Source organism: Ursus arctos, unplaced genomic scaffold (genome assembly GCF_023065955.2).
Source record: "Ursus arctos isolate Adak ecotype North America unplaced genomic scaffold, UrsArc2.0 scaffold_1, whole genome shotgun sequence".
In the NCBI taxonomy this organism is placed as follows: domain Eukaryota; kingdom Metazoa; phylum Chordata; class Mammalia; order Carnivora; family Ursidae; genus Ursus; species Ursus arctos.
In genome coordinates this window covers 42,993,912-43,115,807 of record NW_026622763.1, presented here as the reverse complement: position 1 = coordinate 43,115,807, position 121,896 = coordinate 42,993,912, and the positions used below count along the sequence as shown (strand labels likewise).

The 121,896-nt window shown below is 38.1% G+C and overlaps 2 protein-coding genes and 2 long non-coding RNA genes across 5 annotated transcripts; 1 reads left to right on the top strand and 3 right to left on the bottom strand.

Annotated features, from left to right (window-relative positions):
* Window positions 1-1,172: 1,172 nt before the first annotated feature.
* On the bottom strand, window positions 1,173-23,917 carry GCA (grancalcin). 2 transcript variants are annotated; one of them, XM_057318186.1, is made up of 8 exons: window positions 23,661-23,917; window positions 21,580-21,744; window positions 15,483-15,552; window positions 10,737-10,780; window positions 10,298-10,445; window positions 8,087-8,200; window positions 4,402-4,460; window positions 1,173-3,603 (listed from the first exon to the last, which is right to left on the bottom strand). In XM_057318186.1, exons 1-8 carry the CDS (start codon window positions 23,685-23,687, stop codon window positions 3,577-3,579), a joined length of 654 nt encoding a protein of 217 aa, XP_057174169.1. In that variant the 5' UTR covers window positions 23,688-23,917; the 3' UTR covers window positions 1,173-3,576. The 2 variants fall into 2 exon arrangements, with proteins under 2 accessions (XP_057174169.1, XP_026348459.2); XM_026492674.4 differs by lacking the exon at window positions 23,661-23,917 and adding an exon at window positions 23,452-23,591.
* A 14,087-nt stretch (window positions 23,918-38,004) lies between these two features.
* On the bottom strand, window positions 38,005-47,426 carry LOC125281316 (uncharacterized). The gene is made up of 3 exons (XR_007188454.2): window positions 47,266-47,426; window positions 46,767-46,930; window positions 38,005-46,281 (listed from the first exon to the last, which is right to left on the bottom strand). It is a non-coding gene; the product is annotated as an uncharacterized LOC125281316 (long non-coding RNA).
* Window positions 47,133-101,504, top strand: IFIH1 (interferon induced with helicase C domain 1). Its single transcript, XM_026492675.4, has 16 exons — window positions 47,133-47,791; window positions 54,801-54,969; window positions 59,458-59,604; window positions 72,739-72,822; window positions 78,169-78,389; window positions 84,912-85,122; window positions 86,150-86,367; window positions 87,573-87,689; window positions 89,547-89,670; window positions 90,176-90,448; window positions 90,823-91,082; window positions 93,622-93,771; window positions 95,212-95,373; window positions 98,615-98,805; window positions 99,322-99,415; window positions 99,514-101,504. The coding sequence occupies exons 1-16, from the start codon at window positions 47,339-47,341 to the stop codon at window positions 99,691-99,693; spliced, it is 3,054 nt and encodes a 1,017-aa protein (XP_026348460.1). The 5' UTR covers window positions 47,133-47,338; the 3' UTR covers window positions 99,694-101,504.
* On the bottom strand, window positions 94,539-120,842 carry LOC130544746 (uncharacterized). The gene is made up of 4 exons (XR_008961291.1): window positions 120,529-120,842; window positions 108,142-108,199; window positions 105,375-105,552; window positions 94,539-94,930 (listed from the first exon to the last, which is right to left on the bottom strand). It is a non-coding gene; the product is annotated as an uncharacterized LOC130544746 (long non-coding RNA).
* Between the last annotated feature and the right edge of the window lie 1,054 nt (window positions 120,843-121,896).

The window sequence follows — 121,896 nt, the reverse complement described above, 5'->3', positions numbered from 1 at the left end:
CCAAGCTACCTGGGTAAAAGGGATGTTAAGTAATATAAGGCTCTTCTCTTCATATGCCAGTAAAATACGTTTTTTAAAACAAATAGAAAAAGACATGGCAAGAAACAATTAAAAGCACAGATTTCCCAGCATCCAAATAATGAGTTGATAGTGAGTCAGACAGAAATTTTTCATAAGTATCCTAGTGTTTTGCTGGAAAGTAGTCTTGTGCTCAGTATTCTAAATTACAGGAAAATATTTAACTTAATATATGGACATATATGATGTTATAACCTTATTCTAGACTACAAATTACCTAAACGGTATTCGTTTAAAATCCTCTCTGCATTCATCACTATAACAGAAGTTCTCAATATTTGTTTTTTCTTCATATCATCTAATTTTATTATAAAGTCTAGACATACTCTTAGATGATAACTTAGCATTGTACATTTATTTCAAAGTGCTTACAAGACCCAAAAAAATGTGATTTTTAAATACAAGTTTCAAAGTAATAAAACACCCATGGTTGCATTTTAAAGTTTAAGAGAAAAAAAAAATTCTAACCTGAAAGAAGTCTTGGGTTTTTTACTCACGAAATATAATTACCAGACTTACACAAAGGTATTCCTACTAAGTTCCCAGAAAACTGCTACAAATAGAGAAAACATATCATCTATGAGTCTGTCAAACATAAAAGGACAAAACAAAAGCACATTTCTGACAAACAGCATGTATTTAGTTCGCCCAGTTTAGTAACGCCGTAAGAGTGCAAGGGAACTTCATTTGTCTATTTTACTTAAATAATCACGAATTGATTTTTTTGCCATTTTTTTAAATTGCACAGACTTTAAACTACATTAATAAATTCTACTTTCTTCCAGGGTGAATACCTTTTCTGGAAATAAACATATCATTTGACTTTTTTAAATTACTTTTTGTTTCTGAATGCATGCCTAAATAGATCACATGAGCACAGACCTCGAAATTACACTTAAAGTGGACCAAATTCAGATTCCAATAGTATGGATTTCCCCTCGATGTAATTTAAAATGTGTAAAACTGCCACTCAAAATAGAAGTACAATACCTGACATTTAATCATTTGGCAGTTTATAGGCACAGGTGAATTACTGCACTGTTATTTGAACTGAAGCCTCTCATATATGTAACAGATTTTGTATGATACAAAGCTTTACAGCAAGATATTTGAATGTTTATTAAAAAATTCTCAAAATGACATGGAAACATGTTTACTGCATAAATAAAAGCACTTAGATGTTAAGAGTGTACGTTATTCAACAATTTACATCATGACAAGAAAACGTGTGTGAGTTAAACAGTACAAATTACCACACTGTATTCATATTCCAGTCATTGTTCATCACCGGACTATTTAATTTTTACTTTAGTAATGGATATCTGTTTACATCAATTATCTTGAGGGCATCAAAAAGTGAATTGCATTTCAGTATAAAAGTCCAAGTAAAATATTCTCAATGGCTAATGTTTGGTAAGATTATCTATTTAGTGGAAAGCGCAAAAGAACTGTCTGACAAGCAAGTTGGATTGGCATGGAAAATCAGTTTTGCTAGAGAAAGGGGTTCTGTGGTCAAAAAAGTTTGGAAAAAACTAGGTCAAATGAAAGTAAACAGGAATTTATGAACCTTAGGCTTTATCAAGCTCCCTGAAAAGGGTGCAAATTTCCCAAATAATGTTTGATCATCGAAACTCCTTCACAGATCTACCCCCAAATTCATAGGAATTTGGAAGAGGATGTCAGAGAATCGTGTAAAGAGTTCTCATACAAAGTGTCATCTGGCAGAAACTTCTATGAAGAATATACCCTAGCTCATTTTTAAAGTTTTGCCTCAACCATTAGCCTCCAAGTAAGAAAAATTACAACAGACCTCAGAACAGCACTGTTCTGTACCTATAAGCTGGATGTTAAGATCCCAGGCTGCTAAGTCATATTATCACCCTTACTCAACATGAATGATATGAGTGTGTTCACATTAGTTTTTTCCAAAGACTTCTAATTCGAGTCCTGTATTTTTTTTATGGCTCAGTTAACATCCTCTCACATTATCGAATATATGTTCATGAAAAAACACTTAACAGCTAGAGGACAAAAGTATATGGATGATTTTGTCACACATTTTTTACTGCTGACCAAATGAATCTGACAGCTAATTACATAAAATTATAATGTCAAAATGACTATCTGATACTTCCTTTCCAGGACTGTTAAAAGTAAAAGTTGATTTAAAATTCTGTGAGTTTATAAAAAGTTTTCTTTCAAGATACTGCCATTCACCCTCCATCCTTTAAGAAACACAGAATTTTACAAAAAGCATATTTAATTTGGTCACCAGTCATACTAAAATCATGTCAATCTGTACTCCCATTTTAAGCCAGAAGACATTCAGCTAAAGTGTAAGAAAAATACATGGTGTTTTAAATCTTCACTAAGAAAGACAATGTTTGCCAGGAAGGCGGCTGGATTAATTACAACAGCTCACACCAGAGATCTTACAGGCTAAGGATCTGATGACTACTTTGCAACTTTCCACAGTAATGCCACAGAAAACAGGCCACGGTGCCTACTGTGCTCACTACCCCCTCATTACACACCTGCACTCAACGACTTACCAGTTTACCGATGCTAATGGTAAACCCGCAGCTAATGGTGAGAAAGTCAAACTTCCAATTTCTGAACATTTAAACAAAGTGGTAGGTTACTTGATTTTTTAACTTTGTAAACAGTTGGCATTATATATAAAACAATTTAGCTTCACAGAATACATTGAAATGTTGACATTTTGTTTAAAATACGTATCACTTCCACAAAGTCTAGATTTAAAAGGAAGATGCCATGTTAGGCTATACTGCTTACTAAGAACCTTTTTTCCATAGAAGACAAAAAAGCATATTGAAAAAAATAAGCACTGACAAAAACAAAGGGAAAAAACGCCTCCGGGAGCCTTATTTCTATAGGTTAATTTACGGCACACCTAAGGTGACGTGACATAAGATTTTAGGAATTTTCTCTCTGCATAGACAAAGACCAGTGAGTTTCTTTTTTTTTTTGAATTACGTGATCAAGGAATAAACTCTTCTACAAATATGGCACAAAATCCAGGCTTCTCCTTCTAGCTCACGTTCACAACCAACAACGACAAACAAAATTTCAAAGTGTAATTTATAACCTTCCGGTAAGTATACATTAACTTTATCTAGACTTTCACTATTTGGCTTCTTAAATACTCCCTTGTAAGTACATTATTCTGGGTTAACAATGTTAAAAATTAAGGTTAAAAGGTATTTATATCAATTCATCAATATGCCCATATTTTATGATACTATACAGATATCTGTTAAGCAATAACTTTTCTAAAAGCAATTAATATTCCAAATACAAAAACACTTCTCTTACTGCTTTGAACTATGCACTAAAGTAAAAACACATAGAAAGGGAACAGATTTAACAGGCAGAAACACAGAAAAGCTCCCAAAGCTTCAAATTCAAAGTAGTCCAGTTCATTTCTTCCAGGTAAAAAAATTCACAGTTTTTCTTCAGCTTTCAAATTCTAGACATTCAAATTGCCATTGTACCCTGCAAAAACTAACACATAAGCAAAATCGTCAGCTGGTAGCAATAAAATGGTTTTTGTTTTTGATAAATTATACTCCATAAAAGCATTTTCACAAGAGGGGAAGTTTTAAATGTTTCCAAGGCTTGTAATATAAACCAGAATATACCGGTAGGGAAATGCTGACCCTATGACTTTCCCATAACAAAAACAAAACAAAAACCCTGAAACTTTGATGTACGTGTGAAATATAACTTTCCTATAGTTTCAATTTAAAAAATGGGATCATGCTAATTGTAACCATTTGAAATGAGAAATGAACAGTGTCATAATCTGTCATATACGAAAATTTCCTCTCTCTTAATATCACCAAAAGTAAACCACTCTTTGTAAAAAATAATGGTAGTTTTGCCCTTAAAAATGACTTGAAAGATGCGATGCCTGGGCGGCTCAGGAGGTAAGCGTCTGCCTTCAGCGCAGGTCAAAACCCAGGCTCCTTGCTCAGCGGGGAGCCTGCTTCTCCCCCAGCCCGCTGCTCCCCAGGACTGTGCTCTCTCTCTCTGACAGGTAAACACATTCTTTAAAAAATAAATGATTTGAAAGATAAGCTGCCAAAAACAGGTCATAAAATTTAGAAGTATCTTTATGTTTAATAGAACATCAAGTTGGTATTTGTACAAATACTGAAGCACATTTGCATTTAGCTGAAATACAGAAAAAGAATATGGTCTATAAAACATATTATTACCAGTACTGATACCAAGGATCGCTTAAAATTTGTTTGACAACTGAACGCATCTAGAACACGGTGTAAATATCAGAATACTCACATCGTCATATACAAAATTCACAACCCCTTGTTGCAAGTGGTCTCTTCTCCTAAAGAAATCTTTAAACAAACAAAAAAATATTGAAATTTTAGATATATAGTTTCAAATACTTGGTGTTCCTAAATACAAAAAAAAAAAAGACTAATTTCATACTCAAAAGTTTTTTTAAGTTTTATTTTAAATTACAGTTAGTTAACATATAGTGCAATATTAGTTTTGGGGGTACAATATCATGATTTGACAATTCCCTACATCACCCAGTGCTCATCAGGACAAGTGCCCTCCTTAATCCCCATCACCTATCTCCCCCACCCCCTGCCCACCTCCCCTCTGGTAACTCTCAGTTTGTTCTCTATAGTTAAAAGTCTGTTTCTCGGTTTGCCTCATTCTCTCCCCCTCTTTTTCCATTTGCACATTTATTTTGTTTCTTAAATATCACATATGAGGGAAATCATAGGGCATTTGTCTTTTTCTGACTTATTTCGCTTAGCTTAATACACTCTAACTCCATCCATGTCTTTGCACATGGCAAAATTTCATTCTTTTTTATGGCTGAGTAATAGCCCATAGTGTGTGTGTGTGTGTGTGTGTGTGTGTGTGTGTGTGTGTGTATACATCTTCTTTATCCATTCACGAATTGACGGACACTTGGGCTGTTCCATAGTTTGGCTATTATAAGTAATGCTGTTATAAACATCGGGGTGCAGGTATCCCTTTGAATTAGTACCTTTGTACTTGGCTAAATCCCTAGGAGCACAATTGCTGGATAGCACAGTAGTTCTATTTTTCACTTTCTGAGGAAACTTCATACTGTTTTTCACAGTGGCTGCACCAGTTTGCATTTCCACCAACAGGGGAAGAGGGTTCCTTTTTCCCCACATCTTCACCAACACCTGTTGTTTCTTGTGTTGATTTTAGCCATTCTGACAGGTGTGAGGTGATTATCACACTGTAGCTTTGATCTGCATTTCCCTGATGGTCGGTGATGTTGGGCATCTTCTCATGTGTCTGTTGGCCATCTGGATGTCTTTGCAAAAATGTCTATTCATGTCTTCTGCCCACTTTTTAATTGGATTATTTGTTTTTTGGGTGTTGAGTTTTAGAAGTTCTTTATATATTTTGGAAAGGAACCCTTTATCAAATATGTCATCTGCAGATATCTTCTCCCATCCTGTAGGCTGTCTTTTAGTTTTGTTGATTGTTTACTTCACTGTGTAGAAGCATTTTATTTTGATGAAGTCCCAATAGTTTATGTTTGCTTTTGTTTCCCTTGCCTCAGGAGACCTAACCAGAAAGAAGTTGCTATGGCTGAGGTCATAGAGCTTACTGCCTGTGTTCTCCAGGATTTTTATGGTTTCATGTCTCACATTTAGGTCTTTATTTTTTTTTTTAAGATTTTTTAATTTATTTATTCGACAGAGATAGAGACAGCCAGTGAGAGAGGGAACACAAGCAGGGGGAGTGGGAGACGAAGAAGAAGGCTCCCAGCGGAGGAGCCCGATGTGGGACTCGATCCCGGAACGCTGGGATCACGCCCTGAGCCAAAGGCAGATGCCTGACAACTGCGCCACCCAGGCATCCCCACATTTAGGTCTTTAATCCATTTTAAATTTATTTTTGTTTACAGTATAAAAAAGTGGTCCAGTTTCATTCTTTTGCATGTTGCTGTCCAGTTTACCCAAGACCATTTGTTTTTTCCCCACTGGATATTCTTTCCTGCTTTGTTGGAAGATTAACTGACCACACAGTTGTGGGCTCATTTTTGGGTTTTCTGTTCTGTTCCATTGACCTATGTGTCTGTCTTTGTGCCAGCACCGTATGTCTTGATCACTCCAGCTTTGTAATATAACATGAAGTCTGGGATTGTGATGCCTCCAGCTTTGCTTTGCTTTCTCGAGATTGCTTTGGCTATTCAAGGTCTTTTGTGGTTCCATACAAATTTTAGGATTGTTTGTTTTAACTCTGTGAAAAATATTGTTGATATTTTGATACTGTTTGTATTTACTGTGTAGACTGCTTTGGGTAGTATAGACATTTTAACAATATCTGTTCTTCCAAGCCATGAGCATGGAATATTTTTCCATTTCTTTCTAATTTCTTTCATCAGTGTTTTACAGTTTTCAGAGTACAGGTGCTTCACCTCTTTGGTTAGGTTTATTTCTAGGTACCTTTTTTTTTTGGTGCAGTTGTAAATGGGGCTGATTCCTTAATTTCTCTTTCTGCTGTTTCATTATTGGTATATAGAAATGCAACAGATTTCTATATATTTGGCCTTATCTTGTTCTTTCATTTGGGATAAATTCCTCCATTTTGGCATTCTGTCTAAGTCTCTGCCTTCTTCTATGTGTTAGAAGCCAGAATGTGACCTGCTCCTAAAGTAATGGCTTTATGAAGAAGAGGTCATGCAGTGTCCAGGGCCGGGCTCTGTAGGGAGCGTCTCTGGTGTGTGCAGCGTATGCTCTGCTCTTGTGTTTTGGCTGCTCTATCCTTCAGGCCCGTCACCCGCAGAGGCTCTGCTTATCTGCTGTGGGCAATGTTCAGTCTTTGGCCACAACAGAGCAAGTGTTAACTAGGTGTGCTCTGGTCTGCTTATGAAATCAGACCTACCACCACTTGCACCAGAACTGAGGTGCTGCAGAACTCTCTAGCTGGGAGACACGGTGTGGGCAGGGGCTTGTGCTGGTCTTCTGGGGGAAGAGCCCACCACACTGGGGCTGAGGCAAGCCTGACTGAGAAGGGCAGTCCCACCAGAGCGCAGGGGTATGAGGTTTGGTATAAACAAGTCAGGCAGCCAGTGTCAGTGCCGCACTGCTTCCTGAGGTGGCTCTGTGTTTATGCTAAGGGGCAGGAGAGGGAAATGACATCAGCCAGCTCCTTTGTTCCTGGAGAGGTGTCTCCAGAACAACGTTGCCTCTCAGGGACATGCTCTAAGAAGAGTGAACGCTCTGCACACTGGGCATCCTTCAGACCACTGCTTCCCGCTGTCTGCCCCTGTGGTGTGTCTGCCTTCTCTCCAGGAGCAGCACAGTGCCCTTGGGGCTCTATCCTAGCCAAGCAGGCTGACATTTCAAAGTCCAGGTTTTAAGCCCGCTGATTGCAAGAACTCATAAAACTTAGCCCCTCTAATTTGCCAAGCCAATGGCTTTGGGGAAATGTTCTTATGCGTCCCTAGGGGTTCCTTTCTCTCCCCCCTTCTCCGTGACCATGGCTTCCTCCTCTCTGCAGCACTCGTGATCCATTTCTCCCCTAAACACATCTCTGCTCTTCCTACCTTCTTTGATGGACCTCTCTTCTCCCCTTAGTTGTGGAGTTTGTTCTGTCAATCTCCAGGTCAATTTCTGGGTATTTAGGATGATGTGATAGTTACGTAGCTGTGTTTGTGGGAAGAGACAAGCCTATGGTTCTCCCACTCCACTGCCACCGGATTCCCTCTCTCTCTTTGTTCTCAATTAAATCAAGTGATTTCATATCCTGGGCAACTGAGACATGAAGAAAACTTCCCAAAACAGCTATAACAATTTTTCACTATTCGTATTACTAAAATTTTAAAGCCTTAAAAGTGATTAGATGTAACAGTGAATAAAGGTGAAAAATATATAATATTACAAACTTGTTGAAGAAAATGAGAGATACTATTCAGAAAAATAGCTACATAATACTGCACCCATTTTTAAATGATCAATACCTGTCAATGCTCGAAGCTTCACACAGCAAGCAACATAATCATCAAAGAAGATTCGGCCATTCTTGCTGTACCTTTTAACAATAGCGGTTAATGTTTGAGGACTCAACCTGTAACCTAGAAAAAGGAATTTATACATTAAAAACTTCTAAAACCAAAAACCATAAGAACACCACAACATTGCATTTTCTTTAAAAACAATCATAAATTTCCAAAATTCATTCCACAAAAATATATACTAGAAACAAAATACATTCACATTGAAATTTATCAAAGGCTTTATTACTAATAAAGTGGTTAAGTGGTACATAAATGTCACAGTTCTAGCTTTGTAACGAAGTCAAAGCTAAGAAGACAAATAATTATCTTTTTGTGTTTTTAAAATATATTTTGATTTTTAAATAATGTCTAGAGTATTTTGTAGATTTTAATGCTTCAGTATTTCCAATCTGTAATTTTATAGTTCTTTAAAGACTATCAAAGCAAAGATTATTAGTGATCCTTGCTATCATTCAAATTCTGTACTTCCTTTTTTCTTTTTTTCTCTGAGATATAATTGGCATATAAAATTATATTAGTTTCAGATGTACAATATAATGATTCCATAGTTGTACATATTGCAAAATGATTACTACACTAAGTCTAGTTAACATCTTCAACACCAAAAACTCCAAATAATCCAGTTAAATATGGGCAGAGGACCCAAATAGACATATTTCCAAAAGACAAACAGATGGCCAACAGACACACAGAAAGATGCTCAACATCACTCATCGTCAGGGAAATGCAACTCAGAACCACAGTGAGAGACCCCCTCACAGCTGTCAGGAAGGCCAGGATCAAAAAGACAAGGACTAACAAGTACTGGTGAGGATGTGGAGAAAAAGAAACCTTCCTGCAGTGCTGGCAGGAACGTAAACTGGTGCAGCCACTGTGGAAACAGTAGGAAGTTCCTCAAAAAGTTAAAAATAGAATTACCTATCATCCAGTACTGGATATTTACCCAAAGAAAAGGAAGACACTAATTCAAAAAGTATATGCATCCATTACTGGATATTTACCCGAAGAAAAGGAAGACACTAATTCAATTAGTCCTATGTTTACTGCAGCACCATTTACAATAGCCAAATTATGGAAGCAACCAAAGTGTCCATCAACAGATAAATGGATAAAAAAGATGTGGTTTATATATACAATAAAATATTACTCAGCCATTAAAAAAATGAGATCTTGCCATTTGCAACAACATGGCTGCACCTATATAGGGTATTATGCTAAGTGAAATAAGTCAAAGAAAGACATGTGATTTCACTCATATAGGGAATTTAAGAAACAAAACAAAGAAAAGTGGGACAAACAAAAAAAGACTCTTAAATACAGAGAACAAACTGATGGTTGTCAGAGAGGGCACTAAGAGGTACAAACTTCCAGTTAAAAAATAATTAAGTCAGGCCACCTGGATGGCTCAGTCAGTTAAGTATATGCCTTTGGCTTGGGTCATGATCCCAGAGTGCTGGGATCGAGTCCCACGTTGGGCTCCATGCTCGGCAGGGAGACTGCTTCTCCCTCTCCCTCTGCTGCTCCCCACCCCACTCATGCTCTCTGTCTCTCCCTCAAATAAATAAAATCTTTTTAAAAAATTAAAATAAAAAATAAGTAACGAGATGAAAAATACAGCATAGGGAATACAGTCAATAAGATCATAGTATACACTGTATGATGACAGGTGGTGAATATACTTGTGGTGAACACCGAGTAATGTACAGAATGGCTGAACACCTGATATGCATATGTACAGAAGTGTTGTACACCTGAGACTAATATAACACTGCATATTAATTATATTTCAAAAAATTGGTTAAAAAAGAGCTATAAATAAATAAATAAATATTAGAGAGCTTACCAAGTTACCAGATATAAATGGTGAGTACCAACAATTAGGGGAATACATTTTAATATACTCAACGGAGGAAATTCAGAAACTGTTTTATCAATGAGAATGTACAAAAGATCATCCTTTGGAAAAATCATAGATAAAATGGTTTTGTTAAAGGTCTTCAGTCAGAACTTATCTACAATCTTAAAATCAAACTGGGCAACAACTGGTGAAATAATATATTCCTTTACTACTTAACAAATTTTAACAACTGAGATTCATCTCATCGAAGAACCAAGATGATGTGGACAGATTCTAAAGACTTTTAATCTTCTTACCCATAGTAGTGATGGCTTGATTCAGTTCATGATGTTCCACTGTGCCACTGTGATCTCGATCAATAGTTATGAAGTTTTGCTTCCAGGCATTAAGAGCTGCCCAAAGTTCTTTGAATTCATTAAATCCCATTTTTCCTGTGTAATCTCTCTGATAGTTTTATTAATAAAAATAAGTTTTGATACCAAAGAGAATTTACTTGACCCAAAACTGTAAATCATTGACTAAAAAATTGTTAGTACGCTTCTGCAAGTTAGCCAAATTTAGCAAAAGAATAGATTTCTTCATAAAAATGGAAAAGTATGGAATTCAAACAGGATCTTACAAAGTATTTTTAAAGTCTCCAATTTACTGTGGCCATTTATAGCCAACAATTGCTTGGTTATATTCAGAAAGCAATTATTCCATATTCTAGTATTTTCTATTTTTATTCAAGGATACATCCAACATGGCGATCATAATTCTGCAGGTTTCCAAACTAAAGGCTATAAAACATATTTATTATTTGCTGGAGTCTGCCCACTTTTATCTATGTAAAATTATGACAATTTCTATTTCATAAAACAAAATGTTTAAAAATTGCCACAAATACACAATCACCCCTTATCAACAAACTTTAAATGTTAGGTGTCCACAGTGTGGGAAAAAAAAAAAAGACAAAAATAAAAATCACTACTACTTCAAACTACTCACATCTAGTCAGGGGATTTGGGTCATCAGATAAGCAATGATAAAAAAAATTGAAAATTACTGTCACGGGGAAAGGAGGGCTTCAGTCTTCCTAACACAAATGATAAGTAGGTTTTAAGTAGAAGTCTGACATATACTGAGATCACAAAACTTGACGGAGTTAGAAATTTGATTAAAGCTTGGGCTGAAGAACTGGCCTATGATGACATCTGAAAGGCAGATGAGGGCCAGATCATAAAAGTCTGGAATGCTACCCTGAAGATTTAGACCAATGGAAGTCACTGAAGAATTTTAAGGAGCTAAGGGGCAATTCGAAAATTTCCATTCCAGAAACATTCACCTACACTGAACAGACTATAGAGTAAGGTAAGATGGACCTAGATATAGGTAAATCATTTGCTAGTTTACTGCAATCAATCAAGTAAGAAAAGTATGAGCTTCTGATCTGAAGCAGCTATTTTCCCTTGGGGGAGGGAAAAGGCAGGAAGAAAAAAGTAAATATAAACTGTATTAAAATCATGGCTTATTAGAAATATTAACTAATATCTATAGAATTATAACTGAAGACTCACTAGGTAGAATTTAATTTTTCTAACCCTTATCACAATTGCACTGAACTGGTAAGCTGATTTACCTCAAAAGTAATTATATCAGTCCTGATAAAAGAGATATTATGTCAGCACAACTACTTAAGCTTACAAAGTTCTTATTAGTAGCTCTTTAAAATGAATGAATAAATAAAAATGCCTAAAATTAAGTTATCTTATTTTGCTATTTGATAACATATTTTAAATTTTTATAAATAAAAAACATTTCAGCCAAATTTTAGATCTATAAAGAAAAAAATCATAAAACATTCTACAAGTTAAAATATCTGATTTTCTTTAAATTAATATAGTATAAATGTTAGAATAGCTGGTTACAGTATTTTCAGAATGACAGTTCAACAGACACTCAATGAGCATTCAACTATGACCCAGGTAGTATGATTTTGTAATTTCATATAAACATGCAAAAGTACTGTAAGTCCCAATTTTACAAATGAAGAAACAGAGGCCCAGAATAATAAAGTTTCCCAAGTTCACAGAGCTAATTAAATGGAAGAATCAGGACTGGAGCCCAGTGCTCCTTCATACAATACTACTCAAGTGGGAAGAAGGAGGGGGGCTGAAGTTTCCATGAGAAATCTCTGGATGGCATTCCATCATTTTGTCAAGAAAATGATATGTTTTGCTTTCAAGTTAACATGGCACACATCCATTACATGGGGAAATCTGAACATATGACAACAAATGGCAAACATGGAGTCTTCAAATAAGCATATCTTCAATCACAAAATAGGGCTGAGAAAAATGTATATAAGATTACATATTTTTGACAAAAAATAGAGAAAAATTTTCAGGAAAGTTAATAGATTTTCATTTCCCCCAATACCCCATTAGAATGGGTAAAAAATTAAATTTTCTAACGTCATAAACCATTAGAAAAATAAAGAGGATGAAAGAGAAAACAGAGGAAAAGAATCATGTAACTTGGAAAAGTAGTAGGATGGATGGAAGTTAACGAACCCAGATCTAAGAAAGTGGCTTGATGAATACCCAATAAGAAAAGTTGAAAAGGAGTCTGGTTATCCAGGAGAAGACACCAAACATTTAAGAATTGGTATTATATGTGAAAATGGGTGTGCAGGTAGAGAGAAAAACAGGACCAACTGAATACCTATTTAAAGAGGATTTAGAGTCCAAATGTCCTCCTTGCCTCAGCTTCCTAGATGGATGCCATGTCTATTCTCACACCAGCAAAAGTCTGGGGATTTACTGTCTGGAGAATTCTTTGAACTTCAGGATAACAGGCACATATTCAAAGCTTTAACTACTAACCAATAACCAGTCCCCCTACCTTCTAACCCTGATACTAACATTCACCCTAACATTAACCCTAACACTAACTCTGGAGAGGTCTCTGAACTGCAGGACCCCAGACACATAACCAAACACCAACCCTAATCCTAACACTAATCTTAACCACTAACCAGTAATCTACAAACCTAACCCTAACACTAACACTAATCCTAACTCCTACCCTAACCCCAACCCTAGATCTAAGAAAGTGACTTGTGAATACACAATAAGAAAGCTGAGAAGCAGCCTACTTCTCTGTGAGAAGACCCCGGATGTTTAAGAATTGGCAGTATTTCTGAAAATGGGTATGAAGGTAGAGATAAAAACAGTAAGACCAACTGAGGATCTATTTAGGGAGCATTTAGAGCACCTAATCCCCTCCTGGCCTCGATCCACAGACCTGCAGTATCTATTCTAACCTCAGCAAAACTCGGGGAATTTATACTCTGGAGGGTCTCTGAACTGCAGGATAATAGGGACATTCCCAAATGGCTAAACCCAATGCCCTAACCTTGAACCCAAACCCTCGCCCTAACACTAACCTAACCCTAACCCTAACCATCCGGAGAGGTCTCTGAACTGTAGAATACCAGGCACATACCCTAACCCTAACCCTAACCCTCACCCTTATCTGAACCCTAGATCTGAGAAACTGGCTTCCTAAACACACTATAAGAAAAGTTGAGAACCAGCGTACTTATCCTAGAGAAGACCCCAAACATTTAAAAATTGTTAGTATTTTCAGAAAACAAGTGTGAAGATAGAGATAAAAACAGAAGGACCAATTGAATATCTATTTAAAGAGTATTTAGAGCCCCCAACCCTCCTTGCCCCAAATTGGTAGATGCCTGCCGTGTCAATTCTCACCCCAGCATAAGTCTGGGGTATTCTTCTCTGGAGAGGTCTGGGAATTGCAGGATACCAGGCACATACCTAAAGCCTAACCCTAGCCTATCTAGTAAAAATAAGGCATTTAAGTGACCTTTTATCAAAGACCGAGAACCCTGCTAAGTCTTCCCTCCTCCTTTCCTACCAGACAACCAGCCCAAAAGGAAATCCCTAAACATACTGTTGCATCACAAACTGCCCTGCCAAACCACCAGACATGGAAGTCTACGGCCAATACCAAACCATGACCTCAGAGCTTCTCACCTGCATTTTAGTTCAACGTGTGCAACCAAGGATCACCAGACACCTGAGAAAAGCATCTAACATGAAAGACAACCAAACAAATAAACTGGAAAAAAAAATTGGAGGAAACACAGTTGACGGAAGAAGAAAAAATTCTGAAAAAAACATTAACAACAACAAAAATACATTAACAACAAATACAAAAATACAGTTTCAGAGAGATAAGGGAAGACATCACATACATGAAAAAAGAAAAGAAGTTCTTGCATTTTAAGGATATGATAACAGATATTAAAAAAACTCAATAGAAGATTCAGAAAATAAAGTTGAGGAAATCTCCCCATAGAGGAAAACCAGAGAAGGGAGGAAAAAATATAAGGAAAGTGACCCAGTCCAAATGACAGGCATTCCAGAGAAAACCTGAGAAAATATCACTAAAGAAAATGTCTCAGAACCAAAGCAAATGAACTCCCAGTCTGAGGACGCCCACTGAGCTCCCACACAGCATGACCAGGCACATCATGCGAAATTCCAAACCAGGCACAAAGATAAGATCCCATAGCCCTCCAAGTGAAAAAACCGACATACTAGCAGAAAACAGAAAGATAAAATAAGAGTGGATGCTAGAAACAATGGAGCAATGTCTTTAAAATTCTAAATGAAAATGATCTGTAATGCAGAGTTCCACTGGTCACTTAATTTTGTGGACAGAATGAAAGTATTTTCAGATAAAAGTATTTTCAGATAAAGTCTAAAAAGACCTTCCTCCCATGCACTCTCTTATTGAGAAGCTAGTTAATGTTATATTTTATTGAATTTTTAAAAATGACTAGAGATTAAATAAAAGGGAGATCCAACTCAAGAGCATGGAAAGTCAGTTCCAGAATGATGGTGAAGGAATGATAGGTTTGCTGCTATGCATAGAAAGTAGACCACAATAAAAAGCTCCAGAATGATAATTAATTTCAGAAAAAGTAGAACAGTATATAAAAAGGGAAATTAATCATACATTATCACAAGACAGAGGAAGAACACTTAGATAATAACACTAAAGCAAATACTGATTACCGACCTAACGAAAATTACTATACAGCTATATTGGATGGAGGAGGATTGGGAAGCATTCCAGTGTGGAGTACTGGGACAAGAATGAGTTTCAAGTTCCAAGAGTGTTAATTCTCATCTGCCATAGCAGGATATCAATTGTTAATCATTAAAACTGAAAATCTATAGTGATAAAAGCATGCTATTTTGAGATCTGGAGGCAAATTTCAAAAGAATCAGCTGCAAAAGCTGAATGGAGATTTCCTCTATGAGTGGCTAACATCAGGGATATAATTATGCACAAGGAACAGTTATTTTCACAATAAGCTTTGCAGAACTATTTGCCTCTTTAAATTATGTGCATATAACTGCGATAAAAAGATTTTTAAAAATATTTTAAATATGGGGGGGAAGATCTCACGAGAATAAGCTCCATTAATTCCAGACTGTGTCAAACATTTCTGAAGTTCCTCAGCATCCACTTCACCATCCTGTCAAAAAATAATTATAATCTGATTTAATGCACAATTATATCAAATCATATTAATATGCTAATTGGCTGTTTTAGGCCAATCAATAAATATGCATTCTTTAAAACATTACTCTATTATCAACTCCAAAATTATAGAGGTAATTACTGACAGCAAAGGCATATTACAAAACAGCATACAAAATGAATGATTTTTTTCACAATCAACTTATATTCTATTAATATTTAAGCAGTTCAAGTATAATTTATTTTTTCTACTTCTGAGAAACAGCATAATCATTCTGACCTATTATAGGTCAAAATAATATCTTGTGAAAATCATTGTACCTCTACTTAAAATGGAAAAATGACCAAAATGTGTTCAGAAAAATCTCAAAAACATTCCCCTATGCCCCTTTCATGGGGGTGTTATTTCTAAGGGATATAAAACTGTAACTGGAAGGAGAAAATAACTTCCCCCCACTTCTCCCATTACTCCCAGCAAAATTTGAGTCATCCTGCATCTTGTTGCTGTTCTTCTGATTATTTCCCAAACATTCTTGTTTGAACTTATTATGGGAAATAAAATTTTTTTTAATACCAACAAGAAATCACAATGGAAGTGAAACAGGCTGAATATTCCCATTACGTTTCAGTGCCTCATCCTATTCTCTACAAAAAATATACAGAGTAATTTACTTGGAAGCATCATAAACATTGTCACAAATGCAAAACAATAACTCTGAGAAAGGATCAGGGAAGCAAATTTAAAACACGAACTTTTAAGAGTTCAATTTTGTAAGAGACCCAGGAAATAAAGAAAATTTTACAACCAACTTCCAAGAAGTATTATAAACACTCATATTCTAATGAATCTTTAGCAAGGAATTCTTTATAACAAAAATTCCAGTGGTTCTAACAGGAATTAAAAAATATAAGAAGCATTCTTTCCAATGGATCATCCCTGTGCCTACACAGAGTATCTAAGTGTTCCTTTCTCTGCCATGCATAGTTCTGGGACTTTGCTTACAGAACTTTCATAAATTCTAGACTAAGAAAATTATATTGTAAAAAATTAGCCATATGTTTAGAATCAAAGCTAGGTTAGCAATGTTTCTTCCAATGATAAAGACTTTAGAAGGAATTTTTATTTAAACAATTACCTACCTTCCTATTATATCAAACCATTATTATACTTAAGATTTTGGAAAACTATGCACACACTTCTAATGGGATCTAAGAAATCACTGGTAAACATAAAAACAACAAACAAGACAATCAATGAAGCCCACAGGCGCCACTGCCAACAGTATCTCAGGGAGATGAGGGTAGAGACGCCCGGTCATCGTCAATTACTGCAGAGTAAATTTTGAAAGACAATCTTTCACAAATTATTAAAACAGAAGCAAAAGAAGGAAATGACTTTTCTCTCATTTTTAATTTAAAAATGTCTCCTATCTTATACTAAAGATAACATGGTTATAAATTACCTTTTTCTTTCACTTTTCTTAAGTGGGAAAATGATACTAAACCTGAGAATAAAATTAGTGAGAATCACTAAGCTTCATCAATTTTTTCCTCATTTATAAAAATAATGCATTGTGCAAACCACAGGCTCAAAATTAAAACTTTCTAGAAAAGAGCAATTTGAATTTACTAAAAACCTTGACCAATCCAATTAAACTGAAGAAAATCAGTCCTATGTGGTCTGACGATAATTTCTATTCAAATACGAGCTTCTTCTAGAACATTTCACAGAAAAGTCCACTTAGCGCACAGAGATCTTTCTCTGGATTCTGTGCATTCAAAGACTTAGAAGGGACCCCGGAGATATGGAGATTCTTTTGCCGAGAAAGAACAAAGATTAAAGAGGAAGCAAAGCTGAAAAGTAGTACGTTCAAAAGACACAGAAAAAGTCATAAATTTGAGTTAAGGAATATAAATAGTATTTTAGTCTTTGTTAACGCTTTTTGAATGAGTGAAACTAAGAAACACATCTCGCTATTTTCTCTTCCACAAAATAAAAAAAAAAAAAGCTTTATATTCCATGCTTCAAATTTCTACATACTTATTTATCTGCGAGGTCTATGCTTCCTTCCCCACGCTGCTCTGCCCTGCTACGAGGCGGAGTGCAGTCTGTCTCTGTGTCTTGTACTTCAGAACTGAATGTGTAATCTTCCTATGATACACCAAGTTTATAATTTTACCAGAGTTCAGAATTAAATGCTATAAAACTCAGGACATTTTCCATTAAATTCATCAAAAGGTCCTAGTGCAGGGGTGCCTGGGTGGCTCAGTCAGTTAAGCATCTGACCCTTGATTTCAGTTCAGGTCATGATTTCAGGGTCCTGGGATGGAGCCCCAAGTGGGGTTTTGCACTCAGCTGGAAGTCGGCTTGAGAGTCTCTCCCACTGGCCCTCCCCCCACTTTCTCTCTCTCCCTCTTTCTGTTTCTCGAAAATAAATAAATCTTTTTTTAAAAATTGGATATCTATTCATCATAGATTTTTTTGCATTAATTTTTTTAAATATGGGATTAAAACTTTATCATGATTACTAAATTTTTTAAGCCCCTTTCAATTTAAAGGTGAGTCTCTCCTTTGCCTTACCCCAGCTGGACCTTAAAGCACTTACCAGTACAACGGCAAGTTAGGGGACCGTCTGCGGCAACGCAGAAGGAAAATAACTGTGAGAGAAAAAGACACCATTTCTCTAACTAAATATAGGTGAGGCTCATTGCTTTATTTGAATAGTTTCTATTTTTCAAACTGTATGAAGCTAATTTCTATATATGAAATTCCAAACCTACACTGGGTTTGGGTACATCACATAGAAGCGAAAGCTCGGAAGCAGAGTGAGAGCAGATGCGCAGTCCGGGCAGGCGGCCTGCTCCTGAGGACCCCACAGGCATGAGGAACGTAAGCGGTGTGCCGCCTGGACGCAGGAAGTGAGATGGGACGCTCTACGCAGGACAAGAGGCAAAACAAAACAAACAAAATATACTATAGACTATTGCCTGATGATACCACTTCTGAGAAGTGGAAGGCTTAGGAAAGCAGGACCAACACGCTAGGCTAAGCTACCCCGTTTGCTGATGGGATCTGCGATGCCACCGCCAGCTAGGTGTAGCCCTGATCGCCCTGAGCTATCGTGACATGGGATTCTGGACACAGTCGAGGTGCGGACAATCGCAAAACCACTACATAAGGAAGACTGACATGAGGACCGAAGGGATGACATAAAAGAGGACATAAAGGGGGAGGGAAGAAATGAACAAACACTCCACGTGAAATAGGTTTAGAAACCAAAATCCCAAAATATCTGACCAAATCTAATGTTCAGAAAGACAGCCAACAAAAAGCAACAATTTCAGAACAAATTCATACAAGATGAAATTAATCTTACAAAGTAATCATGAAAACAAGTGTGTTAAGAAAATGCAGAGAAATAAAGGAACAAATACCTTCATTTAGAAAGAACCATTCACTTAACAAATATCTACTGAGCTCCCTACTATGTTCATGCACCGCTAAATGGACTAGGACCAGTGTCCAAAAGAAACTCCTTGCTTTCACAGAGCTTACTTTTTAGTGGTGGAAGAGAGACAATAAATCAAAAATTACATTTCATGGTAGTAAGTACTAAGGAGAAAAAACACAGCAGAGTAAGAGTGATGTGGAGTGGGCGCACGGGCGCTGCGGAGCGGACCAATGCTACTTAATACAGACAGTTAAGGAAGCCTCACGGAGGCTGATAAAGTGAATTCACCTCTAAGTAGATCACTGATCAGTGAATTTACTTATAGGGTGAACTGACTTATTCATTAATAAAGTGAGTTTCAAGGAAGATCTGAAGGAAGTAAAGGAGCAAGCTATGTAGACATCTGAGGGAAGAGTGAGTGGTCTAGGCCTGAGTTGTCCAATACAGTCACTAGCCATATATTCCACTGTGCACTGAAACATGGCTAGTCCGATCTGAGATGCTCTGTAAGTGTAAAATACATGCCAGATTGCCAAGACTTAGGAACAACAAAAATGCAAACTACCCTATTACTAACTTTTATATTGATTACATGTTGGTATATTAGTATTTCTGATATACTGGATTCAAGAAAATATGTTATGAAAATTAATTTCACCTTTTTTTTTTTTTTTTTTTTTTTACTTTTTAAAATGTACTACCAGAGGCTTCAAAACTACATATGTGGCTTATGTTTGTGGCTCTTGTTATGTTTATTTTGGACAGTGCTTTCCAGGCAAAAAGAACAAGCATAAAGATCAGAGAACGCTCTCTCAGTGTTGCCATAATCTTCGTCTGTTTATCTTCAGCACTTCCCTCCTTGTACCATTATCATTCCCTGCATGTCTATCTCCCTGACTAGGCAGAGCTCTTCTAAGTCAGGATGTGAGTTTCATGCATCTTTGCATCCCCAGGCCCTAGCACAGTACGTGGTACAAAGCAGGCTGGTTGTCTGGTGGAATAAAGACAATTACCATTGGTTCTTGGTTCAACTATAGTCATTTCTGACAGTTTGGGGCCATGCACATTTACTATTTCAAAAGGCTGAAAATTTTACAACTTCTCATTCAAGTGTCGATTACATTTCAAAATCTAAAAGCTAATTAATGAGTGAAATTCTATTTTACATGTGCTTTTTCAGAATTTTGGGGGTCCGAAAAACAACCTGAATAGCTTTTCTACAAGTTATTACCATGAGAAAGCATTCTCCTAGTACACTACTTCATACTCATATTTCATACGTTGTATGAAAACATGTTACCTTAATTGACTAACAAGTAATGTCTTCCTAAATCATATGTGGAAAATCCCAGTGATCTTTTTGGATCTCTTTACTGCAGTTTGAGCTAATGATAATGTCCAACTCTATAAACCCTAACTAAATAGCATTAGTGGCAGAAAACTGCGCTTTAGATAATTAACAAAAAATTAGTTGCCATTGGTTAGGTTAACTAATAGGTAGCAAGATTTTGAAATGATACCCAAGTTCAAGTCCTATTTGTTCAGTTACTAAGCCTTAATCTCCACTTAGTCGTTTATCATAAAAGGGTACATCCGTCCTGCCTACCCCACGGTGCCTCTGTGTGAAAAAGGAGTGGCAGGCACGCTCAAGTTCAAGTTGTTGGTATTATTGACAAGTTCCCTTTCCAGGCAGGAAGAATTAAGGAGCAAAAGAGGGCCAACTCTAGTTCCCAGGAAGGCTTTTCTCATTTGGAAAAGGAAAGCATCCTAAAGAAATTGCACCTGCATCTCAGTGGCCAGTCCTGTGGCACACGGCTACCTTTACTAGATTCAAAGGTCCGGGATGGTATTAGGGCTTTTCCAACTTCTACCACAGAAGGGAAAAAGAGGTTGTAAATGGAACGGGGGCCACCAAAAGAAAGTGTCCGCCATATATAATAATTCTGCGTCTATCCTATATTTCTAGCCAAGCATGTGGGATCGAATGAACACTCAAGTGAATGAATAATAAATGAAAAATGTTATCAAAGTTCTGTGAAATTCCAACTACTCCGTAAGTTTTTCCTGGTGAGTCTAAAAGAAGAGATACAGACTGTGACTAAGACTCAAGTGTGAATCTGTCTCTTCTCCCTGGTCTGATACTTGAACCTCCATTCTGCTCTGTTTTCTTTACCCTTTCTTGATTGGCTTTACCATCAAGTCTCTCCAAGCACCAGTCACAATTTAAAAGTCTCCTTTTTGACACGCTGCCCCAGCTTCCTCAAGGAGATTAACACGTGGGTCACGTAGATCTCTTTCCCCAGTCCTCTTTGGCTCAGTCGCCATGCACCACACTGTTTCCAGTCTTAGTGAAATGAACAATGTGTCAGGCATCGTACTAACAGACTTCTAAATAGGAAATAATTATGACTACCCTCATCTCTGATCGCAAGAAAAAAATTAGTCTAGATAAGTGTAAAATACAAATTTCATATAGATTTAAAATGACACACTAAGTAACATAGTTAACACTTCTTTTAAATAGCAATCACTTTCAAAACTGGTTTTGTGCCATACATTTAACATCTCACCTGTCCAGCAACAGCAGTGAAGTACGTCCACATGGGGTCTCCCGCTGAGGAATAACTGTCAGAATATGCTGGGTATCCACCAGGCAGCAGGTTTGGCCCTGTTCCCGGCACTGGCTGTCCCATCTGCATCTGCATTCCTGGCATCTGACCACTAAAATTTCCAAACTATAAGAGTGAAAAGGGTAAAGTTATTAATACAAATATTACCCGTTATTCACTACAGTTGGTTTAAAAGAAAATATTTATGAGGAGTCCACTGAAAAGCAAGAATAGAAAGAGTTACTAAAAGCAACCAAATTCACTATCACAAATGCTGTTATCTACAAAATGCTAGATATCCTGCATAAGGACCTAACTGAGTTCATTAACACGTTATCCAACATCAAAAGAAGTGTAACAGAAAAAAGAACTCTCTAGCTTCTGAGAACGTGATTTAACAGATGAACATGAAGCACTCTTCTTGTGTTTACCATCAACATCACCAAAATAAACAAAAGGCAAAAAAACACAAAAAAATTTCACCTACAAACTAAGTAGTAGCTTACTTCAGACACATACTGAGAAGACTGTGCGGTATAATACAATGGAACTGTGAACTTGTCATGGGAAACTGCATAGAATGCAAACATCCTCCCCACCAGAAAATATTTATTTTTAAAAAAGCAAGACACCAAAAAACAGATCAATAAAGTGATTAATTCCAACCACAGTCCGCAAAACTTATAAGAATAACAATAAGAATATCAACAAAAATAATACACAGCTAATATTTACTGGGGGTTTTTTATAGCCCAGGTACTAAGTACTTTCCATCATGTGCTTTGATTTTCCAAAAACTCTATATGGTATGAAACTACTATGTCTTTTTTGTCATTGAGCACCTGAAACTTCAAGAGGTTTCCAAAATTGATTAAGGTCAAACAACTAGTAAGAAGGAGACCATGGTTCAAATGTAGATATTCTGATTTTTGTTTCCTGCTATGGCTATGGCTTCTCTCTACTTTTTTCACTTTGGAACTTGGTGTACATTTTTAATACCTTATACCTTAGAAAGGCATTTTACTGAGCATTTTTATGAGTCTAGAAGAGAAAGAGGTGTCGAGATTGTTTGTTATTCCATATTGAACAAAAATCTTGACCTGCATCCTCAAGGATGAACAGAGATTGCCAGAAGGCAAAAAGAAAAAAAGACTACCATAAAAATTAAAAAAAAAAAAATTCTAAATTGGGGGGAAAGAGGGAGTCAAAAGGCGGGATGCTATCGTAGTTTGAAGAGCTGAGCGGCTGGATGTGTAAGAGTAAAGGTACAGAGGAAGTGCTGGAGCTCCAGAAAATGCACTTCAAACTCCAGGAAATGCACAACTAGATTATGAAGCAATGAAGTACAAGGAAACGGTAAACGTTAAAACAATATAATGGATTAAAAACAAACATTTTAAAAAGTTGCTTCTTTTAAAAGAAGAAAAAAGACCATCAAAAGAGACCCGAAAAGGCAATTTCAGGAATTAAAAAAAAAGAATATATAACCTCAAATTACAACTTCCAACTCTCAAAGGAGACTAAGGATAAAGTTATGCAAGAAAGAGTAACCTACTCCTTCCCACCTCCCAAAAAAAGTCTAGAACAGACTGCCCTTGGTGGAATAGTAAAAATTAAGAGACATTTAGCATATCTTAATTTATTCATAAGCAACTTAAAGGACAGAAAACAAGAAGTCGCCAAAAATTCAGGAAGAGGACGTCTAGCAAAACTGCGGAAGGTGGGGGTCGACCACAAAATAGTACTGGAACAAGAAAACGGCGCTTTTGTTCCTCCAATCCAGGAAGAAAATTTCCAAAAATCACAGCACATCCCTGCCTCATAAGGACTCGCCTAAAGGGCCCCCAGGGACCAGAAGACCTGTGGCTTCCCGCTCAACCCTGGCCCCAGGTTCCAACACCGCGCGGTGTCTCAGCCCCACGGAGAACCAGAGACCCGTCAAGCGAAGAGGCGGGAGGGGGCGGACCCCGCACTCTGGCACCGCCCGCAGGGGCGCCCCACCCCGCGGGGGCGGAGGCGGCGGAGGAGCTGCCCGGACTCACCGCTCCTCCGTATCCCGGGTAGGCCATGACGAGCCGTCACCTTTCGAGTCAGCGTCCGCCCTACCGGGAGAAAGGCAAAGGGGCAGGTGCAGGGCAGGTGCAGATGGAGGTGAGGCTGAAAGACGCGCTTCCCTTGCGATTTACTTCCCTGAGACCGCCCCTTCCCGGAGTCCAACCCCGCCCTGCTCGGTTCCGATTGGCTGAGCCCCGCCGTCCGGAGCCCAAACAACCGAAGCCCGCTCCTTCCCGGAGTCGAGTCCCACCCATCTCATGTCTGATTGGCTTCACGCACCCAACCCCCTTCTGTTCGGCTTCTATTGGCTCGCTCAGGTCTCGCGCTCTCTCCTCACTGAACAGCAGAAGAAGCCTTTGCTCCGATAACTTTCACTCTTTTTGGCTAGGCTCTCTAGGCTGAAGTTTCTTTTCTCCGGAGAACCCCCAAGCCCTCCTGCCGTGACTTCTTTTAGTCTACTCCTCCACTCTTTGAGCCGGACTTCCAAACCTACATCTGTGAATTTAAAACTTTCAATCACTCACATTTATTTTTGCGTTGTGTTGATGTCACATCATGAAAACTTTGATACCTTTATCTCTGCCCCAAGTGCTTCTGAGCTAAAACCCACTTGATGCGAAATTTTACCAAAAAGTTATTTGTAGTTTGGCTGGTGGATAAATGGCGAATAGAGTTGCCCGATTTAGCAAATAAAAATAGAGGATGTCCAGTTAAATGAAAATTTTCAAATAAACAATGATTTTTTTAAATGTACGTATGTCCCAAATGTCACACGAGACATATACTTATAGTAAAAGATTATTCACTCTTTATACATTAATATACAGGGTGACCTGTGTATTTTCTGACAGCTCTACCAATGACTCAACCTCTGCGCAAACTCTTTGGATGTACCTCCTAATTATATCCACCGAAGGGAACGGCTTGGTTTTTATCACTTGGCGAAGAGTTAAACAGTTACTTTAATTTATTAGTAGTAATTGACAGTTCCTCTTTTCTCTGGAACTCCGACGAATTCTGTAGCTCGGGCTTTAAAAGGACAGGATGCACATATACATATACCAAACAACAGGGCAGCTGTAAATTTAGTTTAAAAACAAAGACCAGGATGATATTATCTCCGAAGAATATAACAACCGCTAAAATGTTTCTTTAAAATAAGGATGGGGTGGGGGGAAGCGTTAGCTGTCTATTAGCAGAGGAAAACTGCCTTGCAAAGCTGAGTAATAATTGCCCAGCTACACTACAGAGAAGGAACGTATTGTACCTTGTGAAACTTAAGAGGCAGAGAGAAAGGAAGATTGCTAATGTGCAAACCACTCTTGAGAAAGTGTGTGTTAGTTCCTGTAACACAATAAGAAATAATTTAGGCAATAAGGTTAGATTATTGGAATAAATAAATAGAGGGAAATGATAAAACCTACTTGATTAGAGGAAAAATGTATGACTGTTAAAGCATCAAGTGATAACACACTACAAAGCAAAACAAATTGTTGCAAGGTTTTATTCTAATAGATTAAGTACATATTCAAAGAAATGCTCAGAAAGGATTGAATGTTTTACGTATACAATGTTATTCTAAATCTCTGGTCAAAATTTTTGTGCATTTTTTTCATAATAATAGTCTTACACTTGTATGTCATTTGTGTACGTTGGGGGTCAAGTTGCCATGGTTCTCTTGTATTTCTACACACACAGTTTCAAAGATAGAGATAGTATTTCGCTCAAGGGCAGAGAAATGTTTTGCAGGATAACAAAGATAATCTGTCCCTCCAGGGCAAAGTTTGGGTTGGTTTGCTAGCATGACATTCCTAAACTTGGACTTCTCCATTCTGATCCAAACCCTGGCTGCTTGTGCAGCACCCGCCTTGCAGCTCCAGTTCAAACCGGGGGCCTTGGGAGCGAGAAGAATCTATGAAAGCCTGAAGCTCAGGCTGCCTGTGGCGCTCTGAGTAATAAAACCCTTTGTCTCTGACAGAGGAATCTCATGCACCTGTCAACTTCTATGAAACTGTGGCAGGCTACTTGTTAGCTTACAAGTGGGATAAAATATCAGATCCTTCATAGTTCTTGGCAGTGTATCTCCTTCTTAGAGAAAGAGCTGCCTAGGGAAATTCCTACTGAAGGACGGCGGAAGATGCCATTCCAAAACATGCCACTTTGGCGTAAGGATTATTTTGAATTGAAGGCGATTGAGAAGAAGCAGATAAAAGAAAATCTCTCTGTTCTCCCTGTGTTTGCCTAAGCCTGACATACATTTACGAAAGTGTCCTTCTCCTCCCTCCCTACCAGGAAGGACGAAGAGGAGACAACTTTAGTAGACCGTCATCAACGAGAAGAGGCAGACTTAAATCTGCGTAACAAATCTCACACTTGTTTACACTGCTTTTCCTAGTACCTCCCCACCGCTAGCCTCCCCTCACCTTTCCTCCTTTTCTCTTTAGCTGGAGATGGTATCGAAGCTAGAGTCGCCTCTGAGAGTTATTCATTTTTCCCTGGGTATCTCCCATGGATACATGAGGATACGTGTCAATAAACGTCTGTTTTAGTCTCTTGTTAATCTATTTTTTACTACAAGGGTCTCAGCCAAGAACTCAGAAAGGTACCTCTGTACAGTACTGCGTCCGATGCACCGTGAGAGACAAAGAGGTCTTTCAACACCACCATCTGCAGCATCTTTCTCTACACTGCATATTTCAAATTATAAATTTTCTAGTATAGGAATTTAAAAATTCACTTGAGCCCATACAGAGGGGTTTTTTTTTTTTTTGAGTAATAGTAACGAAAATTTGCCTCCGTGATTCAGTTAGTATTGTATGACCAGTGTCATTTTATGAAAATGCAATGTATAAAAAACCAATTTGAAATTATACATTTTTGTTTCAGAAAACACTCCATTATTCTATAAAAATAGCTACTTATAGAGTGAACACCGTGTAACAGGCACTGTGTGCTATGAGCAGCCATTCCTCAAAACAACTTCATCCGGTATATACTCTTAATATCACCATTTCACACATGTGAAAAGTAAGGTGGAGATTGTGTATCACTTTCCCCCAGTCGTGCAGTTAGTAGCAAAGCTGAGATTAGAACCCAGGCAGCTTGGCTGTGGAATGTAGTCTCTTTAACAGCGCGTTTCCCCTTCCTGCCCGCTCCCAACCATAGCATTTCAAAACATAGTTAAAATGATTTACACTATAAGAGGAAATGGTTTAAAGAGCAGAAAAATGGGGGCGCCTGGGTGGCACAGCGGTTGAGCATCTGCCTTTGGCTCAGGGCGTGATCCCGGCGTTCTGGGATCGAGCCCCACGTCAGGCTCCTCTGCTAGGAGCCTGCTTCTTCCTCTCCCACTCCCCCTGCTTGTGTTCCCTCTCTCGCTGGCTGTCTATCTCTCTGTCGAATAAATAAATAAAATCTTAAAAAAAAAAAGAGCAGAAATATGGTACACCAAGAACTAGACAAATAGACAAGAAAATGCATTGTTTTGACTAAAATTATCCAATCACATTACTTCTCTTACACAAGATACATGTTTTCTGGTGCACGCTAAATTTTCATGATTATGTCTACCCCTTCCAAACATTAGTGACCTTTGGTCTTACCATAAATTTAGATATTCAATTAACCAGTACATTTTCTAGTACACTATAAACACTGAATTATTTATGTTTTCCTTTCCTATCTGTTGATACCTCGTCTGCTTTCCCTTTATATAGAATGGGGGTTGGGGGGGTGTGGGGGGTGGGAGAGACAAGGACATGAGAGTCAGTAAAATTTTACTGCTCCTCAGCAAACTTCTGTTCAGAGCCAGAGGGTACTTCTCTCATATAAATTATTTATATGCTGAATACTATAACAAGACATACCAGCTAATGAAAAACAACATTAATGGAGCTTATTTTATTTTTCAAAATTTTTGAAAAGATTTTAGTTATTTATTTGAGAGAGAAAGTGCCAGAGAGAGCACGAGCTGGGGGAGAGGCAGAGGGAGAGGCAGACTCCCCGCTGAGCAGGGAGCCCTGACGGGGGGCTCCATCCCAGGACCTTGGATCATGATCTGAGCCAAAGGCAGATGCTTAACCCACTGAGCCACCCAGGGGCCCCATGGAGCTTATTTTATATCATTAAGAAATTTCGCTTAGACTGATGCATTTATTAAAAGAAAATTTATTGAACATCTATAATGTAGCACTAGTTTAGATAGGAAAAAAATACACCAAGGTTGGGGGAATGTTTTTGCTCTTCTGGACCTCATGTTCTAGCAGGGAGAACAAACACCAATAAGTAAAGACAATAAATAAAGTAGATGGTACGTTAGGAGATGAAAAATGCTACAGAACAAAAGGAAAATGAAAGCAGGGTGGAGGATTAAGGTGATCATGTGGGAAACAAAGGCAGAAGAAAAATTATTAAATTTCCTTACTATTTACAGCCCATTGACAAGTCCTTGAAACAGGCAGAGTGACCCTCTAGGGACTCAGCTGCCTAGATTTTGACACTTTGCTAAAGGCAAAAGGCAATCTTAACCCTACCCCCAGGATCCTGTAAGTCTACTTTAACATATAAAAATTCCTTTGGAAACTCCCTTTATCTCCACACCCCAAGATACATGTTGGCAGTCATCCCCAAGCATATGACCCACCCATATACATCTGAAGGGTCTCACAACTAAAGTTTTGTTACACAGTAATAAATGACCTTTTCCCAACAACAGCTAGCCTCCTCAAGGTCCTAGAAACTTTGCTTCCAAAATTCCTTAGAGACGCTATCCTTAACCCCCCTCCCAACTTTAAAGTATATAATGGGCCACCTCTCATGACCCCAGTGCAGCTCTTCCTGCCCACGGGTCCTGTCCCCTTGCTTTAATAAAACCACCTTTTTGCACCAAAGATGTCTTAAGAATTCTTTCTCCGCCATGGGGTCTGGACCTCACCAACATTCCAAAACTACGTCATTTGGTGACCACGAAGGCCCCTCTCGCTCTAGAGAGCTTTCTTTCTGTTCTCACCTTCACTTAATAAACTATCATTTCACCGTTTGGTGTCCGGGAGCTTCATTCTTTGACACCGAGAACCGAGAACCCTGCAAGCCTGGAACAGTGACAGAGCCGGTGGCAGTACGAAATGAGATGGTCAATGTAGCCTCATTAAGAAGGGGAGGGCTATGCTGCTAAGAAAGAAAGAAAGAAGAAAGAAAGAAAGAAAGAAAGAAAGAAAGAAAGAAAGAAAGAAAGAAAGAAAGAGAGAAAGAAAGAGAGAAAGAAAGAAAAAAAGAGAGAGAGAAAAGAGAAGAAAAAGAAGGTGAGCTTTAAGCGAGGACTTGGCACGAGTAAGTTAGACGTGTAGTTACCTGTAGAAAGAATGTTCCAGGCAGAACTAGCAGGCAGAAGCCTCCTGACCTGTTTAGAGAACAGTAAGGAGGCTGGTAAGTCTGGCATGGATTGAGCCAGAGGGAAAGTCTAAGAGTGGTTACAGAGCAGGGGCACTGGGGCAGATCACTCTGGGCCTTTATTGGCCATCGTGAAGACTTTATACTCTGGGTGAGATTAGAAGCCACTTAGGGTTTGGAGCTTTAGTCGGACATAATGTGGCTTAATTTGTCTTTTTCATCTGTGTTGACAATAGACGAAGGAGGTTAACATAGAAGGAAGGAGTTGTGATAGCAATCTGCTGGTAATTTAGAGACGCTGGTGTTCACCAGGGTATAGCAGTCGAGATGGTGAGAAGTGGTGGAATTGTTTTCTGTTTTTAAGGGATAGCCCTCAGGATTTACTGATGGCTATCAGATTTGCCCTTCAATGACATGGTGACAAATACTCTCCCCTTGGCCAAACTCTAGCCAGGTTCTTCTGAGCTCTCTTCTTGACTAGGCCTTAATCCTGTGGCCTTTTTGACAGCTCAAAGCTGCATCCCTAGGATGACTCTAGCCCCGTTTAAAGCACTTGCCTGAGAGAACTCAAGGCTGCCAAAAGAATTTACTATTTGTTCCAGCCAACATCTGAAGATAGGGCCTACCTTCCTAGTCTCTGTGAGAGGGAAGAAACCTAACTTGGATAAGTGCCAGTAAGCAAACCCAGATGGGCTTCACATGGGCTAAACTCCTCTTCCTGTTTTTTGTAATTTTTCATTTCCCTGACACTATAGAGCCTCCACTTACTCCCTCCCTATTCTCTCATTCTTCCTGTCATTTATTTTATTTTTTAAAATATTTTATTTATTTAATTGACAGAGAGAGAGCAAGAGAGCACAAGCAGGGGGAGCAGCAGAGGGAGAGGGAGAAGCAGGCTCAATCCCAGGACCCTGGGCTCATGACCTGAGCCAAAGGCAGACACTTAACTGACTGAACCACCCAGGCACCCCTCATTCTCCCTTTCAAATGCCCAGTCCCTTCTGTCCAAATCAAAGTTGAATTCAGTTCACACTGGACCTTTTCATTATTATTATTATTATTATTATTATTATTATTATTATTATTACTATTATTATTTCCCTACTATTAATAGTTTAAATAGTATATTATGGTTTGAAATCACCCTTACCACTTTAACTAGAGTCCTGCTTTCTTTATCTTTGCCAGTGGTGGAGACTGGAGGAAGAGCTGTTTGGGGTGGCCGAATCAAAAATCAATATTGCACATGTGAGACTTGAGATGTCTATGAAATTAAGTGGTGGTGTCAGATAGGTTGTTGATCTGAAAGGCTGGATGGAGTGAACAGCTTAGCTAGTGATGGTGCCTACCAACCACCCAGCATCTGCATCTTAAAGAACCTTGCTATTTTCCACCTGTTACATATGCAGCAACTGTTGGGAGGTAAGGGAGAACTTAGTGGGAGATGGGAAGTATTCCTCCAAAATGGCCCTCATGTGAAAACTAATTGCTTAATGCGGGTAATGAAATAAAAGGGGCCTAAGAAATTAATGCCTCTTATATCATTTTCCATAAAAATTAATAATAGAAATGGTTTTATGACCTAGTAGATATAAGGCATAGCTTATTATATATGCAAAATGATTCTGGCAAGCTTTAAATCCAGGTAGCTAGAGAAACAACATACATATAACGTCGTAGTTCATGCTGCCATTACAAAACACCATAGACTGGCGGCTTAAACGACAGGAATTTATTTCTCACAGTTCTAGAGACTGAAAGTCCAAGATCAAGGTGTCAGCAGGGTCAGTGTCTGGTAAGAACTCTCTCTTTGGGTTGCAGACAGCCACCTTCTTGCTATGTCCACACGTGGTCTCTCCTCATTTTTGCTGTGTCCTCTGAGTATTTGGGTAGAGAGAGACTGAGGAAGCAAGGTCTCTATTGTCTCTTCTTATAAGGACATTAATCCCATCGTGAGGGTCACACCTTCCTAATCTCACCTAAACCTCATTACCATCCAGTGGCTCCCATCTCCAAATACTATCACACTGGGGGTTGGGACTTCAATAAATAAATTTTAGGGGGACACAGTTCAATCCTAGCACACAAAATCTGCAAGGTGAGGAAGAGGGGACACTTAGTCATCATATCCACTGCTGTGTCGTCACCTTGGATCTGCTCTAGAATTTGTTTATCTATTTTATGCTAAAATGTAGTCATATAGATTTCATGCCATGGTTTTAATTGATGTTCATGCCATAATTATCATACTTTTCCCAGAAATTATTGTGTCTTTATGGAATAATGTGTTTTATGGAATAATGAAGGCTCTATAGGTGTTATTTGTATAAGACATAAAAATGAAGCTATCCAGTAATAATTTTATTACAAGTCTAAAACTGTTGCAACTGCGTAAGGGTTAATGCCCACTAGTGAGGACAGAGAAAAATAATAAGCTTCACAAATAAGACGGAAGTAAATATTATTTGCTATTTATTACTGAGACTAGCCACTTGACAAACTGACCTTATTCAGCTAAGCTTTCAACAACACAGGTTTTTGTTTCCAATTCTGGTAATATTAAGTACTCTTTTGGCAGAAGCACAAACTCAAAAGCAATTTAAAAAATAATAATGCCTATACGGAAAGTGTCAACAGGGCTCCTCAGAGAGGTGGAGAATGGTAGTTTCTGAATATATGCTTCCTCACTTGGATCATTAGACCTATTAAGCAATTTGGATTCAATGCAAACTTCTTTAGAAATTCTTAGAAATATATATATAAAATGTTGACCACAATATGTCCACACGAATGCTCAATAAAAGCTGCAACACTGATTAATAGCTTCCATAATATAATTTGTTATTCGGGCAATTTTAAGTCCAGGTTCCATGCTGGGCAATATCAATTAGACTCCATATTAATAACATGGGATCATACACTCACGAAACTCACTTTCCAGAAAAAATAAAAATGAAGTAATGTTGATTGAATACTTATTTTAGCTGGTACTTATCCCTTTCGTTAGTAACTTGCACACATACAACGTGAATTAAGTTAGAATGGTCCTGTTACAACCAAAAATACTTTAATCAAAAACATAAAAGTGGGGGCGTCTGGTTGGCTCAGCTGGTTAAACCACTGACTTGATTTCAGCCCAGGTCATGATCTCTGGGTTGTGAGATCAAGCCCAGTGTTGGGCTCCTCCCTGGGCATGGAGCCTACTTAAGATTCTCTCTCTTCCTCTCTCTCTCTACCCCTCCCTCCACCTCTCTCTAAAAAATAATAGATAAATAAAGTGCAGAATGAAACATATGGACTCTGCTTAAAAACCTAGTTTAAAAAAAATAAAAATAAAAGTGGCCTGGTGCTTAAACGGATTGTAGACTGGCTAAAAGCTGAGATCATCCCATTTCTACACTAATCTTTAGGTGTTTTGCATATGTGTGAAGATAAGATTGCCCCTATTCCTCATCAATGTAAAACCATTGGTAGGAATAAGACCTGGTAATAGAAATTTTAAACATTAAAATCTATTTATTTATATAGTACATGGTACTTTTCAGAGCTATTTTGCACATTATCATATCTGAGTTTCCCCCAAAATCTTGTGACATTCGTAGCACCAGTTATATTTTCAGAGGAAACTAAGATCATAATAAGTTGTGTTGTGGAGGTAGACGCACATCAAAACAGTTGCAAAATATTTTTAAAACAACACATGACCTGATTAATTCATGTTTGGGAAACGACAAGCCACAGTGCTCCCATAGTTTTGAATAAGTGAATGGATATATGAATGAAGTCCCATGCTTAAAGACTTGGAAGTTACTTAAAGCCAGAATTAAGCTGTATAACACATGATTGCTTGAGCTATCCTAAATTAAAAACTGAACTGAATAAAAAGAAAAAAGTTTGGTACTCTCCTTGTACGGTCTCTGAGGATTGGAGTTATAATATATACTAATGTCAATGAGGACCCAGGATCGGTGATGGTGCCAGGCACAAACTGGGTGCGTATAAGGAGCCCAGTTAATGCCCCATTCAAGATCTGCGCTATTTAACCTACCTAGGACACTTGCTTTGCTCTCCAACCTTTATTCAAAAAACTCAGTTGCTGCCATAATCATCAGAAAGCAGCAGATGGCACACTCAGACATAGTAATTGAGGAACTCTAATAAAAGTGACCATTTACAAAGGTGTTAACGTGGTTAAGAAGCAGCAATAAAAGATGATACGGCATCGCAGTGTAAGCTACGAGGAGGATCCATTACTGCCCTTGGGTTGAGAGGGCAGGGCAAAGGAGCAGTGCTGAGACCTAAAGACAGTAAGTGTATGGAGAGGGCCATCTGACACATGACCTTTAGTGGAGGGACACAGGATGAGCTGCACAGAAGGGAGCTGAGGGAACAGATACTACAGCCTCACTCTTTCCCCTGCCTCTGATCTGTCAGTGCTTCCGCTGGCTGATCTCAATCAGACGCCAGCCAGAGGGAAAGAATGTTCATGGATGTGGTCCATAAAGGTCAGCCTCCCAGGCCACAGTGCAAAGTAGAGGGTAGCGAGCATGGATCTTCAGAAGCAAGTACAAAATAGCATAGACACTGAAGAAAAAGAAATTCCACAACTTACACTTACAATCCTGCCAAAACTTAACTTTTCAACTAGAGACTTAACCCATTTTTCTGTAAGGTACAGCAAGTAAACTGCATACAGTAAATATTTATAGATTAATTATATTGAATGGTGAATTAAATCCAAAGAGTTGATTAAACAAATAGGCTATATAGAAGTGTTGTGGGGGGAGGAGGAGAGAGAGAGAGAGAGAGAGAGAGAGAACAGGAAACTAGGCTTTTTTAATTCAGCCATCATGATTCCAGTAAAGGAGAATGTAACCTAGCAACAGAATCTTTACACAATGGTTTGCTCATAAATTGTTGAAAATGGTAGTTAGTGATATCAGAAAGCACAATTAAATGAAGAGAAGTTACCAAAAGGGCTGAATGGGGACACAGAGAGCAAATATCTAGGTCGATGTGTAAGAAAGGCCAAATGGTTCTTTAAATTCAAATCCTGATATAAAATATCTTTCTGCACATTTTCTTAAATAAATAGGCACAAAAATAAAAACTACTTAGAAGGGAACAAAACTCATTTCTGCTGGAAAAGCATGTGCCTAAAATAGATCTTTTTCAGTAAAGATTTGGAATAAGTAATTATGATCTCAACCGTTCAGGAAAACATTTATCTTCAAGGTTCTGACCCTGTTACAGTTTTCAATAAAGAAAAAAAAAACAGCTGATATTTAGATCAATTTTGACATGTCTTCTTGATTGATATTTGGTAATATTTATGTATAAAGCTATCAGTTAATCACATCATACAGATAATAAATTAATGCCAATATCAGAATTAGGATGATTTCTCTTTATTACTACTGATTTCATTCATTCACACACACATTCTGAGTTCAAGAGAATTTGTTAATTGGTGTATTTACTTTATTTTCTTAATTTCTCTATTCTCGAGGCTCTGGTATCAAGGTCCTCTCTGAGGGCAGAGGGAGACTGGCCCTCCCAGGACTAGCCAATTCTTGGAGATAACAAATGACTCATGTTTCATATGTAAACTAGGCAATCCACAGCCCTGGCCTAAACCACCTCCTCTCTCAGGCTCTTACACCCCCAAAGACAGTGTTCCTCTGCGCAAGTCTCCCCAGGGCCAGATACGGGCAGTTGGGGATAACCTCTATGCCCTAGAGCACTCTAAAATTATTCAAACTAGTCTATTCTATTCAAAGTAGTCTATTCTAACTCTGCTTACCCTACCTAGCCTTGCCTTTCCCATAGAAACCACAGTAAAAGCTCCGCCAATGCTTTTCCCTTGTTCCTGCTGCCTTCTGGTGTTTCACTATAGGGTCCTACATGGTGTGGTGTGCCCCCTCCTCTTAGAAATTGTAATAAACTATTTTATCAATGTCAATCATCTCTGATATGTTGGCCTCACCATACTGGAAATTTAAGAAAATGCACACGTTGAAACAGTTGGTTCCAGTCATTATTGTCTATGCTAACTCTTGAAGGAATGGTGCAATAAATATTTTAGAGATTGATAATTGACTCCAAGCTCATCTGCTGACTGTGTGACATTGGGCTATGTAATACAACGTCTATGAACCTTGGTTTCTCCTTCGTTAAGCGGGGATATCCCCTACTAGAAGGTCAATGAGTCCTCTTTATATTGTTCACTGCTTTTATAAAATATAATACTTTAAGTTTTTACTAAATTATAGCCATGATTTTATCTTCCCATTGGGAAATACAGATAACCTACCTTTTCTGTTATCTGTCAAAACTCTATATTGTTCCTAGTTAAAATTTTACTTACCTGACACCAGCCAAATCAGTTCTGACAGTTATTATTTGACAGTAAAGCCCCCACAAGAGGGCGGCAGAGGCAACAATTACAGGCAGGTAGCGCACGGCAGCCTGAGGAGGAGCGGGGAATGGCTTCCCCTTGAGAATGGCGACGTACAGCTGAACGCCCAGGACTCAGCCCGTGCTGCTTTCTGTGTGCCGGCTCCTCACAGGAGTCACGTTGTCGTCAAAGTTCCAGGGAACATAATGAGCCGCAGGCCGTTCTTGGCCCCACGGGAGAACCTGGGTCAGCTTTTGGAACTCAGTTTGTGAAGAAGCTCAGGTTTTCTCTGCGATTCATTGTGGTGTTCCACAAATATTAAATGCTAATATTATTCTTAATTCCTAATCAACGTACGGTACATTTATGTGCATATAACCAATCTATTCCTGAAAAACAAAACATTCCTAAAAAGTATTAAATATCACTCACAATCCATACTTGCAGCCTTATTTACCTTTATCCATCTACTAAAATAATAAATCCTTCATCTGGAAAATATTTTTTAAGGAGATCATTTGTAGTGATAAAATAATTTGGACCACTCTTCATTTAAAAAAACAATTCTCATATAGTACAATACGCCCCTTTTGAAGCTTTTACTGCATTTGACGGAGAATCAACGCATTGAAAGCAACTGCACTAAATTAAGTTCTAAAATTTTGTATCAGTTCTAAAGGTTGGGAAGGGCTGTGTAAGCTCCCGTTGGTCTGCGTACCCTCAACACAGGTATGTGTTACAGACAGGTAAATGCACATTCTAATTAGGAGTTTAGAGGACAAAAGATTAAATGATTTTAGCAGTACTTGGGAAATAATTCACAAAAGCATTTTTAAAATGTTTTAAAAATCAATTTAATTACAATTGTAACATATAAATATAACATAATTATAAATTTTAGTATCATTTTACTTTTTAAAATGTGGTATAATTTTCAGCCTGAGTAAATCAGTCTGTCATTCTTTCAGTTCATTTACTGATTTTACTCATGCACTCTTTCATTTGTAGCAAGCATAGAAGTCCCTTTCCCTCCATCAACCATGTGGTATACTGTTTCCAGAACTTGCCCAACTTTTCTAGTATTTGGTTTTACAAAAAATTGATGGGCTGAAGGCAGCTGCCCAGCCTGAACTCGTGTTTTTTACTTGTTGGGAAACAGTTTAAGAAGGCTCTGGTACAATATTTGTTTTTTTAAAAGAATTCTTTATACATCATGTTCTGATATTTCAGCAGATTTTCAAATGCTTATCCAAGTATATGGAAAAATATGGACTTTTTTTGTCATGACGATGTTATTTTTTTTTTTTTAATTTAGTCGGGGCCTTGGGGTCATAATGTTGTGGAAAAATAAGAATCAGACTGGTGAGAGACCAAGTGACACTCAGAGAAGTAGGAGAACTCGAATTTATTTTACTCTGGTGGACCCACGATGAGCTCGTGCTCCAAATTCTGGGCCCCGGGCAACGGGGTTACAGGGCTTTTATAGGGGAGTGCAGAAGGTCAAGTTCCAAGGGCTGTGCTGACTGCATAGGTGGGTTTAAACTGGGGGACTGGGGGCTACTTCAGGCGGAAACAGTCGTGCGGGGAGCCTGTGGTGGGAAGCCTGGTTACAGAAGCAGAAACGGCTGGTTATCTCTTGCTCGCAATAGGGCTTCTGATTATCTCTAGCTTTTTGTTAGTAACTTCCCATCTTCTGGGGCCTCCTGGCCTGGGCCTGCTCTGGGCAGTTTCCCTCTTCAATAAAAGATTAGCCACTGTCATATCCAAAATAATGCATTTATTCAGGGCAAAAGTTAATTTTCCTAGCCTTCCTTAGAAGAAATTGCCTCGGGGATGCCAGAAAGACTTGAGGTAATATCTATTTAAAATACTTTTACTGGGGCGCCTGGGTGGCTCAGTCAGTTAAGTGTCCAACTCTTGGTTTTGGCTCAGGGCATGATCTCAGGGTCCTGAGATGGAGCCCTGCATTGGGCTCCTGGCTCAGGGTGGAGTCCACTTGTCCCTCTCCATCCTCTCCTCCCTCTGTTCTCTCTCTCTCTCTCTCAAATAAATAAAATCTTAAAACACTTTTACTGAAACTTGATTCCTTGGGCCAGAGGAAAGTAATTACTGTAGTTGATGGTACAAGTAGTACCTTCATGTCCTGTTTCCAGGCATCACCACCAGACTGCCTGCCACCACCAGTATGCTTTTCTCCTCCAAGGGTACCTTCCACCTCAGTCCCAAAGTATAAAACTTAGAAAAGCTGATCAGCTCTCTTTGGGGTGTGGGTGGGGCCCAGAGCCTCACTCACTGAGCCTCTCTCCATCCCCCTCCAAGGTATCAGTATGTCATATGGAATTTTCTCAAAGTACGGTTTGAATTTTGGTCACAAGGGTATGATGGACTTCCAATAAAAGTGGCTACCCAGTGGGGCTCTATTGTGTGTGAAACTTGGATTTCCTGATAATCTTCCTAATTTTCTTCTTCCTGGTGGGGAAAAAGTGTTACCGGGTTGCTCGCTTCTTGTTCCAGAGGCACCAAAGAATTGGAGACCCGAGACCAGAATGGGAGACAGAGTTTATTGAGTAGATAAGTATAGTACACTTGATTCAAGAGTGAGAGTGGGCCACTGCCAGAGAAAGACTGGCAATGGCCCCAGAAGCTCTAGCTGCATCTTTTTAAGCCTGCTTTGTGTACATGTAAATTTGGCTTTGATTGACATTTTTGATTGACAGCTGGTGGTTATTTAACATTTTGGCCTCTGCGCAGGCCCCTACCCATGGTGCATTTGGTTTTAATTGTATTTATTTATGTATTGCATATTTATGGGCTTGTAATGAGTTTTGTTGTGATCTTGAAGGTACTTAAGGGCAAGCCGTGACCCTTGTGTGCATGCTCAGCTCTTAGACATCTGCTTGTGGCCTTTGAGCCAGCTCTGTGGCTAGGCCTTTCCTGTTCTGCTAGCCCTTAGAGGGTGCTCTGAAGGAGTCACTATTAACCCTTGGGGGTGGCGCCCAGGGGTGGCCAGCACCTGCTTTATCCCTCCTTGCTCATGTCTAACTAACTGCCTAACAAAGTATAAGAAATTCCAGTTGCTTAACATAAGAAAGACAGTTTTCTCAAATGATATAGGGGTTCCCACCTCTGTCCCTCATTCTCTGCAGAACCAATAGGTTGGAGAACTATCAAAAGCCTAGGTAACAGGTATAAGATAAGCAAAAATTCTTCTAAAGTCACTCAGATTCAGATTTTCTGCCCTTGTTACCTTCTCTCAAGATTATAGACATTAGATGACCTTCTTATTTTTTAAAATATTTTATTTATTTACTTGAGAGAGCTAGAGATAGCAACAGAGATAGTGAGACAGAGAGCAAGAACGAGGAGGAGAGGGAGAAGCAGGCTCCCCACTGAGCAGGGAGCCTGATGTGAGACTCGATCTCAGGACCCTGGGATCATGACCTGAGCTGAAGGCAGATGCTTAACCGACTGTGCCACCCAGGCACCCAAGAGGACCTTTTTAGTTAAATGTATATATGATCCATTTTTTTCCAAATATCTGCTAGAGATTGACATTCTGAAGTGTTCACAGTGCCACTGCCATGAAGGAATATATTTTCTGTGATGCATAATAGGTTCCATTTGTTCTAAGCAAATATCTGACAATGCCCGGGTCAATGGATTTGGTAGATGAACATTACAAACTACAACATCTCTCATAATAAATTGCTGAAGATATATGTTCATTTATATCATAGCTTTAGCGAAACTGAATATGAATGATTTAGGAATATGCATACGAAATACAATTGAGTTTTTCATACTCTCCTGGTTAGACCAGGAAATTATTTACCTACTCATTAAAATTTATTTGTAACCCTCAAATCATTACTTTTGATGCTTTCATGGTCATTGGTGGATCTGTGCAGAGCAGTGAAAAATTTGAGTTGCCCAATGCGCATGTGCCCCGCTGAGGTCGAACAAGGTGAGTTCTGCCTTCTTGTCTCAGTTCTCAAACTGTAAACGAGTATCCTTTTTGTGGTATATTTAATGCCAATTTTTTGCATTGTTGTGCTTTTTGTTAGTGATTTCACTGTTTAAAATGCCTCCGAGCATAGTCCTGAAGTGTTATCTGGTGTTTCTAAGCACAAGAAAATCGTGATGTGTCTCACAGAGAAAATATGTGTTCGATAAGCTTCACTCAGGTATGAGTGATAGTGCTGTTAACTCTGAGTTCAATGTTAATGAATCAATATATATTAATTTAGGTGTCTTTAAACAGAAACACACACACAAAACAAGGTTATGTACTGATCAGTTTTAGAAAGGTTGTGACTAGAGTGTGACCTCATTTGGTATGTCCCTGGGAGCCGTAGGCCAGCATTCGCTAATTCAGTACAACTTTAAATAGTCCATAACTACCATGAATAATGAGACTCAGCTGTACTCAGCTGGCCGTAAGCCCTAGTTCTCACCTCTGGCCAGAGAGTGGAATCCCAAGTGCAATTGAAAGGGAAAAGAACTGACCCTAAAATTCCAATTGTGGAGATTTGGATGCAAGGGCTAATTGTATACATCTTTCCGCGTGAGTCTAATACGCAGCTGGCTGGGCTTGAGAACAACTTTCATAGCTCGCTCTGAGGCCACAACAAGCACTGAATGGCAGCTTTGGAACTTCCCACTGGGGCACTCTCCAAGGGCAGTGTGTGTGCTCTCTGAGGGAAAGCAGCCTGAAAACAGGCTTTGCCAGCCCTCCTTGGGTCATCTTTTATTTTCATGTTCAAATAAAATGGTTTAAGCTCCTATGACAAACAATGCCTTACTATTAAATATCATTAAAAAATGTTTAATTTTTTGAGCAGATATCACTTTATTTTACGGGAGAAGGGCACAGCCCAGTTCCAGCCAATGAGATAGATGAGAAATTCCGCGGGGGTTGGGGGGGGGTACTCCTGGGATCTTTTCTTCCTTCACTGTTGGGAGGAAGCAAATGGGAGATACCGGAAGCTCCCCCCACGCCCTCCACAACATGTTTTAACTGAGGTTGTAGGAAGAAATAATGTTTGTAGCTGTTGTAGCTATTTTGCAACCATGAGAGAAAAACCAAGAAAATTACAGGACACATCCTAGAGTTCTGACACAATGAATGCACTGACCCTTCTTGTTATGTGAGAAAAATCAATCCCTCTGGCTGGGCCACATTTACTCAGGCATTCTTTATCTCGCAGTGGAAAGCGTGCCTACTGAGATGGCCCTTCCCATCCTGCAGAGCATTGTTAAGTCTGGCGCTATTCCTGAGATGTCTGAGGATTCCTAGAGGGCTTATGCTCTCATTGTCACCCTTGCACGGAATTCTCAATCCATGTTCCCTGTCTCACTTCCAACAGCTACACTTACTTTGTACGCAGCTCTGCTCCACCACATGGGGCCACCAGCTCTCCTTTATTAACCAAAGCACCACAAAACAAAGCTGTTATATGTGGAGGACTTTTAGAAAGATCTGGGACTGAGAAGGGTCAGTACATCAAATGCAACACAGGAATGAACTTGTTATTCAATATTAGGCATTGCTGCCCAAATATCCTGGCCATCCCTGCTGCAGGGAATCTTCCACAGGCTCTTTTCTCCCCTTGGCATGTCAACATGATCTCCCACGGAAGATCTCTTTGCAGATCTCTTCCTCACAGCTGAGACCATCTCAGTTCACTCTCTGTTGAGAGGTGTTGAATGCACACATACATATATCCATATTTACACAATAAAATATTGGTAGGAAATACATTTAAAATATTAATAATGCCTATCTCTGGGTGATAGGATTACAAATAATTAATATAATCTTCCTCAGTATTGTATTATCCGCTCCCACCAACTTCTATGGTGACCATAAACTGGTTTTTTTTTATTTTTTTTTTTTATTTATTTGACAGAGAGAGACAGACGGCGAGAGAGGGAACACAAGCAGGGGGAGTGGGAGAGGAAGAAGCAGGCTCCCAGCGGAGCAGGGAGCCCGATGCGGGGCTCGATCCCAGAACCCTGGGATCATGCCCTGAGCTGAAGGCAGACACTTAACGACTGAGCCACCCAGGTAGCCCTAAACTGTTTCTTAAATACAACATTACTTTTGTTAAAGTATTCAATTCAAGGGAAGACTGGGTAGCTTAGTTAAGCATCTGCCTTCAGGTCAGGTCATGATCTCGGGATCCTGGGATTGAACCCCACATCAGGCTCCTTGCTCCGTGGGGAGTCTTCTTCTCCCTCTCCGTCTGCCCCTCTGCCTGCTTGTGCTCTCTCTCTCTCCCTCTCTCTCAAATAAATAAATAAAATATTTTTAAAAATTAAAAAAAATATTCAAGAATATATTTTATATCCTATTGCATGTCTGGCAATAGGATATAAAATATATCCAGTTTTCATGAGTTAACTTAGTATACTGACATTTGTCACAAACAATGCTAGTAACTTGAAGTGTTCTACTTTCAAGATCTAAATGCCGAATTTCCTCTCTCTGCCCAGAGTCCACTCTCCCTTCCCCTGTACACCTTCCTCTTCCATTCTTATTAATCCTGCTTCGCAAATTCATCACAACCTCTAGAGCTGTGGTCACCAAGTACTTTGTTCCTGATTCCTTATCAGGAATATTTGAACATGGACCCTAATAAAAGTATATGTACTTAGAAAATCTTTACATGTACAACTATAATAATGTATCATAAAATACAAACAAAAATTAAATAGTAAGGTACCAGATGAAGATGAAATAAAATCGTTCAATGTAATTGATATAACCCAGTGAATTAATAACAAAAGATATTTCATATTTGATAATGTTTTGTTATTTTTTTAAAAATCTTAGTTTAGCCCTTTGTCATTTAGTAAATCAAAAAGATTGATTCAGTTTATCTTAATGCTTGATTTCAGTAACTCATTCTACTTCAAAACTTTGTCAGTTATAATATGAGCAGGTGAAATTAAATTATTTAACTAATTGTGTAGGGGTGAATATTATGTGATTAGAACAGCAACCCCTCCATCAGAATGAACACAGGCTTAGACATCTAACCCCAAGTGTTTACCAGCTGTCAACCATAATTTCAAGGAAAAAACAATGGCACTCTAATTACATTTGACTGTAATTTGCTCTTAACCATTAATTTTAAAATAAAGTAAAAGAAACATGGCCAACCTATGCCTTTGAGGTATAGGTGTTATTTTAACAAAAACATACCCAAGTGACCTTTTTTGAAAGGATTAAGCTATAGAGGAAGCATTTGGAAAAATAGATGTTTGGAAAAATTTTCACTGATTCCTGTTTTTTTTCCCAACATTGTTTGTTACATAGAAACACCTTCATATGTGCATGCTTAAAACCAGAATTTTATAACTGAAATGGTGGAAATAATTAAGAAATGAGTATTAGAATCTAATAAACTTAGCTAAAATTTCTTTTTCCGTTTTGGACTTACATTTTTGAAATATAAAGCTATGATAGTACCCTTTCAATAAACTTTTCTGCTAAATCAGTCTATCAGCTTCTCATTCTTGAAAAAAAGTGATCTTATCTAAAAACTCAGTTTCACGGCTAGTTATTCTATAGGTTTATATACATAACTAATTTATTTCCACTATAAATTGTGTGTTCTTTGAGATGTCGCACCATCTCTTACTCATTGCTTGTAGTCACTTCTTGGACACCTAAAATGCCAGGGCTGGTGCTAAGTGCTTTACAGTCTAGCCTTTGAACAACCTTACGGCGTGGTACTGTTTCACAAGTGAGAAATTTTAGGTGATTTTCCTAAGACCACACAGCGATTAAGAGGCAGTGCTGAGATGTGAGTCCTGACTTCCTGGCTCAGAGTCACCATGCTTAATCAGAGCACTATAGTGCTAGGTTAAGGACATCTAGCTTTAAATGAAACACAGTAGGCTCTTTATGGATACAAGTTGGTAACAAATGAAGGAACAGAAAAACAATTTTAGAAGGATTTCCTCATCGAATAGACTTATTGTAATTTAATTGAGAAAAAAAGCATATTGCTGTTACACTGTAGTTCTAGTTTGTCAAAGAAGTGGCAGCTATGATTTTTACTACTTCTCAACTGTAGAAAACTCAGCTGAAAGGCTGGATAACAGCAGGAGTTTCTTATCTCATATCTTCCTGAATTACTGTTTAGAGAACAAAACCCTACAGGTGACTTTTAAAATTAATGGGGCCTGAAACGTTTCTTTTGGCTTTAAAAAGAAAAGGCAGGTCTAGAGAAAGGGAAAAGACATAGATTGACAAGATTTCCTACCCCAAGGGAGAAAGGAAATAGAAACTTATATTTAGAAAACACCCAAAGAGGAGAATGAAAATGAAAGTTATCAGAAGAGGCTTGACAGAGGAAAACATCTATTCAAACAAAAAGCAGAAAATAAACTAAATCACAATGCAAAATAATAGATTATAGAAAAAAGACACATTTTGAGAGACTGTGCTTGGCTTTTTCCCCCCTCAATCTCCTTCCTCCAGAAGGGGACCTATCAAGATTATGGAAGATTCCTAAAAATGGGGTTTCTTTCTATTTTCCCTCTGGTGTTCTCACTCATGCTCAGTTTTCATCATTCAATCCTCATCCAGCAAAATGACGTACTTGAGAGTAAATATGAATTGTTACTGATAGATATTATGGAATGCTAATGGTGAGAATTAGAGGAGGGTGTCTGTATAGAAAATCAGCTGGTGAAACTATAATGTTCATTAGTGTCTAGCTCTTACCAACATCAGGAACAAGACAAGGGTGCCCACTTTCACCACTCATATTCAACATAGTACTGGAGGTTCTGGCCAGAGCAAATGGGCAAGAAAAAGAAATAAAAGGTATCAGATTTGGACAAAAAGAAGTAAAATTGTCTCTATTTGTAGAGGACATGATTTCATACAGGGAAAATCCTAAGGACTCCACCAAAAACCTGTTAGATCTAATCAACTAATTCAGTAAAGCTGGAGGATACGAAATCAATATACAAAAATCAGTAGCGTTTCTATACACTAACAACAAATTATCTGAAAAAGAAATAAAAAAACCAATCCCATTTACAATAACATCAAAAACAACAAAACACTTAGGAATGAATCTTACCATAGTTCTCATAGCATTTGTTCTCACCTGGCACATTGGCTATTTTCTAGCTATTATTTGGTATCTGTCTTCTCCCATTAGAATGTAAGCTCCATAAAAACAGAAGCTTTGCTCAGTTTTATTAACTACACAAGAGCAGCACTGATCATATTGCAGGTACTTAATAAATATTTTTAAATGATTGCATGAATGAATGATGTAATCTGAACATCACACATGTAAGCTTCTATTTTTAACCCTCTGTCATCCAAACAGCAATTCTATGGTGTTAAGATGATGGCATTATTTCCCCATATTTAGCCATCAATCCCTTTGTATCCTCCAGTGTTTGAAACTCAAGAACAGAAGGATGGACATCAGGGGATAGAATGATTTTTGGTTGGTTGGTTGGTTTTTGTTTTAATGTACTAAATGAAACTTGTCAGCACCTGAAGGGCAGGGGTGGAGGGAATTTCTTGGAATAGTCCTAAAAGATATCTTCACAGACCCAATAACTAAAATTGATAATTTGATACTTTTGTAGAAACATCTAATTTGATCTCTTTTTTTTAAGATTTATTTTGAGAGCAAGCGTGAGCGAGTGGTGGGAGGGGCAGAGGGAGAGGAGAGAGAATCTTAAGCAGACTCCCTGCTGAGCACAGAGCCTGACGTGAGGCTTGATCTCACAACCCATAGGATCATGACCTGAGCTGAAATCAAGAATCAGACACTTAACCGACTGAGCCAACCAGGCACCCCTTAATCTCCTTTTTTTAGGTAAAGGTCAAATCCCAAAATTAAGTAAATACATACTAGTATTTTAAGAGGAACCAGAAAAGAATAATATAAGGCAGGTCCACCTGCAAAGCCAAAGTTTTATTTCACCTCAGTAACTTCCACTATGTGTTTGACATTAGACCAGCTGCTAAGGTCAAGGCAAATAAAATTCCCATTGAGGGTAATGAGCAAGGACTACTGGTTAGGACCTACTGTTTGTATTGTACTGGTTAGTGTGTAAAGATGCCCTCTCTTCAAGCTGTTTACAATCCTACAGGGGAGAAAAAAGCTTAGCTACATAATATAATTAGAGCATAAAATAAGATGACATACTATAAAGAGCTCAACTGAATATTTTCTATGGCTCTGATGAAAACAAAGACTCTGTATTTCTCTTATCCGGTGCAAAGCAGCACCGGGCTTCCCTGTCCTATCTAAACTTCATTGAATGTGCTTTGCTAAGAGATTACTTTTTCTAACTGTATCTTTTTAATGGCTTAAATGACCCCTCCATCCTCCATGTAATTCTAGACCTTGAGGTTCTCATGGTGAAGCATACACACGACCAGCCCCAGGCCCCCAGGGCTACAGAATATGAGTAGCACCTGAACGACTCACTTTTATGTGGCTTCTGTACTGAACCGAGGCTGCCATTTTTCAGTGTGGGTGTCTTTTTTTCCCTCATGACATAGACAAATGTTGATGTTTACTACAAGTTGGTACATTAGTTGCTAATTAAGTTCCTCACTGCTTCAGCCAAAACTTTCTGTATTGAATCCAAGAAAAGAATGGCAGCTATATCAAAAATAAGTTGTTGGGGATTTTGTTTTGTTTTATTAAAGGAAAGTTGTATATTAAAGAATATGGGGAATTCACAGGCTGGGAGACGGAAAACCTTCATTCCTGGCTTCCTCTTAAGCTGAGTTGGTGGTTAAAGTCCCTCTGCGTCGTTTTTGTCACCAGGCCCTGGTCAAAGCCAAACAAATACTACCATTTACACGTCAGGCAGTCAAACAAACCGTTTTTCATTATACACTCTTTTTCAAACCCACAAGTTCTCAGAGGAAAGAGCTGGTTTGGGGGGACCCACAGGAAGTCAGGTTCATTCTAGAAAGGGTGCAAAGGTCACTTCACCCTGTGGCTCTGGGTTCACACCTCTCTGGAAAGGTGTCTTCCCAGCTTCCTTTTCTCCACCTGCTCCCCGCAGTCTTACCCTCTTACCCCCGGACAGGGGGTGGGGGGCGGGCCAGAACTACCTGTGTTCACCAGCTCAGGGTGACCCCTTCCGCAGGCGTCAGGGTGTGTGGCAGTTTCTGTTCACTTCGGGACCGGGAAGTCCCGAATCACGCGCTCTCAAGCCCTCCGCCTTTTCGCTGACAGGGGGTAAGCGAGACGGCGGTGGGAAAGAAGTCTGGGTTTTGAGGCAGAACCCTGCAAAGAAGTCCAAATACCTGCAGGAGGAGCATTGCGGGATCGCCGCTTTCGAAATCGCTTTCCTTTTCGGTTTCCCACAGCGCCTGCCACCAAAGACGGTCCTTGCCAGAGCCGACCGAAGGGTGTCTCCCGCTCTGGGAAAACTCCCCTCCCCGCCCCGGCGGATTACGTCTGGAAAGGCCTGAGGAAGCGGGAGAGAATCGAAACAGAAACCCAAGTCCGGCAACTACAAGAACGGCCTCGCCGAAAGCCGGGCTCAAAGCTCCCACCCGAGTTGGCAGCGGCAGCGTCTTGGTCTCCGGCCCGGGGCGAACACAGCAGAGAGTCCGCTGGGTCGCGGCCGCCCGCAGCTCCTCGCCGCCGCGTCCCTGGGCCGGCGCGCCCCGCCCCCTGCCCAGGTGCGACCCACCGAGCCCGCTTGCGCCGCCCCGGGGGATCCTGCGGGCCACCCGCTGGTCAGGCACAGCGCTGCGGACCGTGCGGGGTTCCACGCCGACCGCGGGACCCGCAGCTCACCTGTTGAGAGGAGAACAGCCAGCTGTCGGTCTACTTGGGAGAATCGTCTCCCTTTGCTGAGCACGAACGAAAGATGTCGAACGGCTATTCTGCAGACCAGAGTTTCTGCCATCTCATCTCGTGTTTCAGGGCCAGAGTGAAAACGTACATCCAGGTGGAGCCCGTTCTCGACTACCTGAACTTTCTGCCCGATGACGTGAAGGAGCAGATTCAGAGGACGGCCGTCAACGCTGGGAACATGCAGGCAGCTGATCAACTTCTGAGCGCGCTGGAGAAGGGAGGCTGGCCCCCCGGCTGGGCTAGGCAGTTTCTGGTGGCCCTGCAGAGAGCAGGCAGCGATTTAGCCGCCCGCTACCTGAACCCAGAGCTCACCGACTTGCCGTCTCCATCCTCTGAGACCACTCACGATGAGTGTCTCCAACTGCTGACCCTCCTTCAGCCCACCCTGGTGGACAGACTTCTGGTCAGAGATATCTTGGATAGGTGTATGGAGAAGAAACTGTTGACAAATGAAGACAGAAGTCGGGTAGGTGTCCGTTCAGATGGAGGCAAGATTTTGTAACTCGGGGTTGCTCCTTCCTTTGCCCCCCTCCAAATGTTCTTTGACATCTCTGGGTAAATCTGGTCCCCTCCTTTCTTGAGAAGAGAATGGTTAGGCACTTCACAATGTAATTTTGAGAACTGGAGTACAAAAAAGCTCTTTTTCTAATCCTTTCACTTGTATAAGCCAAAGAGGAGTTAACTCCAAAATAGTCATGCGTGCTAATAGAAAACATTTATTGAGCACTTACTATAGACCCTTGATATCATTTGCAAAATGTGTTAGCAGAGTTCATGCTCCCAATAATCCATTAAGATTTTTAAGGTTATTCACGTTATTTTACAGATGAGAAAACGGAGGTAGGTTACGTAACTTGGCAAAGGTGTCCCGGGAAAGCAGTGGCTGACCTAGGGATGTAAGTCCTGGTGGTATGCAATTTTTCGCCTTATTTTATGTAGTTCCATAGAACAGGTATCAGCAAACCATGACCCGTGGGCTAAGTCCAGCCTATTACTGGTTTTTGCAGGCCCAAACACTAAGAATGGTTTTTAGGTTTTTAAATTTTCGGTGCTCATAAAGAAAGTTTTATTGAAACAGAGCGATGCTCATTCATTTACATACTATAACTGCTTTCGCACTGTAAGAGCAGTTGAATGGAGACCATGCAGCCCACAAAGCTTATAGTATTTATTATCTGGACTTTACAGAAAAAAACTGCCAATTTCTGATATATATTATACAGTGTGCCTTTTGATTTTGGTCCAAATGGAGAAATTACATTACACACACACACTTTTTTTTTCTTTAATCGAAGTTATGACATTCTCTGGGAATTAAAAGTTGCAGATAATTCATTAAAAAAATACACTGCCAATTGCAGTTTTTCATATTAGCAAAGGAGTAGAGGATTTTTTAGGTGGCATTTTGACAGGGTGAATTTTACAGGGCACTTTACACTTAATGTAATGTTTCATTGTTCATTGTTTTGCAATGAACAAGTATGTACTGTGAAGTATAGAAATGCTGACCTATTTGAATGTGACTTATTCCGGGTTGTAAGTAGATAAAAATCTTATTTTGAAAGGTATGTAGGCAAATAAACAAACCCATGAGTAAAAGTCAAAAGCTTTGTCTAACATGCTATGATTCTGACATTTTCTTTCTTCCTCCTTCTTTTTCTCTTTCTTTCTTTCTTTCTTTCGTTCTTTCTTTCTCTTTCTTTCTTTCTTTCTTTCTTTCTTTCTTTCTTTCTTTCTTTCAGATTCATCAGTTGTTTGTATCTTCATTACAAAGTTTGGACATTGGCCTCACATTAGCCTGTGCTGTAACTTGGTCTTTAGTGACTAAAGTTAATAGTCCTTTGTAGACTTGACAGCCATAGGGACTGTCCAAAGACCCAAGCATGCATCTAATTTTGATGGCTGGTTTTCCCAACAAGTAAATTACTTTGCACTGTTGTCTGTAACGTTTATGTAGTTTTGTGTATTGAGAACCAGCTAGAACGCATTATAGTAGTCCAGCTGGATATGACAAATGTGTACATCACTGTGGCAGAATCTTAATTTGGAAGACAGTATGCAGCCTTCAAGCCAGCTGGAGATGGAAGATGGCATTTCCAGCCACAGTAGCTGTTAGGAAGTCCAGAAGCAACAGAGTCCAGTAACACCACAAAGCTGTTTATGTTTGGTGGGTATGATGTCCCGATTGCCAGCGAAACAGCACTTCTCCTTATTTACTCTAAATACTTCTGCCTATCAGCATCACTTTTGTCTTGCCTGGATTGAATTTCCGCCAGCTAGATTTTATCCAAGTTCTTGATTCTGGCAAGCGTGGAGGCAGCTAGCAGTAATGCAAGGGATCTGACACAAAGAAGATGTAGAGTAAAGGGACATTTATGTACTGGGTAGCAGTTAAAGCCAAAGCAACCCAAACTGTCCCTCAGATTCATATTTCAAAAGAGGCTCTGAAAGATGGAGGAGCTACACATTTGAAGCTTTCTGAGGAGGAATAGTGTCTCTGTGAGATTCTGGAGTCATGTCTACACATCATTTTACATGTGTCATCAAAGCTGTCGAAGACAATGGAAAATAAGCTATCAGAGACAGTGGGAAACAAGCACTAGGTTTAGAAGAATCTATATTGATATGGGGGTATTGATGAATTTTTACCTCAAAACAGCAAAACGTACTGGGGAAAAACATGAGAATTTGGCATGGGAAAACCTGGATTTGAGATCTATGTTTGTTTCTTACTCTATGTGTTACTTTGGGTCAAGTTATTTAAGTTCCTTAATCTTAAATTTACCCATGAAAGTGGACATAATGTCTCTTCTCACTCACGGTACTTTAGTGAATACAAATGAGAAATCATGTTTATGAAAAAGCTTTTTAATAAATAATAATAATAATAAAGAGTTGTTTTGATATGATGATGATGATGATGACTTTTATCATCAGTCATTTGGTTACAATTCCTTATGAATTTAAAGTTTCAGAGATTTAGGTAAATCACCCATATTGAAACTGGGATCTGCTTAAACCCCCTGGATTAAACTGTGATGCCAAGGAAAAACTATGTCTTTCATCTTTAGAAACCAAGCCAGGACTAGGTCTAAAACTGGTACTAATAAGTATTAACTGATTGATCGAATTTATTTCCAGAAAGTTGCCTGGGATAAGGGATAAGGGGTAAGAACACATGATGTCATGCCTTCCCCTGCCAGGCATTTGGAAATGGATGGATGATGGACATAAGATCTCCAAATTGGCTTTTTTGACAGCCTAACGTAATATTTGACTTAAGAAGGCAGGACTTGTAGAAAATATTTTATTTTAATTATTTTCCTGTTTTCTAGTAGACATTTTCTACTTGGTCTGTCATTTTAGTTTATGATTCTCGTGTCCATCCCTGCAACCCCTGCCCTTCATACATCAGAGCCTCTGGAAATGATCCTAGATTTAGCTTTGTGTCCAGCAAGTACCCAAAGAAACTTATTTAACGGATTGACTGTGCATTCATTTGGTTTAAATTTATGGAGTGACATCTTGTGGCAGACACCATGCCAGTGGTGAAGAGACTGGATAATAATGCCGATACTGTCTGTGCTTTCATGGAGCTTACGTTGTAGTGTTGATCAGTATTTGTTCTTCTAATAAATAGTTAATGTCTAGCATATGCAAGGCACTATTGTAAATACTGGAGAGTCAATGATAAATATAAGAATCGCTTTATAGATCACTATAATATAATGATCCCTAATAGAAAAGGGCTGCCCCTGTACTGACCTGCTTTTATTTTAGGATTCTTAGTGACCTCTTGGCACATCCATTGACTTTGACGGCCATGAACTCTGGAAAAGAGGTGACCATATATACATTTCCACAGTGTCTTAATATCAGTCTGAACAGCTGAAGAGAGGTGCATGTTTCAGTCCTGGCCAGTTCAAAGCATTAAACATCCAGAGTCCAGGAAGACCCCATATACCTTTCATTTACATAGGAGAACAAGAGATACTATGTTGAGTCCAGCTAGAAATCAAGTCCAGTTGTCCTTACGTGACGCTGAGAACCTGAGTCAGTCTCCCCCAGCTCATTGTATTATCAGGTAAATTAGTATGTGTAAGAATTTTATTAGCAAGAAAAAATACTAATAAGAAATTAGTTATATCAATGTAATGATACATATTCATTTAGAAACACATTAACTTTAATGGGGAACTAGTTTTTTTTTCTCTTTTTAAAACAATTTTTTTAAAATTTAAATTCAATTAATTAACATACAATGTATTATTGGTTTCAGGGGTAGAGGTCGGTTATTCATCAGTCTTATATAACAGCCAGTGCTCATTACATCACGTGCCCTCCCTAATGTCCATCACCCAGTTACCCCATCCCCTCACCCATCTCCCCTCCAGCAACCCTCAGTTTGTTTCCTATGATTAAGAGTCTCCTATGGTTTGTCTCCCTCTCTGATTTTGTCTTGTTTTATTTTTTCCTCTCTTCCTATGAGGAACTAGCTTTTTAAAAATTCTTTGTTTTTAACATGAGTTTTGCTTCCTGAGCTCTGCTGTGTTAAAAAATCACCATTATATTTAAATAGTTATCTAAGGTTTTTATGAAGGAGAGAAAATATTTTTCTCAAACAATTTTGTCGGCAAGCCATTGCTTAATGGAAATATCATTGTTTACTGATTTCTGTTGGAAAGAAAAAACATAGATCAAAGAATTTAGAATGTGAAAGCATGTAATTGTATTACCCACAAATTCATATTTATTTTCTATTCCATAAATTAGTTAACAATGTATCATAAATATTTTTAAACTTCATATTTAGAGAAAATATTCAGTAGGGGAGGAACATGAATGAGAATCATCACATGTCCTGTTGAAGTCTCAAGTCTAAATACCTCTCAAGAATTTCCATAATCAGGGGCGCCTGGGTAGCGCAGTCCTTAAGTGTCTGCCTTCGGCTCAGGGCGTGATTCCGGGGTTCCAGGATCGAGGCCCACATCGGGCTCCTCAGCTGGGAGCCTGCTTCTCCCTCTCCCTCTCCCCTGCTGTGTTCCCTCTCTCTCTGGCTGTCTCTCTGTCACATAAATAGATAAAATCTTAAAAAAAAAAAAAAAAAAGAATTTCCATAATCAAGTTTAATATTGGGATCTAATGTCTCTAGTATGTTTCAGGAGAACAGATTAAGTAAATATATGCATATTTACTTAATATATATACATATATACATATAATACATACATACATATATATAGATATATGTTTCAAAGGGAACTGATGCTACTTTCTAGCACCCAAACTCAGAAGACTTCTTAAAAATTCAGAATCTTGATGAAGCTGCAAAAATTGCACAGGTGTTATAGGTAGTTCCACTGTTCAAATAATAAAAACACTCGTAGGAAATAATGATATCATGATCCTCAAATGCTGAACTCAATAAGGACAAAGCAACCTTGACAAATGTAATCCTACAGTTAAAATCAACTTAACTGCTTAATAGTGGAAGAAAATTTAGTGCCTATAATATAATTAGGTTTTTAGTGAGAATATTCATTACCGTGCCTCACTTACTCTTTTTAGAGAAATGCTTTCTGATGACTTCTGTCAGATGGATTTAAAGGTGATTAAAGAGTGAGGTAATTACAAATAGGAATGGTTGAGTTAAAAGAAGGTGCTCAAACCAGTCTTACTAAATGTCTTTAGCAACTATGGTTTAAGTCAGCAGATAATAATAAAGATGTTACAAACGCCGGAGAAGACAAAAAGTCTCCATGAGGAGATGAATGAAGTTAGACGAAAGGTAGGAAATGAGCAAGAATCTGCTTAGAAAATGCTGTGAAATCACCTAAATTTTATTAAGTCCAGTAGTCATCTTACCCATTTCTTGTCAGAAAATGTGCTTAAAATTGGAGACAATTAGTAGCTCTAATTATAGCTCAGCAAGGCAGCATTCGGCCTCTGAAGTCAATTCCTGGGATGAAATTTTCCTTCTGCCATTTACCAGCTTCGTGGCTTCAGGGAGGTAACCGGAATTCTCTGCGCCTTAGACTTCTGGTCTGCAAAGTGGGTTAATATCGGCTCCTCCTTCAGGGTTTCTGGGTTAATAGGTGCAAAGCATTTATAATGACATTATTAACTATTATCTAGTAAGACAAACGTGCCCACTGGGTAGAAATCATGCTTCATACTTCTGTACTAAATCGTGTCCACTGGTGAAGGGTTTATAACGGTAGATGCTTTCTTCAGTCATCCATAATAATAACTAACACTAAATTTGTGTCAGACACTGTTCCAAAAATGCAAACAAACACCTGACGCTAAAAAGTTATAGGCTGCATTTATAGGACTAGAAAATACACAAATTTAATAGGAAACAATTAATCTAGCTAACAACCCAGATTATCCATGTAGGAGGTGGACACATACTCAGAAGGACCTTTGAGAAGAGGTAAATCTAGTATTTCTCATCTAAGCTGCTGCTGAGAATCATGAGAGCCTTAAAAAAATTCTGGCTTCCCAACACAGTCAAAATAAGTCAGACTTCTTGGGGGTAGATCCCAGACATGAGTGTTTTTAAAGCTCCCCAGGTGTGCCCAATGTGCAGGTAGAGGGAAAAAGCCCCCAAATTTCTTTTCAGTTGCTTCATTTTGCCCACGCAGAAGCAGAAGCCCAGAGGGATGAAGGCTTTCCTAAAGGCACAGCAGGCTGGTGATGCCCTGTCTCATTTCTTTGTGGTCGAAATGGGGCTTGCATTAGTCTTTTCTCCAAATGTTTCGTGCCATATTAAGAACTGGGAAATGCCCTGTGATAATGATTACACAAATGGTCCACATTTAAAATGCTTTGCTGGTTTAAAAGAGAAATCAAAGGAAGGCTAAAAGTTGTAATGAATAGATAGAGAAATAATTCTGCCCCATACCTTAAGAAAGGAATATATGTAGAAATAAATTTGTCTCATAATCTTAAATGCAAATTTAAGAAAATGATATAGTCATTAATACATGTTGCAAATACTAAGTAAACAAGACTATAAATCTTGTGATAGTAATTACTTCATAGAAGTGATAGTCAAGAAAGAGGAGTCAGGTAAGAAATATTTGGCTTCCTATCTATAGACTCCATCAGTTGAAAAGAAATAGCAAGCTCTAGATACATGGAAAGAAATTGATGCAAATGAACAGAACAGAACAAGAAATGAAAGACACTTTCTCTTGTCCCCGTTATTCAGAATGGCCAAGGGAGAACCTTCTTCCTAAGTGTCAGTTTTGAATATCTTTGTGGCTTTTAAAATGGGGCTTGACCCAGAGATTTGCTCCCCACTACAATCCAGAATTTCTGCAAGTGACATTGTTCTTTCCTTTCGTGGTGGAATATAAGCCTTTACTAATATTTATGCTTGATTGCTCATTTTTTAAAAAGGCTAGCTCCTGTTTAAAATTGTTCAGAAGATGGGTGATCTTCTTAATTCTGCTTTTCTCTTAAAACAGATTTCTGCTGCAGAAAGCAATGGAAATGAATCAGGTGTAAGAGAGCTACTGAGAAGGATCGTGCAGAAAGAAAACTGGTTTTCTGAATTTCTGACTGTTCTGAGGCAAACAGAAAACCACGCCCTTGTCCAAGAGCTAACAGGCACCACTTGCTTTGAAAGCAATGCAGGTATATCTAATTCTACTTTTTTTTTTTAAAGATTTTATCCATTTATTCGACAGAGATAGAGACAGCCAGTGAGAGAGGGAACACAAGTAGGAGGAGTGGGAGAGGAAGAAGCAGGCTCATAGCACAGGAGCCTGATGTGGGGCTCGATCCCACAGCGCCAGGATCACACCCTGAGCCGAAGGCAGACGCTTAACAGCTGTGCCACCCAGGAGCCCCTAATTCTACTTTTAAAAAGAGTTTGTACATTTTCCCTAGTGATTGAGAGTTTGATGAAGCCTGTGGACACAATGCCAAACACTAAGATATTGAGAATCAAAATTTCAAAATTGGAAGTGATTTGAGAAATCATCTATTTTTTTTCACCTTTACAAATGAGGAAACTGTTGCCTGGGAAAAGATTAACTTACCAAAGATCACAAAATTCAGCACACTGGGCTATTGGCAGCTTTATATATCTATATACTGGCAGCTGACTCCTAGTCTAACATTCTTTCCACTAGTCATCTTATATTGAAAACAAGATGATTACCTAAAATTTTTATCAAAATAATTTATACATTGATGAGATAACCAATACATTGGAAGAAAATATTCTAGTGGTTATTACAGCTGTGCTGCTAGTCTTCTGGTCATCCCTAACAATTTTTAAGGAATTTATTAAACATCTGATAGAAGGCCTGTGATTACCAACATATCTCAATATTACTTCCTGTGAGGTTTCTTTTTTGGTCCTTCAATTTATAATAATAAAAGTAACATTTTAGAGCCCTTTCACATATATTATTTGTAAATCTAATATAAACTGCCATCTTATTTTTCTTTTCGGGGTATGTATCTTGTTTTCAAAAATCTCATATGTAAGGCAAAGTGACAGTAGCTGGGATTTACTGGGATTTACTATATTTATGCTACCTGCATTGCTCTTGTTCAAAGAATTATAATTTTTAAAATTAGATTAAACTTCTAGAGGCACCTTCGTGGCCCGGTCGGCTGTGTCCGACTCTCGATCTCAGGGTGCGGAGCTGGAGCCCTGCATTGGACTCCATCCAATGGTTTGGTAAGGAATGATTTAATTGGTAAGGAATGATTTAAATAATTGGTAAGGAATGATTTAAATACACTACAATCACTTCAAGCTTACTCCACTACTTCTGTTCATCCAGTCATCCCGTCATTCATTCACCGAACAACGTGCGATGAGTGCCACACTCGCTGTTGCAAATGCTGCAGATACAGACTTCAATGAGATCCACAAAGGCCCTGTTGCCACAAACCACTTTCTAGTGGAATAAGAAACACGATAAGCACTTTTCTAAGTTGCTTGTGCAAAATAAAAAAGTTACGGAATTATTAAAATTAATAGCACATTATTTTTTATTCTATATTATTTATGAAATAGCTTAATTTTGCCCAGTAGTTAAATACACACACACACACACACACACACACACACACACCCCCATGATGAGTTTCCTTTCAGGACCTCATGGAACCATTTCCATCCATGACAAACATCTAAGGGCTTAAATTTCAAAGAGAAAATGGTTGCAGTCTAGATTTTTTTTTTATTGCTGTTCCCTGGGAAATTTTGGTCTCAGTGTAATAAGGGACATTAGAAAGGTGGCCTTTCAGGTCGCAAGACCTTGTCATATCTGTCCCTCAAATTCGAGGGTACCCACCCATTTTACAGTTGTATACGGTGGCACACTTGTTTAGGATGGAGTCTAGAAGATCTGCTCCAAAGTGTTGTCTAGATTCTCCTGACATAGACAACATGGCTGGCCATATTTCCTTCTACAATATATGTATTTTAAAGATTTTTATTCATTTATTTGAGAGAGAAAGAGAGAGCAAGTAGGGGGAGGAGCTTGGGGGAGGAAGAGGGACAAGCGGACTCCATGCTGAGCACAGACCGCCATGCGGCCAATCCTAGGACCCAGAGATCATGACCTGAGCGGAAACCAGGAGTTGCTCAACACACTGAGCCACCCAGGCGTCCCTCTTTCTAAAATACTTTTCAGTTCCTCTTCACAAGATGCTTTGTTAGAAGGTTGTTTGTTTTAGTAGGCTTCATGCCCAGCATGGAGTCCAATGCAGGGCTCCAGCTCCACACCCTGAGATCAACACATGAGCCAAGATCAAGAGTCGGACACAGCCGACCGGGCCACGAAGGCGCTTCTAGAAGTTTAATGTAATTTGAAAAATTATAATTCTTTGAACAAGAGCAATGCAGGTAGCGTAAATATAGTAAATCCCAGGTAATACGTATCTACATTGTAACACACGTCATCACATAGATCTGTACTCTCCCGCTTTCCTCTTCACTTTCTTTACTGTCTGCCATAAATTTGTGTTATTATTCGGTCTTTTTGTGTCTGTTTCTGAATGGCTTAGGGACTAGTTTATCCACATTTTCCCAGCCCACGCACACAACCTGGCTGGCCAAGGCCAAGCCCTTTATAAAAGGGGGAAAGGCCTTGTGGAAAGAAAAAAAGGGAGTACCAATTATCCATCCCCCTTTCTGGTCCCGTAGCAGGGTCCTCACCTAGTTGAGGCTTCTCCCTCATTCTACCAAAGGGAGTGATGATGGGCATTGACCCAGTTATGAGGGCTTCTCTGATGGCAGGGAGCAGAGTGGAAAGAGATCTCTGAGCTTCCTTCGAGGATTGGAAGGAAAACTCCAGTCCCCAGCTGGGGCAGCATCCATGTACCCCCCACCACCCCACCCACAGGGAGGCTGCTCCTGACCCACTCATCCTAAAAAGCAGGGCTTATTTTTTCATTTCTCAGAAAATCCAATCCGAGGGGTTGGGATTGAAATTTTGTTTGCTGAACTGTACCTCTTTTTATGGGAATCTAAACATTTTTCTGGTAGGTCTTAATGACCGGAATAAAGTTAGCTGTGATCGTTCTTGTGGTTAGGAGTTACTATGGACAAAGTTGTGTTTCCCCAAAATTCATATGCTGAAGCCCTAATCCCTAATGTAACTGTTTCTGGGGGATGGGGCCTCCAAGGAGGTAATTAAGGTGCAATGAGGTCGGAAGGGTGAGCCCTGATCTGATAGGACTGTGGCTTTATGAGAAGAGAAAGAGATCTCTGTCTCTCTCTTCACCATGTGAGGACGCAGTGAGAAGGTGGCGTTCTGCACCCTAGGAGAGAGTGCCTACCAGACACCAGTCCTGCTGGCACGTTGATCGGGGACTTGCAATCTCCAGCACTATGAGAAAATAAAATTATCTGGCTTGAGTTATTCCATCTCTGGTGTTTTGTTCTTGTGGCCTGAGCTGACTGATCCAGCAGCCTGGGCTCCCAATCCTGATGCTTATTGAATCCTGGCTCTTTTACTTCCGTGGATGTGTGGCTTTGAACAGGTACTTGCCCTCTCTGTGCCTCAGTTTGCTCCTCTGTGAAGTGGGGAAAATACTATTACCTAAGGCTATTTTGAGGATTTAATGATTCAACATTTCCATAGCGTTTATATGATAAGCACAAATAAATGGACAATTCTGAGTATAGATAAACCCCAAACATACTGAATGCATGCCTGCAAACACTATCAAGTTGTCTTCACCAACAACAGAGCCAAAGACACAACAATTTTCTTCGGGAAATTCTCTGCACGCAGGACAAACTTTCCCTTTATTCTTGAGATGGGTTAATCCACAATGATACTTCAAGAAACTTTATTTATGGAATTGGTCTCCTCTGATAGATTATGGCCTCAGGAGGACAGAAACTCTTATTTTTCTTTGTAACCCACATAGAAGAAAACATCCAATGCATGTTGGTCGAAGGAAGAAAGGCTGGTGGTGGAAATGGAGGGAAGGGGAAGGGAAGGATATAGAATATTTTATTGAATTCCTAAAAAATCTCCAGATATTCCAAATACATGAATTTGGGCTGACATTAAAGCATATGCACATCTCATGCAGAACGCACGGCGAGGGAATAAGATGGCAAGAGCACAAGCTAAAGAAAAACCACCACCAAATTTGCATTTTCATAATTCAGCCTTAAATATAACTTTGTGTCACTAAATAAGTGTCTTACTTCCTACCAGTAATGGTCAGAGAGGAAATCATCAGACTGGTTTGTGATTACCATGATACTTGTTATAAAGTCTTTTTAGATAAAATTTAATCACTAGGAAAGAATTACTCATGGTGTCCATATTAAAAATAGAAATAACGTGTCATTAAAAAAATATATATGTTCCTAGCATTTCAAAATGTCAACGTATAAAAGTATATTCTGACAAATTTCTACCAGGAACCTCCACTTGGTTTTCAAAATAACAATGATAACTATTTATATTGTGTAAAAACTTGCATTAACAATTCACATTCTGTATTTTGAAGTATTTCAATATATTCAGGTAAATGTCTACTAGGAACTCCTGTTTCCTTTTCAGAAGAGCTATTGCAGTGATGCAGACGGTCCACAAGTCTGCACTGCACTGTGGTTAACTTCTGATGCTTTATTCACAGAGCCTGAGAATTTATCACAACGAGATGGCCCTGATGTTCAAGAAGCAGTTCTTTCAGCCACAGGTCAGCCAAGTCCAGAGAGAGAGGGCTGGGACGAGGATTGTGATTCCCTGGAATCGTCTTTGGTGGATTCTTCTGTTGTTTCAGGTATTTGGACCCTGCACACAGTTTACCTATTTTGCTGATTACCACTTCCCGAAAAATCAGTTGGTGCATTGACAATATCAGGATCTGTGAAACACAGGGAGAAAATTTGGGCCTGGAGGTTTTGTGAGCACTCTTATTAAAATCATATTTCTAGAAATGTTCAAATTAGAAGAATTCTTTGTGGCTAAAAATGTTTTCAAAACAAATGCAGTATTAATATGTTATGAATAGGAATACATTTGGTTCTAATTTTACTTTATAAGAAGATATCCATGGTCTTTGTGATGGGATAAATATTATAATCATACCGTATATTTCATAGTTTTCAAAGTACTTTCAAATATATGAATTAGTTTGATTCATCCCAAGCTCCAAGAATGAAAAAGCCATTCATTATCTTTTCTTTTTTTTATAGACTGGGATGTCTCAGAGAGGTTCAGCTGGGTTGTAGAGACCAAACACAAGGCTGTAGAAAGGAAGATGACAGGTGCTAAACTGGGGTTGGCTTGATTTGCAGTAACTAATTGGTGAGAGAACTATTTACCACCATGACCACCTTTTTTTGATATGAAACATTCCTGGAAGGATCAAACTAATTTAATTACATTCCCCTCCCTAATTTGCTCACAACAGGAAAATCCTCTCTTCCCCTCTCCCCACCAAAGGGCCACATTCTATTTTCACAAGAAATAGTCATTTAAAAGAAACAATTTTTAAAAATCTGCGCCGTGCTGGTAACTGTTTAAGAAGTAACTCTCTGGGGGAAGGAAAGGAAGGCCTGAGCTGCCAGTACTTGCCGATCTTCACAAAGAAAAAGCTCTCGCTGAAGCTGATGTCAAACCTCCGGCCTCATGTCCCTGAGCTGGAAAGAGAGAAGCGTGAGCTCGTCATCACGTTGGCATCTCCACTCTGCAGATACAAGGGGCATAAACAGCCTCAGCGCCACAGATAATAGTGAAATCCAGGAACACGATCAGGAAGTGATGAGTTTAAGCATTCATTACTTTTGCTTTCATGTAATTTATTTAACTGTAAATTTATATAATTTAATTTTTAAAATGGCTGTGCTTAACAACCTGCTCACAAATTCCTGAAAATTTAACGATTGGCTTTTATGAGCCAAGATAAGCTGACTTCATCCCACCACTGCAAAGTTTACTACCTTCTCTCTCTCTCTTTTTTTTAAAGTAATCTCGATCTCCAATGTGGGGCTCGAACTCACAACCCTGAGATCAAGAGTCACATGCTCCACTGACTGAGCCAGCCAAGTGCTTCTAAAGTTTACTGTTTTCTACTCCGAAATGTAATGTAACTGCATTGCAGGAAATTTGGAAAACGTGAAAACATACAAAGGAAAAGTCACCCATCCTCCGGCAATGTAGATGTATTACTCTTAACATTTGGGTATCTATCCTTCTGATCTTTTTGCATAAGTGGATGTTTATACAAAATGGCATTTCTCCTGTGTTCATTAGAAACTCTTCTATAGCGTGGTTTTTAATGACTTAATAATAGTTCCATCCATTGGGTGCTCTATAATTAATAAATCAATTGTTAAATATTTAGGATGTTGAAAAATTTCTACATTGGGAATAACTCCCTTCCTATCTATATTTCAATTTAATTCTTAAAAAACAGATTACATATTTGGAACGTCTGGATCAAATGATGTTTATAATCTTAAGACATTTGATACTTAATGTCAAATTTCCCTCCAGGAACTTGTGCCAATTTACGTGCCCTTTAATAGTATCAGAGAGTGCCTATTGCCCTGAAGTCTCTTTCCCAAGAACAGATATTTCTACAAAATATCATTATTTTCAAGCCTTGTCAACTGGGTATTTTGCTACTTGAATTTGATTTTTTTTAAATTTCTAGTGGAAAACCTTTTTATAAGTGTATTCTTTTTTTTTTTTAAGATTTTATTTATTTATTTATTGAACAGAGATAGAGACAGCCAGCGAGAGAGGGAACACAAGCAGGGGGAGTGGGAGAGGAAGAAGCAGGCTCATAGCAGAGGAGCCTGATGTGGGGCTCGATCCCGTAACACCAGGATCACGCCCTGAGCCGAAGGCAGACGCTTAACCGCTGTGCCACCCAGGCGCCCCTATAAGTGTATTCTTTTTTGTTGTTACTAATTGCCTATCTATTTTTCTATTAGGGTGTTCATATTCTTCTTGCTGATTTATGTGAACTATCTAAGCACATAGGATAGCAATCCTTTCTCATAAATAGTACCAATATGTTTTATAGTTTGCCAGCTCTTCAGGCTTGTGCCTCGTTTAGGGTTTTTTCTTTTTACGTAATGCTTCTGCAGCTTTGGTGTGTATATGAATCATCGGGAGGAGTGGGTCTTACTGAAATGCGTTCTGATTCAGTAGGTCCTGTGCGGAGCCTGACATTCTTTCTCACGCGCTCCCAGGCGACGCTGTATTGCTGGTCCTGGACCACACTCTAAGTAGTGAGGTTTAACACAGAATAGCAAAAACCTGAATTCCAGAGGATTTTTTTTTTTCATTTGAGCAGCTGCGCTTTCTTTCAGAAATCCTGATCCTGCAGGAATGCCAAAGTCACTATCCAAATGTGGATTTGTCACAATTTAATAAACTTCCTTAATAGGATACCTGACATCTCTGTGGGTTACCGGTTATTTTCTAAATCCACACTAGAAAGAATCAAAGACAGGACTGAAGCTGGCAGACAATCCTGTATCTTGAATGAGGGTTTTTCATCAAAGGTTGCCAGCCACGCATCTCGTCAGCCTGTCGCTTATGTATCTACGAGGATTCTGAGTCTCAGAGTGAACAAAATTAAAGGCAAAACTTTACAAATTTTCTGTTTTCTTACTAGTGCAAAACTTAAAGTTGCATGTTGTGAAAAAAAAAAAAATCTAGCCCTTAATAATGGCCTTAGAGAACAGAAAGGGTTTTCCCCCCTCCCGTGTTCGCTCTCTCCCTCCTTCCCATTTGCCCTCTGTTCCTTTAGCTTCTTTCATTTAACAAATATTTATTTAACTACTACATGCCAGACATGCACTGTTCAGTGTTCAGGACTGCAAATACACTGGGGGCACATAACAGAGGTGGCTTCTTGCTCCCATGGGGCTTTCCACTGATGGGCATGTCAGTCAAACAGTAGTCACTGTAGAGTCGCAGTAAGTGCTAGTAACAGTCATACAGTAAATGCAACTATAGCCTCCTAACATACGCGAGTCTGAGAACATGTGGAAGTCTGGTACACTGTACAGTGATGGGAGGACCCCACCCAGTTCACAGACTTGAACGACCTTCTAGTCTGTAGGATCCTCATGATGTGTGGACTTCCCTGTGGACTTGAGAGCCAGACAGTCCAATCCATCCTGGCCCTTTTCAGAGCAATAACAAAGGGTAACTAATTCATGAAAATGTAGTTCCTTTGCTTTAGGTCTTAGACGCCACTGCTGATACACTATGGATCATTCCAAGTGTTTTGTCTATTTTCTGATTGCTCTCCAGAACTAAGAATTAAATACCCTGTAAAGCTATGGAAAGAAAGAAAGAACTTGGAAAGTACCATTAGCCCGAGAAAGTTACTGGTGTTCTTTTGATTAAAGTTTTTGCTGCAAAATTTACTGTAGAAGGATTTTGCCTATACGGGCATCCTTTTGTAGAATTCACAGTCAAAATAAAGAGGAAAATATCCCATAGTCTGTGATATGCATTTGCATAATTTTGTTTTGTGTATCTTACCGGTATAGATAATGTATAATCTTTATTTTGAATTCTAATATATAGGGTTAAGATTTCATATACAGCTCAAATATAGTCAATGCTATCAAAGTAGCATTGAAAGAAACTTATTGCTTAAGCTGCACACATTCTATAAATATGAATTTTCATATGCAGGAAGAAAAAAATGTGACTCGAATTATTTCTAATTTTAAATTGACTCCTCTAATTTTTATTTCTGAACCAGTTTCTAAAATATTTTTTTCAGTGCATAATAGTCTTGGTGCATACAAATGGTAATTATTTATAGTTTCAATGCAAAGAGTCCTTATGTATTGTTTTTTAGCCCTTTTGACTCCTTAACACACTGGATGGGTAAGATATACTACCACTAGTAACAGTAGCCTGCCCTGAAGGCAATTTTAATCCCATTTCTCCTTCCCCCTTGGGGTGATATATCAGGACTCCCTCGTCCGCGGCTCTGGAGAGTGCTTTTATCATACCTCCACACCGGGGCCTGGTATTTGTTCTTCCTTCCTCCTTCCAACTACTTCCCATTAAAAGGTGGTTAATAATGAAGATACACCAATTTTTAAAACTTGCCTTCTTCTAAATTAACACAGTGATTTCTAAAAGGATATTTGAATAGTTCTCAGACTGTTAGTAGAATTTTAATGCTGGATATTATAGTTCTGCTTGCTAAAGTCCCTGGTCATCTCTTTTAACAAGAATATACTGGAAATCTGTGCTGTTTCTGTTTGTCTAGACCACGCTCCCTAGAAAACATCAGAGGGACACAAAAGCCACATTCATTTTCTTCTATTGCAAATGTAGGTTATCTGGATCATTTTAATTCTGAAGGCTTACAGTAGAATTGATTGTACAATCACTTTTAATTTAATAATCTGCTATTATTGCTCTCTCAAAAACAAGTACTTATTTTACATCGACCTATACATTATACTATTTTAGAAATTAATGCCCTATAATAAAATAAAAGTAAAGCAAATGAGATTCAAAATAAAATAAAATTTTTATTTGTAATGAACTTACTTTGATGCAGAGTTTCACATAAAATCTCCCAGACTTCTTTTATCATTCTATGTTAGAGCTTCCTGTTATGAAACGAGAAAGTGCAAGTACCTGAGGTTGGCCAGCAGAGGGCGCTTTTACATTATAAAGAGAATGGAATTCACTGTTCAGTGTGGAAGATTATAATGTAACTGTAGAGTGTGCCATGTGTGAATATACAGTGCGCATGACTGTGAATGCATGTGTATATTTTGATTTATATATTCGTTCACGTGAAGATTTTAAAATTCCACCCCAGCTAATGAGCTTACCAACCTGCTTGTTTTCAGACTTTAATACCTTCTTTTTCATATTCCCCCATATGTTCCACTCCTTAGGTTTATCCGGTGACATTATGCTTTGGAATATATTGTGGATATATTTTGCATAGATCATGTTCTGTAGGAGGGGTTTAAAAATTGACCTTTATAAAACAGCCTCCTTCTCCCTGGCCCAATCTGTTATAGCACTTTTTTTGTTGTTGTTTTGTTTTGCCTTTTTATAGACCAAAGTCCAATCTTAGATTTGGTCTATACTAATTTCTGTAAAAATGCCACAAAATTTATCCTTGCACTTGAGGACCAGAATAATGTTTTATAGCACCAGCCTCTAGAAATTTAGAGATTTTTAGAATCTCTAGAAAAAAAAAATACCATATAGCACTGGAGACCTTAGTGGAAAAGATAATTGATATAGCAGCACATAAGATTGTGTCAGAATTACCCACACGATGACAGGATTGGCTTGACTTCAGGTAACTATCCTTTACTTCTATATTTTGCTAAATTTAGTTACATTTATTTTTGGGAACCAGAAATACTACTGAGGCAATTCAAAAGGCAAATATTAATTTGAGCTGAAAAAAAGAAAGAGAGAGAGACGGCGAGAGAGAGAGAGAGAGAGAGAAGCTGCTGTCCCTGCTCATGTCTGCAGGGTTAATATAGGTTTGTATTTTATTTAATGGTTAATATAGGTTTGTATTTTATTTAAAACCTCCCTGGAGCCATCTAGGTTAGTTATATGACTTCCAGTTGCTTAATAGTTCTGTGAGGGTTATTGTTCATGTCTCAGGATTGAGGAGATAGGTGTTTTGACTGAAAGAATCTTCCGGTGTGTAGCTAAGACACTCTGGATTCATTTTCATGACATCCCTTCATGGCTACAAACCTCAAGCACTTTTTTGTTTTGTTTTGTTTTTAGCACCATTTTAACAAAGGTGACAATTTTAATTTTAATTTGATGCTTAGGCCTTACCTTCTCTATTTTGGCACGTGAATGAGGACTAGAAGCCAGAGAGTGAGTTGGTCAGGTCTTAATAATGAGAGAACTAAGTACTGGGATATGGCCCTCACCCTCAAGGATATAACCCAGTTCCAGAAAACAAGTTCCAGGCCCCCGGAGAAAAGCAGTTATCTATCCAGAGTGAAGGAGAACCTGTTAAAGGATGAGGAGGGAAGACTTGGGAAGGAAGGAAGACGTAGAGACAGCCTCCCTAAGGAGGAAGCGGAGACATCCGTTCATCCGGTCCTGTGTTGGGTGTGTGCACAGAGGTGGTAGGCAGCATTTCAGACCGCCTGGGCCCTACGAGCAAGGCTGTAGGTGTAGGAAGATTCGAAATATGTCTGGGGTGGGGGGCGTCCTGAGGGGGGCTCTGCATGTGTGGGAGCAGGGCTTTTAAGGAAAGTCTCTGTACTTCTACTCAATTTTGCTGTGAACCTGAAACTGCTCTGAAAAATAAAGTCTACAAGACTTTACAGACTGTAATAAACACATCAAAATCCAGCTGTAGTAAACACAGCAAAATGATACAAAAATGCAGGGGAACAGTATGATTAGAGGGGAGCATTTATGGATCAATGGGAGTTACTGGGTTTCTCTATGGTTTTCAGAAATGATTTCCCTAAGGGAAAGAAGTACTCTTAAGAGTTTATCATTCATTGTTTGGACAGTTATGAAATAGTAGCACAATGAGCACCTGATCATTTCAGATGATGCTCGTAGGAGAGTCCTTCCTGGGAGCACTGCATAGCCCTGGGAGCTGGAACTGGCTGCACTGACTTGCCAGAGCCGGACGCATCCCTTGCTTCCAAGCCCCACTCCGTGATGTCACGCTGGTAGCTTGAAATTGGCCCTGGCAGGAATATTTACACCATGGAAATTAGCAGACACTTTGAAATCACGTGGGTTGTTTTGTTTGTTTCTTTGTTTGTTTTTACCTCAACGAGCCCCCTGCTGAGTATTTACCAGCACCCCCTTAAATGTGTCTCTCCCCATACTCTCCTCACGCTTGCTTAAGCCTGCTTAACTTGAATAACTCTGAGGGATGCTTACCAGCCAAAGAAGTTTCCAATTCACCTTCTATCTTGCCATCCCTAAACCTTGTTACTGCCAAGACTCACTTCCCATGTGGTCATCTGGCTTTTCACTCATAGCTGATTCCCTCTGGGACTTTTGGCCTCTGTTACTGACTGGGTCACTCCAGTCAGCATGGTTATCCCCACAACCCTGTATTCTAACAGCTATCTTTAATAGATGGAGACCCAAGTCCGAAGGCTAAAGGGTATACATGATACAATTTAAGCCAACACTATTACTTACACACAATTCAAATTTAATTCTGACTGAAACATTTCAGCAGTATACATTCTATAAACAGGAGCAAGGAGCTCCATGGATAGCCATGTGGGCCTGTGGCTCTAGGAGAGTTTTTTCTCTTTGGGGAACTCATTTCCTAGAAGCTTGGATCCAGGAGAGAATATGCAAGGTGGGTGGAGGTGGCTTCTCTCCATTCTGCGGGAACACATGTTCCCTGGCACGGAGAGCAGAATCTGACAGACCAAAATGTGAGCGTGTGTGTGTGTGTGCGCGCACACGCACAAATCCATATACATAGAGCTGAAAATAAAAGTCATCTATTTCCTCTCAAAAAAGATTAAGGATAAGTTATTTCAAAAGAAAAGGAGTGTTTGAGTGTTAGGATACTTTGCATTTTAGAAAAAAAAAAGACAAGAGGTCTTAGCAATGTGTCTGATCCAATTATAGGAGCCCACAGAAAAGCACAGAAAGATTCAAAGGAACCCACAGTCAGAGAAGATTCCAGAATAACTTTATTGGTGGTCTTGAAGAGCTTGGCTAGTATATCTCCATGAGACATTAGAGGAGGAAGGGAAAAGAAAGAGGGTGGTAAAGATGCGTCTTAGTCCCAAATGTACTCATCACAAAAAGCCTGCTTTTTCCATATGGACAATACCCAACTGGTGTTCATTTTTAAGTATCAATAAGAGCTATTGAAAAAGACAGGACCCTAAAAAAGAAAGAAGAAAAAAAAAAAGAAAGAAAAGGAAGGGTATTATTAGTAGTACGAAAGCAAGCACACTTAGGAAGCCCATGTGGTCGTTGTGGGAGTGCCCTAAGTGCACCTGTGTTGGGATCATTAGGGCTGCGGGAATTATGAAGCCAGGTGAAGGGGCATAGCTAAATAGGTGAAGCTAAAATGCATCACAAAGTCAGAACTAGAATAAACATGAAAGTACGGTGACAGGTGAAATTAGACTATTTGCAGACCTTGCAAGCACAGCCCTCAGGTGAATGCGATCTGCGGGTGCCCTTCTCCTTTCCTAATGTGCATAGAGGCCTTGCCCCTTGCACAGCTTCCGGCTCTAATGCAAAACCACTTTTCGGCAAAGAGACTGTATGACAGCCTGAGGCAAGGGGTGAAAAAGGAGAAGTATTCTGTGGAGTGAGAAATACATCTAGGTTGAAAATAGGAGGGACATTACCTGGCAGGAATAGAAGTAAGAACCAATTTGTATCCTACCTAATGAAGCTTAGCCCTTAGATTGAATAAACAAGGTACTTACCAACTAATTGTTATAATAGCATTTTCCAGCAGAGGGCATACTTTACATTGAAATAGACCTAAAAAGGCCTTCGACCAAGAGGGTTTTTCTTCATTTGAATTTTTTTAACTTCAATATTTTTGGTTTCTAAATGGTTTAAAAATATTATAAAGTATTTAAAGTCTAGAAGATGTTAAATGTGAAATTTCTCAGATTCCAGTTAATATTTCTGCCTTATTAGGAAAATATTCAAGTTGTGAATGCAAAATGAAGCATTTTTCCCATGGCTTATGGACTGGTCTTAGACACTTAACTATCATTGTACACAGAGCTGTTCTTTTTTTGTGCTGTTTACAAAATTATTACAGAAAACCCTATCTTTTAATTGGATGAGTATCGTTTTCTTTCATTCCAAAAGAGTTTGATATAAATAACTGCTTTTTTTTTTTTTAACAGTTAGAGATTACCAGCATTTTCTAATCTGTTTTGTAGCCAGCCTTGATATTTTCCCTAGAGGAAATGACACCTATAGAAAAGTTAACTAAACTTATTATATAATATAACTCCAATATTCAAAGCCCATTTAACTAGCAACTTATAAGAATTTAAGATTTGTTTCTCTTCATGATTCATGTCCTTTATCTAATGGAATCATTCTAAAAATAAATGAGAAAGGAGAAACTATTATCTATATTAAAAAAAAATTTAAGAAAAAAAAGGTTAAGTCACTTGTTAGCAGTGACTGAGCTCAGATCTGGAGACCGATCCGCTTGACTTCTTAGCACAATGTTCTTTTCATGGCAATACCCTGCCTCCAAGTGACTACTCTATTTTATCTGATCTATTTTAAAATCATAGACATGACTTTGTTCATCAGGACATAAGTCCAGATTGACATACTGTGAAAAATACAAAGAATAAAACAAAATAATCCTATATAAATCAGTTGCAGGAATTTTCGGCTTATAAACTCAATAGCCTGGTTTAATTTTGGCATCACATAATCACTTGATCTGACTTTGTGTTGTGTGTGTTTGTGTGATTTTTTTAAACATGATTTCTTTAAGTGAATGCAGAAAAAATCTCTGGGGAAGACATTCTTAATGTTATGGGAGATTCAATATATTTTCTTTTATTATTAAAGTTATTTCCTTTAGTACTTCTCTTTCTATGAAATAAAAAAATACATATCAAATGCATAAGAATTCGCTGCCTAGGAAACAAAATTATTTTTGTGTTGAGAAAGTGGAGATTTTATATATCCTCAAAATGACAAAGAAATAGACCTCTATATATTCACTTTCATTTTCATAATTATTTCTAGCAGAATTATTCCAATTAATTTTGTTTAACAAGGATGGAAGTTTTCCTCTTTTATTTGTGTGCAGAAAAGTAAATTTCAAAATTTGTGTGGATGTTTAAATATAAAGTAAATGTAAGTCTATTGATGAAATCAGAAATGTTAGCAAAATAAGACAATCTCTCTACTTTTTTCCCCTCTTGGGAAGATAAACTATTTCAAGATTGATAGAAAATTTGACATTACAATGAAAATGTCTATATGCTTTAAAACAACAACAACAATAACGAGCTTTCATTTCACTTAACACTTGGATATAGGATTGTTTGCTTGTTTATGAAGCTTCGCACAAATCATTAAAAACATTGGAATACCAGGCTTGGATTCAGAAAATGGGGACTCCTCGCTCCACGCCATTCTAGCTGTGTGATCAGGATAAATGATTTAACTTCTCTGGGCCTCGGTGTGTCATCTGTAAAACCAAGGTGATGATGGGTATCTACCACATAGGACGTTGAGGTTTAGAGTGTAATTTACATCTGTGAAGGCACCAAGCTCAGTGTCTTCCTGACACATTGCAGATTTGTTTGTAAGATCAAAATAATCCACGTAATCCACTTAATAATACCCTATTTTTGGTAGCAACTTTCTTTAATATTTATAAATTAATCACGCACATTGCACTAAACAGCTCCCCCAAACGTACATATGCTAAAGCAAAGCTTGGGGAAAACCTTGACTTTACCTATATACAAAGTACTTTTAAGATTGTTGTTCAACTGCTAGTGATTAGAGAATGAAATGAAAATCAAGTATAATTTCCATTTGTATTACACTTAATGGGAGACTTAAAGATACAGGGTCAGATTTTAGATCATACTTGTTAGTATTGTTTCGTATTTTTGGTATTATCTTCAGTTCTCATCCATATTTAAAACAACAAATGAAAGGCATATCAAAATTTACTTTTTTGCTTCAGAAATCTTAGTCTATATTTCTAGATCTACAATTATCCTTCCAATGACATTTTCCCCAACTCATTTTACACCTTGCCTTTTCCTTATAAATCTTATTCTCTTTTCATCAGTACATCTGCCCAAAACGCTCTTCTGCTTGACAGTTCTATCCCACACTCGCCTCTAAGCTTCTAACAAGGCATACCTCTGGGAATTGCAAAGTGCCATATTTAAAATCTCTCAGTGAGATATACAGGTTTTCCCGTGTGATCATAAGGGATTCCTCAAATCTGAGTTTGAGAGCTAATCTACGACAACTGGTAGGCACAGTATTTTCACATTAGTATATTTATGTTGTGCTAATATACTTAAACAGTACGTATGTCCATTGAGAATTTTTCTACAAATTTCTTATCAGCTTTCTTTTAACTTTTAAGAAAGATGTCTTACATATTTGATTGGCATGGGCTATAATTCCATTATATTTCCCTCTGACTAGGCTTATCCAAGTGGGAAGGGAGATGTCACAGATGTCTCAGACGCTCAGGGAGTACTAGTCAGCAATAAAAAGGAACAAATTACTGATAGAAACAACGTGGATGCATCTCGAACGTCTTACGCTAAGTTGAAGAAGTCGAACGGAGGTTACGTACTGTGTGAATCCATTTATTAACATTCTGAAGAAGGCACAACTGTAGGGACAGAAACTAAATCAGGGACTACTAGGGGGCAGCAGGAGAGAAATGACAACAAAGGGGCCTGAGGGGGCTTCTGAGGTGATAGAAAAGTCTTGCTTGTGATGGTGGTTGCAAAACTGTATACATTTGTCAGACTCATCAAACTAAACCTACCTAAAAGAACCACCTAAAAGGAGTGATTATAAAGATAGATAAAAAGATAAATTAAACCTCAATGCACCAACTTAAAAAAATAACTGATTAAGGAAAAAGAAAATACTTGTAGTTTTGAGGAGTTGTACACTGTCTCTCTCCAGAGACGTTTTATTGATAATAAACTATGTGCGTTTTTCAACCATTTCTATTTCTAGCCCTAAATGTGTGACACTCGGACTAGTTTTAGGTGGCGAAAGGCTACCTTAATGTAATTTATTTAGTGCATTTGGAAGCTTTAGCATGAAATGATAATTATGTAACAAGTGTAAATATTATGAAATGTTATTAATTGTAAGAAGAACATTATTTAATGGAACTCGTGCCCCAATAATATGCCAAGTCCTTGATTTTTATTTCATTTTCCAATCATCAGCAATTGAGCTACAGTGCTAAGAGCTTCTTGTACCTAACATTACTTAGTGGTTATCAAATTCTAGGAGGCGCATTGTACTAGCCCCACTTTAACTAACGGCGAGCCAGGCTCAGAGCAACCTCAACAGCAAATTTCACAAGTCCTGATTCCAGAGCCGACGTTTGTTGCCATCTTTCATTTACTTTTACGAGTTTAGCAATAGTTCTGATCCTTGTGGATAAGATCGCATAAGTCCTTGGCAATAAACTATAAAGAGGGAAGTCTTCCCTAGAGGGAAAAAAAAAAAAAGATTTTCAAAAGGAATTGATACTGAGTACTGAAAACCAGTCATCAGGATTAACAAATTAAGGGAATGCTCTTGCCGTCCATCGTAACTGTCACTTTTTGATGAAAGCTTAGGTTAATTGTAGTAAAGGAAAACATTTATTTCCAACCTCACAGAAGCTTCCAGTACGACTGCAATGCCAGGCTTTAAAGAGATTCTTTTCGAGAAAATTCTTTTCGAGATTTTTAAAGTTATGCTTATCACTGAACTGTTATTTTCATAACCAATTAATAGAACCACGTACTTGATTAACTTTCCATACTTTATTAATTCCCTATCATATTACGTTAAAATAACTCCGTGGTTACTATAGAGCACTTTTTGTTTCAATGCCATTATCAAGCCTAGATTTTCTTTTCTTGGACAAAATTTCCATGTGGGGGGACAACAAAAGCCATCAATGTTTACAGGTCTGTAGTTGCTCTCACGTCGGACGTGCGGTGCTTCAAGTAGGTTTATGTGTTTGATTCGCTCCCCAGCAGCTGCTCATTCATGGCGGAGTCTGTAAATGGTGCTTGCCAGAAATTCTTACCTTTTATTCCTCATCGTCTGGGTGTGCCTTTTCCACTTGCATTGAACTGTATGCACTGTGTGCTGTAGAGGTGTGCAGTTAAAATACGTTGATTCTCAGAAATATTTTAAAAATATTTTAAAATGTTTTCCTTTGCAGAATCAGACACAAGTTTGGCAGAAGGAAGTGTCAGCTGCTTAGATGAAAGTCTTGGACATAACAGCAACATGGGAAGTGATTCAGGTACTGCCTAACTGTTGTGTAAACTTAAAAAGTGTGAAATAAGACGCCATATAGTGGAAAGCATGGGGGCTGTTCATACCCTCCCTAATGGATTTATGCAATTAAAGCAATTCTTTTCTACAGTTGAAGTCGTTTTGGAACTTTGCCATTCACTTTCTTTAAAAGTACAACTTATAAAAGTCTTAGACTCAAGCTCTCTCGTTTTTGATCCAGTCCTTATCTTTTTGGTGCAGATAAGAGCATGCATATGCCACATTCCATAGAGTTAGGTCATCTCTTATTTTTGCTATCTGTTTCAGTTAATTGGACTGCATTTAAGTCATGTATTTGGTTTGGTATGTGTGTTCCCGTGCCCTGCTTTTTTTTTTTTTTTAATTAAAAAAATTTCTCATTTTAAATGAGAAGAATTAATACTGTCAATAAGATGATTATGACTCTAGGTTAACCGCAGGTAACAAGAGTCCTTTTATTTTTTATGTATTTTTAAAATTTTATTTAAATTCAATTAATTAACATATAGCATATTATTAGTTTTAGAGGTAGAGTTTAGTGATTCATCAGTTGCATACAACACCCAGGGCTCATTCCATCACATGCCCTCCTTAAGGCCCATCACCCAGTTAACAAGAGTCCTTTTAAAATGAAAAACTAAAAATTACACATGTAGTTAAAAGAGTTTCAATTTGTTTAAATATCTCTTACAGAGAAGTCAAGTTTCCAAAAATATTTTTGTCACTAAATGAGGACTGTATCAGGTGTTTCCCAAATTGCTCTGTTAGTTGGCTATCACTCCAACAATAAATGAGAGTGCCTCTTCCCAGTCCTACACTTCAGCAATACTTCCTGTTATCGGATTGCCTAAATTCTGTCAGTCTGGTCGATTTCACATTGCTTCTGTCTGTTGTTTGAATGTGCAATTCCAATGATTACTACTGAACTAAAATGTTAGCATTTTCTAAGAAGAGGTGATAGATCCTCAGATATCTGGTATACACCTTTGCATATTTGTCTGTGCGTTTGATCTATTTCATAATTAAAATTAACAAATTATAAACGAACAAAAAATGCTTTGCAATGTGGCCAGCTAAGAATCAGTAGGAAACTGGCAAATTAAGAAACACAAATTACTTTATTATTCATTTGTTCTGTGATTGAGTTGTAGAAAACACTCAGAAAATATTGTGTATTTCAGATTTCCCTGCGTTGTCAGAAGAATTATAGAAATTTAGCTAGAAGAGTCCTTAAGGGACAAAATCGTTTACGTAAAAACAGTCGTCTGCCCTAAAAGCTTTCCAAGATTTTAAAGGGTTAATTCATTTTCTGTTCACTGCACTCAGTGCTTATTGAGTTATTGCCCTGTGCTTATTTCTGCGGGTTATATTTGATTTTTCCATGCTTGTTATACAGTTGTTAGATTTAACAATTAACATTTCTATTAAATGTTATTGATGTTAGAACTCAGAATATGTTCTAGCTAATATTTAACATCTTTATGGTTGTTTTAAGCTTCTGGACCTCATCCTAATTTTTATTTGTCTAAGTAAGGGCATTTCAACAATATTCATTCATTCAATAAATATTTAATGGGCATCCTCTATGTGATGGGCATTTTGTCTATTTAGGGCTGTTAGCAAATGTAACTATTTGCTGATTTTCAGTCCTCAATGTGGCATGAAAGACGTGATAAATCTGAACGCAACCTACTTTAAAAAAGCAAATACATTTTCAAAGGCAAATGCATTTGAAGACAAACACATTTTCAGAGGGCACCCGTTGACGTTCTAGATGGGGTCAGTGCTTAGAAACAAAGAATTACTGTGCATGGTGGATGGTAAAATTCAGAATTCATAAAATTATGAAATTCCTTTCCCTCAGGTGAATGATATAGACCGAAGTAGAAGTCAGTGCAAAAAAAGGATTAGATAAATTGCAAATTGGTAAACATATATTGAATTTCTGAAAAGCATTACGATGTTTGGGATAATGTTTTAACTTTTGAGGTTGACATTTAAAGGGACTGTATCCCATATGTCCTTTGTCCGCCTTCAACAATTACATAGTGGGACATAAGGATCATGGATGTGACCCAATACCATAACATTATGTTCCTCTGTGGAAGTGTTACATCATACTAAACATGAGTAATAATGCTCCTAAAGTTTAAATATTCTCATTATGCTATGGAAGGCTTTTTTGTTTTTCTGTCTCTCATTTTTAGAGAGATATACTGCATCTCACAAAGTGGCAATATTTTTGGCAATACGCATTGTCCTGATATGTAGAAAGTGTTTCCTTACTATTTCGAGGTAATACCTATTAATATTTGTCCAGCTGGAATGGCGTGTTTTTCCGTAGTTACATACTATAGGTAAAGAAATACTTTGTCGATTTCAAACACATGCAGTGACAGACCTTTTCTCTCCAAGAATAACTCAGCTGTCAAAATCAATGTGAGAATGAAATGTGCCACATGGTGTAGTTCCAATAAAATGTTATTATTTAAGTCCTATTTGATTTTATTTTTTGACCATTTATATGGTATGGTATAATTTCAAGGTCTTCCATCAGTATTTGTTGTAGAGGAAGGGCACAATGTAATTCAAAGCTTGTGCATATTTTAAATACCACATTCATTATTGCATTTAATTGATTTTGCTTTTTCAAAGCAAGCCAAAAAGAAACAAAAAAAACAAACAAACAAAAACCCAAACATTTCTTTTATAAAGGAAATTGGCTCCTAGCTCATTGACACCAGCCCAGTTCTCTCCTTCTGGTGACAGAGAAAATTCTCTTTTCATTGCTTATGTGGATAAATTCTTCCATCCCTATGTCAGAGGATGTGATAAGGCAAGAATCAGGCTGAATATTTAGCACTCACCCAGCTCTTCTTTGGATGCTGTTCTCACAATGAATCCAACTCTTATTTTTTTTTCCATGTTCACTCTGTGCTTCTCTTTTAAACTTGGGGCTACCTATCAAGTTTCCCGGACTTGACTCAAAAGTATAGATGTGAATTGAGTTATCTAATAGCCCTACATTTTTAGTGGCAGCAGGATAGTACTTTAGACTCTGAAGTCCTTGAAGATAAGGACTATATTCCTGGGACTGCATGGCATGCAATTAGGGCACCCCGTAAATATTTGCTGCAGAATGAACTGGTGGTACATGATGAGTTAAGTAGCAGTGAAACAACATGAGTTTCGCTCCAGAATCAAATTTTGAACATGATAGCCCTTTTAACATCTTAACTCATCTTACATTTATTAGTACAATAAATATCTAGCATGCATAAGTGGTGTCGATGTTTTACTCTTTTGACTTAGTCTTAGATTACTTCAGGAAGAGACAGAAAATTACTCTAGGTTTCTCTTTTTAATTTGTGTTACCCAAGGCTATAGTAGTAAGCATGAAAAACAAAAAGGAAAACTGATTATTTAAAGAGGTACCTGCAACTATTAGGAGAGAAGCAGAATTTTATTATTTTTTTTAAAATCCATGCAAATATATACCTAGAGTGAAATTAAAGGGAATTTGCTAATCTTTTTTAAGCGATTTCCTAAATTAAATATCAATTTAGCAAAAGTAGATTCCTGGATCTTGGTGTTACACACAATTTAAAGGACATCTTCCTTTGCAAATATTTTTGCTCCTTTGGAAAAGTTAGGTAATCAATGCTGGGAATATAGGCAGAATATTAGAATTTTGATAATCTATAAAAGCCACTTAGCAGAGGAGTAAAGTTATTCTTAAATAAATTTGAACCTTACATAAAGATAAAAGAAGATGAATGATTATGGTTACTGTAGAGTTCAAAGCAAGCATAGAGAGCAAACTTGTAAACGTGTATCTTTAAATGCTGGTGATCTTAAATGGGTTTTTCCTGAAAATCGTATTAAATGAATCAGCAGATGATCCAATGATAACTTAAATGTATTGCTTCTTTGTTTACTCATCCATCCAGAAGGCAAATTTCCTGCCAGGTTAGGAGATGACTCTTACTAAGTGATATTTGGTGTGAATTTTCCTACCTGTGCAGATAGTACTATCACAACAAGCTAAAACCCATTAAAATAGAATCATCCAGTTGCTGAAATGGAACCATCAGCAATTTTTGTGAAGTTAATGGGATTTTGTTAGTTTAGTTTTATTGCAATCATTGATAAGAGAAGGAACACTTCATGTGTAATGAAGTACTAAGTGCTATCATTTCATTTTTTCTTATGATTACATAAAGCAAAAGATGGGCTTTTAAATTGATATAATATTTATTTTACTGCATTCCACGTGATACATTATACATTTTTGATCTTTTTCCCCGGGTCAACGTAGATAAATATGATCACTTTTAAACAAAGTGTGTTTAAACCAAGATATGTCATGACAATTTTATTCTGATGTTCAAAAAATTAATATATGTTAGTACTTTATGAGAATTTTAAATTTAGAAATCTGTGTTAATTGGAAATGTTTTTAATGTGTCGCACTTTGAGTTTCAGGAAAATATGAATACGGGGAGAATACATATAAGGAAGGGATAAAGATCACAATTCAAAACAAAATGCCGAAACGAGTCACAATTCAGTTTAAACCAACAAAATCGTTTTTCATCTTTTGATGAAAACCTATCAGTTAAAGGCTTGCATGGGATGAGTTTTTTCCCCTTCTCCCTAAATGTGGCTTCTGTTTAAGCTAGCTACCTCACACGGCAAAAATAGGATTTTTTTTTTTTTTTTGCCATTTTAGATATTTGAGTAAGATAGATAGATAGATAGATAGGCAGGCTTTGGGGTATTTGGTTGTCAGATAAAGTTTTTCAAATGAAGGAAAGTACCATCAGCTATAATATCTTCTTTGCAATAAAAAATAAGGGGGGTGGTGATACAGAACAATGACTCATTCTTTCCCAGTTCCTCTTGATTCGTAGGTGGCAAGACTACAGAGAAGCAAGTAGGGCATAAGGGCTCAACGAAGAACTGGAAAGCCTGATGCATTAAGAACCATTCCTGCCCATCTTGTACAGCAGTCCTTCTTGCAGCTTCCCCTGGCTTTGCTCACTCTGAAAAGACTCTCCCATGTTGCCTCCCCTCCTGTCCTCCATCCTGTTAATTCACTCCCTCTGCACCTCCGCCCCCAGGCCACTTCCGGGATGGGGTGCCTGGGTCGACCCCACAGATGTCAACGGAGAGCTGACACCCATATGGTACAGAAAATAGAAAAATGGATTGGTTTGGACCACACATGAAAAGGAATTTAAACCACAAGACGCCTATGTTGGGTTTTAGACTTCCTAGCCTTAGTTATTTTATTGCCCGTTCCCTTATTTTTCTACCTTTTAATTTCCTTCAGATGAAGAGAATGTGGCAGAAAGAGCATCGCCTGAGCCAGAACTGCATCTCAGGCCTTACCAAATGGAAGTCGCCCAACCAGCCTTGGAGGGGAAAAATATCATTATATGCCTCCCTACAGGGAGTGGGAAAACCAGAGTGGCTGTTTACATTGCCAAGGATCACTTGGACAAGAAGAAAAAGGCATCTGAACCTGGAAAAGTTATAGTCCTTGTCAATAAGGTATTCAAATAGCACATAATACAACAGTGTTCATTTTCACTTTATTTTTCTGACGCATTTGTAAAATGACATGTGTAACAATGGATCACACAGACCTAATGTAATTAAGAGGAATGTCAAAATAAGTAATTTATTTTATTTTAAATCTTTGCTTTTACAGATACAAGTTATTAGCTTTTAAAACGAATTTTTTCATAACACCAGAGCATAAATCAAATAGCTATTATTTATGTGTAAAGAATAATACATTTACCCAGATATTCCTTAAGGTTAACTGGTGCTAATTTAAGTTGTCGTGTACATGGACATGAATGGCCTCAGAATGCGACTGGAATCTAGGGTCAGATACTGTCTTTTGGAGTCTCTTTAACTGTTGACCCTTAGTCAAAGGTGGTAAGTACTCCTTACCAGAATGTATATCATTTGTTTGAAGACAAAGAGAAAATTAAGTGACCATTTGTCTGATCTAAATCAAGTTAAAAAGGAAAATAGAGGGACACCTGGGTGGCTCAGTCGGTTAAGTGTCTGCCTTTGACTCAGGTCATGATCCCAGATTCCTGGGATCGAGCCCCATGTCAGGTTCTCTGCTCAGTGGGGAGGCTGCTTCTCCCTCTGCCTGCTACTGCCCGCTACTGCCCCTGCTTGTGCTCTCTCTCTCTGACAAATAATAAATAAAATATTTTTTTTTAAAAAAGGAAAATAGATAACCAACTTTCAAGAATTATGTATAGATGTTACTTGAAATGCAACTGAGGTTTTCCTCTAATAATTTATATTTTGGGGTATTTAAAGAACAATCTTCATAAGCAGGTTTAAGTCTTCTTCACTGTAAAACAAAATCTAGTTATCTGAGCTTTATTCAGATAAATGAGTTTATTAATTTTTACATTTATATGTTGGGCAGATTAATCTTTACTTTTGTGTAGTAGAATTGAGTATACATTTCCATGGTCAGACGTAGTCTTTTTTCTATTACTTACAATAACTAGATTTTCATCATTTCCTTTACCAAAAATATAGTAATAGACTATACAGCTTTTCTATATTCTTGGATTTCTATTATGCCAAAGATTTTAGTTACAACCTGCCTTTCGGGACCAAAGAAACATACTCAAAATCTACGATCTGAATAATTTTTATCATGTAGTTCAAATGCATTTTGTATCTATCTGCTAAGTCGAAAAGCCTCTTCTTTATACTTGAATGCCTACTATTAAAACAGTTTTATTTCTCTTGTGACAATAGTGATACGTTAGAATTTATTTGTGAATAGCCGTTCATGTATTGTCTTTATAAAGGACATTATCTTTGGAAAAAAAGGAATCTAGCTTTGAATACATCTTCTACCCACCAGTAGTTTGACCTTGGACAAACTCCTAATTTCTCCTTGCTTTAGTCTCCTCATCTGTAAAATGAACAAAATAATACTACCCTATACAGTTGCTCTGAAATTTAAATTAGATAATCTATCTTAAGCCTGGGAATGACTCAGTAGGTTTTAGTTCTTTCTCCCACTCCCTCTTCCTCACCTCTGTAACTAATTAAATGGAACTCCTTAACCAGTGAACAGGGTCTTAATTGCCAGGTTTTGAGGAAAGAACAAAGTTAACTGGATTTGAAGATACTTCAGCTGCAGCTCTTGATACCATTTGAATATTCTGCAGTTTCCTCAAACTGAGGCTTCACTATCTCCCTCCCTAAAGGCTCTCCTTCCCTCCTTAACTGTCTCTTTGTTGGTTACGCCACCCCCTCCAAAACATGAAGCCTCAACACCTAGGAGATATTTTTTAATTCATCTGCTTCCTTCTCTTCTCTGATCAGGCCACAGGGTCATAAACTCTTAGAGCTGAAAGAGGACTTCACGATCCAGCTGTCATCTCATCTCTTGCCTCTGCTGGGTAGGCTGGGCTATCCAGGAAGTCCCGCTTTTAAAAAGATAGCTTGATCCATTCTTTGAATGACTGGCACTGGTGGAAAGCCCTCCCCAAATCTGTTTCTCAGGAATCCACACTCATTGGTTAGAGTTCTTTCCAGTGTGATTATACAGAGTAAGAATTAATTCTCCTGCCTCGTGACTGCCCTTCACATAGAGACAGCAGCAATGTGGCTCCTAAGTCATTTTTCTTTTTGTTCCCTGGGATAAATATTCCCAGTTCCTTTAACTCTTTTTTGTATAATATGGTTTCATCATCCTGAGTGCCGTTTTTGAGACGTTTATTTAGGACCTTCTTCAAATACAGCATCCAGAGTTGGGCAGAATGCTAAAGATACGGTCTCATCGGTGCAGACTGTAAGAGAGTTGAGATGTGACTCTAAGCCCATGACAAGGTCTGCTTTTTCACCGGTGCCGGCACCCACAGACTCATCTGGAGTTTGCCATAAACTAAAAGCCTCAGCCTCTTTTTTGTCTGAAAATCTGTTAAACTAGAACTCTTTTAAGTTGTTTTTGTGCAGTTAATTTCTAAATGCAAATACTTAGGTTCATTTCTTCATCTTATGCACATTGATTGATGGTTGCAGATTTCAGGTTTGTGTATGTGTCTAATGCACCTTGTTCTTACAATGACTCCTCCTCCCAGTGCTGTATGCGCATCACAAGTCTTTCATCTCATTGCATCTGCGGGATTCTTACAAATCCACATTTGCAGCCATGTTTAAATGTTGAATTATCCTCACTAATTATTCGTATTCACTGCACTGTTGTGTAGACACTTAAGGACATTAAGTCTAATTCATCATCTTCTTCTCTATTGTTTTTCCCTAAGAATTACCTGAAATCCGTCCACTAGTTCTTCCATATATGTCATAGTTGTTTATCATCGAATTTCTTTCAATTTTAAAGTAACTTGAGCTTCAGTTCTCTTCAGTTGAGTCTGGCCCTTTATGTCACATAACCTTAGTTCTGATTTGGCTTAATAGATGGTATTGTAACCCTTGATCCTGAAAAGAGAAATCCTGTCCCCTCTAACATCGTTTACTTTCATCTCCCTGCCTCCATGCTTTCCAAAGTTATCGCCTTCAAATGCAGGGAGAAATGAAAACACCACCTGTGTTCCCAGACTTTCTATTTCCTATCTAGGGCTTCAACATCACGAGAGATAAATCCCAGGTTCCTTCAGATGCTATAATGCAGCCCCATATGATTCAGCAGAAGTGGGTAGCAGTTGGGTTTGATTAGTCTTGGCAGGCACTCTGTCACATCTCAGGAAAAGGCTCCAAGAGGACCACACACCTCCCAATTAGCCATGTCAGACTTGCATCTGGCTTTCTCTGTGTCCTTCAGTAGGAAGTCAACGCCACCCAGAGTGAGTATCAGGATTTCCAACACCTGCTACCTCCTGTAAAAACTTATTTTTGTTCTGTAGACCAGAAGATACTGCTTCTTTAGAAGGTCTTGACTCATCCTTTGTGGGCAGAACCCCAGGTTGCTATGTCACCCCATGGTGTAGAGATTCTTAAATCATTCAGCAGCATGAGGGGATTTAAAGACAAATCCAAGGCAGATCCTGTTCTCAGGAATCTACAATCTAAGAAATGAGAGATGTGTATTAATAATATGATAATGAATATTGCACTTTAAGATACAGAATTAATTATTGTTGTTGTATCTCATTAAATCCACACAGCTACTTTGTGAGGTAACCATAAGTGTCCTTGTTTCACCCATCAGAAAACTGGGGCTCTGAGGCTTTACTTGGTCTGTCAGGGCTCATCCTGCCAATAAGTAGCAGAGCTGAAACCTGAACCCTTATCTTCTGAAGCCAACGGGCCTTCTTTTTTCACTATACTGATGGAATGAAAGGATCAGCAAAGTATCAGGGAAGTTTTCTAAGGACCAGAAAAATGACAGCCTCTATTTCGTTAAATTTTCACAACAGTGATACCATAGGTTAACATTATCCTCATTTTCTCGATGTAGCAATTGAAACGATTGAAATGATTCAGTAGCTTGTCCAAGGTCACATCATAAGTAAGCAGCTAGAGTAGTGTTCACGGCTGACCTTCTCTCCTCTGGATCTTGCTCTCTCTTCCCACTCAGCTTAATTTTCATTCTCTTCTTCAGTCTTTCTTACTTCCTCCTCAGATTATATCCTCTGTCTTGTGTAAGTAGAATGCAAAGAATAGTTCTAGAAAAATGTGTCAGAAATGACTTTGTGTAAGAGAGAGAACAACTGCGGTTCTCACAGTTTAAAGGCTTACTGTCACATGAGAGGTTTCATATAAGTGCAGGTTATGTACACAGAATTGTGTCCCTAGAGATGGTCCCTAGGTTCAGTGGCCCTTTGGTGGGGCCCAGGAGTCTGCATTTTCCAAATCTCTCAAGTGATTTTGTGGCAGATGGACCAGAGACTTTACTTTGACAAAAAACAAACAAACAAAAATAAAACAAAACAAAAAATAAAAACACTAATGGAAAGTTTCTCTTCTTATTTTTCTCACCTCGTATTATTTTCTTCCACTTACCAAACTTGGTTATTAATTTTAGGTCCACACTGTTTCCTTGAAATTCATAGATTCCATTTTACCCCTTCCCTCTCCAAATTCACTCTTAGATAACTGCATTATTTACACTAAATGATAATACAAAGCATTGTTCTTTGTACACTGTTTTCAGCCAGGGATATCAGCCAGCCCTCATTTTACACGTAAGTGGGGCCCACCTCAGGTAAAAAGATGAATAACGCATGTTCTGCAGACCATTGGAAAGATAACCATTGATCACATTATCTGGTAATTATATTATGAGGAGTATAATGCTTATTCTTTGATGCTGGCCCTTGAAACTCTTCCTGCCAACTCTCTGTTTGCCACACTGTACATCCCTAGGCTCCTGTGGGAAAAATTCTTGAGGGTATAACCTTCAAGTTGGCCTGGTTATTCCTTTCCCTAATCTAGGAGGTATTCTAAACGACTGGTAATGTGTAACATTGAGGGGTCAACTCCACCACCCCAGCAGATACTGCGATATACAGAGAGCCAGCTGAAAGGACTTCTTTTTGCTGCCATGTGACAAAACCTTTGTTAACATTTTCAACAGGTTCAGCTGTTACTGAAAGTGGTAATTTAATTTTTAAATTTAAAATTAAATAGCAAATGGTTATAATGTAGAGTAATGCCATCACGAGGGAGTGTAAATGCAAGACTGATGGCAGGGAGGACATTAGGAGAAGGAAGGGAAAAATGAAGGGGGGGAAACAGAGAGGGAGATGAACCATGAGAGACTGTGGACTCCGGGAAACAAACTGAGGATTTTAGAGGGGAGGGGTTGGGGGGATGGGCTAGCCCGGGGATAGGTATTAAGGAGGGCACGTATTGCATGGAGCACTGGGTGTTATATGCAAACAGTGAATCATGGAACATTACATCAAAAACTAATGATATACTGTATAGTGACTAACATAACACAGTAAAAAGAAAAAAAAAGAATTAAATAGCCACCCCTCAGGCAGAGGACCAAGAATAGGGTTGATACTTTCTGGATATTGTAGTCAGAAAGAATGTGGCCATCTTCCAGCTCCTTGTCTGCAAAGATGAGCCTCTGCTGGCCAGGGGGTATGCCTTCTTTATCCTGGGTCTTGGCCTTCACATTCTTCATGGTATCTCTGGGTTCCAACTCCAGGGTGATGGTCTTGCCGGTCAGGGTCTTCATGAAGACCTGCATTTTGACTTGCCAGTGAATGCAAAGATACTGTGAATCGCCAATTACATTGAGTAACCTCAATGCCAACATACTCCCATCAGTAATGCCAGTCACCTCTGAAAGATTTCCACTTATTTTGTCAATCTGTTTGCTCTTTTGTTCTTTCTCAGCCACCAAAGCTATTTTAGTGGTCTATCCCTTCATCTCACATCTGCTCTCCTAGGCAGTGTCTTACCTCCTCACTTTTGGTTCTCTGCTCCCTTCAGATTTTTAGGCATGTTGCCTCTGGCCCCATTCCAAAACAAACAGCAGGAATAAATCAACACTAAACACAACTCACAAGGGTCCTATGAACTATTACACTAAATGTAAAATATTCTGCATGGTACGCACAGCCCTTTATAGCCAGGCCCTGATCTGTGAAATCAGAATTTATTTCTTATCCAGCCTTGGTTTTAATTCATCTTGTCACTGACCCATGATTTACTAGATTAAAATTCTTTCTAAACCCTTCTTTTGAGTACTCAGTTACTTCTGCCTCTTTGCTGTCACTTTGTATGTATTTCTATGAGGGAATTATTACACTGTGTTTTAATAATTTGTGGTTTTTTGTTGTTTAGTCTTAGTCTATGTGCTCAGCTAGACTGAGTTTCTCAAAGTTGTCAGCCATATCTTAAACATCGTTATGTCTTAGATACAATGTCTACACCTAATAGGCATTCAGTAAATGTTTATTGACAAATTCATGAATGTAATCATGGATAGATTGTTATGCTTAATTAACTGATAATGTAAACACCTCTGATAATGCTTGCCACATAGTAGGACTCCTTTTTCTTTGACCATGCTCTCCCTCTCTTTTTAATTTGTCATTTTTAAAGGTGCCACTAGTTGAACAGCTCTTCCGCAAAGAGTTTGAACCATTTTTGAAGAAATGGTATCATACAATTGGATTAAGTGGTGATACCCAGTTGAAAATATCATTTCCAGAAGTTGTCAAAACCTATGATGTTATCATCAGTACAGCCCAAATCCTTGAAAATTCTCTTTTAAATTCAGAAAAAGGAGAAGATGATGGTGTCCAGTTTTCAGGTTGGTTGAAGTGGTTTTTTTTGGAAAAAGAAGAATTAGTAGTAATATTGACGATAATACAGAGGCTGTATTAGTTAAATAATTTTGAAAATGCTGATTTAAAATGATTATCTCTGATTTAGGGGTGCTTGAGTGGCTCAATTGGTTAAATGTCTGACTCTTGATCTCCGATCAGGTTTTGGTCTGAGGGCGTGAGTTCAAGCCCCGTGTTGGGCTCCACACTGTGTGTGGAGCCTACTTAAAGAAAACAAAAATAAAAAGATTATCTCTGATTTAGATTGTCTTGCATTGCTTAAGTTTTCATTAAAACTCTTCTACTTTCTTGGGAAAACACAAAAGTTATAATACATTTTTAATTAGATCACTTTATTTACATAAGAATGCAGTATTAAATCAGGCACTCACTGGAGTTTCCATTTACTTTTTATTTCTAGGTACCAAGATATTTTCATATGCTAATGGACACTGTTAGATATGCCATCTTTTCCATAGAATTAAATACAATTCTTTCTATTTTGTGGGGAAAGGGAAGAGAAAGTGAGAGAAAGAGAAAGAAGTATAAATAATCATTATAATCATTGTAATAATTAAATGCAATGTTAAAACAAGGCAAAACGATCTCTGTTTAAATGGTATGGTTCTCATTTGACATTAAAAAAACCCTCATCAACTTAAAATTTAATGTTTTATTAAAGAACAAAAGTGTAATCCTTATTAATTTTGGGGAATAAGGCAGGGATTGAATCCCACCCCTTAACACTTTTTACCTTTATAAACTTTCCGAAACTAATCTCTTAAATAGGGATAATAACTAACAAGAATAGTTTCATAATTAATATAAATGGACCTCTGGATGTACAGGTGACTAACATAGTCACATTACCCTCTTAAAAAGTGAGAGGTCTGTGCCAGGATTCTGCTGAAGAAAAGACATCCCTGTGGCAGTTCAGTTTACTACATTTAAGGTACTTTTTTTCACTCTACGTTGCTGGTATGGACAAATGAACCACTTGGATTTTCTTTTAAGACTTTTCCCTCATCGTCATTGATGAATGCCATCACACCAACAAAGAAGCAGTCTATAATAACATCATGAGGCGTTACTTGAAACAGAAGTTGAAAAACAATAAACTCAAGAAAGAATGCAAACCGGTGATTCCCCTACCTCAGATACTAGGACTAACGGCTTCACCAGGTGTTGGAGGAGCCAAAAAGCAAGCTGAAGCCAAGGAACACATTTTAAAAGTAAGCCATTAACTTTATGTAAAACAACAATAGCAATGACAACAACAACAACAACAAAAAAAAAAAAAACCCTAAAGCAAATGCCAGTGCTTCTTGGGCTTTTTGAGTAAGATTTGGTCCAAGTGCCACGGAGTGCATAAAGGAAGGTACTCTGCGATCATCGGTTAAGTGAAATCCATATGTTTTAGTTAAAGTAAATATATTCAATCTTTTACAAAACAGTAATATGCCTTAAATTACTATGGCACAGAAAAATATCACAAAAATTATGGAGTGCAGATAGAATCAATGAAAAATTGGGACAAATGAAATACCTTATTTTAAATATCTACTCCTATTGTTAAACTTGATGATCCATTTGATATAGAAATATCCACAAACTATGAAAATTTCTAATTTTCATAATACTCCATGAGTTTCAAAATTGCATATTTTCTTCTGTGCCTTTTTTGTTCTATGTGATTCTCAGATTCTGGGTAATTCACATTAAATGAGAAAATGGACATATGAGAATCTTTAGTTGAGGTTGTACTACTTGTCAGCTGACCCCAAAAGGTAACACTACATAAAGTATTAGTGTTGATTTCACGTGTTAAGTGAATTCAGAGTAACCCAAGAAGTGTGTTGGCACTAAGGTAATTGCATTTATATTTTAAGTCCCTTACTTTGGGTTGAATTCAGTAAAAATCATGTAGAACAGACAGAGGCACAATTATTTGTTCCGAGATACAATTTATTATGGGATTAAGGACTAACATCAGTCTAGATCCAGGCATATCCAGGCTTTAGCTGCTCCTAGCTTTACATTGTCCTCATTATATATAAAAGAGGGTGATAATCTAATCCAGGGATGTCAAGATGACCTTTAAAATGTCTTACGTAATACAGTTATCTCATAACCATTCTCTGCTGATCTCTGTAATTTGCTACACTGTTTCCATGTCAGTTTTTCCAGCTGGCAAATGGAATTTAAGGAATGAAAATAAATACACTTCTTTTTCTGAAATTATCCACCAACAAGATTTAGAAAACTTCTTTTTAGTCCATTGAGATAAATGTATTGGTTAATCAGATCCACAGTAAAGCAATACTAAAATGCTATATTTACTCATGGTCCCTACTTGTTATATGAAAAATAATTCTACATTGAATCAGTTGAAAAGGAAAAGTACATATTTGAATATTGAAAAAAATCTCTTTTCCAGATATGTGCCAATCTTGATGCATGTACCATTAAAACTGTAAAAGAAAATATTGTTCAACTCAAAGACCAAATAAAAGAGCCATGCAAAAAGTTTGCAATCGCAGATGACACCAGAGAAGTATGTGCTTAAAATTTTATATTTATTAGATTTTTTTGTTCTTTTGTTTTTTTTATGTTCAATTAATCAACATATAGTACATCATTAGTTTTTGATGTAGTGTGCAACAATTCATTATACCATACTCAACTGAAAGATGCAAAGGTTATTTTATACCAACCATCTGAGGAATATTATCTTAAATTTTTGGCAAAATAAGTTACAGTTTTATTCTTTTTTTAATTATTAGGCAACAAAGTACTGCTGTGAATTCTCTCTTCCAACCTTCTTTTAGTTTTCCAGTTTATATGAAGAGTGGCTTGACTACATGTGAGCCATGGGGGTAAGGGTAGAGAGGGTTGTATAGCTAAACTAGAGGGATTACTGTAGTTTGTTTTATTCTTTTTACTGTCTTGTGAATTCCAGCACCGGTTTTCTGACATTTCGCAGAGCCATTTTATTGCTACCAGATTACAGTTGGTAATGATAATGGGAATCCTACCTAATTTGCATATTTATTTTCTTAAGAGAACACAGACATGGTAAAAAAGTAAAATATTTACTTTAATGGTACTTTTGCAACGAGTATTTTCACTGATTATAAAAACCAATGGTGTTAGTTTGGACATTACGACCAGTATATTATGTCAATTTTTTTCTTTTGTAAAATATAAAAAGTATGATAAATTTTAGCTCTATACTTGATAGTTAGTATAATCATTGAAAATCTACCTCATAGGATGTTAGGATTAAATGACATGAAGAATGTGTAATAGACAATATTGTATTTGAAATGCAGTAGGACCTAACCCAATGTTACTGACCAATCTCCATAGATGAATCTTTTGGAATTCTGAAGATGACTACTATCTATTCCAGCTGAACCAGAACATCTGAATATACTTTATTTCCCTTCACTTCTTGTTACTTATTCAGTTTTACTTAATAAATATAAATGGATATTTCTACTCATAATCATTTTTTAAAACCCCACAAAACCTCAGGATATATTTTTAAAAGAAGTTGCTGTCTTACTTTTTAACTTACTTAATTTTGATATACTTTTTATTGAAGTATAACAGACATGCATAAAAGTACAACTTCATAGGTGTACAAATTGCTGAATTGTTATAAAATGAACACACCTGTATAATCAAAATCCAGATTAAGAGACAGAACGTTTTCAGCACCCCCAAAACCCCTATTCCTCCTTCCAGTCACCCATCCTCCAAGGATAACTACTATCCTGACTTCTAACACCAAATATGGGTTTTGACTGACTTTGGACTTTATATAAATGAAATCATATAGTATGCACTCTTCTGTGTCTGGTTTTTTTTTTTTTAACTCTATCTCTTAACTTTTTAAAAAATTCCAGTTAGTTAACATACAGTGTTATATTAATTACAGGGATACAATATAGAGATTCAGCACTTCCATACATTGCTCATTACAAGTCTACCATTTACTTTTTATTTTGGTAGAAATAATACTGAAACCAGTTCTTCAAAAGGGAATGTTTCTTAAATTACATTGCAGGCTTTCTAAATAATGGGGGCATTGCTTTAATACAGATATTTTTAAATTACTATTAGCATTCAAGTTGCATATTATTCATTAATTTTAATTTTATTTTTGTAAAACTTTTAAAATGGAAATTCCAGCAGTGGTACATGATGTTGGTGTGTGGATGGCTTAAGGGTGGATTACTGATAAAAAAATAAATGTACAAAGAGGTAGTCAGAGATTAACTTGTTTCTTTGTCTAGACAAAGATTCTGAAGCAAATTTATGATAACATGGGAGTTATTTTAACAAAGATAATGTTATTTCTTTAATAATATAAACATGTAAGAATAAGTGTATAATTTATTTTTAGGATCCATTTAAAGATAAACTTTTAGAAATAATGAACAAGATTCAAAGTTTTTGCCAAATGAGTCCAATGTCAGATTTTGGAACTCAACCCTATGAACAATGGACCACTCAAATGGAAAAAAAAGGTAATTTGGGTTTTGACCTAACACTTAGTTTATTCCATGTTTAGTCAAGATTTCAGATGATATATTCCCAACGAAACTGAAAACAAACGGACTATCTAATGGAGTTTCTGTGTTCGAAGTAGTACAAGGATGAACACGTTCTAAAGAAGCAGCAATCCGTCCATTTTCTCTTTATTTCCAGTTTCACTTATTGTATGTTTAACATATTGAGATAAATATTAGGTTTCTGTCTCCAAATGCAAACTCAACTGAAATGTTTTTCATGCCATTCCCCTGAGTCAGCATGGATCAGGTCTGTGTTCTTGCTGATCCAGAGCTCAGGTAGCCAGTCTAGGGGTTGCAAAACTTTTAGAGCTCAAGGCACATTTTGAGACTTACCTTGCCCACCCAAAAACAACGTGAAGCTGATTTGGAGTCGGTATCACAGACGTATTCAAGTACACAGCACAATTTTAAGGGGTGTGTTCTACCATGATTTCACTATACGTAACGTATTCTTTCATAGCTGCCCGAGAAGGAAATCGCAAAGAACGTGTTTGTGCAGAGCATTTGAGGAAGTACAATGAAGCCCTACAAATTAATGACACAATTCGAACGATTGATGCATATAATCACCTTGAAGCTTTCTATAATGATGAGAAAGAAAAGAAGTTTGCAGTCCTAGAAGATGATAGTGATGAGAGTGGTGAGGATGGTGATGGTGATGAAGATGAAGATGATGTAAAGAAACCTTTGAGCCTGGATAGGACAGATAGATTTCTCATGGATTTATTTTTCGGTAAGAATCAATGTTATGTTGATTGCGTACTCTCGTGCATTTCCTCTTGGCGTGAGCCCGCTGCTTCTCAAGAGCTCTCCAAAAGGCCCTCTTAAAATCATCTTTCATTACGAACAAAGAAATCCCACTCATATTGCGGCTCTTTCCAATTGATGGGCTCAGATTAGCCATGAACTGTATAATCACCATAAGTCATTTGGTCATCTGGTTTTATTGTCAACAAAACCGCACTACGTCTGTTTATTAAGCTGGCCTGATCATTAGATAGCACAAGATCAACTGCAGTTCAACTACATCTTAGTATCTCATTACATAAAATCTCCCAGTGTAATTTATTCACATGTTTTATAACTCAAAATAATTCTTTCTTAAAGAAAACAGGAGAATGTTGAAAAAGCTGGCTGAAAACCCAAAACATGAAAATGAAAAGCTGATCAAATTAAGAAACACCATAATGGAACAATATACAAGGACTGAAGAATCGGCCCGAGGAATAATTTTCACAAAAACACGACAGAGTGCATATGCCCTTTCTCAGTGGATTACTGAAAATAAAAAATTTGCAGAAGTAGGAGTCAAAGCCCATCATCTGATTGGAGCTGGACACAGCAGTGAGTTCAAGCCCATGACGCAGGTGAAAACATCCTTCTGTATTTCTTTCCTTATGCTGCTATTACTGTTCCCAAATTAGTTGTAGTCTTTTTTTTCCATCAATTCTCTTGCCACCCCACAAATAATTTTATAGAACTGTTGGTCTTAAAATAAAATGTGAGTTGAGTAGCAGTCTAATCTCTGGTGTCTGACAAGCTAAGCATTGTTAGGAGTCACTTTTTTCACGTACTCGGAGGAACTTTCGAAATTGAGTTTCCTTTGCAAAAATGATTGACATTTAAACTTAGTAACAAAATGGAAAAAAATGGTTACAATATAATATCAAGTGGAAAAATCAAATCCCCACAAAAATATGTGCATTATAATTAGAAAAAAATGTAGAACATGTTTGCATAGGATGAGATCTGTAAGGCAACTTGGAAAAATGAAGACATTTCATGTGTTAGAGATTTGGGACTATGAGCGATTTTCTTTTCCTTTTTATGATTTGTTTTGTTTTGTTTTCATTTCATTACACTACTTATCGTGTGCACAGTAAAACCCATGGGAGAGATAAAAGGCACTTGTAGACATTACAAGCATGGCTTGTTGGAATAAATTGTTCTTTTGAAGTCATACTGACCTTGAGTCTTGCTGGACAAGGGGACACTCCAATTCTGTCATGGTCATCAAAATTCAGTCCAATGGAGCAAATTAAATCTGTTTTAATGTTTGCTGAAAAAAACAACTTCTGAAATTTTACAGTGTAATGCCCAATATACTCACTGCATGTACTAAGTTAAAGTTGGTCTAAAATTTATGCGGGAGAAAGAAAGCAATGTTTTCCTCTGGTGAGGATCTTACGTCGTCCTTTGTGATTAAAGCTGGTTTAGTTAATTTGTTTCCTTTTGCCCTAGCTTTCAGGAAGCTCACAGGCAAAACTGAAGTTGTCTCACTGCCTTTATGTTAATCCTTACAAATAGTGCATATATATTCTTCCACTCCTGTTTTTAATTATCTATTGTTTTAGCTTTAGTATTATGACTTGGATTTATGTGGCCTGAGCTCCTCTTTGAAAAGAGGTGAGGTACAAAAGGAAAGTATGTTGTTAAACTACTTTTTACTCCTTGGCCATTTCAGATTTGGGGACTACATGCCCCTTCCTTATGCCCCACATCCTCCCCTTGTGAACAGAGTGGAACTTACTCATTGGGAGAAGGGTCGGCATTTACTTTATGTGATTTGAGGGTCTAACTCTGTCTGAAATTCTCATTGTTAAAGTTCTTTTTTTTTTTTTTAAGATCTTATTTATTTATTTGAGAGAGAGAAAGCAAGCATGCACAAGTTGGGGGAGGGGCAAAGGGAGGGGGAGCCCAGGTCCTGGGATCATGACCTGAGCTGAAGGCAGACATTTAACCGACTGAGCTACTCAGACGCCCCTAAAGTTACTCTTTTGAATAGCACAGACATCTGCTAAAATCTAAAGACATGTAAGCTTTTATTAGTGGACATGAGTGCGAGAGGGAGAAATTATCAGAGAAGACTGGAGAGAGGCTTTTCTGCACAATTCTCCAGCCTTTAGGAGTCAAAATAAGGACACACAGTGCCTCTAAGAAAAAAGGGAGGAGGGTGGGAGAATATACTGTTGGTCTGACATGTTTATTTTTGTCTAATGTTTAATGCTTCTGTTTAATGTTTGGGGATAGAAGATAGCATAAATGTGCACCAGAGGCCGACTGGACCAACAGCTTTGATGAGTCTGAGGACAAAACCACACTGGCCCTATCGGGCTAGGCTTATGCTTACCCACTCCTATGCCAGGGCCAGAGAGCTTGTTTAATTTCTTTACTTATATTAAAATAGTTTTAAAATTCAGAGTTTTTTCATTTAATTATAGTTTTAAAAATTATGTTTTTAGTAACTTATTATTTCATTTTTATTTACTCTTCTCTTTGAACACATATTTACCTCTTTGAGAATTAATAAGGTTCAGGCACTGCTCTCCAGTCTTCTTGCTCCTTCCCTGGAAGCAGCCAGCGTTTTCCGTTTCTCACATGTCCTTCCAGACATGTTCCATAGGTTTCCTGCTGGAGCGACTCTTAAAGTGACCAGATGTGGCATAGAGTCTGTTATTTTCTCTGTGACTCAAAATTCAATGACCTTTAAAAGTGTCACCAAATCTTATTTTCTGAATATTAAAGATTCTGAAGTTAATGTAGTGAAAAGCAAAGCCCGTTCTTGTCTCTCGTTGCCTTATCCTCTTCTCCACTGAAAGCATCTCCTTTTTCCTCCCTCCCATGTCACCCATCAATTTATTTCCTTGGCATAAATGATGGTCTTCCCACTTCCAGACTGGATGATGGAAATATTTTTGTTATTGTGTGGTAATCCCAGATTGGAAATCAAATGTTGTCTCACCATCATGTCTTTGTTCAATGCCAAAAACAGATGGCAGTGAATCCGTGTATGATCTAATCCTTTGATTTGCACTGACCAGTTGCAATTTATTATTTCTTCTGCTAATTAGAAGATTTTAATGTGTTTAGCATCACAAAATTTAATTTATTAAACTGTTTCTACAGAATGAACAAAAAGAAGTCATTAGTAAATTCCGCACAGGAAAAATAAATCTGCTTATCGCTACCACAGTGGCAGAAGAAGGTCTGGATATTAAAGAATGTAATATCGTTATCCGTTATGGTCTCGTCACTAACGAAATAGCCATGGTCCAGGTACATTTAATACCTCTAATATGTTAATTTTTGATTTTGTGGTACTTGTTTTCTTTTAGCAAAACAGCACAAGTAGTTTTAAAAATATGTGCATTCTCCTTCTAAAAAAGAAATCATTTCACACCGTATACAAATATCAAATCATTATATTGCACACCTGAAGCTAATACAATGTTATATGTCAATTATACTTCAATTAAAAGAAAAAGAAATCTTGAAGAGCTGCATACTACTGCCTTTTATGGTGTCGTTTAATTCACGTGACAACAGCTAACTGTTGTATTTCTAAACAACTCTTCTTTGGTGGTTATTTCTGTGTCCCAAGGCTCTAGAAACAGGACACTGGCCCATCCTTAAGAGGAGAAAGAGGCCTCCTTAATCTAGGATATCTGTGAGTTCCCAGCTGGACCGGGAGTTTGAAGTGCAGTGTCCCTAAAGTGTCTGACAAAGTAATATGCCCACACCTTAGGGAGCTGTACTATTTCTGCATTTTCCTCCCTATTCTTGCAATTTTTCTGTGTGTTTGGAATTTTTCATAATAATATGTTGGGGGAGGCAGAGTTATACCTGCAAAACAAAGGCCAAATGTCCTAATTTCTATTTAATTTCACTTTATCTCTTACTTACACTATCTTCATGATATAATTGTTACCTTTCATTGAGTATGTATGGGAGTCATGCTTGTTAATATAAATAATATTCTTCCTATAACATTAACTAAAATCTCTTTTTTAAATACATTAAACTGTATCCTTGTGTGGAAGACTAAGATAACCAGATAACCACCAAATTAGGAAATAATTATATTTCAAGAGTTAGTTTGTTAGCAGTTTATTACACCGAATGCATTTTTATACAGATAATATTAGAGTTGATAGTTAGGTTCCTGAGCCAGGCCACAACATTTTCTGTTACTCAGAATGTACCTACATATCAATTTCTAAAGGGGACGATAGAAATTTACCACCTTGCGAGCATGTTTTCAAGGGGAAATATGCTCAAAATCCAAAGTAGATACCAGGAGCTGAACTGCATTCTCAACAGCCCTGGTGTCAAGGTCAGAGATGCCCCTTCTTTCCATCCATCCCTCCTACCAGGCCAAGGAGTGCCTTCCCAGTCCAAGTCAATGATGCTGGTTCCCACGGTTGCGAGAAGGTTCCTGGGAACGAAAAGGGTGGACAGGATGGTCTTGTGTAATTGAGGGTCTTGAGGGTTGGGGTGCTGACCTAACTATCATTGCTCTAGAACGTTGTTCATTAAAGTGCATTTTGAATTTCAAATAACCGACTTTCAAAAAATGGATAATAGCTGACTTTACCGAGAATAGAGAAATTACTTGAAAGCTGGCACACGGAGCAATGAATACCACTCCAGGCCAAAAATGAGAGCGTTCACAGAAAGGCATAACCCTTCATTTACTTGATTTCTTTATGTTCTCAGGCCCGTGGTCGAGCCAGAGCTGATGAGAGCACCTACGTCCTGGTTGCCCACAGTAACTCAGGAGTTATTGAACGCGAGATAGTTAATGATTTCCGAGAGAAAATGATGTATAAAGCTATAGACCATGTTCAGAATATGAACCCAGAGGAGTATGCTCGTAAGGTATTATTTTTGGCCCTCTCTGAACTTATTTTCCACTTTAAAGTAGCTGCATGTGGTTGCCGTTGATAGCTTTGTGGCTGTCTCAAGACAGAAATTGTGCTGAATTTTAAGTTCCAGTTGGGATGAGCTGTGCTTAGTCCAGATTCATATACAAAGAATCAAGATCTATGATGGGCAGAAATTGTCAGGCTGCCGTTCCAGTGAAACCAACTGTAAACTTTGATGATATAAATTTAGTTTGCCCTTGATCAGAAAGACTAGTACATCTCACCCATTCAGAGCAACCTGGTAATTTTGGTTTGGTTCAATCTGTTTGTATGGGCACAAGTTTTTCGTTCCAGAAATATTTATGAAGTGCCTACTGTGTGCCAGACAATGTTCTAGAAAGAGACAACGTGGTAGAAAATAAAGCAGATAGACCCCTGCTGCATGAGGCTTATATTCTCGAGCATACATAATGAGATTTGAGGAGGAGAAACAAGAAACAAAAATGAAGCAAGAAATGCATCACATAAGGATAAATATTACAGAATTAGAATAAGACAGTATGAAACAAGTCATTAGATGAATACTCTATAGATTGGGTATTTGGGGAAGTCTCTTAAAAGGAGCGACATCGAGGCTAGATCTGAACGATAAGAAAATACATAATATGTCATCCGGCTGCATCTCAATTTACTAGTGTAGAGTCATTTGAGCTGCAAGAGGAATGCAGTGAGGGAAGAATGCATTTCTACAATATTTCAGGAAATCCCCCATACCACTGAATTAAAGACTGTAACTACTATAATAGCAAACAATCCATTTAGAAGAAAATTCACACCCTTGCATATGGGTGTGAATGTTAGTTTCTTAACATTGGAATTGGCTCTACCCTAAATAGAGTTTCACGAAAGGGATGCTTTTAAATTGGTGTGCATTGCTATAACCAACTCCAAGGTTTCCTGGCCAGGTTTCTACACAAACTTATATTTTAAAACCCCTTTAGATGTAAGGCAAACCAAACAGTTGGTAATGTCAGATCAAACATCTGTGGCCAAATAATGTCACTGGAAAGTTAATCAAGTGGACATTTTCAAAGATTGATATTTCAAGACCAGGTGTTTTGGGTAAATTCTAGGACATTCCCAGAGTTTATGAGTCAAAATTTTCCAGAATATGTCTACGGTAAGATATAGTCTCTTTGGGGGCCCCAGAATCAACTACCTTTTTAGTTTTCCTTTGGCTAAGAGACCTGCCCTCCCAAAGCTACTCCAGGCTGACAAACTCAGAGCAGGGATGGCAATGATGCAGGGGCACATTCCACTACTATTCTGTTTGGCTCCCTCGCCAGACATGTCTACGGCAGGCATCACTACTAGGTCCCAGCACTACCTTCTTCTGAGTTAAGAATCCTTCTCAACACAATTTTCAGGCAGCCGTTAATAAATGGTGAGCACTGACACAGAAGGTGAGGTCTGTTTTCCATGTGATATACAGAATTTGTACCTAATTGAAAGCCTCTAAATCAAACTTCTAGAAATAATGTGAAGATCTGAAGCATTTTCCCTAGCAATGACTCAACAACTTTTCCCACATCGTTACATTTTATTTAGACTTCGACTGCCGCTGTGCCTCCTATATATTTCTTATGCTTTGTTTTATTTTTTTACCCCTCTAATTGTTTCATATTCTTTACTATTTTGGAACTAATCCTTTATTTCCTGATGTCCTGGTTACATACCCACACGCTAACCTTAGATTTATTTTTATCTTTCCTCTCAAACCTATAGGCATTCCTTGATTGCCCGCCATGTATGTGGTCCTATGCCAAATCATCTTTTATCAGCTCACAGAATTATAAATATCTTGCAAGAACAACCTAATTAAACTTTTGGGAAATGTAATACTTCAATTTTTTACGTTGTTATCATTTACAGGACATTAGTCTTTGTACTTGTCCGATTAAATTATCATATCGCCTGTGGGTTGCTTACAAGGTTTAGTTCTCTTTTTTGTACTAAATATGGCTATCTTGAATCAAAGCCCAAAACAGAGGTGAGAGCCAGAGATGGATCATTCAGCTTTGTTCATCAGCACTGATAGTTTACTTTTACTAAAAGTTCCCCTCAGCCTTCAGGAAAACAATGGCTTCTTCCACAATTTAATATAAATTTGCCATCTGAGGGAGGTAAATTACTTAAGAACCAGGTTTTCCTGCTGTGAATTTGTATAGGTGTGAGAACTAGCCAGTGCCTATCTCAAGTTTTGTGTCTCTACGTAGTTTCTGTTATGAAATAAATTGTGCCACTAACCATAGGGCCTGGAATACAGGGGTTTAAGGACTTATTCTCTCATTAAAGAAAAATGTGGACAATCTAGACCCATATGATAGCTCCATGACATCATAAAGAAGCCAAGACTCCTCTCTGTCTCTCTTCTTGCCCTTTTAGTATTTGGTTTCCACTATCTAGGTCAAAGATAGTTTTTCGTATTTCAACTGTCACATGCTCATTTTAGGCAGGAAGAAGGAAGAAGATGGAAAAGTCAAAAAGTGCAAATGGCAGCTAGCTGATACTTAAGGAGCCTTTCTGGAAATCCTATTCAATATCTTATGTCTCATTGACCACTGGCTTAGAAATGTAGTCATTTAGCTAGCATATTTCCACCCAGGATGCAATTATAGTTCTGTTCCCAGGAAGAACGGACACTGGGTAGGAAACCAGTGGTTCCTGCCACAAATGTGTAAAGAGGAGATTGACTAAGATAGCGAAGGGTCTAGAAATTATAATGTGTGAGAAAAGCTTAAAGAAACTGGGGGGCTTATCACAGGTAAGAGAAGACTATTGGTAATGTAATAGCAGTGCTTGTTCTTCAAAGAGATTCCATGTAAAAGAAGGTTTAGACTTATTTTATGACACAGAATTAAAACTAATGGTGAGGGAGAGAGTTTAGAGGGCAATTTTTTTTTTTTTTTGTGGAATATTGCTAAGGACTTTCTCACAATAGAACTTGTCTAAAATGGAATAGGTTGTTTTCGGAACACCTGAGCGTTCCACATTTCCTTGATCACAGACAGGGAAGGATTATATGCAAAGTTGTTTGGGGGGATCACCTCATTATTTTTATTTCTAGACTATGACCAAGTGTATATTTTTATAACTATCTAAGATCCCTGAATTCCAGGAGAACTACTTCAGTCAAACTGTGAAAAAAAAAAAAAAAAAAAAAGAGAAACTTTTTTTTTTTTCCATCAATGCAGATTTTGGAATTACAGATGCAAAGTATAATGGAAAAGAAAATGAAAATCAAGAGAAGTATTGCAAAGCACTACAAGGAAAACCCATCACTAATAAATTTCCTCTGCAAAAACTGCAGTGTGCTAGCCTGCTCTGGAGAAGATATCCATGTCATTGAGAAGATGCACCACGTCAACATGACGCCAGTATTCAAGTACGTCCAGGAAGACTCAATTTTAAGTTTCTTTATAAGAGGTGAAGTAGGTTGTGCTGTGAATGTTCTTCCAAAATAGTACAAATGAGACTCATTATTTTTCAGAACTTCCCCTCTTTTAGTCCCCACATTATATCCCCATTTCAAATGTCATTTTTTTCAAATATTGCACGGGGGCAGGGAGGGGAGAAGTGTAAGACCCAAAGCCATTTTGATCCAAGTCACATTAGTTTGGTGTATATTTATATGTGTTCTCAGAATTTTGGACAACTTAAGTCTCATTAAAATAATCAACAGACTTAGAAGAAGCCACCAAAGGCAACATGACCCTTGAGAGGTGTGTGTGGAAAGAGGGCATCTGCCTGATGATCTACAGGGGCAAGAGGAGGGAAGGGATAAGATGTGGGATACGCATGCCTGCAGATAGGCTTCCGGTCCAACAGCATGTGCCCATAGGCTGCATACTTGTCCATTGCAAATTCTCAGAGATTTTTTTTTATTTCTTGATAATTTTAGGGAACTCTACATTGTGAGAGAAAACAAAGCACTACGAAAGAAATTTGCAGACTATCAAACAAATGGCGAGATTATCTGCAAAAAATGTGGCCAAGTGAGTAAATTGCTGTGGGCTTATTTTTACTTTGGCCAAAAGGAATTCTTAATTGAATGTGCATTTAATTTTTCCTCTCACTCTCTTTTGTTTTTCAGGCTTGGGGGACGATGATGGTGCACAAAGGCTTAGATTTGCCTTGTCTCAAAATAAAGAATTTTGTAGTGGTTTTCAAAAATAATACGCCAAAGAAACAATACAAAAAGTGGGTAGAATTACCTATCACATTTCCCGATCTTGACTATTCACAATATTGTTTGTGTAGTGATGAGGATTGACATTTGATTTGAGAACCTTTAAAAATACTTTCAACTTAATATTTAATATGACACTGATTAATATTTTTACTATACTCCAGAACTGATGTGAGAATTAATAAAATCATTGCTTTACTCTGTGTTGAGCTGCATAGTGGAAGATAATGTAATATGCTTTCAAGTATCTATCTCATTGGTGGGCAGGGGTGAAGAATACCCAGCAGTAATACTCACTAGGGTGGAGCATTATAATATGTGGAAAGAATGCTAGAGTATAAATGAGGGTCCAAGGTATCGCTTTCAGTCCTGTCACTGATCTTCAAAATAAAATTAACCAAATCAGTTCATCTTTCTGAACCAGTGTCCTTTTTGGTGAAATGGTTATAGTATGATGTACTTTTCCTTTTATTAGTTTTCTATTGCTACACAACAAATTACCACAAACTTAGTGGCTTAAAACAACAGCCCTTGATTATTGCATGTTCTGTAGGTCGGAGGCCCAGACAGGGTCCTCTGCACAGGGCCGCAGAAGGCTGAAATCAAGTTGTGGAGCAGGTGATGTTTTCATCTGGATGCACTGGGCAAAGAGCCACTTCCAAGCTCTCTCAGGCTGTTGGCTGTCATTTCCTTGCAGCTGAAGATGAGGATTCCTGTTTTCATGCTAGCTTTCCACTGGGGATCACTCTGAGCAGCTAGGGCTGCCCTCACCACGTGGCCTGCTCACAGGGCCTTTTATAGCACAGCTACTTGCTTCTTCAAAGCCAGCAGGACAATCTCTCTTTTGTGTGCTAAGCTAAAATCTTAACTGTAATCACAGGAGTGACTATCTCATTATATTTATAGGTCCTACCCACACTCAAAGTGGGGGGATTTTGAGGGCATATACACCAGCAGGCAGAAATCTTGGAGGCCATGTTAGAATTCTGCCTCTCACACCACTTGTCCAGCTTTTGTGAGTAAGTGGTGATATATGTGTACCTATGAAACCACTTTGAAAAATATGAAGCACCTTAAAAGGTGAGGTATTATGAAGCAGCAGCAGCAGGTAACTTAAGGCTTATTTTTCAGCTTTCCCTCCATGAACGTAACACTATGCTCAAGGAAGATTACCATGTCAGTGGAGATGTCTAGGGCTCACCCAGGGTTTAGCAGGGAGCAGATGCTGGATGTTACTAGAGAATAAAGAGAAAATGTCTACCTCCACTTGTCCCTAACACTAGGTAGAAGAGTAACCTCTCTGTGACTGTGGTATTTTCAGTGTTTCCGAACTAAGTATGATCATTTGGAGATGGACACAGGGCCCAGCCTTCAGAACACTCTCCCAGTAGACAAGTAGCCTCTTTTCGCACGAAGACCCACATGATTGACTCAGAGCCACAACTGACCATTTTAACCCACACTTATGTGGATGGTCTGTTGCATGGAAAGTGTTACCTCCTACGACGACGGAGAAACAAAATGTTGGAGGGAGTGAAAAGAAAATTCTTCTGTGGTTTTGATGGATTCATTAAATTCAGTCTAACATTAGCTTTTGTTGATAAGAACCAAGCAAAGATGAATATCAACCAATCAGAGCTCTTGGGAATGCAAGAGGACAAAAGAAGATTGTGGTTTTCTTAAAATACTTTTAAAAACTCCAGCTGACTCCATTTAAAGTATTGCTGTCTTCTAGAACATTTTGGAAACTATGCAGGAAACCAAATGCATAAAATAGCTAAATGTACTACTGTAACATATGTAGACTGTTTTTGAGGTGTCAACAAATATCAGGTTTTTTCATCTGTGTTTTCCAGTAATTTTTTTCAATAAAAAAGTGTTATTTCTACCTCAAAGTTTTAAAATACGTGTTTTAAATAGTATAAAACTTAACATGTGATGATACCTGAAAACTCAAACTATGGTGCATGTGATAATTGCAGCATTTTGATTGAGCGTTACTGAACAGTTTAATCCTTCCAATATTCAGGGATGATTTACGGAATATGCTCATGACATACAGACACCAGCTTGGAGTTGGAAGGTCTAATTTTAGTTCCCACAAAACCTTCAGTTGGTTGGGGCACTTTGGGCAGCCTCATCTCACACAGGTCCTGTGTTTCCTCTCCCGGAAAATGAGCAACTGGATTAAGTGGTGTCAAAGGTCCCTTACAACTCTAGCATTGCCCTCGTCTATGCTTCTGGCTCCCTGACTGCTTTCATTTGAAGACCTTGTCTAATGACTTGTGGTAATATCAGCTGTGGGCTAAATACCTGGCAAGCACGTGACACATTCAAAGGTACCTCATGTCTGCTAAAGGGCATTGCAGGGGTCTCAACAGGACAGGTACGTGGGCTGAAGTCATGTGTCTCAAGGCAGGTTTGAAAAGCCTGGAAGAGTCAGGAAATTTTAGAACAAGCATTTCCAAGTCAGTAGATCATTGGCCAACCTTGTAGGTAGGAGATTGTAAAGGTTTTATACCATAAGTTTGAGATCATTTCAGGTCTTATGAAATTAAAATACAATAATTTACAGTTTAAACAGACATCTTGCCTGTGAAGCATTGACGCAGCACCTACATGAGTAAAAAGTGGTTTTCCAGAGGACCACGAGTGCATGTCCCAAAAGCAGATGTTGAAAGCATAAAACACTGTAAGAGAGGTGAATATTTTTCTCTCTGCAAATTAATATATCAGAGTGTTAGGCCTTAGGGAAAAGAAGGCTTCTGGTGGTGTTTTCAATTTAGTTGAACATAAAGCCAAAGAGGATTGGAAGTTTCCCATCATTGTTGCTTTTCAGATGTGAGAAATTCGAACATACTTATGTGCAGATGGGAAAGAACAATAAAGAGTGAGAAAGTAGTAGCAATGTTCAACCCCAGAGTAAAGTGCTTATTTTGGTATTTGTTTTGTATATTATATGGTATTTCTGATTATTGACATTTTCTGCCAAATGATATCACCACTGTCTTTTCTGGGCACCCTGATCCTTTCTCAACAGTGTGTCTTTGCACATGGTTGGAAGCCCTTCTTTGCCATCTCTCCAGCAGACATCTTTTATGTTCCTCAAAGATGGAACCCACGTGGCACTTCCCAGCATCTAGCACAGTTCGTGTTTTCAAAACTAGAACAGAGAGAACATGCAGGAGAAGTAAGGTTTACTCACCCTGAGCATAACAAAGTGCTTGTTTCCAAAACCTGATAAAAGATTACATTAGTCATAGCAATAAAGAAAAAGACAAGAAAATTATTTTATTTCCTTCAAAGAGTTATAAAGTTCATTTAAAATCGCTATAAGCTATGTCAGTCTCCTCCAGTTTGTGAATTTCTCCTTCATCTGTCATACCAGATATACAATTTTACATCTGGTTTTTATGGGGAAAGCCTGGACTGAGACGTAATTGGGTTTGGAACCTCGGGCAAGTCACTTAATCGCTCCGAGACTATGGGAATTAAAACCAGCCTTGAGGGACTGCCATGAGAATTTGGATATTGCATGGAACATACCTGGCATTTGACACTTAGTGGGATTTTAGTGGGATTTAAAGTTTAGAACCTGGTAGCAAGAGTGGCCAGAAAAGCAGCAGCAGTTGTAACAGAACAGCTGTAAGCAGAGCATAAAAATAGTCAACTTTAGACCTAGGTTTGATAATAAGTAGGATACATACAGCCCCCACATCCAACATTTAGCCTAGAGAGCTTATCCCAAGAAGTAAGTGATGGCTGCAATGAATCATGATTGCTATGAATATGCTATTCTGTGTCCCTAGAAGGAAGACTTAATGTCCAGATCCATAGGCAGAGCAGAAAAATGGGTATTAATGTAAATAAAAAGATCAACACTTATTTGTTAAGTGGTTGTAGGCCTTTACAAGGTCTATTATGTAGATATAATTTTAATTAGATTCTGTCTTTACCTTCAAGAAATGTTGTTGTACTGACCTGGTCAGCAATTGCATGAAAAAGAGTGAGAGAGAGAGAGAGATTGGGCTGTAGCATGTCAATGGTAATTTTTGATCAATACAAATGGTGATTTTATTTGTTTCTAAATACTTAAACTTTTTACTTTTTACTCAGATCATAGGATACAAAATAGGAAATTCAGATGGAAAGCATTGCAGATATTTTTTTTGTTTTTTTAAGATATTTTCCACACAGAGTATTACCAAGTTCCTCTTTACATGAAATTAATCATCCCGTAAGCATCTCATTTGAAGATGAAATTGGCTGTGAGCTCTATTAGTTCATAATTTTTAAATCCAAATTAAAGGCCAGATCCTAAGTGGGGCCATGGGAAGAGAAACAGACTTTATAGGAAGTAATGTTTAACCATGCAGTTGTTAGACTTCATTTGGGCCACTATTTAAGTTGAATATATTTGATGAAGTATATTATTTTTTTATGTACTAATTTCATAAATGGACATGATGTTGACACTTACAAAAGAAATTTAGGTGTTTAATTCAGTTGTGTAGATAAAATAATACTGAACCAAGGATGAGCATTTTTTCAGCTTAAATATTTCCTTCAACCCCTGTCTTCTGCTGTCTCTTACCAATATGCTTGTATTTTATTGTAAACACATAGGGCGAGTGAACTGTTGGATGGTTAGTTCTTTAATTTTGAATCCTTAACAGGCCATAAAGTGATCATAATTCATCAAGCTGAAAAGATCTGTATAGCACTATAATGACCAAAACAACTGATACGGTGCTATGTTATCTGGGACAGGGGTGCCCACCTGAGATTAGTATCAATTCAATACCACACCAATGTTTCCACTGCTGAATTTACTTTTTTTTCTTAGCATTTTACCCAGGATTATAATTTCATGACTGTACTTTGCACAATTTATGCTAATAATTATGATAACCTGTTCAGCTCAAAATTGCAACTTTCAAGGGATTTGCCTCATTTGACAAGCATATCCCAGATCTTTCTCTAAGAATGATGTTTCTTGTGTTTCATTAGACTATATGGTTTTTTCTATTGAAAGCTACTAACCTCTTGGAGAAAGATCAGTTAAGGCCCTAAATTTTTTAATGGACAACTTAGTTCAGTGTTTTATTTTTATCACTCATTAATTTTGGGATAAAATGCAAAATTCAAATAACTGCAAGAAACAAACCAAAACATGTCATTCCATGTAATATGCTGTGCTCTGTGAAGGAGAAGAAAAAGAAGATAAAATGAAGGTAAAAAGGGAATAAATAGAAGCCAGGGGCGCCTGGGTGGCTCAGTTGTTAAGCGTCTGCCTTTGGCTCAGGTCATGATCCCAGGGTCCTGGTATCGAGCCCCCGCATCTGGCTCCCTGCTCAGCGGGAAGCCTGTTTCTCCCTCTTCCACTCCCCCTGCTGGGATTCCCTCTCTTGCTGTGTCTCTCTCTGTCCAATAAATAAATAGAATCTTAAAAAAAAAAAAAAAGAAGCCAAATGGAATAGAAGCAAAGAGATTAAAAAAATAGTAACACTATAACTCATAGACCAAGAAATAAAAACAAAGAAGGAAAAACAAATTTAACTGAGGGATATTCATACATCTAATAAATGACCAATTATTTCTTTTCTATTCATAAATATTTTTAAGTCCTACTATTTATAATATACTGTGTTTTAGGCACTAATAAGTAAAATAAGGCTCTTGCCCACAAGATTTTTTACCTAATAGTGAGAATCTTTTACTCAATAATGAGTAAAATAAGGATCTTGCTTTTAGGATTCACTTACAGAGATTAGCCATGTTCATAAATACCAGGATGGGAGACTGAGAAGGGAAGGAGAGAATTACTTCCAAAAGGGACGGAAGATGGAGGTTGCCTTGGATTGTGGCATGTCCAGGAGATTTTTCAAAGTCCTTTTTAGAGTTTTCCCATTTTGGGGTGGGGGAGTTGAGGATAGATAATACCTAGAGATAAGAAAAAAGATAACACCTGGTAAATCCATAAAAGAAAATTTTACCATCAAATATAGTTAGAAAAGGAAAAGTCATCTTAATTCTGTTTAGAATAAAATATTTTTTTGTTCAAAGTATATAATAAGTTTGAAATATCTTACAGATAAACATGCCATTTGATTAAAAATATTACTAAGCTTTATTTACCCAAATCACGATAAAACAGTTACACTAGTCTCAGTAAGGTTCAGCTCCATTATAAGGGTTTGAGATGGAAATACACTGGTGAAAACGGTTGCCAGCTTCTGATGTAACTAACAGTCAAAAGAAGAGGTCAAAACTTCTCTAGATGGAGCCAGAGGTGGGAGAGAATGTGAGATGCCTGTGCTCTGGCCACATCCATCCTGGTCAAAAGATGTCTTGAGACTCAATCTTATTTTTCCATCACTCTCCTAGACAAAGGCCTCAGCATCTGGCCCAGCAGTCATCCTCTGGCCCAGGTAAGGACACTACCTCATAACCATCTGAGGAAAAGAATGTTTAGACAGCCATTGTTTGGTCTGGGACAGATGGAAGGATGGATAGTTGGTACCATGTCCATCTTTGTTCACAACATCCAGTGACTAAGGTCCTTTTTAAAAAGATTTAAAATCTGTTTTACAATGTTATAATATAACATATTTTAATTAAAAATATGTTTTACAATTTGACTACACTAGGTGATTAGGCCAAGGAAGGCATCTACCAAGCAGGCGTGGCAGACAGTCTTCAACAAAGAGTGAGTTTTGGGAGGTGAGCAAATGGATGCAATAAGCATAGATGATCTCTAAATGGGTATTGTGAAAAAGAGACAGAAAAAGATGAGCAGAAAATTTTGAAAGGGAGACTAAAGTTTTAAGCCTGTTTACAGGCTGAGGAACAAGAGCCAAGAAACAGGGAGAGAGTCAAGACTCAAAGGGAGAGAGGAGGGCATAACATGAAATCAAGAGGAAAGGAAAGGATGAAGATTGGATAGAAGGATAGATGCTTCTGCTGCTGTTGAAGCAGGAAAAATAAATATGAATAAAAGATACAGTGGAAAGGCACGAAAGTAGGAGGCTGGTGAGGTTTTTTTATTGACATCAACCACTGGACTACCTGCCAAGTTGGGCTTTAGATTTGAGGATGGACATGGGGACTTAAGGAAAGCAGTCAGGATTTTTAACATGCTTTGATGAATGGAAAATGACTAATTAGAAACTAAGTAAGAGGATTACCATGCAGTATCAGGACTGGCTGATTAAGAAACAATAAATATAGCACCAATGATTTAGTAAATACTTATGTGCGGGATATAAGACTAAGTTTTGTTGTATTTATTCTTTGATATGTTAAAGAAAAAAATCAGAATGTTTAAAAGTCTGATGGACTTGAAAAACTTTAAAATGTTAGGGTTCCCCAAATAAAGCTGGTCCTGTTTATGACATCTCTCAGCACAGAGTTGCATTTGGAAGAAGCCCAATATCAACATCTCTTCAAAACTCCTCAAAATTATCTTTCTGAAACAATCCCGTATTCTTTTTTTAATATCCCCTACTCTTCCACTCAACATGATTTTACTTGCTCATTTCTTTTCCTCTCTTTGTTCATTTATCCTAGGCTTTATGGCTGTCTGAACCACAAATGGTGTTTTCCACCTTAGAAGTATACATTGGAAAGTGGGGAATTTTTTGGAAAGTGGGAAATTTTTTTGTGAATGTATTTATTTGTTATCAATTTATTACATGTCATCTCCAAATTCAACTTTTTTATCTGGTCCCTACACATGCATCTGGGCCCTTTGAGTATTTTTGCTTCGCCAGCTGGCGTTGATATTAAACTGTGCCTGTAGAGGGTGCTGGAGAAACAATGCAGAAAGAAAGGGTTTTGCTTCCTAGTTCTGGTGCGCATGCGTGGCGAACTTGCGCAAGTGTGTGTGGCTTCTCCAGCAACCAGTTCCTGTGGGACACGTGGCTTTCTCCAGCACCAGGGGTTTGCACGGCAGCCAGCAGTACTCAGTGGCCAGCTGCTGCATCTCCTCAATTACGTGTACAGTGTCTCCACAAACACTCCCATAAACAGCTTTCCCTGGGACTTGGAGGCACATTTCCAGCAAGCTCCAGAAGACAGACTTCCAGCAAGTTCCAGTGGCACCCTGGCAAATTCTTTGCTTTCAATAACCTATGGCTGCTGTCTCCAATAATGTCTGTATCTCAGCCTTGGGTTGTCTATCTCAGGCACAAGGGAAGTGGCTGCTTCAGATCTCTGTTATTTCTGTATTCCTGGTGTTTTTAAAGATTTTATTTATTTATTTGATAGAGAGAAAGGGCTTGCAACCACAAGCATGGGGAGTGGCAGGCAGAAGGAGAGGGAGAAGCAGGCTCCCCGCTGAGCAAGGAGCCCGATGCAGGACTCAATCCCAGGACCCCAAGATCATGACCTGAGCCAAAAACAGATGCTTAACCAACTAAAACCACCCAGGGGCCCCTATTTCTGTATTCTTTAGAGTTCTTTTTACTTATTAGTTAATCTTCTGTTACTCCAATCCCATTATAGTTAATAATTATTCATATTAAATTTTACCTGTTCAAATTACTCTGTGGTTTCTCCCACCAGACTGGACTCAGTCATGCAGTCATATCTAAAGAAATATGAGAGTTAGTTCGCAAGAAGTTATAATTTTCAAATATCAAGCTACTCTTATGTATAAACATTGTATTTCACACAGGAAATGACTCAAATGCATCTGACCGATTCTCTAACCAAATAACTTAGAAACAAGACAGAATATATTTCGTAACTAGATTCTTTCATTTCCTAAATCCAAACAATCAGTTTTATAATGCCAATAGCTGAACCACAAATTCCTATCTTATATAAAAGACCATGTAATGGATTGTTGAGAGGATTAAATGAGAAAATGCCTTTATAATAGATTTTTTTAATGACTCAACACTCTCAGAATACCTCTCAGAGCAAGAGAACGATCTTTGTTTTAGAAGTCCCCTAATGTGTGTGCTTATTTTTGAAAATGAGACTTCCTTATAGCTCCATTGGCAAATGAATCAAAGAAATAGCTAAACTGTTTTTTGCATAAAACAGGATCAGTTAGAAGGAACTAGAGAGGGAGGGAGAGAATGTTAAAGCAAGAGGGAATCCCAGGAGCAAGGCAGAAGGCTACAGCCCAAGTAGAAATTACCACTGGAAATTCCACCATCATTGTCCCAAAGCACCAGTAAATCTGCTACTTCCACACTTCAGTTGAAGTATCTGGCATCAGGGCAGTCTGGCAGGGCAACATGGAAACGATGAAGGGAAAGCACACACAAGGAAAAGTGGCTACAGAGAATTCCAGATAACAAATGTTGACCACATTTTACAGTGACTGACACGAAGAAAACTTTCAGTAGATATTAATTTCTTTTCCTGATTTGAAGTATAAGATGTAAACTCTGACCTTGGGAAATTGACCAGTTGGTTGAGAGTTCAATGATTATAGGCACAAAATAATCAGAAAGAAATATGAGCATACAATAATCATATGGTATACAAATTATAGGTATTATAGAATTCAGAAAAGTCAGGGATAAATGGAGAAAGCTTCTGAATTAGAGCAAGTAAGGAATTTGAAGAATGCCTTATATATATTAGATGTTCATATTTCATAATAATTTTGAAGGGAGGAAGAGTAGGAAGTGTACTTTAAGTGAAGGAATAAGGAAGAAGAAAAATGAACATGTTTCGGATATCTATTGGAGTACTAAACTGAATCTGGGCTTGACTGGGTAACCAATATGAAGTCATTCTAGTTTTTTGAGCAGTAGAGTAACGTATTGGAGAAAAGATGATCTACAAAGGGTTAGCAAGTTAAATCATATTGAAGAGAGAAAAACTGGGAGGAAGTTGGAGCCATTGAGTCTGAGATGATGAACATCTGGACTTAGTTATTGGCAGTGAGAGTGGAAGGAATGAGTGATTCTGGATGATGTTGAAATAAAATCACGAGCTGAAGAAATTATGGCTGGTATGGAATTGATGGCAATAAACAGAATAAATATAAAAGTACAGCACAGTTGGTGATAGAAACAAATTGCAAGTAATTTCTTTAAGTTACGTTCTTTTTCTTTCATTATGACTCATGCTTCTGCTCGGCTGTCATCCAATGCCTCATGCGGGTCGTAGTCCCGGCATACGGAAGAACTAGTCCACTGCACCCAAGAACTGACTCCCGGGGCTCCAGCTGTTTTCTAATCCACCCACACTGATCACTGAACTGTGGTGGATATAATTCCCTCGTCCTGAGGAAAGGGTTTAAAATGAGTCAGAATCTCCCAATTTGTGAGTAAAGCAAGCATTTCACTTCCCAGAGGCTCTGGTTCTCAGGAAGGATGGCCACTTCCTCCTTCCATTCTCAGTCTACCAACGGGGCAAACTGGTTATAGACCCAGGTGCTATCTTGGTCTCTCAAGAACCAAATTAGGTGCTTTGGGGTTGCCATTGTAGAAAGGCCAGGGAAGGGAGTTTCTGAGAATGCGGAGGTTTCTGCACTCCTCATTCTGTGGTCCTTTCCAATGATGCTCTGTCTTAGGCTGTGGCCTGAGATAATGACCTCTTTGTCAGACTTTAAGATTAGTTGAGACCAGCTCTGTGCAATGAAAGTATAGGTAAAACACATAACTAATTTAAAGTTCGCCAATAGTTACATTAAAAAGTTAAAAGAAACAGGTGAGATTAATTTTAATAATATATCTTGACTCAATATAGCTAAAATATTACATTGACATGTTACCGATATGAAAATTGTTAATAAGATATTTCATATCTTTTTCCTATCAGGCCTCCAAAATTTGGTGTGTATTTTATACTTTTAACACATCTCAATTTGGACTTGCCACATTTTTAAGTGTTCAATAGACACATGCAGTTAGTAGCCACTGTAGTGAATAGAGCAATTCTAAATTATTTTTTAAGATAGATATAGAGAAAATGCTGTTTAAACATGAAGTTCCAATTTCTTCTTGCAAGTTACTACCTAACTTCGAATACTCTTTTTTTTTCTTAATTCTCTTCTTATCTCTGCAGTCATGCATATATTTATATCTGATAAAAACAATTACTTTTGAAAAATACATAATAAACACCATGGTTCTCTGCGCAGATCTTCTCTTCGGGGCCAGGGCACTCATCCCCCTCGGCCTGGGAATATGGCTGCTGAAAGCTCATCACTGCCTCCTTCCCTGGGTATTACCCTAAGCTATGGAGAGCTGTCTTCCCTAGGATTATGTCCTCTTGGCGGTGGCCTGAAGCCAAATCACAGACGGATGAGGAGACACAAGCCTGTCCCCCTTTACTCCATTTGGGACAACTCTGAAGGGCCATCCCAACTCCTGAGGCCCCTGTAGGGTAGACTGGGCTTCCTTTGCAATAGTTCCACAGGTCAGTGTCCTCCCCCCGCCCCATTCTGCCTTCTTCCCATCCCCATAGGTGCTATCTCCTGAGAGCAACCTCTCTCTACTCCCAACCCCACCCACAAACTACGTCTTGCTTGCATCTCTCCACCTCAGAACCTGTTTCCATTAAGAGACAATATAAAGTAGGCTCTCTTCAGCAAAAACAAAATTATAGGCAGTGTTTAAAGGGAGAAGAGGGAAAAGCGGGAGTCAGGCTTTGGTTCATTTCTGTGTATTATGACTCTACTTCTCCACAAGTGAACAAGGCCAGAGCTCTCTCTGACCCTCCCTTTCTTTCATGTCGGTTCACTCTCACTATCTTTCTTTTCCTATATCACATCTCACCCAGAGGCCAAAGTGACAACTGAGTAAAAGGTATCATCAAAAATGGGATTAATCCTCATTGGGTTGAAGCACAAAAAGGGGAAAATCAATCCTGTTGAAGAGATAAATCTAGATTCCCCCGCGTCTTAAAACTTGAACTTGTCTGCCACGTTAAGGTCTTTGACTCTCAAATATCTAAGATTATTCTCCTGGGGAATGTTGGCTTTTCCAATTTCTGCTTTAGCCTTCTTTGATGACTTCATACTTCTGTTTTTCACACACACATACATGCATATTCATCCAGGTTAATGACAATTCATTCTGCACAGCATGACTGATGGTTCTGTTCCAGACCTTACAAAGTCATAATGCATTGAGTATTGTTATAGGTAAGACCATTAGAACCCAAGAAAGTGGAAGAACGAAGCCACCCTTCCCATTATTTCCTCTACATCGTAAGTCCCATAAATAAAGTGAAGTAGTCAGTTCTTAGATGTGAATTGAGAGTTAAGAGGCATTGATTCTCCATCTCTCATTTGGTCTCCTACTGAAGTTTTTTGTGACTGGTTTAATATCTGAAGTATTCTACTATTTAATTGTTACAGAGACTGTAGCAATATAATGATTAGAGTGCTTTGGGGGTTCCAGAAAAACTTTTCTAGCCTATACGTTCAAGTTAAAAGATTGGATAGAATCTGATATAAGGTAGGCAATGTTTCTTTTCTTCAAAAATCTTGCTGTCTCTTTGGTCTTGATAAAATTCAGAGGGGTGGTAGAAAAGAATTGTAGAGCAGATGGGTATTTTCCTAAAGTATCCCAGAAAATATGTTTTTTCTTGAGTATTTTTATTGTGTGTATAACTAAGATATACTTATGTTAGAAGTACTGAAGCCATGGAAGTTTCTGTGCTTCTGTGAAATATTAGTTTTGACACAATGGTGATACTCAATACACAGCACCGAGAGGTCAGTGACCAGGGGTTTTTCAAAGGAGGGACCTCACATTTAGTGAAGGACAAATTGTGGGAATTACAGTGATAAGGAGATTCTGGCATAAGTCATATTTCAGGCCTTGAAAATATATTTGAGAGTATGTAGTAATACACATCAGCTATTTCTCTTAGTTGATTAAAAGCAAAACTAGAGCAAGCCCACTTGCAGTCAAGCATGGCCCCTCCTGCATTCAACAAAGGGCTTTTCTTCCTCCTTCCAATAGGAGATGGAAGTTTATATGGACGAAGGGAATGTTGTTCCTTTTTCCTGTGATAGTGGGAATGAAGTTACTAAAGAACAAAAGAGCATACCTCAGTATCACAGAAAAAGTTTCTTTAGCCTTCGGTATCATCAAGAGAGACATCGTGGGTTTGAGCTCATGCCTCACTGTAGCCAGTTTTTGTGGCATCATGTTGTGGTACAATAAATTAATGCCTGAGTAGCTTGTGTGGTTCCACGGAATCCACCCCCTTCTGCTCTTCCTTTCTCTTGCCCACTGCTTCCTTCATCTTTCTTTAGAGCTCCCTCCTCTGTGATGGTTCCTCAGTGCGAACCTGGATGAGGAGACATCTGATGGTCCAGACAGCCCCGCAGGCTTTTCAGAGCCCACGGGCACCCACAGGACTCCTTGCCTACATCAGCTGGGCTTCGCCATTCAAATCTTGTTACGCCAAGCCATTCACCAAGAGCATGGCAAATCCCTTGTCAGAAAAGAGGCCCACAATTCTGGCATGCGTGTGTGTGTGTGTGTGTGTGTGTGTGTGTGTGTGTGTTTTAAACTACAAGTTACTGGAAAAATTATCAGAGTGGAACACAACATTGATTAAATTACGTGTTCTTTGAAATTTCTCTAATTAGAATGTCAAAAAGAAGTAGACATGGAATAGTACTTATTTCCACTTTACTAATCCATAAAACAGATACTTCTCCTAAAGAGCTGGTAATCTTTCCTCAGTTCTCGGGAGAAAATGACTGAATTGCTGCAGTAAAGTGTCCTATTACTAATTCTCCGTGTTATAATGAACAAAACTGAAAGGCACACTTAAGCAGTAGCACAAGGATTAAATGACTATAGTTAGATAACAATGGTTAATATCTGATTGTTTAACAATAATGAGCTTGACCCTTTACTGGTCACACCTGGAGGTGTTCTCCTTGAGCATTATCTAGCTTGGACCCCCTGTGAGCAGCAGGTGAGCTTCATATCATCTGTATCACTCGTTCATTCATTCATTCATTCATTCATTCAGACAGCAATATTATTAAGCACCTATTTTATCCAAAGCATTGCTCCTATATCCTTAACATAAATTAGTGAGACAAACTAAAATGGAGCCATATATGTGTGAAAGAGGAATAAACAGTAGAAAAAATACATGCATATGTCCAGATTATAGGATATTGGGAAGTAGTAAAATCTATGGGAAAAAAGACAGGTAAACTAACAAAACAAAACTGGAGATTGAGGGGGGTCAATTTTAAATGAGTGATTCACCCTCATTGAGACGATAACAGTTGAATGAGAACCTCAGTCCGTGTTGGTAATGTCTTGCTTATTTTCTCATCCATAAATCATGGCTATCATTATCTTTCCTGATACCATCTACTAGATACATAAAAAAAAATTATGGGTAGGTTGAAGACTATATAGATGTCACGTCAAGGCCAGTGATTTTTTTGTGATAACATAGGATTTATCTCTTGAAAACCTGAGAGACCTGGTCTTACTCATGATAGCAGTTGGTAGGTTCCTGAATGATGTGACATGAGATGTGCTACCGAAAGTTCTGTCTCGTCTTCCAGTTCCTTTACTGTTTTAAAATCTGCTTCTTGGGGTGCCTGGGTGCTCAGTGGGTTAAGTCTCCTACTCTCGATTTCAGCTCAGGTCATGATCTCATGATGGAATGGCATACCAGGTGTGGGGTATACTGGGAGTGCAGTGGTCTGCTTCAGGAGGAAGGAGTATTTTATCACTAAAATTGTTTAAAATTACTGGACACAGTGGTAATAAAAAAGCAGACTGATTTTGGTGGCTTTTATTAAATATTAAATATGTTGCAGATAATATTCTCCTTTTCTTTTCTGCTTCCAAGAAAGACTGCTCACCACACCCCACCTGGGAACCCAATGCTCTGAAGCACGTATTTCCAGAATTTCTATTATGTCTATACCTACATAAACTTTTCCTGCCTCTTCTTCACAAAAATGGGATTATACTATATATACTAAACAAGAGATTATGAATGCTTTCCGTGTCAATAAATGTAGACCTACATCATTCATTTTGATATGTTCCATATGGTTTTGTCTAATTCTGTCTGGATGGGCTTTTAGATAGTTTTCAGTTTCTTGATATTGTAAACTGAATTTCAACAATAGTCTTGTATTGGCAACTCTGTACACATATCTAATGTCCTCCTTAAGGTTCATTACCAGAGGTAGAATGACCACCCCGAAGGGAATGCATATTTTTGATATTTACTCCTCAACTGCACTCCAGAATGCTTATAGTACTTTCCTCTACTATCAGCTGATCATGAGAGGGCCTGCTGCCATTTTTAAATCCTTGCCAATCCAATAAATGGAAGATATCTCATTTTTGTATTTTACGTTGCATTTCTTTGTTGTCTAGCAACATTTAACAGTACCGTACAAATTTCTTTTTTTTTTAAGATTTCATTTATTTTTTTACTTAGATGAGAGAGAGAGAGAGAGAGAGAGAGGGAGAGGAGAAGCGAAGGGAGAGGGGCAAGCAGACTTCCACACTGAACGTGGAGCCTGACTGGGGTTCAATCCCAGGACCCCAAAATCATGACCTGAGCCAAAATCAAGAAGGAGTCTTAACCAACCGAGCCACCCAGTTTATACCCTATTTTATAAATTTCTATTAATATTTGTTTTACATTTTTATAATTTGTAGATGTGCCTTGGTAAACTTTATTTTTGCCCTTTACCCATTTATTCTATTGTGCCATGGAACAAATGTTCCAAAAAGTGGGGGAAAGATACTGAGCACGGATGTTCACTACTATATCAGACTGCCTAGTAGAGAAGACCTGCTAATATCCATCATATGAATTTGCCGATGTATTTTTTAAACTTCAGAAATTATATGAAAAATCATATGGCTCTATATTTCTACTACTGTAAATGTTCCCCTCCTACAATGTGTCCTCAATACTATTTGGAGGTGACTAGGCAAAACCTGTATGTGTACTACAATTCTTATTCTGGTCATCCGAGATGAAATCTCTCAACTGCTTGCTTTGCGAGATGAGGGCGGAAGTTTCCCTGCCCCTCCCTCTGTGTTTCTTCATCCTCCTCCACTTTCCAACTTCTATTCTATGTAAATCCAATTCTATTCATATGCACATAATAAATAATTTTGATTGATAATTTCTGACTACAAAAAAACTTTCGTGATTTGTCCATAGTGAATTATAAAAATTTAAAACCAATAAACACTCAAATTATAGTGAATATGTAGGTATTGCTTTTGAGCTAAGTAGTTTGGTCAGATTATGTTTCATCCTCTGTGGGTCCAATAGTAGTTTTTATGTTGATCAGTAGAGAATGTTCTTAAGATTCCGCTTTTACATTCCATCAACCGCCTCCATCTGTTATGTGACTATTGGGACTCTTGTTTATAAGTGGCATGAAAAACAACTCCAACTTAGAAAAAAATAGTTACTCAAAAGAATAGATCTGACTTAAGAAATGGCAAGAGACAGGCGCTCACACTGTTAGCGTCTGGTTTCCAAAGACCAGATTCTCCATTTCTTGGTTCAGCTTTGTTCTCTTCTGAACGGTGACTGTAGTACTTCACTCCCTCACTTTGCCGAAATACACTTCTTCCTAAGAAAGGATATTTGGGGTGTAAGCTTTCTGAGTTTCCACTCCTCTGAAATTGTATTTATTTGATCCTCATGTTAGACTGGTTTCTTGCCTAGGTAGATTCTAGCTTGACGAACATTTTCTCTCAGAACTCTGAGAACAGTGCTCTGTCATTTTGAAGCATCTGGTTGGGAGATATTAAGTTTGTTGTCGGCCTAATTCTTGCTTCTTTTGTAGAGGACTTGTTCTCCTCTCCGGAAGAATTCAGAATTTTCTCTTTGAAATTAATATTCTAGAATTTCACATTTACGTCTAGGTATGAGTCTTTTCTCATGTTTTGTGCTGGGCATTTTGTGGGCCCTAAAGACATGTGTTCTTCTTCAGCACTGGGAAATTCTCTTGTATTTATTCTGTATAACCCCTCTGTCTCTGCTTTCTTTGACCTTCTTCCTCAAACTCCTACTAATTGGATATTGAACTGGCTGGGTTTATATTCTATGTCTCTTATCTCCTCCATCATATTATTCATCTTGTATTTCTGTCCTGAGAGATTTCCTCAATTTTGTTTTCAAAAACATATAATGAATGATTTTTTTTCTAACGTGGCAATCATATTTTTATTATGTGAGAGTTTGAATGTTACTTTTTCATAAACTGGCATCCAGGTGAATCTCACTGAGGATGCTAATTCAAGCTTTTTAAATTTTTTGTTTTTCATTTCAGCTTTATTGAGGTATAATTGACAAGTAAAATTGTGAGAATATTAAAGTGTACATTGTGGTAATTTGATATATGTGTACATTGTGGAAGGATTCCTCCCATCTAATTAATTACTACACCCATCACCTCACACACTTATCTTTTGTGTGTGTGGGGACATCGAAGTTCTATTCTGAGCAAATTTCAATTATACGGCAGAGTGTGGTCATGTACAGTCACTACGATTTACAGAGATCCTCAGACGTAGTTTAGCTTAGAGCTGAAAGTTTGTGTTCTGTATCAAACTCTCCCTGTTTCCCCCAGCAACCATTTTTCTACTCTGTTTCTAGGAGTTGGACTTTTTTTCCCTCTTTTTTTTTTCCTTTTAGTTTCCACATATAAGTGATAACATGTAGTATTTGTCTTTCTCTGTCTAGCTTATCTCACTTAGCATAATGCCCTCCAGGTCCACGTTTTTGCAAATGCAAGATTCCTTCTTTCTTATTGTTGAATAATATTCCACTGTACGGATATGCCACAATTCCTTAACCATTAGTCCATGGATGAACACTTAGGTGGTTTCCGTATCTTGGCTATTGTGAATAATGCTGCAATGAACATGGGGGTGCGGGTATCTCTTTGGTATCCTGTGTTCATTTCCCTTGGGTTCATAGCCAGAAGTGCAACTGCTGAATTCAAGTTTTTTTAAAGATTGTCTTCTGTTCTCAGAATTATCTCCATGGTCACTTTTTCTATTTTCCTTGACTTTTTTTCTCTATTTATTCTTCTTAGTGTCTTAACTTTTTCTTTCGTTTTAGGGTTTTGATTCTTCCTTTTCTTTTTTTAAAGATCTTATTCTTGTCTACTGCTTCTTGTTTTTTGGAGCAGATGTAAGAGTGAGGTAAGAATGGAGAGACCTTACTAGGCAAGCAGGGCTTGTTGGCCGATAGGTTTTGTTTAAGGAAAAGAGGTTGGGAAGCCAATAAGCTGGAGGACTGGATTTATTCTGTTGCACTGACTCCCAGCTAGCCCCTCTAGGAGCCTCCAGTAAGAGTTTCATATAGCTTAAAATGAAATCTCCTAATTTTTTTTTTGCCTGGAATAAAAGCTCAACTGCAGAATTGTTCTGCATCCAGAGGCGAAGAGTCTATGAATGGATGTCCAAACAGTTAGCACCCTTCCTTGCAACCCCCTTTCTCTCTCCTATCCTCGGTGGTAAATGCCATATCGGTTCTAGAACTCTTCCACAGAAGTTCCTTTCTAGGTGTGTCCCAGGCAGTCACTATCTCTTTTCTGCTTCATCCGCTGATGACACTCTCCATTCCCTCCATTGTTGCACGCCTTATCCTTTCCTGCCTTTATAATCAGCCCAATGGAGGTTCCGAAGGCAAAGAAATTGATTTATATGTTCAGTCTACCATCTTGAATTGGAAATTTCTTCAACTCTTTTATAAAATGTTTAGACTGTGACTCAGGGTATTTCTCCCTCTCCCCAAGTATCATAATTTGAGGTGAATTAAGTGACCTCCCAAATGACACCAGAGACTCTCACTGCATCTCTAGTTACTTTCACTCCTTCCATCCACCTCCGCCACCTACCCCTGTATCTTGTGCAGGATACAGGCCCTTGTCAGCACCTTGGACTCGAATCTTAAATTGAAACATGCTGCTTTCTGGTAACAACTTTTTTTAATTCCCACTCTATCATTCAGTTACTACTACGACACCTGCTTTTGGCCTCGTCAATATATGCAGCTTGTTAGCCCATTTAATTTCTTTCCTCTGTTCCACCTCCTGCTAGATCCAGCCTCAATTACACCTCACATCACTGAACCTATAATTTACTCTCCTGTCAGAATCTTAAACATGAACCAATCAAATTCTCTAATAGAGTAAGACCTTCTGGGTTCATGTCCTATCTCTACCACCCACATGGCATGAGTCAGAAGCTGTGTGGCTTTGAAGAAGTTGCTTAAATTTTCTGTGCATCCATGTCCTCATCTTGAAAATGAGGATAATGATAGTACTAATGTTCTGAGGATGAGATGAGACAGTTATATATTAAATGCTTAGAAACGAGTCAGGCTCAATAAAAGTATTCAATAAACGTTAGTCAGTAGAAATAATATTCTCTAATTATATTAAATGAAATACCAGTGAAAAACCAGTGAAATATAATGTTATATTAACATACATAAAATACTTACACATTCAATTTATACCATTTAATCAGTCTTTCTTGATTAAGCATTTCCGAGGGATGTAATATTTACATTTTTAAGCTACTCAAGGCACCCAAAAAAATGGGTTTTTTCTCTAATGTTTTTTTTTTCTAATCCAACTTTGATTGTTAACTCTCTGCACATCCAAGGAGAACTTGCCCTAATTATTATGTTTAGATCCACTGACATCTAATTATAACATCTATTAAGGCAGTAGGTACCAATTACAAACTCGGAGGCATGTTGCCTCATATTCTCCCTTACATAACAATTGTGGTTTTAGGAAATAGACCAGATTCAAAAAGTGATTTAAACCTGTCAATTCTCATCGATACTGTTATGCCACTTCTTTTAGGTCTATAGTTATGTAATAGCTATTATGAGCTTTGAAGATCTCAGGAATCCTTTAGCTTCGACCTCAAAATCTCTTTGATGATGGGATTCTGCTGAATTCCTTAATTCAAACAAGTCCCTGGAGGAAGACCTTTTAATCCCAGGCAGTGTATAATTATTGCTCTGATTACCAGACCCCCATTGTAACAGAACTCTAACCAAATTAATATTTTGGACACTATTCCTGTCGAGTGAGACTGTGGCCTTTTAAGACATGTATAACAACGTTCTCTGAAGATGTGAGGATTGTGCATATTTTCATGGTAATGATTCTATCATCATACCCTTAAAATATCTCTGAATAGAAAATCAGTGAGATGTCAATTAAATTAAAAATACTTATTACTATTGAATCAGCTTCAGGAGGTATTACAGAGAAACAATGTAATATGCTAACATTGGGTCCTATTGGAATCTTGGGCAAGTTATCTAATTTTTTCTGGGTTCCATTTCCTAATCGGTAAAATGGGTTTTGGTTATGAGTTAAATGAAATAATGTATTAAAGCTCTTTGAATATATCACTGAACTGGAAATATTTATTGAATCTGAGGAATCAGATGGGCACTCATGGCCTTCTTAAGAGCAAATTCTTATTTTATAAAAATCAAGGCTTATGTTGGCTCCACTTCTGCCCTCACACCCCTTACCCATCACTTGTCCTTAAATAATCTTAGTCTTAGATTTTGGTTCATAGATGTATCTCTCTTTCTGTATTCCTCTGCCCCCAAATAAAAGGACAGCATCCCTATCTATCCCTTCAGCATGGTCTTACCCCATTCACTCTCTACAAGTATATCACTGGATGTGTTTTCTAGGAAAACATCTAAATCAAACTCACTTTTGGCAGACACACAGTGGCTATTGCTAAATAGTTCTAGAAATCTGTCTTAGTAAGCTAAAGATTTATGTTATAGTTAACTTTCCCAGTGGGCTTACCAGAATGTAGTCATATTCTAAAATAAGCCTTAGGAGGCCCATCTTTGGGGAGAGTTTGGTTGAGCCTCTGTTATCTTAATTCTTGCTCTTAGTTTTTTATAGGCCAAAGTCATACTTACCATATTTGTTGCCGTTGATAAGATCCAGAGTCACTTTCTGAAAAGAGTCCCGGTCCTGACCAAAACTAGACCTACTCTATGTCTTACAAACATGGTATTGTGGACTTCGTGACTCTCCTCCTGGGTCCGTGCTGAAGTCAGCAGCCAATCACGAGTCTCTTTCCTACTAAGGATGAACCCAGCCTGAGGCTCATTCTCAGCCCGAGCTCCAGAAAGGGAAAAGAAACAAATATGTAAGAACTTTCCTGTCCTGCCTGTACTAGAAAGTCAGCTCCCCGAGGACACAGGCTGAGGCTTATTCATAGGTATTTTCCTGACAAACATGCTGATTGGATGTTGATTCACTGTATAAAATAAGAATGGTAGTCAGTTTCCTTAATGTTTAAAAAAAAATGTTAGCATAAGCATTTTCATATTCACTCTGAAAGAAGAAAAAGCCAGTAAAGATGTTGTAATATTAAAAGGATCCAAATTTCTGTGGGAGTCTCTGTTTGGATGAAAGCTAGAACACGTACACAGTATCTCAGAGGGATGGACATGTGAAGCTCTGTTAAAGCAGCATGTGCCTAACCCATGGAATCACATGGAAAAACTCTTGACATCTTTACTTCTGTAGTCAGTCTCATTTTTCTAAAAACAGTTTAAACCAGTAAGAATTTTCCAGAAGTTGAATTTGAATCACCAACCTTCCAAGGAAAAGAATAAACAAAGCTAAGTAAACATATTTCAGCCTCAAAATTTCCTCCGCTCACTAACAGTTTCAACTTAAATTTGTTCCTCTTAAAGCACCCCAATTTCTTTATAGAATCTATCAAATGAGTCTCTTGTGGACGCCCACACTTGGCTGCAATCCTAAATGGTACTCAGACCAGACACATGCCGGTGCATTTTTAATTGCTAAAGCGAATAGTATCCATTTTAATTACACCCTCATCATTTATTACAGTCACTCTTCAGAATGTGAGGTCTTGGAATTAACACACTAAAAAGTACTCGTGGAGTCTGGGGCTTTGGCAGCCTGGGACAGAACTTCAGAGAACATGCTGTGTGAATTTTCCAAAGGAGGCAATCAATCTCAGAGGACCCACACAGGAGCTGTTCATTTGGAACCTCGCTGGTGGCTTTTATCTCAGATTTGAGGATCTCACGATCAATGGACATGCCTGCAAGTATAGAGCATAACCTGGATATTACTCTTAATCATTGCTTCAGTCTGTAAAAAGCTGGTCCCATCAATTGCCAAAGAGGGAGGCTCATCTAGAACCGGGTGGCTACATCTCTCTGCCAGTAAGTGCTTAATGACTCATTTTCCTCAACAGAATTTTCATAAGACTGGAATTCAGGGAGGGATGTCTGGAGAATGTCTGA

What these genes read in the sequence shown, in the direction of transcription:
- IFIH1 (XM_026492675.4), top strand. Translation starts at nt 47,339, where the DNA reads ATGTCGAACGGCTATTCTGCAGACCAGAGTTTCTGCCATCTCATCTCG. An exon ending in CAACATGGGAAGTGATTCAG is followed by an intron (nt 72,823 to 78,168) that starts GTACTGCCTAAC and finishes AATTTCCTTCAG; the next exon opens with ATGAAGAGAATGTGGCAGAA. An exon ending in TCGCAGATGACACCAGAGAA is followed by an intron (nt 87,690 to 89,546) that starts GTATGTGCTTAA and finishes ATTTATTTTTAG; the next exon opens with GATCCATTTAAAGATAAACT.
- GCA (XM_057318186.1), bottom strand. Translation starts at nt 23,687, where the DNA reads ATGGCCTACCCGGGATACGGAGGAGCG. An exon ending in TCAAGCCATCACTACTATGG is followed by an intron (nt 8,201 to 10,297) that starts GTAAGAAGATTA and finishes TCCTTTTTCTAG; the next exon opens with GTTACAGGTTGAGTCCTCAA. An exon ending in TGAATTTTGTATATGACGAT is followed by an intron (nt 3,604 to 4,401) that starts GTGAGTATTCTG and finishes CTTATGTGTTAG; the next exon opens with TTTTTGCAGGGTACAATGGC.